This window comes from Mustela putorius, unplaced genomic scaffold (genome assembly GCF_011764305.1).
Source record: "Mustela putorius furo isolate JIRA1106 unplaced genomic scaffold, ASM1176430v1.1 tig00003875_pilon_pilon_pilon, whole genome shotgun sequence".
Lineage (NCBI taxonomy): Eukaryota > Metazoa > Chordata > Mammalia > Carnivora > Mustelidae > Mustela > Mustela putorius.
In genome coordinates, this window is record NW_025422026.1 from 4,772,892 (window position 1) to 4,913,843 (window position 140,952).

General features: G+C 46.5%; 5 protein-coding genes and 1 long non-coding RNA gene across 10 annotated transcripts in view; 5 read left to right on the top strand and 1 right to left on the bottom strand.

Annotated features, from left to right (window-relative positions):
• The first annotated feature begins 10,466 nt into the window (after nt 1–10,466).
• Nucleotides 10,467–49,309, top strand: SEC11A (SEC11 homolog A, signal peptidase complex subunit). 2 transcript variants are annotated; one of them, XM_004763690.3, is made up of 6 exons: nt 10,467–10,670; nt 30,587–30,696; nt 36,342–36,491; nt 41,822–41,941; nt 48,533–48,590; nt 48,783–49,309. In XM_004763690.3, exons 1-6 carry the CDS (start codon nt 10,620–10,622, stop codon nt 48,831–48,833), a joined length of 540 nt encoding a protein of 179 aa, XP_004763747.1. In that variant the 5' UTR covers nt 10,467–10,619; the 3' UTR covers nt 48,834–49,309. The 2 variants fall into 2 exon arrangements, with proteins under 2 accessions (XP_004763747.1, XP_044923113.1); XM_045067178.1 differs by lacking the exons at nt 48,533–48,590; nt 48,783–49,309 and adding an exon at nt 42,488–43,119.
• Nucleotides 49,310–51,850: 2,541 nt separating this feature from the next.
• On the top strand, nt 51,851–58,758 carry NMB (neuromedin B). Of its 2 annotated transcripts, none has more exons than XM_004763692.3 (3): nt 51,851–56,092; nt 56,720–56,892; nt 58,488–58,758. In XM_004763692.3, exons 1-3 carry the CDS (start codon nt 55,936–55,938, stop codon nt 58,650–58,652), a joined length of 495 nt encoding a protein of 164 aa, XP_004763749.1. In that variant the 5' UTR covers nt 51,851–55,935; the 3' UTR covers nt 58,653–58,758. The 2 variants fall into 2 exon arrangements, with proteins under 2 accessions (XP_004763749.1, XP_004763750.1); XM_004763693.3 differs by having other exon boundaries at nt 58,483–58,647.
• Nucleotides 58,759–59,579: 821 nt separating this feature from the next.
• On the top strand, nt 59,580–75,642 carry WDR73 (WD repeat domain 73). Its single transcript, XM_004763694.3, has 9 exons — nt 59,580–59,721; nt 60,242–60,309; nt 60,633–60,721; nt 62,112–62,200; nt 62,855–62,919; nt 69,384–69,548; nt 69,856–70,215; nt 71,665–71,957; nt 72,281–75,642. Exons 1-8 carry the CDS (start codon nt 59,681–59,683, stop codon nt 71,898–71,900), a joined length of 1,113 nt encoding a protein of 370 aa, XP_004763751.1. The 5' UTR covers nt 59,580–59,680; the 3' UTR covers nt 71,901–71,957; nt 72,281–75,642.
• Nucleotides 75,643–95,646: 20,004 nt separating this feature from the next.
• Nucleotides 95,647–115,893, bottom strand: ZSCAN2 (zinc finger and SCAN domain containing 2). 2 transcript variants are annotated; one of them, XM_013062040.2, is made up of 3 exons: nt 115,765–115,893; nt 113,233–113,739; nt 95,647–98,414 (listed from the first exon to the last, which is right to left on the bottom strand). In XM_013062040.2, exons 2-3 carry the CDS (start codon nt 113,633–113,635, stop codon nt 96,973–96,975), a joined length of 1,845 nt encoding a protein of 614 aa, XP_012917494.2. In that variant the 5' UTR covers nt 113,636–113,739; nt 115,765–115,893; the 3' UTR covers nt 95,647–96,972. The 2 variants fall into 2 exon arrangements, with proteins under 2 accessions (XP_012917494.2, XP_004763752.2); XM_004763695.3 differs by having other exon boundaries at nt 113,233–113,743.
• Nucleotides 115,894–116,040: 147 nt separating this feature from the next.
• Nucleotides 116,041–135,114, top strand: LOC101671272. The gene is made up of 3 exons (XR_200292.3): nt 116,041–116,657; nt 133,367–133,622; nt 134,923–135,114. It is a non-coding gene; the product is annotated as an uncharacterized LOC101671272 (long non-coding RNA).
• Nucleotides 135,115–140,736: 5,622 nt separating this feature from the next.
• The window catches only part of ZNF774 (zinc finger protein 774), a 7,641-nt gene continuing 7,425 nt past the window's right edge, over nt 140,737–140,952 (top strand). The window contains exon 1 of one of the 2 annotated variants that reach the window (XM_004763697.3): nt 140,737–140,952. This exon is cut by the window's right edge and continues 1,820 nt beyond it. The gene's annotated coding sequence lies outside the window, so the exon portion shown is untranslated. The other variant, XM_004763699.3, reaches the window with a different exon arrangement.

Below are 140,952 nucleotides of genomic sequence, written 5' to 3' on the forward strand. Positions count from 1 at the left end.
CTGACAACAGCCCATCTCCTCTCTAAGAACCTATAGAACCAACAGTATGGTCCCTTTCTTTTTTGAGCCAAGGCAGAATGTCCAAACAGGAAAACTGGTGTCTCCCCACCCCCACTGCATAGACACACATACCAACTCAGAAGGCTGCCTCTGCAGCTGTCCAGGATTTCTTAAGGGAACTCCCCCAAAAACCTCCCAGGAAGACTTGAGTGGCTCTGGTAACCTCTCTGCACAGAAGAAACTTTTAATTTGGGGGAATGAGATTTCTTCTTAACACCCTATGTGACACAGAGCTGCTGCATTTTTTAAAAGCCAGGCTCTCTTAAAAAAAAAAAAAAAAAAAAAAAAAGATAAATAAAATAAAATGAAAGCCAGGCTCTCTGATGTCCATAGCTATTGGGTTGGTAGGCGGAGAGTCTCATTTCTTTAGCCCCTGACCTGACCCAGAGGGGGCTGGGATGGATGTGTCCTCCCAGCAAACCCACATAGGTCCTTCTGGGAAGTGACCCCAGGGAAGAATGAAGCTCTCAGGGTGGCCTGTGCACTGGTTTGCCTTGATATTCCTGGGCCACTTCCCTTCCTGGCAGGGTTGTACACGAACCTTCTCCTTCTACCCACCACTTCCTTCATGGGGAAGGTCAAGGAGAAAATAGTAAGATCACGGTTTTTTCAGTAGTTGTTTTTTGTTTTTTGTTTTTAAATGGAGTCAATTTTGCCTTTGCTGGTAGACATGTTTTATTTGTACCAAAGTGATTGACCAGGGTTCAGCTCTAATGACAGATTGACTTTCTGAGCATTTGGACATCAGTTTGAACCCACTTCTTGTTCTTAATAATTATTAACATCCATTGTCCACTTGCCATTCGTCATCCGACGGCTCTATTAACATCTGCTATCTTATTTAATGTTCAAATGATGAAAATGATCTTCTAGTCCCACTTTACACCCAGAAAACTGAGGATAAAAGAAGAGTTAACTTAGGAGTGCCTGGGTGGCTCAGTGGGTTAAGCATCCAACTCTTGATTTTGTCTCAAGTCATGATCTCAGGGTTGTGAGATCAAGCCGCACAAAGGGCTCCACACTCCGCACAGAGTCTGTCTGAGATTCTCTCTCCCTCTGACCTCTTCCCATACTCTCTCTCTCTCTCAGATAAATAAACAAACAAACAAATAAAAAAACAAATGTGTTTTCAAATATGACAATTTTTTTAAAAGATGAGTTATCCTGGGACAACTGCCTGGCTCAGTCAGAAAAACATACCACTCGTGACCTTGGGGTTGTGAACTTGAGCCCCACACTGGGTAAAGGGATTACTTAAGAAAATAAAAATAAACTTTAAAAAAAGAGCATTAACTCATGACCCAAAATCATGCAGCTAGTGAGCGGTTATGTGATTTAAAACCAGATAGCTGGGGCACCTGGGTGGCTCAGTGGGTTAAAGCCTCTGCCTTCAGCTCAGGTCATGATCCCAGAGTCCTGGGATCGAGCCCCACATCAGGCTCTCTGCTCAGCAGGGAGCCTGCTTCCTCCTCTCTCTCTCTCTCTGCCTGCCTCTCTGCCTAGTTGTGACCTCTGTCTGTCAAATAAATAAATAAAATCTTAAAATAAAATAAAATAAAACAGGTAGGTCTGACTTAACCTCTATAAGAAGATGCTTCCTTGGGCACCTGGGCTCAAGTGTTAAGTGGCTGCCTTCAGCTCGGGTCATGATCCCAGAACCCTGGGATTGAGCCCGGCATCAGGCTCCTGCTTGGCGGGAAGCCTGCTTCTTCCTCTCCCATCCCCACCCCCTCTTGTTTTTCCTCTTTTGCTTTGTCTCTCTCTGTCAAATAAATAAATAAATAAATAAATAAATAAAATCTTAACAAAGAAGAAGAAGCAGCAGCAGCAACAGCAGCTTTCTTCAGGCAGACCAGCAGGTTCTCTATGAAAGAAAATACCAGACATGTCATTGTGATGGATGGGGTCTAAAAGACTTATATGTTGGGAAGACTGGCAGCCCAGTGAGCAGAGAAAATAGCATGGCAGAGTCCCACATTTGGAAAATGTAATGCCTTAAGCTTTATATCTTTGTCTAGTCTGGAATCAACTGTCCTAAATATCTGAATTATTTTCCCCAGACACACTGTTTCCACTCTAACAATGGCAGGGAACCTTCGTTAAGCCTTTCCAGATCCACCCAGTTTATATTAATCTCTCTGGGTCCTAGTCCTTCCTACCAGATTCTTTTCATCCCAATTATTTCTTGCTCAATCTGTCTGTTCTTCAAGACTGTAAGCTCCTGGGAAGGAAGCACCCCACACTTCACCCCATTTCTAGTTTGTGCTGGACAGTATGCTTCCTCTTTTACACTGCTAGACTGGCCCAACTCTAGCCCAGGATCCCTTGGAAATCTCCTTTGAGATACAGATGAGAGTGTCCTTTGATGGTACCTGCAAAATTCTGCCTCCTCTCTTGACTTTCTATGGAATGTATAGGCTGAGAGTTACCCCTTAACTTGTTTGCTTTCATAAAGAGAGCTTTTATTTTCATTTGTATTTTTGAAACATTTTATTTGTTTATCTTAGAGAGAGAGGAGGGTGGAGGGAGAGGCAGAGGGAGAGAGGGAAGCAGGCTCTCCACTGAGCAGGGAGCCCGATGGCGGGGCTCGATCCCAGGACCCCGGGATCACGACCTGAGCCAAAGGCAGACGCTTAACTGACTGAGCCACCCAGCTACCCCTGTTTTTTTTTTTTAATTTTTATTTTATTTATTTATTTGACAGAGAGAAATCACAAGTAGATGGAGAGGCAGGCAGAGAGAGAGAGAGAGAGAGAAGCAGGCTCCCTGCTGAGCAGAGAGCCCGATGCGGGACTCGATCCCAGGACCCTGAGATCATGACCTGAGCCGAAGGCAGCGGCTTAACCCACTGAGCCACCCAGGTGCCCCAAGGTACCCCTGTTTTATTTTATTTTATTTTTTTCTGCTGCACATGATATTGAAAATTCTTCAAGGACTAGGGCTACTTCAAAAAATCCTCCTTCAGGGGCGCCTGGGTGGCTCAGTGGGTTAAGCCTCTGCCTTCGGCTCAGGTCATGATCTCAGGGTCCTGGGATCGAGTCCCGCATCGGGCTCTCTGCTCAGCAGGGAGCCTGCTTCCTTCTCTCTCTCTCTGCCTGCCTCTCAGTGTACTTGTAATTTCTCTCTGTCAAATAAATAAATAAAATCTTTAAAAAAAAAAAAAAATCCTCCTTCAGCCTTGAGCACACACAGCACACATACCATCTCCAGTAATCTGAATGAAGATAACCTTAACCTTAGAGTTTGGTTTGATCCACCTGTCTCTGCATGGACTGAGTCTCCCAAGCTTTAACATCTCCATTCATTCATTTGACAATTTTTTTTTAAGATTTTATTTATTTATTTGACAGAGAGAGAGCACAAGTAGACAGAGAGACAGGCAGAGAGAGAGAGAGAGAGAGGAAAGCAGGCTCTCCACTCAGCAGAGATCCCGATGCGGGACTCGATCCCAGGACCCTGAGATCATGACCTGAGCCGAAGGCAGCGGCTTAACCCACTTAGCCACCCAGGCGCCCCTCATTTGACAATTTTTGTCAAGTGTTTATTTCATGTAATATTCTGGGGGTAAAAAATAAGAAGGCCCTTGCTCTCAGGAAACTCACAGTCTGGTGAGAGCAACAAACACATAATTAGATGGTGAGTCTGCAGAAGTAGAGTGGAGGCTTCCCAGAGGACATAAGGCATGAGCTTAATTTGAAAGGCAAGGAGGAATAAAAGGTGTTGGAGTGAAATGAAGAACTTTCCAGGCAGTGGAAGCAACTTCCACTTAAGTGAGAACAGGCAGCATTTAGGGAACTATATACTCTCAAACAGGAGGAGAGTAAGACCAGCATGAGTGGTAGGCAGCAGCCAGAACACAAAATGCCTTTTGTAGCACGCCAAGGAATTTGGCCATATCCTGAAAGTCAGGAAGATCTACTGAAAGGTTTTATGTAAGGAAGTAGCATCATCACATTGATGGTTTGTATAAATCACTCTGGTTGCAATTCAGAGAAGAGATTGGAGTGAGGCAAGATGTGGGAACAAGACTACAGGCTGAAAGACTGGCTGGGAATTCATTGCAACAATCAGGATAAGTAGCATGAACCAAGGTAGTGACAGTGGGGTTGGAGAAAGCAGATGAATAAGAGAGACATTAAGAAAGTAGAATAACAAGCCTGGTGACTAATTGGATTTGACAAGTGAGTAAGAAGGAAGAATCAAGGATGACAACTACTTTTGTGATTGGGTGGTGTCTTTTTTTTTGTTGTTGTTAGAGACAGAGAGAGCATGAGCCGAGCGGGGAGGGAAGTGTGTGTGAGGGCAGAGGCAGAGGGAGAAGCAGACTCCCCACTGAGCAGGGAGCCTAATGCGGGGCTCGATCCCAGGACCCTGAGATCATGACCTGAGCCGAAGGCAGAGGCTTAACTGACTGAGCCACCTAGGTGCCCCCCGAGGTGGTGCCTTTTATAGAGATTTGAAACATAAGAGAAAGAACAGTTCTTCAGTGGGGAGTAATGAGGATGGGGATCTGTGACATTTGGGGCACAGGGAGCTTGAGGTGTCTGTTGGACATCCAAGTGGAGATGTCCAGAAGCAGTTGATATAAAAGTCGACATCCAGGAGGAGGTCAGAGCTATAGATATTGGAGACGTGAATGCATAGAGAAGGTAGCTGAATTTGGGAGGACAGAGAAAAATCACCCAGAGGCACTGCAGAGTGAGAAGTGGTGCAGGGTTCCTCCATAAGTAGTAAGCTAAAGAGTCCATGTTGGGGATTGAGAACAACAAGCCAGAGAGGCAGGAGACAATGGACCTGAAACTGAAAGGGGACCCAATGGACCTAACGGGATTTAAAGAGGCTATTTTATGGCTTTCAGCCATGTGTTGGGAGCAGAAACCAGCATTCAGTGAGCTAAAGAAGGATATAGATGATGAATGGGTAGGCCTGTCTGTTGAAATTTACCGAGCTGTATACACACACTATTTACACATTTTACTGTTTGTGTATTATGCCACCATAAAACACTCAGCATATAAATTTTGTAAGATCTATTTGAACATGATCAGATGCTAGGAAAAGAGAAAGTTAATGGGAAGAAATTGCGGGAATGAGAGAATGGTTTTGAGTAGGTGGAAGAGGGTAGCTTCACACAGGAGTAGCGATGCCTCTTTCACTGATGGAGGGAAAGAAAAGGAGAAAGCAATGTTTATGGGAGCAGATAAGTTGGGTAGGGAGTAAGTTAGAAAGTTTAGTTTCTCTGTAATATTTTCTTTTCACCATGAAACTGGACTCCATATGTGATGGTTTTAAAAATATGCCTACACATTCTTTGATAAACGCCTTCCTTCAAAATGTAGAACTCATTTCTAATGAACAAAATGTGGAAGAAATAATGATATGTCATTTCAGAGATTAGGCTCAAAAAAACACTGCAGGGGCTCCTGAGTGGCTCAGTGGGTTAAAGCTTCTGCCTTCTGCTCAGGTCAAGATCCCGGGGTCCTGGGGTCAAGCCCCGCATCAGGCTCCCTGCTCTGCTGGGAGCCTGCTTCCTCCTCCTCTCTCTCTCTCTCTCTGCCTACCTCTCTGACTACTTGCGATCTCTGTCAAATAAATAAATAAAATCTAAAAAAAAAAAAAAACCGGCAAATTTTGTCTTGGTGGAGTCACCAACCATCCTGCTTTTCCTGGGATTGAAGGGTTCTCTGAGAGGCAGAAATTTCAGTGCAAAAACGGGATGCATTGGTAATCTTATTCATTACCTGGTTCTTACTCTCTTGGATAATTTACTTTGATGGAAGCTAGCTACCATGTTGTAAGTTTCCCTAAACAGAGGCCCAGATGGCATGAAACTGAGGGAGACATGGAGTCTCCCTCAACAGCCAACAAGGAACTGAGGCTTCTATCCAGTAACCCAAGAATAATTGAGACCCACCAACAGCCCCATGAGTGGAGCTTGGAAGCACGTCCTTCAGTTAAGCCTTCAGATGAGACTGCAGCCCCTCTGGACAGCTTGACTTTAATGTCATGGACAACTTGGAGCTCAAGCCACTCAGCTATGATGGTCCCAAATTTCTGACCCATAGACATTGTGAGATAAAGTTTGTTGTGTTAATTCGCTAAGTTTGGGGGTGATTTTTTATGCAGAAATAGGCAACTAAGTCATCAGATCAATGAAAATGAGGGGAATGTGCTGAGATAGGTTTCCAGGGCCTCGCATGATTGGATGACTTTCTCCAGCATCCCCAGACAACTCGATGTGCTCATCTACTTTATATGCCATTGATATTATGCAATGTCCAACAGCATCTTTCTTCCCCCAACATCATCTTTTGATAAAGGAATTTTGCCAAAAGCTTATTTACCTTTCTTACTCTGCATGTTTATCATTAATGTTATGACTGACTTTAAAAGCTTCTTGGCAAGAATATACCTGTCACTGTTTTGGCTCTGAAAAGTGCAACTTTAAAGGATGCCTTTATAGTTTTGACCACTTTTCTTTTCTTTGGGGGTAAGTGTTATCAGTGTCTTATTGAGAAGCATTGTTTTGTGGGCTTCTCCTCCTCTAGAAAGTTGGTTTTGATTATCAGATTGGCCACTGAGCTTTTCTTAAAAATGGCACTAAGACTTCATTGGCCTTATGCCACTATTTGGTCAGTTTCATAACCTAAGGTACTGGGAACCAGAGGAAAATAGATTACCAGTTTAATAAAACATATGTCCTAGAGGCTCATCGTATTTCTTAATAGCCCTTTTCTTTTTCAGAAGCTCATCATAATTCGTCACGCTTGTGGATTGCCCGCCCCAGCATAGTCAGTCATACTATATCGTTATTTACACTGGATTCCTGGTCATTGTTTCACTTACAACTCTGCCCCCCAAGTTTAAAAGCATTCAGCATCCTGATTTAATTAACTTTCCACTAACTAATTGAATTACTGATCTATTTTTGCAAATTTAAAATAAAATGCAACACAATGAAATTTCACATTGAACACGTAAACAATGCATATTGTGAAACAATCCATTAGTTTAGATTAACTACGCCCTAATATTTGAACATTAGCTGAGACAAACTACAGAGCCAACACAACCTAAACCTGAAGAGCAAAATGACGGGGGCATCTAGGTCGCTCAGCTGGTTAAGCATCTGCCTTTGGCTGGGGTCATGATCCCGGGCTCCTGGGATCATGTCCCGCATCAGGCTTCTTGCTCAGCAGAGAGTCTGCTTCTCCTTCTCCCTCTGCCCCTGCCCCTACCCCAGCTTGGGCTCTCTCTCTTACTCCCTCTCAAATAAATAAATAAAAATCTTTGAAAAAGAAAAACTTCTTTCTTTTTAAGATTGAATAATATTCTGTTGTGTGTTTATATCACATTTTGTTTATTCCTTCCTTCCTTCCTTTCTTCCTTCATGGACACTTGCGTTTCTTCCACTTTTTGGGTATTTAAGTAATGCTGCTATGAACATGGGTGTGTAAATATCTATTCAAGACCCTTTTTTTTTTTTTTAATTATTTAAGTAACGTTTACACCCAATGCAGGGGCTCGAACTCATGACCCTGAGATCAAAACTTGCCTGCTCTTCCAACTGAGCCAGCCAAGTACCCCTAAATCCCTGCTTTCAGTTCTTTTAGGTATGTACCCAGAAGTGGAATGACTGGATTGTCTGTCTTATTTTAACTTTTATGATGAGAATGTACTCATCTATTATTTGTTTAATTTAAAACATACAGAGAAACAAAAAAGAAGTAACTCTCAGAAAGTGGGTTATGGACGTGTAAGATTTCAGATGTGCAGCAGTACCTTAATATGGCCCTAAATACGAACTGTGCAAATCCAACACAAGACGTCTTAGGCACGCTCAGGTTTCCTCAGTGACAAAAGAACACCTACAGACCCAACTAGTTACAGGCAAAGTTGGAAAATCAAACTGGATTTTCCAAACACATTTCCCAGTTTCCTGCCCCTATACCTTTATTTCTACAGTTCCTTCCAGTGCGTATATCCTTTTCACCTTCCAACTTGACCCACATAACAAATCAATTTTACCCATATATCAGAAGTTCTTTCCCTTCTGAGGTCTCTTTGAACATCCCCAACTACACTGACTCCTGGTACATCTGAAGCCCCCAGAACTTTGTGCTTCTCTTCCGGATCTTTTCTTCACAATATGAAGACTGACCAAGGCTCATACCCATTTAGATGGCTATAGAGCCTTATCTTTAGATTTGAATTCAACATTAACAAGCATAGGCCAAGCACTCTATTAGCCAGAATTTAGCTTAGACTCCATATTCAACATTTGTTAACAAATACTTATTAATGGGGCGCCTGGGTGGCTCAGTGGGTTAAGCCGCTGCCTTCGGCTCAGGTCATGATCTCAGAGTCCTGGGATCGAGTCCCGCATCGGGCTCTCTGCTCGGCAGAGAGCCTGCTTCCCTCTCTCTCTCTCTCTGGCTGCCTCTCTGTCTACTTGTGATTTCTCTCTGTCAAATTAATAAATAAAATCTTTAAAAAAAAAAAAAAAAAAACAAATACTTATTAAGTATTTGCTATGAATTTGGCACTGTTATGAGAGCCAGGGATAAAGGGGTGGACCAGGTCCCTGCCCGCATGGAATCTATTTTCTTCCACAGGCCTTCCTAATTTGGGGAAATCAGGAATTCATCTTTCAACTTACTCAGTATGGGGTGCCTACAGGCAGCAGTTGGAGATCATCACATACATACACATACGCACATTTTAAATTCAACAAATATTTATTGGGTACCTAATATGTGCCAGGTTGTATGTTTGCCACTGGGAATTTAACAGTGAACAAGATGTCAATTTTTTTTTTCTTTCTCATAACAGCTTTACTGTGACATAATTCATACACCAGGGGCGCCTGGGTGGCTCAGTCCGTTAAGCATCTGCCTTTGGCTCAGGTCATGAACCAGGGTCCTGGGATGGAGTCCCACATCAGTCTGCTTCTCCCTTTCAGTCTCCCTTTGCGGTTCCCCTCTCGAATAAATAAAATCTTGAAAAAAAAAAGAAAGAAAGCAAGCAAGCGCTGTAACCAGTAGCAGTCACTCCCCATTTCTCTAGGCAACCACTTCATTCTATCAATTTGACTATTCTAGACATTTTATGTAATTGGAATCATACAGTATGACTTTTATAACTGAATTTTTTTCACTAAGCCTAATGTTATCAAGGTTCAATCCATATTGCTGTATTTCTTTTTATTGACAATATTGCATTGTATGGCTATACCACATTCTGCTTACCCATTCATGAGTTAAAGCACATCTGGGTTATTTGTACGTTTTGGTTTATGAATAATGCTGTCATGAATATTCATGTACAAGTTTTTGCTTGGACATATGTTTTCAATTCTCTTAGATATATACTAGCAGTGGAGCTGCTAGTAAATTTGATTAAAAACTCCATATTTAACCTTTTGAGGAACTACCAGTCCATTTTCCAAAATGGCTGTCTCAGTTCACATTCCCACCTGCAGCTTAGGAGGCTTCCCTCCTCCCACAAATTTATCATCTATCATTTTCATTACAGCCATCCTCCAAAATATTTAAATTTTTTATTCCAAGATAATTTTCGAAGTAAAGAATTTGCAAAGAGCGTGCAAAAAGTCCCAGTAGATCCTTCACCCTAATGTGAGATTCGTATTTTGAAAAAGATAGAAAAATACAGGTAAGAGACCAGCTTCGGTCCTTTTAGTCCGCCGCGTATATTAGCAGCCTGAGAGTCAGGAACAGCGAGAGGAGGGTCCCATCCAGGTGCCCAAGGTAGCAAAAGCAGGAGGCAGAGTTCAAGGAGAGGGCAGGTCCTCTGAGCGAGGTCACGTTCGGGGGAGCTAGGGACTTCCTGACACCCCGCACCTCGGCGGTCGCATCACACCGTAGCCTTCTCCGGTTGTTCCCTCCTCCCCCAGCAGCCTCCTAAGTCCCGGGAGGTTCAGGCAGTGCTTCGAAAGGCGCTCCTAGCCTCCACCTTGCCCCGTAAAGCGGCTAATGAAGCCACCTCAGCGGCCACTTCCCGCAGCGCGGGAGACCAGCCCCGGCGGCGAAGGCAGGACCTGGCCACGCACGCCCAGGGCCACACCCAGACCCGCGGCCCGACTGGAGCCGCCGGCCACTCCAGGGCCGCCGCGGCCGCCGGGCCGCCGGAGACCCGCTCCCGATTGGCCGGGCGTGCGCGAGAGCCCGCCTTCCGGAGGTCGTAGGGCGGCCTCCCGGGGAGCCCGGGCCGACGCCTCCGCGAGGGGCCCGGGCTAAGCGCGGGAACAGGGGTCCGGTGGGTTCTCCGCAGGCTCGGCTCGGCGTGGGAGCGCCCTCCTGCACCGAGAGCAGGCCGGGAGTCCCGATTAGAAGAGTCGCGGGTCCCTTTGTCTGCTCTCCGCAGCGACGCGCGGGGCGGGGGCGGGAGGGAAGAAGGGAGCGCCGGTTCCCGCCCCGGAAGCGGAAGTGCGGGCGCCACGGGGTCCCGTCCAGTGCGAGCCCGGCCGGTGCGCCAGCCGTTCCGCCCGCTGGTCCCTTCGCGCCCTCTCCGCTGCTCGTGTCCCCCTCGCCGGCCGCGCCATGCTGTCTCTAGACTTTTTGGACGATGTGCGGCGAATGAACAAGCGGCAGGTGAGGTTGGCCGCCCACTGTCTCCCGGGGCTCCGGGTCTCCCTTTGACGCCGCCCGTGCGGAGCCCGGCAGAGACCTGTGCTCGCCTGTGCGAGGGCCTGAGTGGGTCTGGCGCCCGGATCATTCCTTGTCTTTGTGGGGCGTGTGGCCAGAGGTCGCTTTGAACGCCCCCTGGGTTTAGCCCCGAGCTGCGCCCGGGCCTGCCAGGGGCGGAGCGGGAAGCCGGTTCCTCACGTCCCGTTCCTGCGAAGGAGGCGGGAGAGCAAATGGAAACCGCAGGGCGCTTTCTCTGTGGGAGTTGGGGTTGCTTAACATCGGAGACTTGGGAAGGCGGCAAACTCGTGTTTCCTGCAATCGCCGCGACTCCAGATCAGTTCCGGCGACAAGGTTTAGCAGTTCAGGACTGCGCTGGCTTTGGGGATGCTCGGGAAGGCGGTGTAGGCCGCCGCCGTTGTGCTGCTTTCCGCCTGTAGCAACCCTTCTAGGACAGCTGGGCCCCAGCGGGCTGCCGTGCCTTTCCCTGGACCACCCCTGACTCAAGAGTTGGGACGGTAGTGACACTTGTCCTTGAGACCGCTTCGCACGCAGGTGGCAGCCCTCAGAACCCTCGGGTTTACTGCCCTGTATTAATGGCACCGGGATCTTGAAATTCAGATCTTCTGATTTTGTCCTTAAACCTTCCTTACTCCATCTTGAACTTCTAGACCGTGTGCCAGGCGGTCCTTAGAGAAGGTTCCTCTTCTGCTCGCAGAGCCTCGTTTTGCTCGCCTTGGACCTTTTTGTAGTATTTCCCTGTTAAGAATCTAACATGTCACCATTGAAGATGTTTCTCGTGGATTTATTTTACACTATTTATAATTGCCAGTTGGGGAAGTGGATATGCACCTTTCCCTTTCTCCGCTTCAGACTTCACCTAGCTCAGTGTCCCCTCCTAGACCTGTTTCATAATTCCTTCAGTCATAAGTGATCATTCTTTTCAAATGGCACGAAAGGTTTGTGTCTTTATGGTGACGATTCCGATTCTCACTTGTGGCAAGGTGTTTTCTTCATATCTGAATTTCTAGGTGCTGCAGACATTTCTCTGAAGAAATACATATTTTGGGCCTACTGTTCGTTGTAACGTGTGCTAGGTACACTGAGAGAGATGAAAAGTTCAATGAGACAACTCTGCCTTCAAGGAGCATGAGTGTGTAGAGAATGATTAAGGCAAATAATAACTATTTTGAGCTCTTGCTGTATGTGGAGTGTTTTGTATAACAGCAAGGTAGGTCATATTACTCCCATAATCAAGATGAAGAAAACGAGCAACCGGGAGGTCCTTAGGAGGGGATGGAAGGGATTGGATAGCATGGTCGTGGGGCGGGGCGAGGGGAAGTTTTGAACTGAGGTTTTACCTGTACATGGTATCTGGCAGTGACTGTGGATAACTGAGAGCTAATCAGATGGAAGGAGGAAAACCAATTTGGTTCCACTCTTCGAAAACTGCTGTCATTTGCATAACTTTTCCATTTATGTCTAAATAACTTCAAATGTTTGATTAAGTTGAGTTGTAATTCTTTTTCTTATCAGGTTCAAGGGGAATGCATGTGAGTGTGATGAGCTTCTTCCATTTAAAGTGGACCGTTCAAGGGGCGCCTGGGTGGCTCAGTGGGTTAAGCCGCTGCCTTCAGCTCAGGTCATGATCTCAGGGTCCTGGGATCGAGGCCCGCATCGGGCTCTCTGCTCAGCAGGGAGCCTGCTTCCTCCTCTCTCTCTGCCTACTTGTGATCTCTGTCTGTCAAATAAATAAATAAAATCTTTAAAAAAATAAAATAAAAAAAAATAAAGTGGACCGTTCGATAAGTTTCCACAGTTCTATGCACCCAGCTCACTTAAGATAACAGAACATTTCTGTCAACCACAAGAGCCCCTGTACTCCTTTGTAGTTCATCTCTCTAGCACCTGGCAACCACATATTTGCTTTTTGTCAGTGTAGATGACCTTGCATTTTATATACATAGAATCACAGAGCTTGTGTTCTTTGGAGCTTTGAGTTTTCATTGGTTCTTTAACACCTGACTCAAGACTTTTGGTTATTATATGTAATGCAGTTTTTTTTTTTGGTCGGCGTCCCAGTTTCCAAGAGTGAAGTGTTTCACTGTCTTTACTGAATCCTATATGTTGTTGCCATATTCAAGTCCTCTCTCCTACCCTCACACCTATAGTAGCTCCTCCTTGCCTTGTAGGTAACGGCCCAAACCCTTAGAATGGCATTTGCTGTAAGTCCCAGTCGATTACAGGCTGCCATCTCTTACTGTTTCAGTCTTGTCCCAGTTTACTTTTCCTACCTATTTCATGTCACTGTTTCTGTGAACATTGTTCTATTCAAACATCGCATACTCAACTGTCTTGAGAACTCCTCTTGTATTCTTTGTGAGTCTTTATGGACTGTCCTAAGATATAAGGTGAGCTCTGCAGTCCTTTTAGCACTTGTATACTATTTCATTTGTCTTCTCCCCTTTGGTGTGTGGCTCCTTTACTGAAGTATAGGGTCACTGTTTCCCTGAGGCTTTTCTTAATCCACGAAACCCTGATTGATCAAGTTTGCCTATTTGCAGATACACCCACCATGGCTGATTTCACACTACTAACATGACGCCACTGAATCTGGAAATAGGAAGAAAGGAGGTAGCATGTAACTAAAACTTCCACCTTAGAGATAACATAGAAAAAATAACCTCAAGCACGTAGATGATGAGAAAATGTAGTAAAGTAGCCAGGAACTGATGAATTTAAATTATTTATTATCTTTGTTTTTAATGTAATTTAATCGTACTTATTTTTAATAACATTGCCTAACAACACAGCTTGTAAAACTGAAAATTTGGCAGATTGACTGGTTATAGGTTAGTTTTTGTTTTTAAGATTTTATTTTTAAGTAATCTCTACACCTAGTGTGGGGGTCAGACTTAAGAATCCCAAGATCAGGGACGCCTGGTTGGCTCGGTTGGACGACTGCCTTCGGCTCAGGTCATGATCCCGGAGTCCTGGGATCAAGTCCCACATCGGGCTCCCAGCTCCGCGGGGAGTCTGCTTCTCTCTCTGACCTTCTCCTCACTCATGTTCTCTCTCACTGTCTCTCTCTCAAATAAATAAATAAAATCTTTAAAAAAAAAAAAAAAAGAATCCCAAGATCAAGAGTCATATGCTCTACCGACTGAGCCAGCCAGGCACCCCTGGTAATAAGTTAGTTTTTTGATGCCCATTGAGGTGGCCTTTGTGTCCAGAAAAGCCCGTTTATAGTTATCTTTCATTTTAAAGTATGATGTTCAGTTTGTAAAAGCTAAAATTTTTTTTAAAGACTTTATTTATTTATTTGACAGAGGGAGACACAGCGAGAGAGGAAACACAAGCAGGGGGAGTGGGAGAGGGAGAAGCAGGCCTCCTGCTGAGCAGGGAGCCCGACGCGGGGCTCCATCCTAGGACCCTGAGATCATGACCTGAGCTGAAGGCAGACACTCAAGAACTGAGCCACCCAGGCTCCCCTAAAATCTTTTTTTAGGATTTTATTTAGATGACAGAGAGCAGGAGCAGGAACACAAGCAGGGGGAGTGGGAGAGGGAGAAGCAGGCTTCCCACCAAGCAGGAAGCCCCACGAAGAAAGAAAGAAAAAGAAAGTATAGGAAATTTTAACAGTCAGTTTTAAGGGCCTTTGAATATTTGGGCTAATTTACAAACAAGCATCTTAAAAATACTATAAATTTAAAAATTTCCTTATCCATTATTCAACAAACCACTGCATACTTAATATAATATTTAAGTGTCTGGGGCTACTTAAGTTTTCTGAAATGGTTCAACTCTGTATAGATAGTAAATTTTCTGATTAAAATAATAAATCTGCAACCATTGATTGTATATTTCAAATTGAAACTGCAAATCTGACCTATTACTTTAATAGGGCAAATTCTCTTAAAATTTTATAAGTACTTAAAACACTAAATATGCACAGAGTTTTTAACATTAAAATATTAACACTATACATAATTTCCTTTAAGCATTTCTGTTCTTTTTTTTTTTTTTTTTTTAAAGATTTTATTTATTTATTTGACAGACAGAGATCACAAGTAGGCAGTGAGGCAGGCAGAGAGAGAGGAGGAAGCAGGCTCCCTGCAAGCAGCGAGCCCGATGTGGGGCTCAATCCCAGGACCCTGGGATCATGACCTGAGCCGAAGGCAGAGGCTTTAACCCGCTGAGCCACCCAGGCGCCCCAGCATTTCTGTTCTTAATTACAAATTTTCCTTGGGTTAAAAGATGTTTACCTGCTAAGAAAATGAGTATGTCATGCCAAATAATTTTTAGGTTGCTTTCACATGTAATTTTTGGGATTGTCTTCTCTGCTTGCTGAGAATTCTTTTTTTTTTTTTTTTTTAAAGATTTTATTTGACAGAGAGAGATCACAAGTAGGCAGAGAGGCAGGCAGAGAGAGGGAGAAGCAGACTCCCTGCTGAGCAAAGAGCCCAATGCCGGGCTTGATCCCAGGGTCCTGGGATCATGACCTGAGTGGAATGCAGAGGCTTTAACCCACTGAGCTCCCCAGGCACCCCTTGCTGAGAATTCTTAATGACCAGAGGATATTGGCCAGGATGTGACTAGATTCATGTTATTTTTTGTTTTGTTTTTTTAAAGAGTTTATTTATTTGACAGAGATCACAAGTAGAGAGGCGGGTGTGTGTGGGGGAGCAGGCTCCCCGCTGAGCAGAGAGCCTGATGGCTCGATGCCAGGACCCTGGGATTATGACCTGAGCCGAAGGCAGAGGCTTTAACCCACTGAGCCACCCAGGTGCCCCCCTCCTTTTTAAGAGTTTATTTATTTATTTAGATTCATGTTTGAGCCCTGATGAGATGAATCCAACTTTCATGAAATTTGCTTATTAGCTCCTCATATTACTTGATTGAATTTTGCATTTCTTTGGATTTTAATTATCTGTATGTCTTCCTGCCTAAATCTAAAGACCTTAGGACTTAGTGGAATCCTTCATTCTTTTTATATCTTCTTATCGCTTAGGATTACTCAACTCCTAGTGGCTGTTGTAATGATACCTGATTGAATTCTAGATAGCTTCGATAATTTTTTTTTTAAATAAATTGGCCCTCCAGTAAAGCACACAGAAACCTAGGAGATTTTTCTTAGTCTTCAACCAAATACGAGTAAGTGTGCAACAAATAGGCGGAATATACAGTGCAGAGGACAGATCTATCCAGATTTTTGAAAACTAATAGTTTTATTTAGGATCTGAAAAATGTTATTGACAGGGTGTCTGCATTCAGTAAATAACTGTCAAGTTTCAGTGTAGAAATACTAACTTCTGTCTCAATAGACAGGGAAATCCCAAGTAAATTATAAATTGCACTTACCGTCCATGTGCATATTCTCAAGCATCCAAAAACCACTCTTTATCCTGTGTAACTTCAAGCAGAATCTGGAATATAGCACCATAGTAAGGATTAAGGCATTTATTGGCAATGGTTTCTAGATAGTTCATATTTCTTAGTTTGGGGGGGTCTTTTTCGTAATATTCCTCTCTCAGGACGCAAAGACAAGCATGATAGTTCATTCCCATGGCCAAATGGCACAAGCCTACAAGTTACACAGAAATTGTGATTTTAACGTTTAAGAGTTGTCTTTTCTGACTTCAGGGAACAAGGTGACGTGTGGTATCAAACACAACTTGTGCACAGAGACAGAAGGTTTTATCCGAAAAACGTGGCTTATCGGGTCCGAGTTTAGTCTGGGAAGCAGAACCACTATGACTGTTATGGAATTAAGGATTTGTCGTAGGAATTAGATCTTACACAATTGTGGGAGAAACTGGGTAAGTAATAGTCTAAAACTGAGAGACGGAGAATCAGAGAAATGTCATTAACCAGCGTTTCTGAAGCACTGTTGTGGGCGGACAAAGGCAAGCCTCCCACGGCATCTGGGGATGGATTCCATGTCTTGCTGATGGAGTGGGACCGCCCGGAAGGAGAGTAGATGAGCCTGGGGGTGGCTGCTGCCTCTTCGTCAGGCCCTGTCAGCCAGCCAGAAGAGCCGGGCGTGGACAGGAGGCAGCAAGGACAAACCAGATTGAGGTAGGCTCTTGACGTCTGTTGCTCACCACCTCTAACCACAGTGGCCTTCAGCATAGTCGCAGCTGCTTCCCTTTCACCTTCCAGATCTCGGGCACATTTCCTTTTTTGGCCAACTTTACCCCAGAGCCCTACAGAGATCTTAGCCAACCAAGTTAGCGAGGAGCAAAACTGCTGCAGTCTACCCTTTGTCAAGTTGGCAACTGTATACACCTCTTCTAATTGTATTTAATTTTTCAAATAAAGGTAAAGGCCAAGTTATGCTTCTGTCTAATATGCAGCAGTCCTTTGTTTCTGTAATTGGTCATGTGGTTTTAGCTGTATTCTTTCTTACATTAAGAATTCCATAATCTGGGGCGCCTGGGTGGCTCAGTGGGTTAAAGCCTCTGCCTTCGGCTCGGGTCATGATCCCAGGGTCCGGGGATTGAGCCCCACATCGGGCTCTCTGCTCAGCAACGAGCCTGCTTCCCTTCCTCTCTCTGCCTGCCTCTCTGCCTGTTTGTGATCTCTGTCAAATAAAAAATAAAAAATCTTAAAAAAAAAAAGACTCTCTCCTTTAAAAAAAAAAAAAGAGAGAGAGAGAGAATTCCATAATCCAGGGTTCCTGGGTGGCTCAGTGGGTTAAAGCCTCTGCCTTCAGCTCAGGTTGTGATCCCAGGGTCCTGGGATCGAGCCCTGCATCGATCTGCTCCCCAGGGAGCCTGCTTCCCCCTCTCTCTCCATCTGTCTGCCTCTCTGCCTACTTGTGATCTCTGTCATATAAATAAATAAAATCTTAAAAAAATTGCCATAAACCTTCTGCTCTTAGCAAGAGCTCAAGTGGTCATAGTTTCTTGGTTGGCGGAGTGACCCAAACCTTCATTACTAAAGGGTTAATGTCAAGAGTAGTCCTGCCTGACATGGATTGTTGTAGTTTTCACTAACTTTTATCACAGGACATGAGAGGACTTAGAGGCCTCAGAGGATTCTGTAGTCCAGTTATACTCACTTCCCTCATTATTTAGAAACAGTCTTATTTTTTTCAGAAAGTCAGCATCAATCACCCTTGCCAGTAAATAACCCCCAGTCTTTGCATTTGGTTCACTGGCATGAGAAGCCCAAAGAGGCTAGGTAGTAGTCTTGACTTGCAGTTTAATGGAACCATTGTGTCCCCTGATGGAAGGATATTTCCTTTGGGAATGAAAATTTCTAAGCCAGCATCATCCAAAGTTATAAAAATAGAAAGCAGAATTTTCACTAGCGGATTATCGGGGTTATAGTGAGAAGGATCACTCCCATTCTCACCCTTTAATTCCATTTTCTTTTAAAAGATTCTATATATTTGTCAGAGAGAGCGTGAACACAAGCAGGGGGATTGGTAGGCAGAGGGAGAAGTAGGCTCCCCACTGAGCAAGGAGCCCAGTGTGGGACTCCATCCCAGGACCCTGAGATCATGATCTGAGACAAGCGGACAACTAACTGAGCCACCCAGGCATCCCAGTCACCCTTTAATTCCAGACTCCTGAATTGTACCTGTCGAAGAAATAATCCCATAGGTTTGTTTCTGATTCAGAATATACTGGAAGGCGTTAGACATCATCCCAGACCCACAAAGTGCTGCTGGTGCTGTAACTAGTCTCAAAAGACCATCTGTATCACTCCGAAGGTAGAAACCTTATCAGTAATTGAACAGAGACAAGTTTAATATTTTTAAAAAACTGTTAACTAGTAAAAGATGGTTAACTACTAAAAAATGGGTACAAGAGCACTCATAAGAGGTTCAGGAAATAGCATATCCAGAAAACAACTACTACCCTCTAGGATGAGGGAGTGGAAAGGAATAAGAAAATAACCTGTCTCCAACCCGCCTCCCAAGCCTGAGATTCAGACCTCTTCGGAGAGGGTGTGGGAACATGCGATCTGCCGTGGCAGTGACATTTGCATGGCAGTGAGCTGGAGCTGGTCTATAGCAGTGGCCTGCTGGGAGGCTGAGAAGCTTGCCTGAGATCATGTGGCCAGCAGCAGACTGTGATAGTAACTGAGCCCTGTCAGACCTGCACACAGGTGCACTCGCTACTGTGTGAGATAAAACATGGAACTGACAGGAGAAGCCCTTTCATCACCTGCAGTGGTCCCCCTCATGCCTTTTATTAATAAAACGTAACATCATTGAGCCAGTTGGGAAAGAATCTGCTTAGGTAACACAAGGATGGATTTGGAGCTCCAAGACAGTAAATGGATAACTAGCCTACTGTCCTGCTGTTCTTTCAAGGTAATGGGAGACATAGTAAGACCAGTGAGTTTCACGGCCTGTATGCCTCTAATTTTCCATAAAATGGAAATGGTGAAGTGATAGCACAGAGCTTTGGATTGGGGCAGAGCTCTAATTTTCCATAAAATAAGTTTCCTGATCACACGCAGTGTTGAATGGGATACCATGATGGGGAAATAAGGCATTTCATTAGTTCATGGATGGTGGTTTGACAAATACCAAGGACAAAGAAGACAGATCCATTTCCAGAATATATTCTAGTAAGGAGAAATTGCTGCCCCTCCCATGATGGAGTTGAACCAGCATCAGGAGTGGTGTCATTGTTGATTTTTTGCAGTTGGCAGACTAGGCACTCATCATGGCTAGAACCAAGTTGGTTTTGGTGAGTGAAAATCCATGTTGCTAACCTTCAGCTTGGTTGCTACAGATAGCCATTTTGATCATTGTGCAAGACAGGAGTAGCTGGGTAGAGTGGGGGACTGATATCCAGAGAATAGGGAATTTTATCTACCTAAGTATTAGGATACTGCTCTGCTGACGTCATTCTTTGGTGAACTTTTATATGGAACCCAGCTGTCTTCGCATGCTGAATACCTACTTGGAGAGCTCATTCAATATACCTCTTCCCCAGACTTCTTGTTTCTGGCCTTTCAGTCATGTCCCTTCTAAGTCTCTGGCCGTCCAGCCACACTGCTAGTCACTCCTGAATCAGTTAAAGCCACATCTGTGGTCATCTCTCATTCCGGGTAAAATGAACAACTGTTGTATCACTCAAAGTTCTGGCTGAAGGGTTTTCCCTTAATTACAGGCCCTGGTGGACAACTCTGAGTGGGCGTGTAATGCCACAGCTATTTTCAGGTGGTGCTAGATGGTTCATGTAGAACCCAAAGTCTAACTTAGTCAGCTGGCCATAGGGAACTCCCCAGGAGGTGACAGGTATAGGAGGAGAGAGGTGAAGCAATGTAACATGAGCGTAACTGTGAGTGTCTGAGTCTCTTGCTCATACAGTTTACTTTCAGGACCTGCTCAAGCCCAGACTTGTACAGACCGCTCCCACTTGACAGTGGAGTGCCTTGTGAATGCCCAGCTTTATGGCTTGGTGTATCTGGCAACATCCAGTTCAAGCCTCGTCGTTCAGGTCACGTGGTAACTTGGTGACCTGTGATCAAATGCGCAATCTCTACTAGAACTCAGTAACAAGCTAGAAGCTATTACTCAAGAGAATGGTTCAGAGCATAGCATAGCTCCGTCCCTAATCCAAAGACCTGTACTGTCATTTCACCTATAGAGAATGGCCAGAGGCTCCCTGTGTGTCACAGATACTTCAGTCACCATGACATCTAGGTCATATGGCCCAAGTGCTAGAACAGCTTTCATGGCAGCTCAGACCTGTCTGTTGTGGAGCTCCACTCAGAACCGGCTCAGAATGGGTTTACTGGGTAAGAGATGAGTAGTTCACCCAAATGAGGTAGATGTTGCCTCCCAAATCCAGAGAGGCCCCCGAGGCTTTAAGTTGATTAATGGTAGCAGGAACCAGATGCAGCTACTTAGCCTTTGTCTTCGGAGGGATATCTTAGCAGGGATCACCGGACCCCAAGAATTTTCACTGGGTCGGGAATTTTTGTGGAATTTATTTCCCACACTCTGGCTGTATACGTATTTTACCAAGGAATCTAGGTCACGAGGTTCAGCTACCAAGTCCAGTCAGTCTGACACCATCAATATAGTAAACAAATTTACTCTGGAATGGAGGGCCAGTCAAGGGTCCCTTTGACCAGATTATGATAGAAGGCTCTAGAGCTGATGTAGCCTTCAAGTAAGCCTTGTTACCAAAAGCATACCTAGTGGTCTTATTTCTCTTGCTGCAGGGGTTCTCAGAGATAGGGAATTGTCACAAAAACATGGAATGAGCCTCTTTTAAGTTGGCATTTCTAGAAGCTGATTGTCTTACTAAGGGCACTTAACCCCTGATTTTCATCATTAAGACCTAAGTAAGAATATGTACTGGGGCGCAGGTGGATCAGTCAGTTGAGTGTTCTGACTTTTGATTTCCGCTCAGGTCTTGATCTCAGGGTTGTGACTTGGGCCCCATGTTGGGCTCCATGCTGGGCTTGGAGCCTACTTTGGGGGGGAAAAAAAGTACCTTGTATTTTCCATTGCCACATGGAGTAGTATTGTTGAGGGGCTGTGATATCCTGCATTCTAAGCTAGATTATGATTATGGATGGTTACGAGCCTGGAATATCACTCGTAGCAAGGAGTAAGGTTGAAGAGGGCAGCAAGGACCACATCATGGAAGGCCTTTAACGCTGAGGAGTTCAGACTTTTTAAGTCGTGAGAAATGGAGCAGACGGGTGCCTGGGTGGCTCAGTCGGTTGGGTGTCTGCCTTTGGCTCATGGTCCCGGAGTCCTGGGATCGAGCCCCGCATCATGCTCCTTGCTTCACAGGGAGCCTACTTCTCCCTCTCCCTCTGCCTGTCGCTCCCCCTGCTTGTGTGCTCTTTCTCTGTCTGACAAATCTTTAAAAAAAAAAAAAATTTGGAGCAAACAGTACAATAATTTCATTTTAACCTTAAAAAAATAATACATAGGCAGATGAGTTATATGGATGCAAGTCTAGAGGTAGAACTGTTTACCTGTGGAATTATTTTCATCTTGGTGAGAGGAAACAAGACCTGATAAAGCAGCAGCGACAGGGAGCCCACAGACGGATGTGAGAGGTGTTGGGGAGGTGAAATCCAGAGGCCTCGAGCTGATGACGGCGCCAGTCGCTGTGCTGGAGAGTGTGGAAGGAGGAAGAGACTTGAGGAAAGGGACTGAGTTCAGCTTTGGATCTGCTGAATTGATGGTGTGTGTAACACTGGGGTGGTTTTCAGTAGTAACTGAATGGATTTATCTAGGGAATGTATGTGGTGTGATAAGAAGATAGAGATTTGGGTGTCATCAGCATATATATTGTCATTGAAGCCACGAAGAGACAAGATTGCATGCAGGATGGGAAGAGAAAAGGACCAAGGTTGGGTCTTAGAACACTTGTCTTTTCGGGTCTGATGTAACAAACCAGGGGGTGAGACAGTTAATCAGATGCCTCAGAGAGACAACTAAGGTAGTTGAAAGAAGTTTGTGGGCTCACCCTCCCCCTTTTGTAATGAGTAGCTTAATGAGTAATGAGTAGATATTATATTTACATTGTTCAAAAATTTAAAAAGTGAAAGTGACTTTTTCCTGTAGCCTTGCCAGCATTGCACGCTTTCCAACTTTGAGTTTCTGCTGTTCTAGTAAGTGAAGAGTGGTACCTCAAGATAGTTCTACTTTGTATTTCCCTTATTCTGAGCTTGGTTGAGTGTATTTCCATATGATTTTGAGGTCATTTTTGCTTCATTTTCCATGAACTAGCAGTTCATAAGCCTTTCCCTATTTTCCTTTTTTGGGTGATTATTTTCTTACTGATTTTTCAGAGTTGTTTATGGGGAGATTGGTCTTTTGTTTCCATATCATGGTAAATATTTTCTCAGAGTTTGTAATCTGTCTTTTGACTGATAGTATAATTTGCCATGCATAGTTGTAGGGTTTTTGATTATTGTTTGCTTTTTTATTTTGTTTTGGTAGTCACATTTACCTGTATTTTCTTTATAGCTTCTGGATTTCGGGTCAATTAAAAAGACCTCCTTTACTCTGAGGCCTTTCCCATTCTGCTTCTATTTTGTGTGTGTGTGCTTTAAAAAAAAAAAAAGCTTTGGGGTACCTGGGTGGCTCAGTCAGTAAGTGTCTATCTTGGCTTAGGTCACGATCCCAAGGTCCTGGGATTGAGTCCCACATCAGGCTGCCTGCTCAGCGGGGAGCCTGCTTCTCCCTGTGCCTGTCATTCCCCCAGCTTGTGCGTGCGCGCGCACTCTCTCTCTGACAAATAAATAAATAAATAAAATCCTTTTAAAAAAGCTTTATTAACATATAACTTATAAAATTCACCCATTTTAAGTGTATAGTTCATTTTTTCAGTACATTTATAGAATCGTGCAACAATCACTACAAATCAGTTTTAGAACATTTCCATCATTCCAGAAAGATCCTTTGTGCACTTTTACAATTGATGCCTGTTGCCATTCCCAGCCCCCAGCACCTACTAATCTGCTTTCTGTCTCTTACAGTTTGCTTTAGCTGGATAGTTTGTATAAATGGAATAATCTAAAATGTAGTCTTTTGCAGCTGGCTACTTTCATTTAGCATAATTTTTAAAAATCCTGGTGAAATACACATAAAATGTATTGTCTCAACCATATTTTTTTTTAAGATTAAAAAAAACTATATATATATTTTAAAACTAAACTGTATTTCTTTCCTGGTTGCTTTGTGTTTAGTTTGCTATGTTTTCTAGTTTCTTAAAGTGGAATCTTGGTTTATTGATTTAAAATCTTTTCTGATACATGTATTTAAAGCTATAAATTTCCCTCAAAGCAGTGCTTTAGCTTCATTCCATAAATTTTGATACGTCGTGTTTTTGTTTACACTCGGTTCTCAAAATATTTTATGATTTCCCTTGTGATCTCTTTTTTGACCCACAGGTTATTTAGAAAAATGTTGTTTAATTTCTGAATATCCGTAGATTTTCCAAATTCTTTCCAGGGCTGATTTCTTTCTTTCTTTCTTTCTTTCTTTTTTTTTTTTTTTTTTTAAGATTTTTATTTATTTATTTGATAGACAGAGAGAAATCACAAGTAGGCAGAGAGACAGGCAGAGAGAGAGGGGGAAAGAGGGGGAAGCTCTCCGCTGAGCAGAGAGCCCTATGTGGGGCTCAATCCCAGGACCCTGAGATCATGACCTGAGCTGAAGGCAGAGGCTTAAACCACTGAGCCACCCAGGCGCCCCATTCCAGTGCTGATTTCTAATTTAATTCCATTGTGGTTGGAAAGCATAGTTTTTATGACCACAATCTTTTAAAATTTGAGGCTCTTTTTTTCTACGTCAAGAGCCTGATCCCTGGAGAATGCTTCATGTGTGTTTGAAAAGAATGTGTATTCTGCTCTGTTGGGTGGAGTGTTTTCTAGATGTTTAGTTGGTTGATGGTATTCAGGTTTTCTGTATCCTTGCTGATTTTTCTATTTTTGTTTTTTAAGGTTGTATTTGTTTGAGAGAGCATGAGAGAGAGAGAGAGAGAGCGCGCGCACACACACAAAGCAAGAGGGGTGGGGCAGAGGGAGAAGCAGGCTACTTGATGAATAGGGAGCCTGACGTGGGGTTCTATCCCTGGGGCTCGATCTTGTGACTCCAGGATCATGACCTGAGCTGAAGGCAGATGCTTACCTGACTGAGCCACCGAGGCGCTCCTCTTATTTTTTGTGTTCGCTTGCAGTGAGTTACTTTGGGTTTCATATGCTTTTTCATTTGTTTTAAGGTAGAAGCTTAATTTAGGAAGTGTACAGATATTTGGAAATTAAACAGTTTCAAAACAACCCGTGGGGTCAAAGAAGAATCACAAGAGAAGTTACAAAATAATTTGAACAGAGTATAAACAAAAATACAACATGTAATTTGAGACTTATTTTTTTTTTTAAAGATTTATTTATTTATTGAGAGAGAGAGAGAGCACACACAAGCTGGGCAGGGCCAGAAGGAAAGGGAGAGAGAATCCCAGACTCTGTGCAGAATGCAGAGCCCAAGTACGGCTGGATCCACGACCTTGAGACCACGACCTGAGCCAAAACCAAGAGTTGGATGCCCAATCAACTGCACCACCCAGGTGCCCCTATTTTTGCTTTGGTCAATTATGTTTTTAAAAAAAATTTTTTTAAGGTTTTATTTATTTATTTATTTGAGAGAGAGCAAGAGTGAGCCATAAGTGGGGGGGTGGCAGAGAGAGAGGGAGAAGCAGGCTCCCCACAAAGCAAGGACCCCAATGTGGGGCTGGATCCCAGGACCCTGGGATCATGACCTGAGCCAAAGGCAGCTGCTTTAACCAACTCAGCCACCCAGGCGTCCCCCCAATTTTTGTTTTTTTTTTAAGATTTTATTAATTTGACAGACAGAGATCACAAGTAGGCAGAGAGGCAGGCAGAGAGAGAGGAGGAAGCAGGCTCGCCACTGAGTAGAGAGCCCGACTTGGGGCTCGATCCCAGGACCCTGGGATCATGACCCGAGCCAAAGGCAGAGGCTTTACCCACTGAGCCACCCAGGCGCCCCCCCCCCCAATTATTTTTAAAAGATTTTACTTATTTGAGAGAGAGTGAGCAGGAGAGCACAATCAGGGGAATGGCAGAGGGAAAGGGAGGAACCAGTTCCCCCCTGAGCAAGAAGCCCAGGAAGCCCAACGTGGGGCTCCATCCCAGGAACCTCAAATCATAACCTGAGCCGAAGATAGACGCTTAACCGGCTGAGCCACCCAGGTGTCCCAAAAGATTGAACAGATTTTTTAAATGAAATCTGTCTTCTGTTAATGATATTATGCCTGTTTAGATTATTCAGGGTTTTTTTGTTTTACTATTATTATTTAAGATCATCACTGGGACTGTCAGTGATTTTATTGGTCCATACTAATGGCAGATACTCTGAATATGCTTCAGTTTTTCCAACACCATCAGTTATACTTCTAGTTGCTGTGGAGGTATCTGCCTCTAATAACCCCAGCTTCTAATTGCTTCCTCTTTTGTGACTTAGGAAGCAGGAGAATTGTGGTTATGGATTGACGAGTCTCTTCCTTTGAGGTCTTAAGAGGAGTAGAAAACTTAGGCCAGCCGTAATTCTGTAGCTCTGAGTCACATTTTTGCTTCCATGGTCACTTCTGTCTTTGCTGGATTGCTGGAAGTGTGACTTCTATGAAAATAACCTATGCATTGCACTTCAAATATCTCTTGCAAGAATAGGAACTAAAATGGTGTATTTGATAACTATAGTAGATAAATGCACAGTACATGACTTCCAGATTATGGCTAATAAATTTGTCAGCTTTTATTTTGCTGTATTTTCTGTCCAACATTTTTTAAAACTCTTGTTACTTATTTCTTACAGTGTTTTAAATTGTCACAGAACTTGCAGGGGAAGGTTCTGCTTTCTAAAACTACAAAAGTAAAATAGCACACACAAATCCCCATAACCATGCTTACCAAGAGCTATGATTTTTTTTTTTTTTTAAGATTTTATTTATTTGAGAGAGAGAGAATCAGCAGGGGGGGGGCAGAGGCGGAGGGAGAAGCAGGCTTCCCACTGAGCAGGGAGCCCAATGTGGGGCTCAGTCCCAGGACCCCAAGATCAACGATTAACCAACTGAGCTACCCAACGCTCCTGCTTTGATTGATTTTAATAACATTCTTTTCTAGTTTCACCTTGAGCACTGAAGAGCAAATTGTTCCAGTCACTTCTTAGAGACAGTGACAGGGCTATTCACTTCTGTTTTTCTACATATGTCACAATGTCTTATTAATAGTTAGCATGATGTTGCCAAATGGTAAGAGGTTAGGTAGCCGCCACCTTATTTCTTCTAATACCAGAAAGAGCCCTTTTTGTAATCATGTATATTCATGAGCCTTCAGGTGTAGTGGTAAAGAAAGGAGGAGCTGGGGAGGCCATGTGTTTGTCTTCTGAGTAAAGACTGTTGGTAGGAAAAAAAGGGGGAAAAGAAAGGAAGAATATGACATTTTTCAGACTTTTGCAGTATTGGTTTCAGCAAATAGTGTGCTTCTGTCTAGGCTTTGGCTCACAGACTGACTTAGCAGTGTGCAGGCAGGCCCATTTTAAGGAACATACCGGGTATACACAGCAAGGGACTTTTAACCTCTTTCTCACTAAGAAGAATGATGGTGGTGATTTTGGTGATTAGATACATTTCACAACAATGACTCTGTAGTGAAAGGTAGTATTAGAGAAGGCTAATTATGGGGAGAATAGTGACCTCCTGGCAGGGACCTGGGAAGTTGTAATTTTTGTCTTTCGTTTTTCTTTTAAAGAATAGTTATTAGGTATCCCATACCTGTTCTGAGAATGTTACCTCGGTTCCCTTCTGAAAATGGAAATATTTTCATCAATGAAACAGACCTGAATGATAAACATGTGGCTATTTTTAGATTTTATTTATTTCAGTGTGAATTTTTAACATTTTGCTGCAGAAATATTATCATGGTTGATGATGGGATATTGCCGTAGACCCTGTCAGGGATGTTATGTAAATAGGTGGTACATGTAAGGGTTACCTTTTCAGAATCTGGCCGGTTTTGAAATAAGAAACCTGTCTGACCCCCAGGTAAGGAATCATGGAGCTATATTTTATATTTGGTAGTTATGTGGAATCTCACAGCCCTTCCCCCCAGAGACTCGGGTGGGGTGCAGATTTTGCTGTTCTAACCAATACTGTAGGTGATTTTTCAGGATCAAAAGCTTGGAAAGTAGGACCTTTAGCTGGATTCCTGTCTGTGAATCCACTGGTTAGCCAGAATTACTTCTTAGAAATTAGCTTTCTTTCTTTTTTTTTTTTTTTTTTAAAGATTTTTTCTTTATTTATCTGACAGAGATCACAAGTAGGCAGAGAGGCAGGCAGAGAGAGAGGAGGAAGCAGGCTCCCTGCAGCGCAGAGAGCCCGATGTGGGGCTCGATCCCAGGACCCTGGGATCATGACCTGAGCCGAAGGCAGAGGCCCAACCCACTGAGCCACCCAGGTGCCCCAGAAATTAGCTTTCTTGCTTCTAACCTCTCCCTCCACTTCCTCAATTCTGTTTTCTGAGTGAGAGGACCATTTTTTTTTTTTTTTTTAATCTTTTAAAAAAAGCTACCATCTTGAAGAGGTAGAATTTAGGAGACGTGCATTCTGATAGTTGCTGCTTTGCCTGCCAATAGCTGTGCAGCTATGAGCATACCACTTAGCCTCTCTGTGCCTCAGTTTCCTTCCCTGTGAATGGGAAGAAATGTCCCCAGTTGGGAATGTCAAACTAGGTATCAGATTATACCTGTATGCTCCTATTACTCCATTACTCAAAAGAATAGGAAATATTTGTATCTGTTAGAAAGTGTTCATATTTTCATCTAGGGCAACCAAAATAGGAGTAAAATTAGTTTTTAGGAGCATGAGGGTAAATAGCACAAGAAATAGTTAAAAGAAACAAAAATGTTGTTGGGGTAGCCTCCCATGACCAGGATAATGGCTTTTTTTTTTTTTTTTTTAAGATTTTATGTATTTATTTGACAGACAGAGATCACAAGTAGACAGAGAGGCAGGCAGAGAGAGAGGAGGAAGCAGGCTCCCCGCTGAGCAGAGAGCCCGATGCGGGGCTCGATCCCAGGACCCCGGGACCATGACCCGAGCCAAAGGCAGAGGCTTTAACCCACTGAGCCACCCAGGTGCCCCAAATGGCTGGTTTTTAAATTATATTTTGATAGAAATAAAAATTGTAAATATAGATAACAATACAGATAAACAAAATAACACCAAATGGGCTAGTATTGAGCCCCACTCAAAGATTTATGTTCTTCCAGTTTTTTATACCTTTGTTTCTTTCTTTCTTTTTTTTTTTTAAAGATTTCATTTATTTATTTGACAGAGAGAGGAGAGAGAGCGCGGACAAGCAGGGGGTGGGGGCAGAGGGAGAGGGAGAAGCCGGCTCCATGCTGAGCAAGCAGCCCAATTCAGGGCTGGATCCCAGTACCCCAGGATCATGACCTGGGCCGAAGGCAGCCGTTTAACGACTGAGCTACCCAGGCACCCCTATACCTTTGTTTCAAGAAAAATCTAAAGACCTAACCTCCCTCCCCTGCCAGAAGGGGCTGTTATGTGAGGCAGTGGATGTGTTCCCCCTCCATGGGGGAACCCTTTAACAGGGTATACATATATCGGATCATTATGTCTATCCTTTTTTTTTTTTTTTTTTAAAAGATCCACTTATGCAGGGTGGGGAGGGAGGGGCAAAGGGAGAGGAAGAGAGAGAATCCCAAGCAGGCCCCATGCCCAGTACAGAGCCTAGTGTAGGGCTCAAAACCAGGACCCTGAGATCATGACCTTAGCTGAAATCAGAAGTCAAACATTTTATCAGCTGAGCCACCCAGACGCCCCCTCATGTTATACACTTGAAATATCCTACACTTTGGAGGCACCTGGCTGGCTTAGTTGGTAGAGCATGCAACTCTTGATCTCAGGGTTTTGAGTTCAAGCCCCACATGCGGCATGTATCCTACTTCAAAAAAAAAAAAAAAAAACAACAAAAACCTTGCATTTGTATTTGTCAATTATATTTCAATAAGGCTGAAAAAACTTGAAAGAATAGTACACAAACACCTGTAAGTTGTGCCACATAGATTCAGCAGTTGTTAGCATTTTGCCGTATTTGCTCCATGTGTACTTATGTGTGCATACAATTTTTTTCCTGAATTGTTTCAAATGGGTTGCAGATACGACAGTTTACCCCCAACTACTCCTGTTGGGTAATTACTGCTAGCATGCAGTATCCTACATAACCATAATACTGGTGGTATCATACCTAAGAAAATTAACACTAATTTCCTACTGTCATTTCATGTTTGAGTTTCCCCAACTGACCCCAAAACATCTCCTTTTTTTTTTTTTTTTTTTTTTAAGTAATCCCTGCTATGGCCAGTATGGGGCTTGAGCTGGCGACCCCGAGATCAGTAGTCACTTGCTCTACCAACTAAGCCAGCCAGGCAAAATGTCTTCAATAGTTGGGATTTTTTTTCTTATATGCATTTTGTTCTTTTGAACCAAGATCCAAAGTTTATGCCTTACATTTGGTTATGTCTCTGTAGTCCTTTTTGATCTAAAACAGTCTCCTACCTTTATTTTCATGACATTGAATTTTTGAAAACTAGAATAGTTGTCTTATAGAATGTCCACATGCACATATATTTTTTAAAATAACAAAAAATGAGTCAATCATCCTCTTACTCGGCCTTAGTCCAACATGGTAAGCTCCCATTATTTCTCTCACCTGAAATGCCTTTCTGGTGTCATACCTGCTTTTTGAGGTAGAATCTTAAAATTTGTCGAGTAGTAGAAATTTAGTAAGACAGAAAAGCCTGGCTTTCGAGTCTTAATTATGTAACTGACCCGCTGTATGACTTTGGTGAAGCCATTTTGTCTGTCTGACCCTAAGCTTCCTCAACTGTAAGATGAGGAGGGGAGTTAAATGCCATGGAATAGCCCATTGTTGTCAAGGGATAAACACTGTAGAAAAGTAAGTCCTACAGGAGTTGAGAAACAGTGGTAGGTATCACAGATGTGATTGAACTTAAGGTGAATTGTGGTGAAACCTAAATGAAAACATCTGTGAAGACTTTTGAACACAAGTTATTATGTAATGGTAGCACATTGAGCGACCAAATAGGAGAAAGGTTATTGGGTGATAAGGGTTATTGGCTGTGCTGGATGCTGACGGTGTAGTTTAAAGAATTTAATTTTTAATTTAAATTATTAATGTAATTTTAAAGAATGTCATAGAACTTCAGCTGCCGTAATAGTACTACCTGAAACATTTTCTTTGTTAAACTTTTAAATCGATACTACTCTCAGTTGCTTTCTTGAGTGGGGATAATTATGGATCTCCTTTCTTCTCTTTTGTTCTTACAGCTGTATTATCAAGTCCTAAATTTTGGAATGATTGTCTCGTCGGCACTAATGATCTGGAAGGGGCTAATGGTCATAACTGGAAGTGAAAGTCCAATTGTAGTGGTGCTCAGGTAACAATTAATTTTTCTTTTCAAGGCATAGAATTGCATGGCATTACTTGAGGAAAAAAATGAGAAATTGGATAACTATTGTATTTTGGGGGAAACCATGCTTTCGGGCCTGAGAGAAAATCAGTTACCATTTTTCAACTGTGGGAAATGCACAGCCTTGTTAGTCACTTAGGATTCAGAGCCCCAACAGGCTCATGACTTTTCTCCAAAACGTTTACTATGTGTGTTTTATTTTTGGCACATCTTATAAGAAAGTGTTCCAATGTGCTGTATTTTCCTGAGATAATTCTGTCTTCTTATATTCCTCATTTTGATACATTGGGCTGGCTATTAGTTGTTAGTTTGCTAGATTAGGTATCATCTCGACAAATTAATTAAGAGTTTCTCTGCAGCATGTTCTCAGTGTCAGTACAGAAGCATCACTAATTATTTCCAGGCTTCCTGCTGACCTTTAAATATCACTTCTAAACAGACTTCTGGAATTTTGAAGACATTAGTGCTGCCTCTTAAAGTGACAGTACTGAATCTTTGCCCACCGTATTTCCTTCTCTACCCTTGAACTTACACTCTAGTGGTTTAAAAACCAGATTTAGTAACTAACTCCTTTTTGGAGAATTACCACTTGGTTGTATAATTGAATCATTATAGTTTCGTCTAATTTGGGGCTTACTTATACAAGCTATTTCAGATCTTTTCTGGAGATAGCTGTGTATAAATATAAAATAATCATTAACGTCATCTACAGCATAGATAACAGTACATTGCCCTTAACAAGATCAGTTTGGTTCCTTCATTGTCATCTTGGGATTTGCATACATCGGCATCAAGTGCTTCCCCAGCAAGGCACTGGCTCTCCAGCGTCTTACTCTTACCTTACGCCTACTCTTACTCATACCTTTGTTCTGTGTTTATTAGTGAACACATCCAGCTGTGACTTGACAGATCCAAAGGCATGTATGTATTTTACAAGCTGGGAAAGCATTTAATGTACTTCTCTGGGAGTACAGAGACGTGGCCCCAAGTTGCCAGACAGTTTTAAATTCAGTGGAGAGCTTCGGCTTCAAACACTGACAGAAGGAGAAGCCACACTAATTGGCACTGTGGGGAAAAGGTGGAGAGACCGAGGGCCCAGGGGAGGCTTCTTTTAGGGATTCTTCTGGGATTATTTCAGATTGAGTTCCCTTCAGTGGAGATGCTTAAGGACAGTCTAATAACCTGTAAGCTGGGGATATTGGAGTGAGCAAGGGATTCGGCTGAGGACCTGTTCAACACAGTGGTCCTGAAAACGGTTCACTTCTGCTGCGGCTGGAAATGGGGGCTTAAAAGTGGTGTTTGGACAAGTTATTTCGCAAGTAGGTTTATTTGTATACTAAGCTTTTCTGATTACCAATATGGAATAAAGAAAGGAAAATTAAAAGAGACCAGGTCCTAGTGGGAGGGAATCTGGTCAAGACTAGAAGGAGCAGTCATTAGAGAAAGGTAATGAGCATGACTGGGTGACCGAGTAAAACCAGGCGGCCTGGGTTTCATGTAACTTCGAGGAATATAATAATTACCTGGAACTGAATATGCCTCAGAGGGTTCAGGTTAACTGAGAATCCACTTTTAGGACTTTTGTGAAGTCACTGGGGATAAAAACAACTTTTTTAAAAAAATATATATATATATATTTTAAATTCCAATATTTAACACATAGTGTTATATTAGTTCCAGGTGAAGGCAAATACTTTCTTATTTATTTTTCTTTTTCTTTTTTTTTTTTTTAAAGATTTTATTTATTTATTTGACAGGCAGAGATCACAAGGAGGCAGAGAGGCAGGCAGAGAGAGAGAGAGAGAGAGAGAGAGAGGGAAGCAGGCTCCCTGCTGAGCAGAGAACCCGATGTAGGACTTGATCCCAGGACCCTGAGATCATGACCTGAGCCGAAGGCAGAGGCTTAACCCACTGAGCCACCGAGGAGCCCCTTCTTTATTTTTCTAACTGGAGTTTCAGTGAATGTTCAAAACTTTTTTTTCCCCTTTGTAGAGCTGAAGTCAGTTTAAAAATATTTAAGTGGTCTATGTATAGCTTCTTATAAAATATACAATTGATGTGTTCATTTTAAAATTTTAGTCAGGCAGTGGTAAAAAGTTTACTAATAACTTTTAAAGTTTAAAAAGTGTCCCCCGGTGTATTTCTTTAATGGTCCTCTCACCGCACACTGTTTTGTTTTTGTTTTTAAGATTTATTTTTTTCTTACATTTTTAAAAGATTTTATTTATTTATTTGACAGAGAAGGAGATCACAAGTAGGCAGAGAGGCAGAGAGGGGGGAAGCAGGCTCCTTGCTGAGCAGAGAGCCCGATGTGGGGCTCGATCCAGGACCCTGGGATCATGACCTGAGCTGAAGGCAGCGGCTTTAACCCACTGAGCCACCCATTAACCCCTTTTTCTTATTTTTTAAAAGATTTTATTTATTTGACAGAGAGAGAGAGATCACAAGTAGGCAGAGAAGCAGGCAGAGAGAGAGGGGGAAGCAGGCTCCCTGCTGAGCAGAGAGGCCAATGTGGGGCTCAATCCCAGGACCCTGAGATCTTGACCTAAGCTGAAGGCAGATGCTTAACCCACTGAGCCACCCAGGCGCCCCGTTTTTAAGATTGATTTATTGGGGTGCCTGGGTGGCACAGTTGGTTAAATTGAGTGATTGCCTTTAGCTGAGAACCCGATGAGGGGCTCCATCCCAGGACCCTGAAATCATGACCTGAGCTGAAGGCAGATGCTTAACCCACTGATACAGATATAGGCACTCCCGTATCTGAATTTTTTAATCTTTTCATGTCTCATCCAGCTTTCTTCCCTGAAATCTAGACTCTTGTTTTCTCCCTACACTGGACATCATCTGAATATTGACGGGGCACTTGAAACTCCATGTTATGGGACTGCCTGGGTGGCTCAGTCATTAAACATCTGCTTCAGTTAGGTCATGATCTCAGGGTCCTGGGATTGAGCCCCGCATCAGGCTCCTTGCTCGGCACGAAACCTGCTTCTCCCTCCCTCACTCCCCCTGCTTGTGTTCCCTTTCTCACTGTGACTCTCTCTGTCAAATAAAATAAAATAAAATAAAACAAAACTCCATAAAATAAAAATAAACTTCATCTCCTTTTCCCACACACCTGTTCTCCTTCCTCCTGATTCTGTGACTGTCACCGCCATCTGCTCCATCACCATTGTTAAAAATCCAGGAGTCATCTTTGATCACCCCTTCCTGTCCTATCCGATTGGCCATCAGATTTGTTATTTTCGTTGTCTCTTCTACTTTATAGTTGTCTTCTCTACTGTTGTTCTATTTCAGGCCCTCATTTCCTGCCTGGGTTATTGTAGTGACCTTTAAAAATATGCTTTTATAATCTGAAAAAGTTAATACATTTTCATTATATGAAATGTTGAAAACATAGAAAAAAATCTTAAGGAAATGAAGTTTCCCCTAGTTCTGGGATATAATCACTACTAACATTTTAGTCTCTTTTCTCATGTCTATTACTTATTACATGATTGGAGTAATTCTGTATGTGCGTCCTTTTCTTTATGTGTCTCCTTACGATTCTCCTGTGTCCATATTTTTATTTTTTATATTTTTTTAAAGATTTTATTTATTTATTTGACAGAGAGAGATCACAAGTAGACAGAGAGGCAGGCAGAGAGAGAGAGAGGGAAGCAGGCTCCCTGCTGAGCAGAGAGCCCGACGCGGGACTCGATCCCAGGACCCTGAGATCATGACCTGAGCCAAAGGCAGTGGCTTAACCCACTGAGCCACCCAGGCGCCCTGTGTCCATATTTTTAATAACACAATTAATGATTGCCAAGAATTCAATTATAAGTAGTAGCCTGGACAGCTGATCTCCCAGTCTACCTTCTGATCTTTTCTGGTTTACTCATTAATTTGATAGTTAATTTGATGTCCTCTACAAACTCTATCCCTTCTGAAGTGATGAATCTTAAATGTAAGTGTGATTATGAAATTCCCTGCTGAAAACTCTAGAGGGGCTTAAGAGTCAGGTTAGCACAGTGAGAGTGAATTCTGTTCAGATCTTACCTTTAACTTTTTTTTTTAATTTAAAACCTTACAGCTTTCTAAGTCTCAATCTCCTTGTCCATAAAGTTGGAATAATGAGAGTATCTACATCATAGAGTTCTGAAGATGGTTTAAAAAAAAAACAACTTAGGATGGCACTTTGTACACAGTAAGTGCTCAGTAAAAATGAGCCATTAAACCATAGCAGCTCAGCTTGTATCTGTTTTATTGGTATAATTTTCAAGCAAGGTTTTATTTAAACAAAGGATGTCACTGATTTTAAAAATCAATCAAAGGAAAAAATTGAAAACCACAGGTCTAAAATACTATCTCTAATATTTTCACCAAACACATGTCCTGTTTTCAGAACAATTTCTGAAAAAGGGAACTCATTTTACCCTGAAGAATCTTAACAAAAGTTTTAAGAATAAACATACTGAAAATCCACGTCCCCAGTGGTTCCCTATATACTGCTATATATCGGAGTCACCTGGGGTCTACAAAATACTGATGTTTGCCTTCCATCTCCAGGCATTCTGATTTAAATGGCTGGAGCTATGACCTAGACGTCGGGATTTTTATTTTTATTTATTTATTTTTTTAAGTACCCTAGGTGATTCTAGTAAGTTTGGGAATGACTGCCATATTCTCTTATGTTGAGGTACCAGAGTCTTACACATGGAAATGTTTGGACTTCTTCGTTATTCCTATATTGGATTTAAACCCTTATCTATTTTTCTCTTAGTAAATCTGTTACTGAAAACTAGAGTTTGAGTTTCAGAAAATAATACTGTTGGGCTACTTCTTCTTAGCAAGAAAAGGTTCATTAATTAGTGCAAATATCTTGGGCTCTTTGAAGAACTTGGTATAGGGTAGAACAGGGGAGAGGTGAGAAAACACTCTAGAAGTTTGTCCTCGTTACCATGGAATTGAAGCCTTTCCTCCTTTCTGAAATTCTAAAACAAAAATCTCCACATTTTTTCTGATTTTCTTTCTTGTGTTTCTTTTTAAAATAAGTAAATTATTAACAGAAGTTTTATCTCTGTAGCTGATTATTCTTTGACTTGATGAACTGTTTTTCCTTCTTCAAATCAAAACTGTAAGGTCATCTTGGTCTGTATCTTTATAAATGGCAGAAGGCGATCCAGCTCTCATTTGAATATTTGAATGTGTTCAGTGTTTTCAGATGAGGTGAGAATAAGGGCAGTGATTATAAAGTTCATTCTTTTATATTCTACTTGTCACTTGAAATTCTAAAAGGTTAAGGAATTAGTAACACTGCCCTTTTCAAGATTTAAGCTCCTTTGAATAGTAATGCTTGAAACGGATCTAGTCAGTAAAGGCTAATAACTAAAGAAACTTTTGTATAACTCATTAGTCTGTGGAAACCATGCTTTGGGAACAACACACATCAATGCTGATATATTTGTTAAAGTATTGAGTATACTCCAAGGGTGATACTTATAATTGTTTTGTTGAGTATCTGATTTTGGCAGGCGAGAATTCTACCACTGAACCACCAATGCCCCGAGTATCTGATTTTGAAGTAAATTTAATCTCACACTTTTTCTTGTCTATTCTTCTCTCCCTCGTAGTGGCAGCATGGAGCCAGCATTTCATAGAGGAGATCTTCTCTTTTTAACAAATCGAGTTGAAGATCCCATCCGAGTGGGAGAAATTGTGGTTTTTAGGATAGAAGGACGAGAGATTCCTATAGTTCACCGAGTCTTGAAGATTCATGAAAAGTATGTGCAAACTGTATCTTCTCTGTTTTAAGATCTTTATATGTTTTAGTGTTTGCAGTGTTTAATTTTCATAACCTGAAGATTAAGAAGAGTGGGGAAAGCATAGATCCTTCTTCAAATCCATTTTTATGAATAACTGAAGGTTTGGTGAACATTTGGAAAACTAAATAGTTATTCATTAATTCATTTATTTCTCTGAAGCTTTTTCTGGAAGTTTTTTTGGTTTCCTTTTACTTCCCAACAAGATCTATAGCCCTGTGTATCACCCCCCAAAAAACTACATGAAGGTTGATTCTAAACAGAATCTTCTAATGTAATTGATGAGGTAACCCTACGTAATCCTTAAAAAAAAAAAAACCAAAAAGCTATATGGCAATCTGACAGACATATCCAGTAAGAATAAATTTACCAACTTTTTCAAATTCAAAAGAAAAGTTCTTTTTCTTTTAAAGAATTTTTAAAAATTTTAAAAGAAAAAGAACTTTTCTTTTTCTTTGGAATTTGAAAAAGCTGGTAAATTTATTCTTACTGGATATGTCTGTCAGATTGCCATATAGCTTTTTGGTTTTTTTTTTTTTAAGGATTACGTAGGGTTACCTCATCAATTACATTAGAAGATTCTGTTTAGAATCAACCTTCATGTAGTTTTTTGGGGGTTGATACACAGGGCTTTTTTTTTTTTAAGATTTTATTTATTTATTTGACAGAGAGAGATCACAGTAGACAGAGAGCGAGAGAGGAGGAAGCAGGCTCCCTGCTGAGCAGAGAGCCCGATGCAGGGCTCGATCCCAGGATCCTGGGATCATGACCTGAGCCGAAAGCGGAGGCTTGAACTCACTGAGCCACCCAAGCGCCCCTTTTTCTTTTAAAATTTTATGTAATCTCTACACCGAACATGGGACTCAAACTCACAACCTCAAGATTTAGAGTTGTGCACTCCACTGACTGAGTGTGGGGAATTTCTAAATTCCAAAGAAAATTTCTAAAATCTGGGGCGCCTGGGTGGCTCAGTTAAGCATCTGCCTGGTCATGATCCCAGGGTACTGAGATCGAGCCCCGAATCAAGCTCTGTGCTCAGCGGGCAGCCTGCTTCTTTCTCTTCCCCTCTGCTGTTCCCCTGCATGTATTCTCTCTCTCTGACAAATAAATGAATAAAATCTTAAAAAAAGAAAGTAACAAAATGTTTAAAATCTAAGTTACTCTTTTGAACATAAATCCTTGCATTTTAGAGTTGGAAGGGATGTATGTGGAACCTTTAGAATCACCTGGAGGTGGAGGTGGGGCATAACAATGAGCACAAAATCTCCCCTCTCTGGGTCTTTTTCCTTATCTGCAATATTAAGAGTTTTAGGAAGATGAATTATAACATTTGTGAGTTTGGAGGCTATGCTTTCCTGTCCAGCTCCATATTCCTCACCCCCTCCCTTAACAATTCTGTAGTGTTTCTAGTTAAAGAAAACGTTCAGGAGGGAAGGAAAGAGAAATGAAGGAAAAGGTAAGTATCCTGGAGGACACCTGGAGGGGAAGGGAAACAGTGAGGCAGTGATTTCCCTTCTGGAGAATGAATAAACAGTATCTTATTCTTACCCACCCTCTAAAGTCATTTATTTTCTCCACTTAGAAAAGAGGGAACTGTCAACTGTTGCTTTTTTTTTTTTTTTTTTAAGATTTTATTTATTTATTTGAGAGAGAGCAAGCACAAGCAGAGAGAGTGGCCGTCAGAGGGAGAAGCAGGCTTCCCGAAGAGCAGGGAGTTCTACTGATCTAGGGTTTTTGGTGATTTCATTTCAGACTCTTGAGATGCCTTCAACTTGAAGGTCTGCTTAGATAACAGATGCAGTTAATATTCTGAAGCTTCCAATTTCCGTTTTTCTTTTGGGGGCACTAAATTTCCTGATTGTGAATATCATTTGATTTAGTAGTCTTAACAGTGTTCTTAAATATGAGACTAAGTAATGACCAGAATGGAGGAAGTGCTTTAGTAAATGTGCCCTGAACATTTTCAGGCTGATTTTTGCACCGTTACACATTTCTTTCATCTGAACATTGTCTTAAGAAATAAAATCCTGGGGGCGCCTGGGTGGCTTAGTGGGTTAAAGCCGCTGCCTTCGGCTCAGGTCATGATCCCAGGGTCCTGGGATCAAGCCTGCTTCCCCTCTCTCTCTGCCTGTCTCTCTGCCTTCTTGTGATCTCTCTCACTTTGTAAAATAAATAAAATCTTAAAAAAATAAAATAAAATGGGTAAATATAGCAACCAGAAATCACATACAACCATAACACCCAGAAAAAATGTTAAATTTGCGGTAATTCACTCTTTGTTTTATAAATATACATTTCCCCCCTGTATAACACCAGCAGGCAAGGTTACACATGCTCCGGCAGATAGCGGAACATCTCTTCTTTGAGTCCTTCTTCCCCTACCTGCTTTCTTGTTTTCCATTTTCTCCCAACAGAAACGAGTCAGGAAAGAGCTAGGTAGCGAGGTTTGTGTTTTCATTTAAGAGACGGCATCACTTTGAAATATTCTCAGTTGACTTAATTCTCTGGGGTAGTTCTCACATTAGCCTGCTAGTCAAGTCCCTCTTAATGATGATGCTTTTCCCACATATAAATTCCTGCTTGATTTTATAGTCCTCTCTGAGGGGCACTTACTAAATTCCTATTATGGTTTAATGATGGTGAACACTGGCATGTGGTCAAATATTTGGCAGGAGAAAGTTTGCAATTGGGATGACTTAGTCCTCAGCTTTGCTCTTTCTGAGCAGGGAGAAAGAGTGTTTTGCCCCATTTAGCTTTCTGGGTCTTACTTTTTCTTACCTAGAAAGTGATTCATTCTTCCCTGCTAACATCACGGTATTATGATGGTTGAATTAAACTGCAAGCATGAAGAGCTCCTTGGAGATGGATGGTATTGAATATTTGGTCCCCGTGGTAGCCGGGGGAATGCCCCGCATGCGTGGGTCATCAGTCCATGTTGGGGCCGTGAGCGGTGAAGTGCTGGGGTAGATTTGACAGCGGCTCTAACAGGAGCCAGTGCCGCCACTCCCTTTCGTAGACGGAGACCCTGTCTTTTCACCAGCTCTAGTGGTGTCTCCCGACACCGTCCCGGAGCGGGGAGCTTGAGTGTGTGTGTGTGCACACGTGTGTGTCTCTGCCTTGTTGGCAGATCAAGTCTTTGAGGAGAGCCCCAGCCTCCTGGAGCGTCCCTGTCCTTTCCTGGGGAGCTTCTCCACGCCCCCATTTCCTTTCGTGAAATCTGACATTCCTGTTCTGCTTCCGTGGGCTCGCTATTGTTTTCCTGGCTCAGTGCACTCTTCCTTCCTGGGCTCCTGCCTTTTGCTCCTGCTGCTGCCCCACTTGGCACCTGCCCTCTTCCACTCTCCTGAAGTCTTCAGCCTCTCTTTCCCTCACTGAGTTGTCAGCTATGGATTATTTTTCTCTGTATATATTTGCATTTTTTTCTAACTAGAATCTCATTTTTAATGTGACTCTTTGCACTTAACTGTTTTTGGTGTTTGCAACACCTTCCAATTTAGTTTCATCTGCACATTTCATGTCTCGTGAGCCAGTTTCTGGCTTAGAATCTAAGTGGATGTTAGTCAGTAGGAGTCTGAGGCCAGTTTTCTTCTTTGTATAATACTTAACCCAAACGCACTTGAATTATGTTTAAGATAGTCTTTATCAAACAGTAAAATGTACTCTGCTTTCAATTAAATTTTAAAATTACTAGAAAACTCCTGTTCTTTTTTTTTTTTTTTTAAGATTTTATTTATTTATTTGACAGAGATCACAAGTAGGCAGAGAGGCAGGCAGGCGGCGGGGGTTGCGGGGCAAGCAGGCTCTCTGAAATTGGGAGCTCGATCCCGGGACCATGAGATCATGACCTGAGCCGAAGGCAGAGGCTTAACCCACTGAGCCACCCAGGCGCCCCAACCTCCTGTTCTTTAGCAGAATTAAACTAATAATTTCCTGATCAAGTAAACTGCTTTTCTTAAAAACCCTGGCATGTAAAAGCAATGTATGGTTTTTGAAGAAAAAAATTAGAAGTAAAGAGAAAAGTTAGAAGCTAAAGAAAGCCATAGATGGCCACTGTTTATGCTTTGGTCTATCACTTTAGATCTTTTTCACTATCTTATTTTTTCTTTTATTTTTTAAAGATTTTATTATTTGTCAGAGAGAGCTCACGCATAAGCAGGGGGAGCGGCAGGCAGAGGTAGAAGCAGGCCCCCACTGCGCAAGGATCCTGTTGTGGAACTTGATCCCAGGACCCCAGGATCATGACCTGAGCTGAAGGCAGACACTTAACTGACTGAGCCACCCAGGTGTCCCTCATTTTATTTTTTAAATATGTCGAATTTCTGGGGTGCCTGGCTGGCTTAGTCAGTGGAGTCTGCAACTTACATGTTAAGTGCCATGTTGGCCTACTTAAAAATAAAATAAAATATAAATAAATAAATAGAATTTCTAATGTTCATAGAAGTACACAGAACTGTATAATGAACTCTCATGTACTCTCACCCAGTCCCAATAATTATGAATTTATGGCCAGTTCTGCCCCACTTCGACTACCACCTCTTCCCACTCTCCCTCCTGTATTATTTGGATCAGATCCTAGATACCATGTCATATGTAAATATTAGTAAATATCTATATAGCATAAGCAATGAGCTTTTAAAAAACATATAATTACAGTTAGCATGCTTACACCCCAAAAAAGAACAGCCATACCTTTGTATCATTACGTTTCCAATCTTTGTTCAAATTCCTGATTGTGTCATACATAGCTTTTTTTTTTTTAACAGTTTGTTTGAATCTAGATTCACTTAAAGTCCTTGGTTGCAGTTGGTTGATAAGGCTTTATAATCTTTTTATTTAAGCTGTAAATTCTTCCAACTTTCTTTGTTCCTCACAACTTGTTGAAGAAACTAAGTTATTCTGTCGTTTCCTTAGTATTAGTTGTGGATTATATCATGTGGAATAGTTTAATGTGTTCCTTTGCTCTTTTGTATTTACAGAAAATCGGTGGTTTGTATTTGTCTAAGTTTTTCTTCACTTAATAAATGTGTATTATCTTCTAGTGTAACTTAACTATTCTTCCGTGACATTGTGCTCAATGTTTACGTATTTCAACTCCTGAATGTTAGACTTTCAGCTTGTTTCTGGTTTTTCCCTCGTATAAACAAAGGAACATCTTTTAGCTAAGTAGATAATCATTTTGACATTCCGAATGATGATAAAATACACAGTGCCATAGCATTTTTGGTGCTGTGGAAATTTTGTGCTTGATGACTTGGCTTTCCCTTACTTTTATTTCCCCTTGCTCTTTTAAGGCAAAATGGACATATCAAGTTTTTGACCAAAGGAGATAATAATGCTGTTGATGATAGAGGCCTCTATAAACAAGGACAACACTGGTTAGAGAAGAAAGATGTCGTGGGGAGAGCAAGGGGGTAAGTATAGAGGGGAGCATTTACTGAGCTCTTCCATGGCACGGGAGATGTGGCCCCCAGTCATATTGTTGATCACACATAGTTAAATAAGATGTTTTGGTCCTGGTTCTACCAAATCACCTTGTGTCTTTTAAAAAAGGATGCTTCTTAAAATACATCTAAAACCGGGGGGATACTGCTCCAGAGGGGAGGAGATGGGGTACAGCAAAAGAGTAGAATATTAGTGATGAGATAATGGATCAGAGTGACAATTTTAAAAATTCGTTTATTTAATTCATTCAAGAAATGTTAGTGGGGGAAGAAAAAAGGAAATGTTATTGGGCACCCTCTTGTACTCTGAGTCCAAACCGTGCTGGTTTGAGGGTCTAGACCAGTTATTGATCCTGCTCCCTGAAATGTATTTCTTAAGTAGTTATTGAATCAGCAACTGAAAGTATTCATCTAAATCAATTTTACCATGTTTATTTCATACTGTTTTTATTTCTAGCCTTCAAACTATTGGGGTCAAATGAAATTTAAAAGTTATATTAAGCCTGTTTATTTCAGATTTTATCAGGAGAACAGATCAGTGGAGGACAGGAATTGTAAGTTACTGACATGAGGACGTAATAGAATTGTTACTACCTTCATGTTATTAATAGTATTAACAATAACTCACATTTACTAGGGCTTCCTATGTGCCAGAGACTCATTCTAAATTCTTCACAAGTATTACCTCATTTTAACCACAAAACAGCCCTAATATTTCCATTCTGCAGATGAGGAAACGCGAGGTAGGTTGCTTATCTAAGGCCACACTGAAGATGGGTTCGGCCGACCCCGGAGCCCACTCTTACCTAACCATCTCGCCAGAGTTACTGGTACCGTACTTCTGAAAGTGGGGAGCTGCTGGGTCTCACTGTTCAGATGCCTCACGGGCTCTTACCCCTGTCAGAACATCTGCTCCTTCTGTAGACATGGAATTCAGAGTGATTCTGCTAGAGATCAGGCCACTGCACTGAGCAGTTCTGCTCCCACAGAGAAGTCAGTGTGCAAGTACTGAGTGGAAGCTGCTTTAGTTATGGCATGAGAGATGCTGGTTTGGGGCCAGAGAGGTAGGATCAGAACAAGCACCGGTGTGTTTTGTCTTTTCTTTTGTGTGCATACCTCCCGTGTTGGAGCTAAACGTACTTTTTAAATTTATTTTTAAGTAATGTCTACACCCAACACGGGGCTCAAGCTTACAACCCTGAGATCAAGAGTCACGTACTCCATCGACTGAGCCAGCCAGGTGCCCCAGGCACACTTTTATAATACAAACCAGATCATCAGTGCTTCTGAGAAATGATGTTCCCATCTCCCACAGTTCCCAACATGCTGCTAATGTGATTATTCAGACTTGTCAGTCTCGTTGAGTCTTTTTGTTTTTCTTTTAATTGTAATGTACAGATTCATGTAGAAACATAAATAACAGTCATCTAAAAGTAAAGTCAGAGGGCATCTGGTTTGGTTTCAGCTCGGGTCATGGGATTGAGCCCTGTGTCAGTCTCTGAGCTCAGCAGGGAGTAGGCTTGAGTTTCTCTCTCTCTCTCTAAAATAAATCTTTTTTTTTTTTTTTTTTAAGATTTTATTTATTGGGTGCCTGGGTGGCTCAGTGAGTTAAGCCTCTGCCTTAGACTCGGGTCATGATCTCAGGGTCCTGGGGTCGAGTCCCACATTGGGCTCTCTGCTCGGCAGGGAGCCTGCTTCCTCCTCTCTCTCTCTCTGCCTACTTATGATCTCTCTCTGTCAAATAAGTAAATACAATAAAATATTGAAAAAAAAAAAGATTTATTTGACGGACTATAAGTAGGCAGAGAGGCAGGTAGATAGAGAGGAGAAAGCAGTGAGCCCGTTTCAGGGCTTGAGCCCAGGACCCTGGGATCATGACCTGAGCTGAAGGCAGAGGCTATAACCCACTGAGCCACCCAGGCGCCCCAAAATCTCTTTTTTTCTTTTTTTTTAAGGCAAAGTCACAGCTCTCCTTCCCCTCCCCCTCTGTAAGTATTTAACTTTTTGGTTTAGTTTCTTTTGGTCTTTATGTAAAGGATGCAGATAACGTATGTATGTATCTATACATTAAAGACATTTTATGTGTGAGGAGAGATAGTCATGCTGTTTATAACACTTTTTTATCCCCAAAGTTTTCAGTATTTTTACAAATCAAAAGACATATCTCCATATCATCATTTTCATAGCTGTATGCTAGTCCATGGAATGGATAGACCATATTTTTATTTAGCTGGTCTCTTATTGGTAGATGCTTTGACTGTTTCTGTGTGTGTATGTGTGTATGTGAATAATGTTATAATGAACATCTTAACATCTCACTGTCTCTGCCCAGTAATCATTTCTTTAGTAAATTCACAGAAATGAATTACTGGGTGAAACCTATGCATACTTTAAGGCTTTTGTTAAATTTTAAAGTATGTTTTATTTATACCATAACCAGTATAACAGAGTATCCCTTTATGTGGATCTTGATTCTTAGGTATTTAATCCAGTTCTGTCCACTCACTCTGGCCCCCTGTTTGGGTAGAAGATGCATCATGGGTAGAGGAGCCAGACTTTCACTCAAGTAACTTGTCTTTCTGAAGAATTTTTTTTTTATCTCAAAATACATACAATATTATTTCTAATATTCCAGCATTGAGGGGCACCTGGCTGGCTCAGTCTCAGGGGGGTGAGTTGGAGCTCCACATTAGGTGTAGAGATTACTTAAAAATAAAATCTTTACAAAAATAAAATCCCAACATTGAAAATATAGGTCTTTTTGTGGCTTTTAGTTATTAAAAAAAAAAAAAAAGGCAGTGGCCTGGTACTGTCTGAGTTAAGTAACTTCCCATGAAGTAGAAACGTCTGGGGCACCCATAGCCATCTAGCAGGAGCGCTGGTTCTTACCTGGGCAGCTCTGTGTCGATCATACTGCCACTTACCTGGACACATAGTGGGGCACAGCACTGCCTTTGGCGGAGATGTGTTTATAAAGCACAAACTGGTAATTCCAAGTCAGCCTGTACCCAAGCCTTGAGGACAGCTTTTCTGCAGACTGGTCTGTGACTGTGGTACCAGTGTCTTCACACAGTAAAAACAGATTTTTTTCAAACAGTTGCAAACTAAAAATTTTTACACTGAGGCCTAAGGCCCTAAGTAAAAACAAGCTAAAACAAGTTTATTGAGATAAAATGCACATATATTAGGAGATAAAATTCACCATTTAAAAGTGTACAGTTGAGTGGGTTTTATTATATCCACAAGGTTACCCAGCTGTCAGCACTAATTTCAGAGCACGTCCACACCCCAAAAGGAAAACTCCATACTCATTTGCAGTCGCTCCCCATCCCCTTTCCCTGCAGTCCCTGGCAGCCACTCATCATCTCCTTTCTGTCTCTAGACATGTTATCTAAATGGAATCTCACAACATGTGGTCTTAATTTACATCTGGCTTCTTTCACCTGGCATCTTGTCCTCGACTTTTGTTCATGTCGCAGTGTGTAATAAAAACAGTGTTAGAAAATGAAACTAATACTGAACCAGCTACGTATTGAAGAGGTGATTCTTTCTCTGTTGAGAATGTTGAAAACACAGGAGGAGCTGTTAGTGACAGAAAAGAGCAGGAGGAGAGAGAGAGAGAGAGAGACAGGCCAGAGGCTGGGAACAGAGTCTATTGACCAGGAGGAGAGGCGCGCAGGAGAAGGCAGAAGTAGAGTCATTGAGCTCTCTGGGGGCTAAGACCAGTTTTACGGATGAGGCTTTTAAAATGTACCTTTTACTTACCTTGAAACCGATTATTCTGGGGTAGAAACAATGATCCTTTTCCAGTCAGCTCCCCGGGGTCCAGGCTTCCCAGATAGAGGCCCCTTCGACATCTGACCAAATTATTTTCTCCAAACATCAGCAGGTCGTTCTTCCCGCAGAGGCCCCTTCCTCACCAGCACTGCCCAGGGGCATGTGTTCCTCCACACTCGGCCTTCTAGATGTTGACTGGGCCCGGGCTGCTGTTGGAGCTGCCTTTGTGGGTGGCGTGTTTGACTTCTTTTAAACCTTCTTCTGCTTATTGTCAACTTGCCTTTAGCAGACTTTCTCCAAGCAGAGTAGGAAAAAAGTGCAGCTGATTTGAATTGAAGGTGATAATGATGGCAGTGGCATGTACTTGATAAGCAGCCTTTTGCTGTCTCTGTCCGAGGAGGGAAACAGTGAGACAAATCATTAAATTTCTTTGACTTTGGACTGCCTGTCCTATTATTCGCTTATATTCCTCCTAAAGACCCAGCTGCTTCCATTTCTCTTATAGTGGGGCGAGGGAAAACCAAGCTTAGAAGGGAAAAGGTCTCCATGGGTAACTCATGACCAGGCTGTGTGGTCACAGGGAGCTCAAGGTTCCCGGGGCACAGGTACTGCGTGGAGGGAACAGCAAAAATTCTCTCTCTGTGAGAGTGGCTGCTGGTTGATCATCAGACCAGAATCAGCAGCCTGATAGTATTTTAGTTGAAATCACAGATACTTTTATAGCTTTTAGTTTGCATCTTACCGTGAGGCATCTGCCTTCACCTTCTTAAATTAGATGACTTAACGATCATTGAAAGCTACTGCTTTTATGAAGATCTCATAAGTGAGACAACTAAGTTTTTGTATTACAAAGAAAAAATGTGTTTAAAAACACAGAAAGCCCCCTTCTACCCTCCTAGAGCTTAGCTCTGCCATCATGTAGGGACTGTCATTTTGCAGCTCTTGGAGGTTCCAGGGGTTGAAACCAAAGCATGGGTCCTAGGAGGGCATATTATTTGCCACCACGTGCCTGCTGCAGGCATCCCCCAGCTAGAACTGAGCTGCTGGTGCTGTCGTGTGCAGAAGCATTATTTGGGCCCCACTTCCACAGATGCGCTGACTCGGTAAATGTGAGGAAGATACAGCAATCTGCATTTGTAACAGGCTCTCCGAGTGATTCTGACAAAGGAGGCCTGGTTTTAGGAAACATCAGCTTACGGAATGGAAGTCTGGGGATGCAGAGAGGTGGTTGGTGGCGGGGAGAGGATGGTCTGGTAATGCTGCCAGAAGGGAGAGGGGCAAGACGGGGTGAGGACAGGAGACAGGAAGGAAGAGGAGTTCTTCAAAGGAAGGAAGTGCACCAAAGACAAAATTTCTGTTTTTCAAGCTTGCCTAAGGCTTTGATGATGGAGGTGTTATGTGGGAGGTGATTTCTGTTTGTGCACCTTTGGGACGATGGTGCACAGGTTGCGGATGCCCTGAATAGAAATATCTGGGCTATTTTAAAATACGCGAAGTTCCGTCTTCACCTCAGCCTGACCTCCCTCCTCTAGGACAGGCTCTAGGTCAGCATCATTGGGCCTGTTCTAGAATCCAGCAGGAAAAGAGGAGGAGAAAGGAGGAAGTTGTGCATTTGCTAACTGTCACTTCCTCCCACAGTGCCGGTGCCCTGCTAAGCTTTCCTTTCCCCCCTGAATTCTTGCAAGGTCGAGGAGTGTTTTCTGTTGGGCGGGAGAAGTGAAATGCAGGAGTAAATGAGATCTCCAAGGGAAAGGAAGAGAAGAGGCCTGGACATCCAGACATTCTGTCAGGCAGTGTTTACCAGAGGTCTGCCGTGTGCAGGGTTACACCAAGCCTTGAGGATACAGTGGGAGCAAGACTGGCGTCGTCTTTGCCCTTATGGAGCTTAGATTCGAGTCAGAAGGACAGACACTGTGCAGCATGTTTTGCAACCAATTACGCAATTTTTAAAAATGTGATTTAAAAAATGTGATAAAGACTCCAAAGGAAATATATCTGGTGTATGGGATTATTTAACGCATGGTTTTATCTTTTTCGAGTTTAAGGGGATAAACTTTAGGGGCAAGGAGAAAGAAAGAGCTAGTGAAAAACACAAAGAGATAGCAGCCAAGAGGTAGGTGGAAAAATAGATTCGTGGGGTGTTCGAGAAACCAAGGAGGGAAGGGATATCAGGGGAAGTTCATGGTCCTCAAAGTCAAATTCTGCAGAGATGAACAGGAAGACAGGAGGCGAGACTGGTCTACTGCCTGCGGCGATTAAAGTGTTCCGGAAGTTTGGGATCAGGAGAGTCCGAGCCAGATTACAGGCGGCTAAGAAATGAGAGGGTAGCGAAATCTTAAGTACTATATGGAGCTCTTATGCTCACTTCTTAGACGCTTAACATGAAGTACCTTGTAATGATCGGGCTCTGTTTGCCTTGTCGCCCCAGCTACATTGCCCACTCCTGGAAGGTTATGACAACAAACCCAGCCACGAGCACTGAATCCGCGTGTAGCCTGAGAGTCCCCATCTGGAGGCCCGAGACCTTAGGTCTGGTACTGGTCCTCCTGCACCGAAACCACGTACCTCGGGCACGAGCATCTGTTTCCTCATCTGTACAATGGTGATATTCCTAACTTCCCTGTCACATGAGTGGTTGAAAGGACCTAATAGGAGAGTCTGCACAAGTGGACTCGGTAGACTGCAAATCAGTTTCCGCTGGAAGACACTGAGACTGTTCGGTAAATGAGACTGGCTACAGGGGAGTTCTGTGATGACCCATTTTCTGTTTGCTTGTCTGTTTAGATTTGTTCCTTATATTGGGATTGTGACGATCCTCATGAATGACTATCCGAAATTTAAGGTAAGAGCCTACACTATACGGTTCATTAAACATGCGCTCCTTTGCTTCCTTTTGGAAACTGTCACATGGGTTACAGACGGATCGGTTAGTTTAGTAATTGGTCACGGTCACAAGACCAGCTCATGCCTGAACTCTGAGGACTTGGACACTTGGAAAAGCTTCCCTGACCTGCGTTCTGTGTTTGTTTTCTAGTATGCAGTACTCTTCTTGCTGGGTTTATTTGTGCTGGTCCACCGTGAGTAAGACGCCTGCATCGCTGTTCCTGGAAGATGCTGTACTTTTCGTTCCTGAATGTTTGGCGTAGATACTGGGCTGTGATCGGTGGAGTGCAGCTCACACCTGTCGGCGCTTCTGGGTAGCAACGTTTGCATTAGTTTCTGTTTCCACGCCAGGGCCCATGTGGGCAGGTGCACGGGCACCACGGCGTGCACTCGAGGGGACTCTCAATCACAGGATTTCATATGTTGTCATTGTCACCCTTTCACATTTTTGTACATCAGTGAATTTTTTATATTAAAAGGTTGAGCCAAAGCCCCCAGTGTTTGTATTTTGAAGCCAAGCTTCACCTCTAAAGTGCCTACAGAGTTCTGGAAATGGAAAACGCAGCTCTGCGCGAGTTTGGAACCGTCATTCCTCCATATAAGATGGGAATGGCATAAAAGGAGGTGGTCGTAAGTCTTAACTTTTCAAATTTTAAATAAAAGACTTTGCATATCGAACCCCTTATCCCTGACTTGTGTTTGTCGGGAAAGCTTTGCCTTCTGCTGGTTCTTAGCACCCTTGGGGGGAGATAAAGGCTTTGATGTGTGCAGTCCTTCAGCTAAGAACATTGTCCTCATACTAACAACTGTTTTTTGTTGGTCTGTTTTTGTTTTTGTGGAGCAGAAATGGCTGTTGGCATTCATAGGAAATCTCTTAGCCATAAAATGGATTCTTTGCCAGGGTGCACCTGAGATGTGTAGAAACGCAGTTAGTGTTGCTGAAAGGTTCAGAAAACCTCACTGTGCTGTAAAGGCTTTTCTCCTTTTCTGCACTTGAGACACTCTCAGTCCTTTCTATACAATGGCAGTGGTTTTCAGCATATGGAGGAAGCAGGAGGAAGGTGCTAGAAGGCGAGCGAGCTACTTGCTCTTTTAAAAACTCATTTGCCAAAGCCTGTTCTCTTAAGTGCCTGGCTTCACTTTTCTCTCGTGCAGACTTGGAGGAGGAAAAGTTTAAAGTAGTAAATGCAAAACCCAGCTGCGTCTTTCTTCCTCTCATATTGAGGCAGTTAGGGAAAGGGCCAGTGTAGGGTAAGCCAGTGTGTTTTAAGTACAAAATACTCAGGATTCTTTTTGTTCTCTTCTTGTATTTAGTGTGAAACATGAAAGTAAGCAGATTTTCTGTGTTGGGCCAAATGAGCAGCTTCTGTTATTTGTTCAGCTGAGTGAAATCAGCTGAAGTGGAAATCGGTCCACACTTGAACGCTAATGGAATCAGCATTAAAAAATGGAGGCAGTTTACAGCTAAGAACAGTTAATCTTACGAAGCTCTCCCACGCAGAGAATAGTGCCATCCGACATCCCTTAACTAGGCTTTAGGCTTTAAATTCTGGATGTGGGCTCTGAATGACCTCAGCTGAGTAAGGAACTTGGCCCATTAGGCTAACAAGTGCTTCTTTGAGCCTGCCTGTGAGGCTAGTACTATACTAAGATTTTCTCAGAGCCATGGAGTGTGGAAGCAAACCCCGTGCATAGAATGGCAGAAAATTGCTACTCTCTCCATGTTTTCCCTCCTAATCACCTGCAGAGGGTAGGGCTAACCGCTTGGCCTAACCATCCTCGCTCTGCTTTTGCAGCAAGCTTTCTGGGGCTTGTCCGGAGAAGTCGTGTGCTTCGCTGCCCGGTGTTGGGATCCTGGGGGTCTTTGTGATTCTAGCTTGCCTGACCAATACTTGTATCCTCAGCTGTCCACATTTCTCCTCCGTATACACTTGAAACATTGTATGAAATATTTTCCTCATTTGCATATTTTTACACCCAGTTTTGGTTTTCCTCCTTTGCTGGATGCTGTCATTGGAAGCAACAGCTAAATTTTTCTGAGAAGTAATCAAATTACTCAGAAATATTTTAATTTCTCTCTTAGCCAAAAATAAAGATTATTTTGGGAGAGAGGTTTTATGCTGTCAGTTTTTATATTGTCCGGTTTAATGCTAAAACCTAAGACTTAACAGCTGGGCAACTTTTTATTAGTAAATGTAATGTGTTTTAAAAGCTCTTAGGGAATGTAAGACATGCCAGAGATGTTCGATTTGGTGTGGAATGGAATCCTACACTGAGATTTGGCTGGGCCAGTGGGAAGTTGGGAGTGTCACTGTGAGTGCCGGAGATGGAGGAGAATGAGGACCGATAAAACTGCACGTGGGAATTTGATCATCGCGTCGTCTCTGGGCTCTGACTCTTCCACTGTCCTCACTCCCAGCGAGTAAGTCTCTGCGAGTTGTTCGCAAATACCGGTCCTCACTCCGTCTCTGTCTCTCTGTTCTCTCCGGACACTTCTACTTGATTGTCCCCTCTTTCAACTGACGCTCGTGGCAGTACCTGTCAATGGACCCTGCCTATTGCACCTCTTCTTTGAAGGAGTAGTCCCTTCGATTTTCTCATTTTCCCACCATGTTTAGTCACTTACGAGCCCTACATTCACCCCTGTCAAATATTCCATGGCTCATAGCCATCCCCGGAATGCAGAAAAAAGGTCTGTGGTTCCCTTTGCTGGGGTGACCAGACGCTTTTTCTCTGCAGCTGGCCAGTCTGAGCCTGCTGGAGATCAGTTCCACGTGTTCATTAATTTTAGTGCCCTGTTTACTTTCAGAAGTGTCTCTTTTTGAACAGTAAATGTTGTGTTGGCCTGGTTAGGAATCATTTCTCTACCAGCACCTGGGTGGCTCAGTTAAGTGTCCGCCTTCAGCTCAGGTCATGATCCCTGGCCCTGGGTACTGGGATGGAGCCCCATGTTGGGCTCTCTACTCAGCAGGAGCCTGCTTCTCCCTCTCCCTCTGCTGCTTCCCCTGCTCATGCGCTCTCTCTCTCTCTGTCAAATAAATTAATTAATTTTTTTAAAGAGTTTATTTATTTGACAGAGAGAGGGATCACCAGTAGGCAGAGAGGCAGGCGGCTGGGGTGGGGGGAGCAGGCTCCCCACTGAGCAGAGAACCCCATGCAAGGCTTGATCCCAGGATCCTGAGATCATGACCCAAGCTGAAGGCAGAGGCTTAACCCACTTAGCCATCCAGGCACCCCAATAAATTAAATATTTTTTAAAAAATCATTTCTCTAGCACCCTTACTTTAATTGGCCAGTTTCTTTAGATTGGAAATCTGGATTCCCCCTTTACATCAAGGAGGCTAGTTAAAAGAATTTGTACTCGGGCTTTATGTCAGACAAGGAAGTAAATCACTAGCATGAGCCTTGATCAAAGCAGTCAGCCTGACAACTTACTTAAGTGGAAGAAGACCAGAATTTGTTTCTTGAATTGGTCAAAAGTTGAGGCAGATCTGCTGGCCCTTTAGTCTGTCCAGCAACTCCCAGTGTGATAGGCATTTTGTTGAGTGTTGTATCAACACCACAGCTTTAGCGGCTGTCCAGGGAGCCTTTTCTTCCCCCGGTAATGGGCTTTCGATTGAAAGTAGGCTTTGCATTTCCTGGGACCCAGCTCATAACATCGAATACTTAGTATTTGCCACATGCTTCGCTAAGTGCTTTTGAATTCATGACAGATTTTTATTTTCTCTTACTGAGTCTTCAAAATAAACTCCATTTTACAAAAAAGAAACCACAAGTTAAGAGATTTGCCCAAGATCTCTTGGCCCGTGAAAGGCACAGCCACAACTCCCAAGTCTGTTGCTTTTCTCATGTCACAATGTTGGGCGTCATAACCCAATCCTTGTACCTTCATAATATCTAATGAGACTCTTTCATTTGGCATAAATGCCATGACCCTTGGGAACTCTTTAGAGACTTAAGGTGGTTCTTTTGTGGACTCACTCAGATTAGCAAATCTGTTAGAAATAGATTCTCAGGCAGATTTGAAACCTCTTTGGAGTTTAGAGAGTATTAATTTGAGTTATTGAATGTCCCCTGAAATACATGACTATCCCACCCAAATAATTATGAATGCTGGGCCTGGGGCTCATCCCTTTCTTGGGTTTTTTAAGTTCCTTGAGCACCTGGGCCATTGAGCGGAGAAGTGGCTGCTTAGCTCCCTTAGCCACTGGTGCAATTGTCCTTACTTTCCTGTTATATGTAGGTGTTTTCTCTCTCTTTTTTAACATTGCCTTAAAAAAATATTTTGTGTTTTGGCAGTTTCCGTTTCTGGTACATTTCCTGACTAATGGTGAATGTTCTGATTTTCTAACTAATTCTTTTGTGTTCCTTCTGACTCTGGGAAGTTGTATCCTATATCTCTGACTCTCTTCTTAAAGATTCTGCTGTTGTCCTGATTGTCCAGTCCTTTCCCATTCTGAAACTCAAGAGCAAGACCTGTTTCTCTTCATCCTCCCAAACCATACGGGTGGAGATCTGTGCTCAAAGGTTTGCCGGGGGAGTGATTTTATACCATCCTTTCCTGAGAAGCTCTGCATTTGTTATCATTCCTTTTTACCAGACTCATGTATGTCTAATTTAAATTTCTGCTTTCGCTTCCTCTCTTCTCCTCTGCACCTTTCATGTCCATCAAGTTCATTCTGGTTTCCTCCATTTGTATAGTTTCTCTGCAACTAACTTGCTTTGTACTTGAATTAACTTATCTGTGAAATAGGCATAATGCTAGTTGTTACTACATCAAAATAGTGTTGGTGATCAAAGGAGCATGCATGAAAGTACTTGTGAAAAGATGTTACTTAAAACTGATTCCAGTTTGATGAAAATGTAGCAAACAGTAACACACATGTCCTTTATTTCAAGCAATCTTTGATTAAAAACCATGGTGCAGTTCAGGTGTTTTGTTGGTGTTGGTTGTAAGAGGAGTTGCCATGTATCTTTTCCCCCTTCATCATCTCTAGGATTGTCTTGTGAAGCCTGTGTAGGTTTCCCGTGATTATCCTTGAAGGCTGTAGAAACCTGAGAAGGGCCCAGTGTGAACGCTGGAGAGCTTCCCTGGGGGACCCCACCGGACTCACTGTCAGTCTTCCCAGTGGGATGGAGGCCCTTAGACTTCCCTTGCCATCACAGTACACTTGGAGAACAGGCAGTGGACAGCTGAGGTCTCACTGTAAACTCAGGGCCTGGCACACTCCTGGAGACATTGAGTCTGGAAGTGCTGTCTTGAGCCAGCCACCCTCTCTGCTGGGCCTAATGCTTCTCATTCCAGGCACACGTTTCCTGGCGGCCGTGGAGCTGCTACCCTGCTTCTTTAGGGTCCCTAGAGGCCCTTGCTTGCTGTGCTTGCCTGACAGATAAAATGATCCCGCTGGGGGAACCTGAGGTCAGTCTTGGAGCTGTGAACGCAGGCCTGACTGGTCAGAACAGAACCCCCAGTCCCAGGATCCCCTGCAGAAGTGAGGGCAAACTCTAAATTCAGTGCCTGCTCCCTTTCTCCCCTAAGAAATCTAAACCAGCTCGATGTTTACACTTGTGATGATAAAACGGGAGTGGGTGTGGTTTAGGGAAATAGCATCCACCCTGCATGACTTTGGGAACTCGATAGAGTATTCCAAGCTGACCTGAAGGCTGAAGGCTGATTCGAGTGTGACATCTGGGCAAGCGACTCAACCTCTGAGCCTGTTTCAGTTATAAAATGAGAGAGAAACCTACCAAATAAGGTTCCTTCGAGCATTGAAGTGAAGAAGCACTCAATACCAGCTCCTGTGTGTTCCCATGAATTTCTACGTCTGTGAGCCAGAGGAGAGGAAGGGGGTCACAGAGGGAATGGTTATTATGGGGAGGTGATAAGAGCTATATCTGTACGCCAGGGCTGAGCAGTGACAAGAATGCAAAGAGGCGTAAACGCCAGGGAGGGGGATGAGAAGCAAGGAGACGGGGGCCAGGAAAAGCCGGGGCCAGAAATGGAGTGTCTCTGTCCTTAAGTCATGCTCCTGGGAACTCAGCATGACATCCAGCCTCTGCTCCACACTTCCCCTTTTAGAGCGGTGACCTGCCGAGCTAGCTGGCCTTGCCGGGCTAGATACACGCGGGGCAATCCCAAGTACCATTACTGAGCCAGACTGGGGAGTGGGGTCTGTCCCAGCCACACGGTGCAGATCCCCGAATCCCGGGGTGGGTCTGCACCCCACTCCTCCATCTTTCACTCCTTTGGAACTCTGTTTCTCCAGTGAGATGATAAACTCCTTTGGCCGCAGGGAATGATCTTTTGTCTCCCTCCTCTCGTGCCTCGCATGGTGCTCCTGAACATTGGTGTTTAGTAATCATTTGAGCAAAAATAAATATATTATTCTGGAGCAGTGTTTTTACTCATTAAGTGATGGTGCTGACCCAGAAGTGCTTTCCAAGACAAGGATGGACTTGGGAGAAAGAGAGTACTGGGTGTGAGAGGCCAGTACTGTAGGACTGTTCCTTCCTGCTACAAAAAAAATGTAAAAATATCACAAGTAGGGCAACACGGTTATTACTATTTGATAGTTGAAGAAAGTGAGGTTCAACGAGGTCACAGTTTATGTATGAATTCTTGGTCCGGTGCTCTTTGCACTTCCTGACCCAGAGATCTGCCTCCTACCCAAGGGATAGGCCAGGCTCCCCCAAGTACAGCGTCCATTCTTGGGGTGGGGGGTTGCTCCCTCTCCCCATCCATCACTCTGCGCTGCCAGCCCTAGCACCTGCTGTGGTTTCTGCAGCACCTGGGGAGCGCTGGCGGGGAGAGGGCAGGGAGCAGGGCGAACACGGTCTCATTCCCTAAGAGCGAGGGGCTGGTAGGCATTTTATGGCTCGGCTGGTGCCTGGCACTTTGCTGGACACTGTAGCGCCACCCCCGTTTTTACCCTTGTAAAGAGAGGTTCCGAGGCAAAGTAACCACTCGTGGGCCGAAAGCGTGTGGGAGCCGCGAGGCGGCCGCCAGGGAAGCGGGCTTTGCCCGGGATCAGGGTCCTCTGCTGATGGGTGGCGCGCACGGACGCCAACGCCCTGCGGCAGCGATGCCCATGTGGGTGCGGGAGCGCTAGCGCCCAGCCGCGGGGGTCCTGCCCAGCCAAGCGTCCTGTGGGGGCGGGGCCCGGGCGGTGGCGAGCGCGCCAGGGGCGGGCTCCTCGGGACAGGCTCCGCCCCCAGGGGCGAGGGTTTAAAAGGAGGGAAGGCGGCAGCACGGGTTTCAGCCGCTGCGAAGCGCGCCAGGGCAGAGGCACGGCGAGGGTACAGCCATGACCCTGCGGGCGGGGGGTTCTCGGCTGCTCGGCGGACTCCTGCTCTTCGCTCTGCTCGCTGCCGGCGCCGCGCCGCTCAGCTGGGATCCCCCAGAGCCCCGCAGCCGGGCCAGCAAGATCCGAGTGCACCCTCGAGGCAACCTCTGGGCCACCGGTAAGTCTTCGGGACCCGGGCAAGCGCCCCTCACCCTGCTCTGATCCCATTTTTCTTGTCAGGCTGTTCCTCAGCCAGGAACACTAGTGTCCACGCTGGTGAGGACCCTGGAACTCGTCTAATTTAATAGATGGGAAACTTGAGACCCAGACAGTTCAGTGACTTGGCTAAGATCACTCCGCCAGTTAAAGCAGAGCTGGGTCTGGATCCCAGATCTGCCTGCCAGCCGGAGCTCCTTGCCTTAGGCAGGAGTCTGCTGAACCTTATTCTGACTTCTGGTGTGTCTTCTCTCTGCACTTCCACCCTCCAGACACCTCTTCATTCCCCACTTTCCTCCTTGCCCTCTCGTGTCCCTCCTGCAAGCAGGCAGCACAACTGGCAGACTTTGTCGCCGGCCATGTGCCATCCTCTCCACCATCTCAACCATCTCCACCTGTTCAGGAGCAGCTGAAGTACAGGCTTTGCCACCCCACGGGGGCATTTGTGTCTCCTGGTGAGGAGAAGGAGGAAGACTGACCTCGGATCTTGCTGTCACGAGAACTGAAAGTTGAGAGAGATGGGGAGCTTTCCCACTGGGATAGGATCCTCGCTCCCCAACTTCCTTATGCCTTGGCGCCTCCTTTCTAGGTCACTTCATGGGTAAGAAGAGCCTGGAAACCCCCAGCCCATTCCTCTTGGGGACAGCTCCCCACATCTCCCTGAGGGACCAGAGACTCCAGCTGAGTCACGATCTTCCCAGGATCCTCCTGCTAAAGAAAGTTCTGGGCATGAGCCTTAGCAGCCCAGCACCTCACCCCCAGGTGAGCCAAGCTTCTACCTCAGGCCCAGGAGAGACCTAGCCAGGGCTGCTGCTGGTTCCAGCATTGGGCATCAGGTGTGACAGACCCCCAAGGTGTGATGGGCCCTAGAAAGCCAGGGATTCCAGGCTTTCCTTGTGATTCAGAGCCAAAGGGAGAAAAGACTTCAAAGAAACTGACCTTTCCAGCAAACCTCACAGAGCAAGAAGTAGGAAAGAAATTTCCCTTCACCTAGTCCACAGTCTGAAGGCACAGCCTAGGAGTAATTAGTGAGCCTCTTGCAGCAGGACATCCCCCGCCCCAGACTCGCCCTACCCCAGCTCTCCACCTTTGCTGTGCCTCATTTGTACTTGTGGCTACAGTTGGGACCCTGAGACCCAGAAAGGAGAAGAGTCAGCACCCAGGACAGAGTCAGACCTTGTTCAACTTGACCAGTGCTCTTCCCAGTCCCTCATCCGCCTCAGTGACCCTCAGTGCAGGGTTTCTCAACCTCAGCACTCCTGACATTCTGGACTGGATAATTCTTTGTTGTGGGGGCTGCCCTGTGCTTTGGAGGAAGTTTAGTAGTATCCCTTGTCTCTACCCACTGGAGCATCCCCACCCCCACCCCATTTGTGACAACCACAAAAAAATGCCTCCAGACATTGCCAGAGCTCTCTTGAGGGGAAAGAGGTAGGAAACCAAATTACCCCTGGTTGTAGATCACTGAGTTAGGACATTCAAGACCCCTAAGCTAGAGCCAAGACAGCTTCAGTCTCTAGTCTGGTAGAAGGGCAGCTCCTCAATTCCCTGCTCCTGGTGCCGTCCGCAGCCCACACCACCTTCCCTCGTACTTTGTTACTGTGCCCAGAAGGCCGTGTAGTGTGGTAGAATGTGGCTTCTGTCAAAGGCCTCATCTTCCTCATTTATAAAATGGGGATGATGAGGATAGCACCCATCTTGTATTAAATGAGACCATTTGTGTCATGTGCTCAGCGTGGTGCCTGGCACGTAGAAAGCACTTAGTAAGCACCTGTCACAGACTCACCTTCATATCCCCCACTGTGCCTAGCATACAGCGCATACCTTTTGAAAGAAGGGAGGGGCATTTCCTAGAGAAGGCGCAACTCCAGCCCCAGTCAATCTCCTGGGCTCTCCTCCTGCACAGAAGCATGAGCCCGTGGGGACCTCAGAATTGAGGGCCGGAAGCTTGGGCTGGCTGAGTCTGAAGGGAGATGATGTCACCTCGGAGGCTAGCAATGTCACCAACTAGCGAACCTCCGAGGAAGCAGTATCTGGGACTAGGGGATGGGGCTTCAGAAGTGGGGTCTGGGGCACAGCTGGGGCCAGGGGGAGAGAACACCGTTGCTGGCCCAGGACCAGGCACATAACAGGGACTTCACTTCCGCGATCTCCTTGCCTGTCACGACCACTTTGAGAAAACCAGTGCCCGACCCTTCCCAGGTCCTTCTTCAGGGAGAAAGGTGCCGGGGGGCCTGCCTGAGCTAAGAGCCTGCCCCTGCCTACCTCTGTGGATGCCCAGCACTTAGGAATGTCAGGACGCCCCTCTCATATACCCCTCTTCCCAGATCAATTCTGTGTGTTCCCGTTCAGTACAGGAGGCTGCTGGCCCAGATGCTGCAGAAGGGGTGCCCCTAATGAGGAAGAGACGCCGACGTGACTTAGACTGCGCACACCCAGGGAAGGTGCTGAGCGGGACCCTGGTGGCAGCCCCATCTGGATGTAAAACCTGGGCTCAAATGTCTGTTACTCCGTTACTGTGATTTCTGGTTGTGTCGCCGGGATACTGCCCATGAGACACAAATTATGTCCCTGCTGTATTTCTTGCTTCAGCGTTGAAGTCGTGAATAAAACCCTGCTCTTTACATAGACTGTCTGGGCCTCTCCTTCCAGCTGCGTTTGAGGGCGCGGGAGGGAAAGGGGGCTGCTGGAGGGCATGTTCAATAAGATAGAGCTGGCTTCAAAAAGTCTAGAGAACTTCAGGACACCGGCCTACTGGGGACTCCTATTCCGTCTCTCATTCAGCAAGCAGGTACTCAGCGCCTGCTGGATACGCCTGGGTTCTTACTCTCACCTCTGCCACCTTCTGGCACAGGAAGTCTCTCCTGTTTCCTCGCCTGGACGAGAGAGCTGCCCTCCACTACAAGATGAGGTTTTGCTTACCCTATTCCATTTCATCCCTATGCCAAGCTTTGAGGGGAGTGCCCAGGGCATACAAGGGAGTGAGCCGGGCTAGGATCCAGACCTCGCTGTCTGCTTACTCTCTTCTCTGGCCTTGGGTAGGGTTGCCAGATTTAGCAAGTAAAAATACAGGACACTCAGTTAAATTCTCATTCACATAAACAATGAATAGGTTTTTCGTATGAGATGTCCTAAGTATTGCACGGACATACCCGAAAAAATTATTCGTTAGTTTACCTAAAATTTGAATTTAACCAAGCATCCTGTATTTTATCTGGGCTTGACCCTCTGATCTGCAAATATTCGCTGATGAAACGGGCGGGTATTTGGCCCCCGATGCCCCGCCCAGAACTGACATCCTGGGAACCCCTGATTTTACGTCATTTTCCCCGGAGTTTTTGCCAGGAGTATCCCGGACCCAGCCCGGCGAGCGCACTGCGCGCTGGTGAAGGCGCTCAGTCTCCTCACGGCCCCGCCCCCTGGCCTGGGACCACGCCTCCCAGCCAGAGCCGGCCGCGCCCACTCCTCGCGAGAGGGCCGCGCCTGCCGAGGAAGGTTCCCAGAGGCGGAAGTGAGGCGGCGGAAGTGGGGTACCGGAAGCGGCGTTGCCATGGAGTCCGCGGAGGACTGGCTGGTGGAATCCTTGCGCTTGTAAATCTTGTGGGCCTGGGACGTGGGCTCTGGGTCTGGAGCCGGCGCGGCGGGCGGACGGGCGCCGGGTGGAGCGCGCAGGGAACCCCGGTGTGGGCTGGGCGGGCCTGGTCCTGAGGCGGGGTCCAGCATCCGGGAAGAGGCACCTCCCAGTGTGCGTGGCCTGTGTGTGGTGCCAGGAAGAGCGGTGGTCGTGGAAGATGATAATCTCCTAGGTGACCCGTTACTTTGCGCCAGCCTGAATGAGACTTTGAGCGAAAGGTCTCAATGATCCCTCACATCAGCCTTGGGAAGCCCGGGATCTCTGGGAGTTGCGTTTTACAGATGAGGACCGAGGCTCGGGGATAGCTGTGACCGGCCTGGTCCCAGTCACACGGGGGCTATGATGTGCAACTAGACCTGCTCCCAGGTCTGCTTTGCGCCAGAGTCTGGGCCCCCACCGACCGAACCATGCTGCTGTCTCAGAGTTTTAACAGCTGTAGTGCTATGCACTGTGTGACATTGTGTCTTTATCATGCAGGTACCAAGATTTCCATGCATTCGACCTTTCAGGAGCCACTCGAGTCCTCGAATGGATTGGTGACAAAGGTGATCTGCCCTGCCTGGCTCTGAAGGAGATGGACTCTTACTCCTCAGGCTGGACCCCTTAATGCTAGCTCAGCCGGCAGGGACCCAAGCCACACTTCTGGGAGTCTGAGGCCTCCTCTTGGTCTTGTAGCAATTTCCGCCCCGTGGGCACTTCACATTCCCTTAGTACGATCTAGATCCCTTCCATTCGCCAATACAAGGCTGCATACCAGTAGTGGAGGAATTTATCTTTGCTTTGGAGGTTTGGGTGAAATTTCTGGACACAGCTGCAGTCCAAGATCTTTCTAGAAGTTTGGCACAGCTACTTCTGCTTCTTTTTCCAGGAGTCTTCGTTGCTGGCTATGAAAGCCTGAAAAAAAATGAGATTCTTCATCTCATACTACCTCTGAGACTTTCTGTAAAAGAAAACCAGGTAACTTGAAATATGAACACTGAATATATGCGTCTACTTTTTACTCATTTATTAAACCTTTAGAGAGTTTCTCTGCCTACTAGGTGCCATCCTGGATACTAGACAGAGAGAGGGACAAGCCCTGGTCCTGCCTGCTTGTGTCACAGGGAGGCAGGGATGCACAGAGATAAGTGCTACAGGATGTCTGAGGTTTACAGAGGGCTCCTAGAAGAAGGGGTCAGTTTTACTTTATCAAAAATAGATTTAAAAAAAATAGATTTAGGGAGTCATTGGCGTGTAGAGGGTGGCTGAAACCCTTAGAATGGTTAACGTCACCTAGGATGACAGTGTCGTGTATAAGGAGTAAAAGAAGATGATGCGTTAGGAGCAAACCTCAGGAATGGTTAGAGGAAGAGGAATCCACAAGTACTAAGAAGAAAGAGTCTTTGAAGTAGGAGTCTCAGAAAAGGGCAGTGTTTCAGAAGCCAAGAGAAGAGAATGTGTGAAGAAAAAAAGAGTGAGTAGCTGTGTGAGGTTGCTGTAAAATCACTCACACTCATTTGAGGACAGTTTGGCCTCTGTGGCCCTGGGGGGAATTTCCTGCCTAGTGCTCTTGACCTTTCCCAGTCCCCACCACTGAGGCTTGAGCCAGGAGCTCACTCACCCAGACTGAGCCTTGAAGAGACACCTTATTTACCTCCTACCTCTCACCGCTGGCTTTTCCTCTTTTTTCTTGTGGCTACCTCCTTTCCTTCTGCTTCCATTCCCTCCCATGGAGAGAGTGGAGTCTAGTGGCTAAGAGCATGAACTTTGGTTAGACAGACTTGGGTCTGTCAGATCCACAACATAATCCCTGTGTGACTTTAGAAAAGTTGCTGAAATTTCCTGTGCTTTTGTCATTTTAGAATAGGGGTCATTACAGTACGTACAGGACAGGACCGTTAAAAGAATTCAATGTGATAAAGTAGATCAAGCCCTGAACACAGAGCCCGATGCAGTGAACACTGGATAACTGGTGGCTGCTACATTTTTATTGCTAGAAGAACCCACCTGACTTTCAGTGGGAGCTGGGAGGAATGGGGATAGGGTAGTTGACTGATACATTCCAGCTGTCTTGGATGAAGCTATGAAGCTTCAGTGACTCCTTTAAGAAGGCCTGGAGTATGACACTTGTGCTGTAGTGAAAGGGCCCAGGGAAAGGTTGGGAGAAGGGTTTTAGATGTGCAGGAAGCCAGGAAAGCTGTGTCAAGGCAGCTGAGACCAACATTTACTGGTAGCAGCACACCGAGGCCCAGCGGGGAGAAACATCTGTTGCCAGCGGGGGGCTTCGTGCCAGCGTCTGACCCGGAGCTCATCGGAGGCATGTCTTTGGAAAGCAGGCTCTCTGATGCTCCACCCCTTTGTATTTTAGGGCTTATGCCCAGAAAGAGATTTCAAGGTGTGCCACGGAGGGTTTTCAGACGCGTCTGTCTTTGAGCTGAAGCACGTGCCAGACACCAGGTATGGTCAACTCTGTGACCCTGACCTTCCATTGAGGGTGGAGTGGCTGGAGCTGTCAGGGGTGTCCTGCCTCTTTAGATCCGCCTTGACCCCTACCCACTTAGCATGCAGGCGCGCGCGGGCACACACACACACACACACACACACGGCTTTGGAATATTAAAAAAAACACAACAAAACATTGGTAGCTTGATGGTCCCTTCCAGACCACAGAACTTTGAACTAACGTAACCCGCAGGTCGCTGGAGTTGTCCCAAGGAATACAGAGTAGGAGGATGCCCTTAGTTTCTCAAAGAACTGGTGGTGGGGAGTTGGGACTAATCGTCCCAGCTGGTGGAGATGGAGAGTTTCTGGGTTAGGGTTGTGTGTTCAGGCTCCATGCTCGTGTCCTCTCGGATACGTCATGCCCTGGGGATGCCTTGGCTCAGTCCCACGGCCCTCCATGAGCTCAGGGTCTGTCCCTCAAGTGCAGGAAGCTGCTCCTCGTGTGTGAAATGAGGGTGACTGGTCTTGATGATCTCTCCGTGCAGTAAGCTTTCCTGGGATGGGGAGTGTAGGGACCCCAAGCTGAGCAGGCTGGGAAGGGAAAAGGCTGGCGGGTATGTGGGTGAGCTCCCCACTCGCTGGACTAATCCTTCTGTCTGTTATGAATAGGTTGCTGGTAACCACTGGTCTTCCAGGTTCTTACCTGCATGTGTGGCAGGTCGCAGAGGACAGTGGTGAGTGAATCTGACTTGGCGGGGCTGGGTTGTGGGAAAGCCTGATACCTGTACACCGCGGCTCCTAAGCTAGGCCAGTTAAGAAGGAGTCGCAGAGCCAGGTGGGAATTAAAATGCAGTATCTAATTCAACGTGGGCAAAGATGAGTGGGCAAAGCTCCCCAATGGAGCTTCCTGTAACTTGCTTCAGGGGTTCAGTTCCCCTCCCCAGTCCTAGGCTGAGCACCTGGCGTACTCCGTGCCTCTCCCCAGGCCAGGGCAGAGTCAAGGGCAGAGCTGGGGCCACTCAGGTGAGCTCACCTCTGGGAGAAGGAGGAGGTGGTGGTGGCAAGGAGGTCACAGGGATGGAAAATAATGAGGGAGCAAGAGGCACAGCCTACCAGTCTCCCTCCTCATGAAGTCACTCTACTCCCTAATGGGAACAGGAAGAGGAGCCGGAAGTGTTAATCCTGTTCCCTTTGGGAGGGGAGCAGAATGGCCCTCCCTCCAGCAGTGGGTGTGCAGGTTCCCCTGCCAGGCAGGCATCAAGAGCAGGCAGCCCTGATCCAGCCCCTTCCATCCCTCCTCTAGTTAGAGCATTCTTGGCCAGAATAGAATTGTGCCTTGGAGGCACAGGCCACTGTTCTTGGGACTGCCTTTTTGCCTGTGTGATGCTCCGCCCCTGGTCCCTGCGTGGCCTCCCTTGGCTACTTCCCAGAGCCTGGCTGGTAGCTGCTGGCTTCTCCCCAGGATGTGCTGATCCAGAAAGGTGGTTCTTGTGCTTTTGCAAGATCACAGACTCAGGGCTTTCCTTTGTTGTGTCCTCTTTGTCACTTGTCTAATGCTATAGCGTCCACTTTGTATCATTGACTTGCAGTTATGATTGTTTATTTTCTTAAAATTGTATTGAAGTTCACACATTTTAAGCATACAATTCAGTTATTCTGGTACATTTAATTAATTGTGCAACCATCACTACAAGTCAGTTTTAGAACATTTTCATGACCCGAGTGAGATCTGTTTTGCCACTTCCTGTTACTCCCCATTCCCACACCCTGCCCCACTAATCTACTTTCTGCCTCTGTAATAGATTTGCCTCTTCTGAACATTTCCTATCATACGATGTGTGGTCTCTTGTATGTGGCTTCTTCCACTCAGTGTCACACTTTGAGGTCTGCCCTGTTGTACCACGGGCGGATATCTGGTTCCCCAGGCACAGTTAGGACGAAAGGCAGGGACCCAGCATGCAGCTCTAGTTCCTTTTTTTTTTTTTTTTGGCTGAGTAATATTCCACTGCGTGTGTGTGCTGCACTTGCCTATCTGTCCACCAGCTGTTGGCTGTTACCGTGTACAAGTCTCAGTGAGGACATGTTTTCATTTCCCTTGGACAGACACTTAGGAGTGAAATCACTGGATAATGTGGTAAATTTATGTTTGATTTTTTTAAAGACATTTCCAAACTTTTTTCCAGAATGGCTTCATTATTTACGTTCCCACCAACCGTGTATGAGGTATTCTGTTTTCCCATATCCTCATCAACATTTGTTAAAGCATCCTAGTGACAGTGAAATTTTTTTCTCTTTGTGCCTTTCATGTCCATCTTTTTTTTTTTTTTTTTAAAGATTTTATTTATTTATTTCACAGAGAGAGATCACAAGTAGACAGGCAGAGAGGCAGGCAGAGAGAGAGAGAGGGAAGCAGGCTCCCTGCTGAGCAGAGAACCCGATGTGGGACTCGATCCCAGGACCCTGAGATCATGACCTGAGCCGAAGGCAGCGGCTCAACCCACTGAGCCACCCAGGCACCCTCATGTCCATCTTTTTAATGACTAATAATATTAGAGCATCTTTCCCTGTGCTCATTAGCCATTCATAGGTCTTCTTCAGGGAAATGCCTATGCATATCTTCGTGAGAGAGTTTTGTTATTTTTTCCCACGCCCTCACAGGCTGAAGACAGTATGCCATCCTGGGCCCTTTGATACTCTGGATTCACTGTACATTTACTAGATACTTGTTCAGATTAATCAATAATCTGCACAAGGTAACAGTAACATTAATAAGCATACTCCTCCAGGCACTGTACCAAGGACTTTCCGTGACTGATCTCATTAAATTCTGAGGAGTCTGAGAACAGACCATCCCAGAGAGGCTGAGTTGTTGAAAGACATGAAGACAGTAGCCTGACCTGGCCTTGGGTCTGGTCTGACGTTAGGGTTTGCTCGGAACCACATCTGGTGGTAACTATACTTAAATAATAATCATTGATCTCAGTGCAGGTGTAGGGGCTCTGAAGAAAAGGTGGTAGGGTATTTACTGAGCAGCAGCGGGGTCTGTGCCTCCATTTCGCTTGGAGCTGGTCCCTGGAGGCAGATCTGTCAATAATAGGGAACACATTTATGGGCTGGCTGCTGGGTAGAGCATGGGACACTTGATCTGGGGGACGTGAGTTTGAGCCCCACATTGGGTGTGGAGCCTACATTAAAAAAAGAAAAAATTGTTCTTACTATGATTTGTAGCAGTAGTTAACATCTCATTCATTCAAAGATACTCGCTGTGAGCTTCTCATGTGTCAGGCAATGGGGAAGGCTCTGGGGATTACAACAGCAGGCAGAAACCTAGATGCTCCTTTTTTCTTGGTGCTCATATTTGAGCACATATTTTGCCCATTTTTTGATTGACTTTTTCATCTTTAAGAGTCCTCCATACATTCTAGATTTGTCCTATATGTGTTTTTTAAATTTTATTTTATTTTTAAATTCAGTTAACAAACACATAATGTATTACTAGTTTCAGAGGTCGAGTTTGGTGATTCATCATTTGCATGTAACACCAGTGCGCGTTACATCACGTGCCCTCCTCAATGCCCCCAGTTACCCCTTCCCCCCACCCAGCTCCCCACCAGCAACCCTCAGTTTGTTTCCTAAAGTCAAGAGTCAAGTTTATCTCTCTCTTTGATTTCATCTTGTTTTATTTTTCCCTCCCTCCCTTCCCCTATGATCCTCTATTTTGTTTCTTAAATTCCACATATGAGTGAAATCATCTGATAATTGTCTTTCTCTGGTTGACTTATTTCACTTAGCACAATACCCTCTAGTTCTATCCATGTCATGGGAAATGTTAAGATTTCATTTTTCTGATGGCTGTGTAATAGTCCATTGTATATATATATACACACAACATCTTTATCCATTCATCTGTCCATGGACATCTGGGCTCTTTCCATAGTTTGGCTATTGTGGACATTGCTGCTACAAACATTGGGGTGCAGGTGCCCCTTCGGATCACTACATTAGTATCTTTGGGATAAATACCCAGTAGTGCGATTGCTGGGTCATAGGGTAGCTCTGTGTTTAATCCTGTATATGTTTTGCTAATATTTTCACCCAGTCTGTTACTTGTCTTTTCGTTTTCTTAATAGTGTCTTCTGAAGCATAAAAGTTCTACATTTTGGGGAGGTCTGATTTGTCAGAGTTTTCTCTTAAGAACTGTACTCTTGGTGTCATATTTAAGAAATCTTTACCTAACCCACAGATTTTTTTCCTCTATGCATTGTTTTATTTCCCCCCCAGTTTTATTGTTTTCATGTCAGCATTTAAGCCTGTGTTAGAGTTCCCCTTTGTGTACAGTGTGAAGTCACCTTTTTGCCTGTAAATATCCAATTGTCTCAGCGCCATTTGTCAAATAGCCTTATCTTTCTCCATTGATTTGCCTTGCTGCTTTTGTTGAAAGATGGTTGCTTAACCATAAATGTAAGGATTTATTTCTGGACTCTCAGTTCTCTTCCATTGATCTTCATGTCTGTCCTTAGGCCAGTAACTTGTAGTTTTTTATCTTTGCCTGAAAATAGGCTGTATGCGACAGTAGTTATTTAAAGATGAGAGGGAGGGGAGTCTCACTAGCCCTGTGGAGGCACCCGGAGCTGCCTTCTGTGCTGCCTTTTGTCCTGACGGTGCCTGGGGTACCAGGTGCCGCACAGAATCTCTAGCCCTAGGCCCAGGGGAGCTAATGGCCCAGTGGGGCTTGCTTTGGCACTCCTATGGGAGTAGCAAATCCGATCAAGAGTTCTCTTTCCGGGGCGCCTGGGTGGCTCAGTGGGTTAAGCCTCTGCCTTCGGCTCAGGTAAGGATCTCAGGGTCCTGGGATCGAGCCCTGCATTGGGCTCTCTGCTCAGCAGGGAGCCTGCTTCCCCCTGCCTCTCTGCCTACTTGTGTTCTCTCTCTCTCTGTGTCAAATAAATAAATAATCTTTCACCAAAAAAAAAACAAAAAACAAAAAAGGAGTTCTCTTTCCCTAGATAATAGTGCAGAGCCTAGGGAAGGTCGGCCAGCTGGTTTTCCAGAAGCCAGAATTTTCCAAAATCCAGGTGCTGACCCACAGCTTTGATGTCTTGAAAGCCTGATTTTGTCAGCACATTCTAAACGAATGTGTTTATAGAGGCAGACACACTCACCAGACTCATAAGACTACTGTATAGACCGGAATACAGTTTTATTCGTTCATAAATGAAAAAATAAGTATCCCTGAAATTAGACTATTCTAGATCTTTAATTCTTTGCCTATAGAAGACCTGACCTCACCGAAGACTGCGTGATAAACAAAACCATAACAAGAGGAATCAGCTCAGAGGTTTCCAAATTGTGTTTTCACACGCAGTCTTCAGCACAAAGTATAAAGCTTGTGAAGTCAGTACTGCCCAGGCCTTGTGCCATCCAGGCCCCTGGAGTAGCATCTGAGGCCTTTTCTCTCCTCACTGGGGCTGTGGAAGCCTTTGAGTTAGACAAATACATATCTGAAGGTCTCAGCTGAATGTCACCTGCTGTAGCCACTTTGAAGTTCAATGCTCAGTCTGGTTTGGCTCCCTCTGCCCTGGACAGGCCCCAGTGTTTTCTTTGCCTCCATGGCCGGACAGCCCCCTCTCTCAAGGACACCACCGTCCCTTAGTTGTGTTAAGGCATTTGCTCACTCCTGCAGGTGTGGGCACTGTTCCGGTTCCATAGGGAGTGTGCCTATGACCTGTTCTGTATTGGTGAATCCTCAGACACAACCTTCTTTTATGGCCAGGTTCTTAGAGGTGCCTCGCTGTGTCTTTTGCTTTGATTTCCTAGTCGTTTCCATTTTCCATTTGAGGCTGGTTTGCTAAATGTGGTATGGATTCCCTGGAGGAGGGCGTTTTGCCACAGGCTAGAGGGAGGAGGACGAGGAGACCTTCAGGAGGCTCTGAAATTTTCCACTGCATCTTTGAAATAGGTCTTTGAAGGCTTTTCCTTGGCCTCCTCCTTTCCCCTGTCAGAGGACGGATCGTATCTGAGACCCGTGCCCTGGCTCAGAGCAGTAGGTCTCGTGGAGTCTGTCCAAGCTCCTTAGAGTGCGTGGAAAGGGAAGAGGGAGCTGCTCATGTGCTGCCCAGGAGGGGCGGGTTTGACTCACAGCCTTGCCGGCACTCCCCAGACTCGGATCCCAAGCTCAGCTGTCATGTCTGCTCCAAAACTCCACAGCCCACGTTGAAGGAGCAGTTGAGTTCAGCAAGTCCGGATCAAGGGCACTGAGAGTCTGTGGGTCTTCGGAGGAGCACCCAAGGGCATTCTGCATTCTAGCCCCGCCCAGACATGTGCCCTGTGCCCTCCTTGGATGGGAACCATTTCAAGGGACTCCTTGCCTTGTGCCTGCTTGCCAAGCTGTGCTAGTATTCCTTCTCGTCTCTTCCTTCCTCATCCTGACTTTCACCTGTGCTTTAGAACCAGAAAAATAGCTAGGTGTCCCTTTTCTTCAGAGAAGTGGTGACCAAATAATGAGCCTTTCTTGGAGCCAGAAAATACAAAATGGAAATATGCATCTCCTGTAAAGTAGTTTGTGCAGCAAATGACTTGTTCTGTTCTGAGCTCTGCTCTAAACGGCTGCCACCAAGAGAAGCCTCCAGAACACAGGGGCGAGAACCAAGCAGGCTGAGCAGACACATGCGTCCTTGCTCCTGCCTGATGCAACAGTGCCATGGAACCCCCCCGCCCAGTCTCCATTTGGAGACATCGGCCTCGTGACCTTCTCTTGCTTGTCGTCTGCAGGTCGCTTGAGGCCATGGAACATGTGTTTGAAGAAATACTATTAGTTCGTGAACTCTGTACCTGTTATTTTCACTTAAGGTGTCAGTGACATCCTCAGTGCATTCTTTGCTTTTTTCTATCTTTATGTGTTCTTTGTAAAACTATAAAAAGCCAGACTGCTCTTGGCCGCTGTGATTCATTAGCTCCTGTTTGCAAAACTGTTTATAAGACAAATTATGAAGGAATTAAAGTGCTACTGACAGTTTCAGTTTTAGAAATGTGAACGTAATCCAGGGCATTTATGTCTCACATCCTCTCTTGCCAGCTGTCAGCCCCCTTTCTTCCTTGACCTAAATGTACAAGGAAAGGCTGCTGGCTGGCCTTCACCTTGTAATATTTCAGGCCTTCATCGGCACCCCGGATTTTAGCCTCTTGTGCTTTCCCCCAGATGTCATTCAAGCAGTCAGCACCATCGCTGTGCCGGAGAAGGAGGGCGGTCTCTGGCCCAGGGTGGCCATCTTCTCTTCGATGGCACCCGGAGTCCTCCACGGGGTGAGGCTCCGCAGTCTGAAGGTCGTGGACCTGGAATCCCAGAAGACCACGTACACCTCAGGTACCGCTTCTCTTCACCCCTTGCCGGCATCTCCTGCTCACTCCCATCCTCCTCAGCCACATGAAGAACTGAGTTCAGCCACCTTGCCAGCTGCTGGGGGAACCAGCTGGACTCGAGGCAGACCCTGGTCTCAAGGGGCTATGGTTCTGGGGCTGGAGGAGCCAGTCCCAGGGACCAGTGCCATCCCAGCTGGGTGGAGCGTGGTGAGGTGCCGGGGGTTGGTGGGAAGCTTCCAGAGGAAGGGGCGTGTGACCGGTCAGATTCCTGTGATTCTAGCAGCTTTTCTCTGTGACCCTCTGTCTTCCAGGAGTCAGTGACAGTGAGGAGCTAAGCAGCCTACAGGTCCTGGCTGCAGACACTTTTGCCTTCAGCTGTGCCTCAGGCCGCCTGGGGCTTGTTGACATCCGCCAGAAGTGGGCGCCGTCAGAGACCATCAGCCCCGGGGCTGGGGCTGCTGGAGGGAGGTGGTGTGCCGAAGTTGGGGGCCGGGGCCCTGGGCCGAGCATTGCCAGCCTTGGCTCAAACGGGCAGCTCTGTCTCTTTGATCCCCGGGATCTCAGCCATCCTGTGAGCTCCGCCCAGTGCTCGGTGTCTGCACCCAGCCCTGACCCAGAGCTGCTGCGAGTGACTTGGGCTCCAGGCCTGGACAACTGCTTGGCCATTTCAGGTACCGCTGAGCAGTATTTGCTGTCTGTCACTTACCTCCCAGGGGACCATACAGTGCTCGGGAAGGAGACTGCAGCCCTATAATAAACTTGGCTCCAGAAGTGACAGTTGCTTCCAGAGAAGCTCCAGACCAATAGTCCAGGTTCTTCCAGGGCAGGCCCTTCCCCGTTCTAGCTACTCAACTTTCACATGGGTATCAGACCTTTCCTACCTGAGCAGGAATTCGGTGCTGAGGTTGGTCAAGAGGCGTGCAGACAGTGAGGCACTAGGACAGTCGTGGGGCTGGACCAGCTAGAGGTGAGAGGATCACAGAAGTGCTTCTTGGGCTGCTTGCTTCTCGAATTCCAGCAAGCTGCTAGGTCAGCAGGCTCCTGCGTCTGGCCTGGCAGTTTCTAGCTGAATGAGGGTGTCTAATAATGAGGGTATCTAAGAGTCCATGGGAAGGAAGGGGAGAGGTTGAAAGAATAATTGAGAGACCAAGAAAAGATCGTTGATAATGGCAGGATCCAAAAAGGGCAGAAGGAAAGAACCAGGCTTGGTGGAGGAACTGTCTCTTTGGTAGCAAGAAGACAGCAGGATGGAGTGCGTGTGGGTATAGCTAGGTCATGGGACATGTGGGCTCTCCTCTGTAAAGGCTTCTGTTTCTGCCATCAAGCCGGAGGCAAGGCCATCTGCCCAGAGGGATCTGGATGCAGAGGGATTAGGCTTTGAAGCAAGTGGAGAAGGTTTGAAAGGGTCTCTTAAGCCTCAGTTTCCTAGGGAGAATAATAGTACCTGTTTCATGCAGTGGTGAGGATTAAAAGAACGCTTGTCCAGGGTCAGCCTCGGGCCTGACACTTCACAGATGAACAAAAGAAGTATACCGTCACCGCCTGACATTAGGGGCATAGCTTACGCCCCCTTCAGCTGGCCTTATGTATCTTTTTCTTTTTTAAGTAGTTGCCACCCAATGTGGGGCTCAAATTCATGACCTCAAGATCAAGAATCAGATGCTCTACTGACTTAGCTAGCTGGGCATCCTGGCCATAAGCATCTTGTTACTATTTGATTTCTCATCCTATAACCTATTTTGGTGCCAGAGAGCAAACTCTTAAAAATTAGGGATACCTGGCTGGCTCAGAGTGTGAAGTCTTGATCTCAGGGTTGTGAGTTCAAGCCCCATATTGGGCAGAGAGGTAACTTAAATAATAAACAATAAAAATTACTTTTCAGGGCTGCCTGGGTGGCTCAGTCATTAAGCGTCTGCCTTTAGCTCAGGTCATGATCCCAAGGTCCTGGTATCTAGCCCTGCTTTAGGCTCCCTGCTCAGCAGAAAGCCTGCTTCTCCCTCTCCCATCCCCTTGCTTGTGCTCCCTCTCTCATTGTGTCTCTCTCTGTCAGATAAATAAACAAAATCTTTTTTAAAAAAATTACTTTTCAGTGTCAATCCTCTCTTCTCGTTCTTCCTTAGGTTTTGATGGGACAGTCCAGGTCTATGATGCCACATCTTGGGATGGAGCGGGGAGACAAGTAGAACCTCTCTTCACTCACAGAGGTCACATCTTCCTGGAGGACAATCAGACAGACACTGCTCCACTGGTCACTACCCACACGTGGCACCCCCACAAGTCACGGACTCTGTTATCAGCAGCGAGCGATGCCTCCCTGCACGTGTGGGACTGGGTGGACACCCGCGCGGCCCACTGACTCTGGCATCTTCCTACCCAGGCCTGGAAGAAGAGGAGGAGCTGCTGTAGAGCCAAGGTACTGACTTAGGTCCCTGTTACCAGTCAAGTGGCCTTGGGCAAGTCAGCCAGCTTCTCCTACCCTCAGGTTCTTTATTGGTAAAATAGGAATAGTAAGAGCTACCTCTTCTCTGGCTTGTTGGGAAAATTAGAAGTGATAGATTAAAACACAGGATGCCTAGCAACAATAAATATTTGGTAGCTCCTGTTAGATCCGGGAGCCCCATTTCCCACCAAGTGTAGAATGACAGTGTTTATCCCTGTCTGTATTCACAATATCAGAGTGAAGATTGAAAAAAACCAACAAATGTTATAAATGTGTTTTGTGAATTTTTTTTACAGAACTCAAAATGTACAAGGGCCAATAAAAATGAAAAAAGAAGTCAACTCCAGTAGGAATGAAGGAAATAACAATTAAAACAAGATGATGTGCTTTTTTATCTACCAAGTTGCCAGATTGTCGAACAGTGCTTTGGACAGCTGATGGAGGGGCCCTGATGACCCAGCTCAGGGGGCAGGAAGCAGCAGTGTGGTTCCTGCTCCCAGCAGTACATGGCAGCCATGTCCAGTCGAGCCTGAATTTGTATGTCCAGTCTCCTGTTAAATGGCTGTTAAAATTTTCTAATCTTTCACTTATAAATAGTGTGAACAGCGTTTGTACCCATGGACAAAAGCCTGTAGGATAAATTTCTAAAGTGAAAATTGCTGAGGCAGAGGATGTGCGCATTTTTAGGTTCTGTAAATCCTGTTGGTGTGCCCTGCCTGGGGGCCGTGCGGTTTGTGAAGGCAGCAGTGATGGGTGTCTTTCTCTGCCCTCCCCAGCCAAGTGACTCTAGTGGCTGCCTTTGCTGGTCTGATCAATGAAAAATCATTACTTGTAGTTTTCGTCTGTACGTCTTGGATGTGTGAAATTAGGACTCCTTGTGTAGTTAAACATTCAGAGGCAAAGATTTCTAAAGATGAGAACAGCCGGGATGAGGAGATGGGCATTCTCACCAATACGCCTTGTGGCAGAGACCGGACCTCCCCCCACTCTTCAGGTGGTTTGCACTGGGACACACCTGGCCCGGGTGGTGCTTTCCCATGCCTGCCCCCAGCCTCCCAGAGGAATTGACCCAAGGGACATTTCTTTTTGGTAGCAAATATTAAAGTGTATTCCTGTTAATAGAATTTCTCACTGGCACATCTTTTAAGGAATTTTCAGCAAGTTAGCTTTTGAAATTACTTGATTACTCATTTTGGGCTCTGAGTTCTTAAAAAAGAATTTTGTTGAGATATAATTCACTTACCCTACATATAATACATGCAGTATACAATTCACCCATTGAAGGTTTCTATTTGGTTATATATTACTAATTTTTAAAAAGAGTATGGTAAAATATATGTCACAATTTGCCAGTCTTCTTCATTTTTAAGTATTCATTCTGTAGAATTAACTACATTCACCATGTTGCACAACCATCACTATTTCTAATTCCAAAACTTTTTTGTCACCCCAGACAAGCTCTGTGACCTTCATGGGCTCTGGTTTGCTGGCCAAACCAGTGGGCACACTTGTATTCATCAGCTCGGGCCGCCCTAATGGAACATCACAGATTGTGGGCTCACGCAACAGGCACTCTCTGCTCACAGTCCTGGAGGCTGGAAGTCTAAGATCCAAGGGCCAACACGTTTCTTTCTGAGGCCTCGTCTCCTGGCTTCTAAGAGCCACCATCGCTGTGTGCACACGGGGCCCGTTTGTGTCCTTGAAGAGAGTGGTCTGGTCTCTGTTCCTCTTACAAGGACACCAGCCCTTTCAGATTAGGGCCTCACCCTCATGACCTCATTTAACCTTACTTACCTCTTAAAAGGCTGTGTCTCCAAATACTGTCACTTTGGGGGTTAGGGTTTCCATGTAAGAATTTGGGGCAGGGGCTCAAGTTAATACAAAGCACTTAGGAATTATTTTGAAGTGAGAAAAACCTAAGAAATTTTCAAATGAAATGATTTTTTAATTTAACAATGAAGCTGAGGGAGTGTTATGTACTGGAGAAGCTTAATTTAAAATATTCAGTTTCAAGATGTCATTTTTACCATCTTCTGAAGTCTTCCTTCTGTACTTTCTCCCCACCACCGCCCCCCCTCCATTCCCCCATGAGAGCTGATCCTGTAGATCTCTTCTGAGCTATTAGTGACGTCACACTGACGGTTGAAATTGGCCATGATGGAAATACTTACTCGACAGAAATTGGCAAATAATACAGCATACTGCTGGCTAAGCTATATTATCCACCAAGTAAAAGCAGAAATGAGTCATTTAGAAAATAGTAGAGCTGATGGACGAATTCAAAAGCTGCTTTGCTGAAAAATAGTGATAAAATCCCTATCAGTCAAGGTCTAGCCAGAAAGACTGGACCCACGCCGAGTAATTCAGTTGCAGGAATTCAGTTTTGGGGCATCTGGAAGAGGATGCAGGGGGAGGTGGGGCCCAGGAGAGAAAAGAGCAGCAGGAAGTTACCCAGAGGGACAAAGGGGTGGGGTGTGACAAGAGCTGAGCAGTGGGGCCTCCCAGCGGGAAAGGGAGCACAGCAATCCTGATGGCGGGGGCTGGGACCCTGGAGCAGGGGCTGGGACTGCAGAGGACACATTTGGAGACTGCAGAAGTCCAGAGACAGAAGAAGTCCCCTGGCTTGCCAGCAGGGGAGCCCAGGAGGCACAGTGAGCCAGAGTCTGCACCTGCAGTACCAAGCAGAGGGGACAGATCTGAGAACAGACTGATAGGCACCACGTCTAAACCTCTACGAATTAAGCGAGAAAAAGGGGGAAAAAATGAAGATTATAAGAGAACAATGCGTAAAGTTATATGTTAATTTGAAAGGCTAAAGACAGTTAATTTTCTTAAAAACTGTAAACTACTTTTTAGTAGAAAATCTGAGTTCTCCAATACTTAAGAAAGAAAAATCTGAAGGAGCAGCTCCAAAAAGGATGTTGGGGGTGGGGCAATTTTGTGGGTACACTTTTTTTCAAACTTCTTTAAAGAACAGCAATTCCCATTGCTAGAGACATTTTCTTTCTGCTTTTGTTGTTGTTTTTAAGGTTTTACTTATTTGAGAAAGAAAGAGCATGAGTAGGAGAGGGGCAGATGGAGAGGGAAACTCAGACTCCCCAATGAGCGCAGAGCTTGATGCAGGGCTCTATCCCAGGACCCTGAACCAAAGTCAGAGGCTTAACTAAGTCACCCAGGTGTCCCAACTAGAGACATTTTCATTTTAAAAAATCTGGGAAACTAGTCAATTCCTAATATAATACCAAAATGTGGCCCAGAAACTGTGTGCTCATAGACACACACACACGCACACACACACTCGCTCAAGCTCAGTTACTAATCCAAGACAGTGGACCTCAATACCGTCAGCCTTATGTGAACACCCCTTTACTATCCTGAAACAAAATTGTACAGGGAAAAAAGATTTCTTACAAATAATTTCAAAACCAGTATAAATACAAAAGAGTATGTATTTCCATACACGAAAGTTCACACATCCATAGGGATGTAATCAGACCCTTGTGCTGTGTGCTATATTTGTGACACACCAGAGAGTTGATGACATGGTTTTTCTGAACGGGTGAGGGGTGCCTGCCTGGTGCGGTTGGTAGAGCATGTGACTGGATCTTGGGGTCATGAGTTTGAGCCCCATGTCAGGGTAGCATTTATTTAAATGCGCTTAAAAAAAAAACACTTTGGAACATTCTGAACAAAAGAATGTACACTTTCCCCTAGTATTATATAGTAGCCAAGTTTCTGGGAAATTTGTGTATATTAAAACTGTCCTCACATAGGGGCGCCTGGGTGGCTCCATGGGTTAAAGCCTCTGCCTTCGGCTCAGGTCATGATCTCAGGGTCCTGGGATCGAGCCCGCATCAGGCTCTCTGCTCAACGGGGAGCCTGCTTTCCCCTCTCCCTCTGTCTGCCTCTCTGCCTACTTGTGATCTCTGTCCAATAAATAAATAAAATCTTAAAAAAAAACCAAAACTGTCTTCCTATAGATATAAAAAGGTAGATTGTAGGCCCATAAAACTGTAAAAGTTTTCCTCAATCAGCGGTTCTCAAACTCCCACGCACGTCAGGATCAGCCAGAGGACTGGTGAGAACAGACTGCTGAGCAGGCAGCTGGAAAGGGAAGGTGGATGGAAGAGGGGGAGCCAGGACCGGCTGGGACGGGTCAGTTCTTCCTGTCTGCAGTCCTGGTGATGCGGGTCTCCTGCAGGAGCTGCCAGCAGCCTTCGCCACGGCTGAACACAGCTGTGGCCGAGGGGAGGCAGCAGCTGAAGAGCTCACGGGAAGACAGACCCGCTGCATGCAGACAGGCGCCAGCAGGAGCTACAAATGCACCTGCGCCGGGATCCAAGCGTCAAAAAAAAAGAAAAAAGAAAAATGGCTGCCCCTTTACTTCCTCCAGATCTCACCCCGGAACAAGTCTTGTGGCTCACTCTATCTGGAAACGCACAGGGGAATGACTTCTGGGGGAATGTGGCCAAGTCACCACATTAGAAAACCACTTCACATTTGAGGTGCAGGCTCGAGGGTTTGCCTCTGGAGAAAGCTCCCGGGTGCTGCTGGGGCTGCGAGCACGTGACCCGGCCCGAGCGGCCCCGCCCTCCGCGCAGGCGCAGTAGCGCTGGTCGTGCAGCGCGGGCTCCACAATCGCGTTCCGGCCTTGTGGCCCCTGTCACCACACGCCATCCGTGCTTCCAGTGTAGGCGACAGCTACAAATCCTCACCTCCAGTTTCCAGAACGCTCCTTTGGGAACCTACACAGTGCCCGGGGAGGAACGCCCGGGGTTCCCTCAGCTCCTCCAGAAAGAAGCCCCAGAGAACCCCGAGAGGAACCTGAAGACCGTCCGCGACGCACGTCGCCATGAGCACAGGGTCCGCTCCAGTCCAGCTCTGGGCAAAGACGGTGGAGGCTCAGCATGGAAGGGGGAGAGCGTTCAGGAACTGTTCTGGCCTCACGGAGACTCACAATACAAGAGCGAGATTTGGAGAGATTACAAAGGAGGAAGCAAGAAATACAGCGAAGAGCCAAGGAGCGGAGGTGAGTAACGCGGCTGCGGGCAGCCGTCGCGCGTGTGAGCGCTCGGAAGCGTGTGTTCCGGAACACAGTGTGCCGTGGTCCAGAAGGAGGTGACCGGGCCGCAGGAGGAGGCCCGTCCCTGGCAGTAAGGGGTGTTCTCAAAGGCCGCGGGGGGGGGGGGGGGGGCACTCAGTCGCAGCCGGTTCTCGGGCGCCGCCTCCCACTCCCTCCTCCTCCGGCCTAGGGGGTCCCCCAGGACGTGTGACCCAGGGGCCAGATCCGTCCTGCACTTCTCTCCTGAGCGTCCGACAGGGAGAGCAGAGTCAGTGCCGAGGTCAGCCCCACGGGTGTGAGGCTGGGCTTCTGGGGTCAAGCGGGGCCAAGGGTCTGGAAGGAGCCCTGGCACGGAGCGCAGGTGCGGAGAGAACCTGCAGCCCGAGACACGTGGGCAGCGAGGCGGAGTGAAGTTTGCGGGAATGACGGAAACTCGAACGGTCTCGCCACGTGGTGGCTGTGACTGGTTGTTGTCAGCGGGCGCAGGCACTGGCGTGAGGGAGGGAAGCGGGTGTGGCACGGCGGTGGCGGAAGGAGGGGCGGCTGGAGGTTCTGGTTCTCTGGGCCAGCTCTTCTCCAGCATCGCCCAGGTGGCTGCGGGGCTATGAGGTCAGAGGGGTACAACCCGGCCCCACGGTGGGGGAGCTGAGGGAACCACTGCTTGGGGGAAGGGGGCCGTGTGATCTGGGAGCACAGAGGGCTGAGACCCTGCGTGAGCAGGAGAGGGGCTATTTGAGCTGTGTCCTTCCCTCGGGCGGAAGGAGAGGGTGGGGTGTTCCAGGCAGAGGGGAGCACCTGGGAAAAGACAGAAGTGAGAAAGGGCACGCCCCAGTCTGGGGAGAAAGCAAGTTGGAAGTAAGACTGAGAAAGGGGGCTGTGGCCTGGCCCTGACCGCAGTGTGACCTCGGAATGACGGGCTGCGGGCCTCCTCCAGGCAGGAAGAGCGCACGGATCTGACCAGTGCCCACAACGGTGGCCATCTGTCCGTCTGTGCTTGCTTGTGGTTGGCGCTATATTTCCTCCGGGAAGCATGACCAGTCAGCGAGATGGTTCAGTCTCTCTGCCCAGCACCGCCCCCTTGGACTTGGGCAGAACAGGTGCGGGGAAGTAAGCCAGACACAAAGATGCTGCTTCCACCAGGGACCCAAAACAGGCCAGTTGGCTGCAACAGGAAGTGGAATAGTGGTGGCTGGAGACTGGGGCAGGGGCATTCCGAGTTCCTGTGGGATGGATACACTTCCAGTTTGAGACGATGAAAAAGTCTTGGTGTTGGAGGGTGGCGGTAACTGAACAGAAATGCAGATGTACTTTATGCCCCCAAATTGTGCACTTAAACATGGGGAGAGGGCACATTTTATGCCCAGCCCCATCCAGCCTTCCTCTAGCTGGGCCCTTCCCCCAGGTTGAGAAGGCCACGGGCCATGGCTGTGTGCCCACAGAGCCTGCATCCCTCCACTAGGCCATCTTCTAGGGACCCAGGCCCAGAAGGTCTTGTCCAAATGGCCAGAGTCTACTTCCAGAGCCTGCACGCCCTCTTCCATTCCATCCTCTCAAGGGCAGGCTATGCAGTGGGCGTGTGCACGCGAGCTTGAGAGGAGGCTGGACTGGCCCTTGGCAGGGAGTGTGGCCAGAGGCTGCGGGCACACACCGGGGTCTTACCTGGCCCAGAGCAGGTGCGGCAGGGCTGCTGCTCCTCCCGCACAGCCCTCTGCCATCCTGCCACCTGCAGGAGTCCCCAGTGCATTCTGAACCTGGTTCCATCACTTCATACCCTCCAGAAGCACTAGAACCAAAAGCCAGACTAAGGGTGCCTGGCATGCAGCTCTTGATCTTGATCTTCCAACCCCATGCTGGGTGTAGAGATTACTTTAAAAAAAAAAAAAAAAAGACTTTACCCAGTTTTGGGGGAGGATGTGGAAAAATCTGAACCCTCATACACTGCTGGTGGGAATGTAAAGTGGTGCTGCCTATCTGGAAAATGAGGTTGGCGCTTCCTTAGAAGGTTAAACCTCGAGTTACTCGACGGCCCAGCAATTCCACTCCTCGGCCGTTTATCGACCAGAACTGAAAATGTGTCCACACAAAACTTGTCAAAACGTGTGCACGAATGATTCTCAGTAAGCACTGGTGGAACAAGCCGGCTGGGCTCCGGCTGATGAGGGGGCTAACTCAGTGCAGCGTGTCTGTGTAGCTCGATGTCACTGGGCCAGAAGGAGGACGGCAGCACGGACACCTGGCACAACGCAGAGGGGCCTGCAGACAGGATGCTGGGGGGAGGGCCCAGTCACGAAAGGCCACTTGCTGTAGAACTCCATTTCCGGGGAATGGTCAGAACAGGCCAGTCCTGAGAGACGGAAAGGAGAGGAGTGGTGGCTGTGGGCCGTGGGGACTGGGAGTGCCTGCTGATGAGTTTGGAACTTCCTGGGGTGAAGAACATGGTCTAAAATTAGATAGTGGTGACAGTTGCACAATCTTCTGAATATCCTAAAAACAACGATTTTAAGCTAAAAAAAAAAAAAAAAACAACAACCCACACAAATCTGGCATTCCACATCATACTGAAGGATGCTGTGAAGGGGAGAGGCTAAGAATCTCAGGTGCCTAGCCTGACTTAGAGCCCTGACTATTTAGACAAGGGCTACTGTGTGCCCTGGTGGGAGGCTCACGGGCTGTGAATGATGGTGAGCTGTTTGGGGATGCAGACTTCAGAACCAGGAGTGATGGGTCCTCCTCCTCCCTGTTTTGCAGATAAGAACAGGGGGTGCAGAGAGGGGACGAGACCCAGACAGGGAGGTGGCACCTCGGCCCATGGGCAAAAGGGCCCAGCTATCCAGGGCAGTGGTGGGCAACAGGCTCCTGCTGCTCCCCGCAGGGTTTGCTCCTGTGGACCTTCAGTCCAGGAGCATCTCACAGACCTGAGAGAGATGCTGTCCTTGCCTCCAGGCTCTGAAAGGGACTCTCAGGAGTCATTCTGAGCACACACAATCATTCCCTTGGGTATGGACTTCACAGGACAACCCCCACAGCCTCTGTGGCTCCAAGCAGTGCACAGCCGGGGTCCAATGCTGGACGATCAGGAACCCACCCCCCAACACACATCCATGGTGCAGTCAGACAGATCAGTACCCAAGGCCCAGCTCTGCGCTGTGGCCCACACTGCAGTGGCTGTGATAGTTACCGACCCCCTGCAGCAGCAAAGGGCTCAGGCCAGGGCCTGCCTCCCTGAATATGCAGCAGGAGGAGCTGCCTTGGCCCCCCCTTACCCCCCCCCGACTCCCCTCACCCTCCCACCCCGCCTTCCTGACCCAAGGACTCCCAGAGCTGGGAGGACACCAGGAGGCTAGAGTCCCGGAGGGAAGTAAAGGGAGAGGGTGGGTTCTCTGCAGGTGGAGCAGAGCAAGAGCTATCAAAGCCAGTGAGGGGGACCCCCATGCTGGGCTGGGTGGGAGAGGGGAGGCCTAGGTCACCTGCACAGTGCCCCATGTGGCCGGGTCAGCCCTGGGGGGACCTCAGCCTCACAAAGCTTCTGCCCTGGGGCTGCGTCTATGACAACTTGCCCTGGGGCTGCCCTGGGACTGCGTCTATGAAGAGGGCTCACCCTTTGATCATTCCACTCTCAGGATCTGCTTGGCATCCATTTGTTTAATGGGTGAACATACTTGCATTGGCTTCCGCTAGCAGGATTAGCTTCTGACACCACCTCCCGTTTCTAGCTATCTGTAAATGAGAATAAGGGCCACTATTTTTGCTATGAGCTTCAGTTAAAATTCATTTAAAGTTCTGCAATGCATAATTAGATCTATTGTGTGTCATCTATTGCAGCTGTTATAATAGAAGTGAATTTTGGGGACACCTGGGGGGCTCAGTCGGTTAATCATCTACCTTCATCTCACAGGTCATGATCCTGGCGTGCCAGGATCGAGCCCAGCATCAAGCTCCCCATCAGCCTTCTCCCTCTGCCTGCCCTCCCCCTGCTTGTGCACTAGCTGACTCGCTTGCTCTGACAAATAAATACATCTTTAAAAAAAAAAAAAGTGAATTTTATGCATTCCCACTTAGAACTTTCACTATTATTTTCATCTTGAGGGATTTCCAAGGAGACAGCTTCCAGAAGTCACCTTGCTTGCCTGGTTCAAAAACTTTGAAGCCATGATTATGAGTCTGAGTTGAGCTAAAAGTGAAAGGCCCCAGAGCTTTGCTTGTGCTGAGTATGGTTGTAGACAAAAAAGTAAATCAAAACACTCTTGAGCAAGGTAACCGGTGACTAGTTTCAAATCAAACTTCAGACCTTGTAAGGAGTACATCCTGCATTTGGTTCCCCGGGAAGCCTCTCTGTGTGACAGTCAGCTCGTGCTAACTCCCTGCTCTCGTCTTCCCTTGAGAACTAATGGCAGACAGCACCCGAGGGTTGTGGTCTCACAGGCCCTACTGCTTCAGGGATCGTAAAATCTAGAAGAAAGATCTACAGTCTCCAACTCAGTCTTCTTGTTACTTTGCTAAGGGGAAAATACACAGGAGATGAAAGTGGATGGCTATCCTATTTGAATCTCCTTGCTCCGTTCCAGGGAAGGATGGTGGCAAAAATTTCCAAAAGGGAATCCGATTATTTCCAGTCTTTTTATAATGCATAACCACACTGGTTTAAGTGTGACGAATTTCCACTCAAGTAGAGTCTTTCTCGTTCAGAAGAGTGAAATGGTTAAAAATAATACATATCAGATTTATTTCCTGGCCTTACAAAATAATCTGGAACTCAAATTTCTGGGATAGTGTTTGGAAGACCATCCCCCAAAATAGACTCTTTGAAATCTCCTCAGTGACAGTAAATTGGCATCTTTGAAGAGAATCTACTTTCAGAGAGCAGATATTGGGCAGAGCCAAGTCTCATGGATAAGAGAGGTGATCGATTGGGCTAGAGAACAAACAAACTCGTTTTGTCAGTGTTTATTAAGCCTTGGTTATGTGCAGGACACTACTCTGTGCTGGAAATACACTGATAGGAGGCCTTCTAAGGTGGTTTGAAGAACATTCTTACAGGAAAACTCAATGTCTTCAATAATACTAACAACATGAAAAGCCCACAGCCCATCAGAATGACTGCTTTTGACAGATAACACTTATTTGAAAAAGTTCTTTGATGTTCATTAAAAAAACTCATTACTTGGGGCGCCTGGGTGGCTCAGTGGGTTAAAGCCTCTATCTTCAGCTTGGGTCATGATCCCAGGGTCCTGGGATAGAGCCCCGCATCGGGTTCTCTGCTCAGCAGGGAGCCTGCTTCCTCCTCTCTCTCTCTGCCTGCCTCTCTGCCTACTTATGATCTCTGTCTGTCAAATAAAGAAATAAAATCTTTAAAAAAAAAAACCCAACTCATCACTTAATGCTATTTTATAAATCTAATTATATGAAACTGTCATGTGTCAACAGTGCTTTGTTTTTGTTTTTGCTTTTGTCTTAAGATTTATTTATTTATCTGACAGAGATCACAAGCAGGCAGAGAAGCAGGTGGGGGGGGTGGGGAAGCAGGCTCCCCGCCAAGCAGAGAAGCCGATGCAGGGCTCGATCCCAGGACACCGGGATCATGACCAGAACTGAAGGCAGAGGCCCTAACCCACTGAGCCACCCGGGTGCCCCAACAGTGCTTTATTTTATAATTGGTGGGTTTCTGGAAAGTTGTGGGGAAATATTTTCAAGTCATATGCACAAAGGAAACTTTTTTTTAAAGCCCATTGTGGGACTTGAACTCACAAGCATGAAGTTGAGACATGAGCTGACATCAAGAGTTGGATGCTTAACCACCTAGGAGCCAACTTAGCCACCTAGGAGCCCCAAAGGAAACTATTTTAAGAGGGGAAAACTATATTCCACTTAATTCCAAGCACCATTTGCTGTGTATGTGTCAGAGTCTCCCCAGGAATTTTGCTCTGCTTTTGCAGAGATACCCTGTTATCTCCAGGAACTTGTGAACCTGCACATGGCCTCCCCTGTAGGAACGAGGAGGCTTGTGAGAGGCAGATCCTCCATCTGGGAGTCATCTTGATCGATGTGTGGTTTGTAGTTACTGCTCAGGACATTGTTACCGAGAGAAAAGGCTTTCCCACTACTTTACCCTGTTTGTGATCTCCTAGACCTGGTGTTCTATTTGATGACACAGTGGGAGCTCTCAGGCTCTCCAGTGGCTCTGCTTGCACTCTGGAGTAATTCTATTCTGCAAAAAGTCTGTTGAGGTTGTATCATGAAATTGCTGGGTTTGGAGATCAAAATGGTGATCTCCTATGGTTCAACCTCATACACTGAGAGGAAGAGTAGGTTGTGGTTTAGAAAGCCAACCTCCAGCATTGATCTTTTCTCCTTTTCCCTCCTCCAATGACATGACTGAGTGCTTTTCTCTCCAGCAACTCCATGTACATCTTAAGAAAAGGAACGTGGAAGAATGTAGGCCGTTCCCGGGCCCCAGTCCTCCCATAGGGAAGGCCATGGAAGTCCTTTAACACTGTATGTCATCATAAATCCTGTCTAGCTGCCCAGTGCTGAGAGAGACAGCTCAACAGTGGCTGGCCCAGGGACTGAGCCAGCTGTCCCTGGTGCCAGCAGCCCAGGGCAGCAGAAGCTTCTGTCCCTGGGAGAGGGTCTCAGAGACAGGACTCTCCCCCTCAGCGTCCTGAGCTTGGAAATGAAGGCACAGGATCATCGTAGAGACATACTGTGACGGTGACGCAGCCAAATTTGGAACCAGTCTCTGAATCCTCTCCACAGGAGCTTCCATTTCAATGGCGTGGAGAAGAAAGCCCTGAGTAGTATTTTGTAAGCCAAGTGAGCTTTTAGAGAGGGAAACAAAAATAACATCTGTTGGACTGGGGTCTAAACTCTTTCCCTCTATCTCATGTGGGTGCCATGGTACAGAATTAAGGACAGTACGAACCGTTTTGGAACATATTCTGTGGTGTTCTGAGACCTGGTACTTTAAAGACATTCCTACCACATCTGGAGTCCCCATCATGTGGGTCCTGCGATGTGCACTAAAATGGGAGCCATTGGGGTGCCTGGGTGACTCAGTGGGTTAGGGCCTCTACCTTTGGCTCAGGTCATGATCCCGGAGTCCTGGGATCGAGCTCTGCTCAGCAGGGAGCCTGCTTCCTTCTCTCTCTGCTTGCCTCTCTGCCTACTTGTGATCTCTCTCTGTCAAATAAATAAATAAAATCTTAAAAAAAAAAACAAAATAAAATAAAATGGGAGCCATTGTTGAATCGCCTGCCACACTCAGCACACTCATAGGGTTTCTCTCCAGTATGGATTCTCTGGCAGATTGATGAGGCTAGAGCTCTGGCTGAAGCTTTTCCCACACTCTTCACATTCCTAGGGTTTCTCTCTAGCGTGAATTCACTGGTGGGTAATGAGGTTTGAGCGGTCGCTGAAACTTCTCCTGCACTTGAGACAGGCATGGGGTTTCTCTCCTTTGTGGACCTGCTGATGGCTGCTGAGCATGGAGCTCTTGCTGAACCTCTTCCCAGACCCAGGGCACTGGTAGGGCTTTTCACCCGTGTGTGTTTGCCAGTGTGTTCTGAAGTGGGAGCTATCAGTGAAACTTTCCCCACTTGCTGCACTTAGGGGGTTTCTCCCCTGTGTGGACTCTCCGGTGCATGGTAAGCTGGAGCTCTGGTTAAAGCTTTTCCAGCACTCCCCACATGTATAGGGCTTGTCGCCAGTATGGACTTTCTGGTGCGCTGTGAGGTTCGAACGATCACTGAAGCCCTTCCCACAGTCTGAGCATTTGTAGGGCTTCTTCTCCCCAGTGTGGATTCTCTGCTGGCAAACCAGATGTGAGCTTCGGCCACAATGGCCACACTTAAAAGGTGTCTTTTCCCCAGTGTGAGCTACTCTATGGACAGTGAAGCATGAACCCTGGCTGATGTGTTTTCCACATGCACAGCAGAGATGGGACTTTCCTCCTACATGGCTTCCCTGAGGACCTATGAATTTACCTACATTTCCTTCTGGAGGGGAGAGTGCCTCTTGCCCATTTTCTAAAGGTACTTCCCATGGCCTCTCTGCCCCATGTTCACCTTCCCAGTCTGTCCTCCAGTCAAGGGCCTGGGAAGCATCTGCTTTGGGTCTCTTTAAGAGCATCCCCCATAGCTCTGCTTCCTTGGAGATGTCCTGGCTTGACTTCTCCTTGTCCTCTGTCCTTGTTTCAAGATCTGAAAGAATGAGGTGAAACCACAAATGTGACCTCTTTCTGAGCTCAGAAGAATGGAAACAATGTGAAAGAGGCCCCTCCTGGACACTGAGAAACCATTTCTCAATGGTAACAGATAGAACACAGTCCGCTTTCCCTTAACCAGAAACGAAGAAGCTGGACTATGGCTGAACCACGGTTAAGACAGCAGAACTGCAGAACTCCCTCCATCCCCCCCTATCTTCTGTGGAGATAGGCTAAAGAAAGGGAGCTGGACAGGATCCAGACACTTTACTTCCTCTCCCCATTCCTCAGAGGTCCTGCCCCTAAGCTTGGCTCCTCTTTTCCCATCCACCCGTAGGTTGACAGTCAGTTATAAAAAGCTGCCTTTCTCTTCTTGATACTGCCTTCTGGGTAGAGGCACAAGCCTGAGAATACTCCTGGCCTCTCTCTGTCCCCTCGCTCCTCAAACAGGAGGAAGGACTTCTTTGATTAACAAGGAGCTGGGCACTCATGGCTCAAAGAGACCAGCAGTGACAGCTCTATGCCTGCCAGGCTGTGGTCATCTAGGGCTGCCTGTGGGTCAATGCAAGGTTCATGTGAGGAACCCCACTGTGGCCACACATCAAACCACATTGCCCAACGGCTCTACCAGTTAGAAAGCTGCCATTTTGATCTCAACATCTGACTATGGTTCTTGGTTGGTCTGGAATTTGAGTGAGGGAAGAACAGTACTATTTATTGGATCCCCTAAAATTCCAGCAGAATTACCGAGCCCCACCAAGGAGGGAAGCTCCTCTTAACCATGAGAAGTTCACCCCTTCAATCATCTAAGGTTGACTATTGTTTAATTTGGGGTTGCCAAGGCTCACTTTTTCTATTAACCTCATTAAGGGACAGGTTTTTGTTTTTTGTTTTTTTAAGATTTTATTTATTTATTTGACAGAGATACAGCAAGAGAGGGAACACAAGCAGGGGGAGTGGGAGAGGGAGAATCAGACTTCTTGTTGAGCAGGGGGCCCAACTCGGGGCTCAGTCCCAGGGCCCAGGGATCATAACCTGAGCTGAAGGCAGATTCTTAACAACTGAGCGACCCAGGCACCCCAAGCGACAGTAAATTATAGTTAAAAGTCAGGTAAAATTTTAAGTGGGAGGGGTGCTAGGCTGGCTTGGTCAGTAGAGTATGTGATTCTTGATTAGGAAGTCATGGGTTTGAGCCCCACCTTGCAGGTAGAGTTTACTTGAAAAAAATAAATAAAGGGGACATTTGAAATAAAGAATTTTAAGAGGGAAATCATGAACACTAATAATCTGTTTAAATTTATGAGCAAAGGTAATGAAGGGGAGCAGGCTTTCCTGTTGCCACCTGCTTTTCTCTTCTTCTCCCTTCGCCCTGTGGTTTTAGCACCTCAGAGTAGTAAACCGGGAAAGCCAAGGGAGTGGGTGCTCTCCCAGCCCAGTGCTGCCTTGTCTGTGTTCAGAATTCCAGGTCTGACTTCCCAATGGTGCCGTACTAGCTTTCAGTCATTTCCCACTGGCACAGGAAGTTTCCTGAAAGTCCTGGAGATTGTCATTCCAAAGCTCTTCACTTCTCTCCAGCCTCGAGACCCCATCTAGCCAGGGAACTGGAAGTCCTGCTCAAGGAAAAGCAAGAAGGGACATGGAGTTCCTATGTAGTCTGCTTTCTGTTCTACCTGGAAGTGGGAGCTGAGACAAACATCCCAGAAAGTCTAGTTTTCAGAAGAAAACGTGTAATGACTCAGGAAATGTGCCCCCTTAAGTGGGGAGCATAGGGCAAGGTGTTCATCTATGTTAACCATAATTGCAATGCTCACAATAAGGAAAACGAGCATTTTCTGAGTGCTAACCACATGCCAGGATCCTCAAAATCTCCCATTGAGGTAGATACTGTCACCATGTCGGTCTAATAGATGACGGTTCCTTCTCCTCTGTGTGTACCTCCTGCCCCTGTTCAAGCACTAGAAGTGGTCAGAATTCTTTAGGTACTAAAACTTAACCATCCCAAGATGCAAAGAAGCAAAGGAGGAAATCAGCCCTATGCAAATCACTGCAAGGCAGTAAGGAGCATGGATGCATGGAAATCATTCTCTTACTTAATGGCAGGGACAAGACTCAGAACAACCAATGCTACACATTCCCTGAAGAGTCAGTGTGAGCTTGGAAGGGAATCTGTGGCTACCACGCCTGGGGAATAAGCAAATGCCACTTGACACAAAGAGCAAAGACCTACACATCACCCATCTGGCTGGCAAACCAAGGGGGATCTGCTCTCCCACTCCCCTATTGTAACTACTCAGAACAAGGTTCCTGGTTCTCACCTGGAGCCCCCATCTTCCAGGTTCTTTCTACAAGTCTTCCACCAGAGTCACAGCCTACTCCCTACTCTCTGGATGCCTCTGTCTAACCCAGAGCTGGATCTCCTGAGGAAGGACAGTCAGGAACTCTTCCCGCATGAGCAACTCCAAGATCTGCTCTTTTGTACACTTCTGATCTCAGCCACTGATGACAGAGCTTCTGGAGTTGGATGAGGGCCTCCCAGGGTCCGGATGTTTCTTGATAGCAGAAATGCCAAAAGCACTGGCAGCAGATCTCTGGTCCAAGATCACTCCCTTGAAGGGAAATTTCCTGCTCCCAGTGGGAATCCTCTTCCAGCTTCACTATTTGAAGCTCTTCTTACACATGAGGAGTCTGAATTTGTTGGTCCACCGCTACAGCCATTGTTCAGAGAAGAACCTTGCAACTGGGCTCTGAAGCTCAGACCTCTTCTTTAGCACACTGGGAAGCTACCTTGGGATAGGTGTCACTAAGTAGAACTTGAAATTCTAGAGCCGGAGATACATTACAGAGTAAACACTAGTGACATTCGCAAGTGTTAGCCCAGCAGGACTGAGGTGAAGAAAAGAGCCCTCCTGTTTTCCCCTTCCCAAGTCCTGGTGTCCATGGAGTCTGTCCCCCTGTCACTGGGGAGGAAGCTCCAGAAGTTTAAGAGGAGTGTCAAGGGCTAGTGATTTGGTGGAAAGTAGGGAAGCTTGAAGCTGTGATTGTATAGCAATTTGCCAGACACTGCGAAAAATGTCAACTATGTGTACTGACCAATGAGAGTAGGCTGGAGAAGATAATGGGGACCACGAACTGCCCACCTTCCCAAACCGGTGGTCTTCAAAAGCTAGAGTGCAGGACAAGTAGGAGACAACGCACAAGGTAGCAGCACCTTGGAGAGCAGCGCCCCTGTGGAGCCGGCTCTAGGCTTCAGCAATTCACAAGGTCCAACCTCTTAACCACCCACATCTCTGGCTGGGCTCTTGGCGTTGGGCACCCCAAGTCTCAGTCCTGGAGTAACTCTCTCCCAGACAGGGAGACTTATCCCGGCTAAGGTTACAAGCTTTAAGAGCATGGACAATAAAAACACAGACTCATAGGATGTTAGAGCTGGCAGGAAAGTTAAGAGATACTTCAGCTGCGCGATCATGGCTCGGGGACTTGCCCAAGGTCACATAGTTGGTGAAGGGCAGGAAATAAACAGGGGCTCCACCCCTTGACCTTGGACTTGGGGGACTGGCCCTCAGAGCATGACTTACACTGGAAGACTACTCTACTCCGTGGGCGACCCTCTCTGGAAGCTTTATTGGGTAAATGCGGGCCCTGGGGACGGGGTCGCCCTGGCGCCTACAGGGCCAGGGTTGTCCCCTCTGGGTAGGGTGGGCAGCGCAAAGGAGGGCCGCGCCAGCAGGGGGCGGGGGGCGCATCCTACCCAGGGGCCACTCGCGGTGCCTGGGCTGGAGGCAGCATAATTCCGGATTTTGGTCCGGCCACGCCCCCCAACCTTTTGGGCCAGGTAGGCCAGCACCCTAGCTGAGAGTTGAGGGGGCCCGCCGAGGCCCTGCAAGTCCGGGTAGCTGGGCCCCCGACACCTTCTCCGCGGCCACTGCACATCCCCGCACGAACACCGAGCCCAGGCCCGTAGTCTGGGCATCTGGACAGCCACTAAACACCGGGAATGGAAACGAGAGCCCCAGGAGGACTTGGTTTTTGCCGGACTCCATTTCCCCTTAGACCTCTTTCTGTGCCCTCAGGTTGACAGCAGCGTTAGCCAATAACTTATGGAGGTGGCCCAGGGCGTCTCTGTTTTTCGATGAATCATTAATGATGGGTGGGACCTCACTGCAGGCTGGATTTGAGAGTTCAGAGTGAAAATAAAAGTGAAAATTACTGATCCAACTCCACAACCTTAACTTAGGGAGCTCCTGAGCAAATGGAAGTTTCACTGGAAGCAAAATCAAGCATGGAGAGGATAGCCCCAAATACAGGTCCTATCCCCTTCACCATCAACACCACACCCAGTATTCAAGGGAGAAGACATGCATACACTGCTCAAGCTGTGAGCCACACTCCTCAGAGAATGGGATTAAAGGACACCCAAGAGTCTACTTAGATGAGATACTTTCCCAGTTGTGGCCTCCTGGTCCCTCGGAGGACCATTATCCCAGGAAACAGAGACAGGTCCATTTTTTTGGTGAAAGCAGGTTAGAGTTACATGAAGAATAGGATTTCAATGTTCATTGTCACATGGAGTGACTAGCCTCTTCTTGGCAGCATTCTGGAATGGGACATATTGCCATCAGTTTTGCAGATGTGGAAAATGAGGCCTCCAGAAGTGAATTGCCCTCCTCAGCCTGCTAATCAGTGGCACAAGTGTGTCTAGAACTGGGTTGGCCAGGTCTCTCTGGCTCCCACCACTCCATCTACTACACCACAGGTGTCAGGGCACGAGCTGGAGGGAGACACATGGGAGCTAATAGCTCTGAGGGGCAGCACTGTTTGGAACAGCTGGAAGAGGCATGTAAAGGTCAGTAGGTCAGTGTCAGCAAGTTTGGTGTCTAGATTATTGGGATGTATTTAGAATAACATTGCACAAGAGGTGTCTATAAGCAGTGCCTGAGGAGCTGAGGATTTCCAGATGAAGGAGATAAGGAATTCTTATCTAGGGATCTAGGAATTCAGGGGATTACAGCCACATATGATGAGTGGAGACTAATGTTCCCTAGGCCCACTGGATCATCCATTTGACTCCAAGTTAACCAGTGATACCAGCTCATCTGCACAAGGGAATGTTTCCAGGGAAATCTGGAAGAAGGCATTACCATGGGAATCTTGGGCACTGAGCAGATGGCCCTGGGGGGCACAGAAGATAAGCAGGATTTGAAGCACAGCATCTGTTTCCTGAGGGGATTCGTGGCTGGTGTCTCCCTGCCCCTCACGTGACCCCCTCCTTTCGTTTCCTGCTGCTCAAGCACTAGCTGGTCACTCAAGACTCTGAAGCTGGCTTGCGATGGACGATATGCTCCTATGAATTGATAACTGGGGTTCTAGATTCTCCTGGTCTCTTGGAAATTTAGTTAACAGAAGCCTCCCACCCGGGATTCAGTCATCTCTGGATGTACTGAGGAAATCCAGGCTCTGCACCAGAAAGGCTGGGGACCAGAACTCTGTGGTAAATCAACCTCCGCTGAGGGCTCTCAGCAGGCACCCCTCAAACACCAGCCGTGTAAACAGTGGAGAGGCTGCGCCTGCCAGGGCCTGGGAGGTGTGAGGGGCCTGGGCAGTGTTTCCTTGGAGCCAGACTCCTTGCCCCACACCCATTCTTTTTTTCTTTTCTTTTCTTTTTTTTTTTTTTTTTTTAAAGATTTTATTTATTTATTTGATAGAGATCACAAGCAGGCAGAGATGCAGACAGAGAGAGAGAGAGGGAAGCAGACTCCCTGCTGAGCCAAGAGCCCGATGAGGGACTCGATTCTAGGACCCTGAGATCATGACCCAAGCTGAAGGCAGCGGCCCAACCCACTGAGCCACACAGGCGCCCCAGGGCCTGGGAAGGGATGGAAGTTTCTCTGAATGGGACACTGGGAAGAGCCAGCAGGGGCAGGGAGCCAGAGGCCAGTAGGCTCTAGAAACACAGCCACTGCCGGTGCCGAGGCAGGAGCTCAGTTGCACAAATGACTGGGTGGAAAGGCAAAGGGAATTCTCCACCTGCCCTTACTCTCCACCAGGCTCGGAAATCCTCGGTCTCAAAATCTGCCTGTTGCCCAGGCACTTCCCCTTCCTCTGTGGCCTGGGGCTACTTTGCATGTCAAGAGGGTGGAAAAAGGAAGGACCCGACTGTTCTGTCCGGAAATTTGGAATAGCCTAACAGGGCCCAGCCACAGGAAGGGTTTGAACACCTCTGGGATGATCTATGAGGGACTGTAGGGGCAAGCCCAGCTTTGAGCCTGTGATGAGACAGGACCCGACATTAGGGATAAAAGGCTGGGAAGAGCCGGTCACATGGTCACGTGCAAGGAAGGGCCAATGACAGTTGTGGGTCTTCTTGAAGCCAGCTCCAGAAAAGACTTGTAGCCAATCTGTCATTTGTATTTCAGTGTTTTGTTGTTTTCTGTGTTCTTCCCGTGGCTTTGGCAGTGCGACGGGCCCTGGCCAGTGTCCTTACTGAACCTCTCCTCCCAGCCTCCACATCCTCAGCCCTAAAGTGGGGATACAGACCTACCTCACTTACCTCCCTGCCTCATCATCAGGATTGAGTGGGGCTGTGGGTCAAGCTTAGCACAGAGCCTCTGCGTGGTCACCATGGCATAAGCTGTCACTGTGAGCTACTGTGTCTTATCATAAACTATAAACACAACCCAAAGAGAAGTAAAACTCCATGAAAAAAGTGAAGTCTTCATTATGACCTGCCACAAGTTGTAAAATCTCTTATTGAAAGTGAGGGTGTGTGGTTAGTGGTACAAGTGTCTAGAACCAGGTCTGACCGGCTCCCAACACTCCCTCCACTACGTCCAACGTGAGAACGGGGGCAAGTGGACAAAGTGCTGCTTGGAGAGGACCCGAGGAGGGCTTCTGGGATGTGGCTAAGTTGTTTCTTGATGTGGGTGCTGGTTACACAGGTGTGTTCAGTTTGTAAAACCACAGTCAGGGTGCCTGGGAGGCTCAGCCATTGAGCGTCTGCCTTCAGCTCAGGTCTTGATCCCGGGGTCCTGGGATCGAGCCCCACATTGGGTTCCCTGCTCTGCGGGGAACCTGCTTCTCCTTCTCCCGTTCCCCCTCTTTTGCTGTGTCTCCATTCCCCCTGACGGCTTTTGCTGTGTCTCTGTCAGATGAATAAATAAATCTTAAATAAATAAAATCTTTTTAAAAAGTGCAGTGAGCTTACACTTCCATATACTTATCTGTGTGTTGTATTAAAAAAAAAATTAAGGAGTACCGCCTCAGGATATAGTCCTATGAATGCACTGGGACCAAAAGGTGAGAATTAGAGACAGTCTCCAAGTTCCATCGCTTGCCCAGAGGGAAGAGAAACAGATTGTGCAAAGAAGATGCCTAGTTTTCCACTACCTTTTTGATATCTGTGGTATTTCAAAAATATAAGTTGTTTCATTAGGATATTGGTTAATTGATTGTTTTTAGAGATTTTTCTTATTTTTTAAAGATTTTATTTATTTTTCAGAGAGAGGGAGCACAAGCAGGGGGAGTGGCAGGCAGAGGGAGAAACAGGCTCCTGGGTGAGCAGGGAGCCTAATGCGGGACCTGATCCCAGGACCCTGAGATCACAATCTGAGCCAAAGGTAGACACTTAACCGACTGAGCCACTCAGACCCCACAGATGTTTTATTTTTTTAGGTAATCCTTAACACCCAACATGGGGCTTGAACTTAACCACCTCGAGATCAAGAATTGCATGCTCTAGCGACTGGGCCAGCCAGGAGCTCTGGTTAGTTGGTTTTTATAAATGTCTTCAGCTGTAACTTCATCCACCAATACCAATAAACCATATCTTAGGTGAGAGGCACTGAGGTTAAAACTAACTTACATTTAACATCTTAACCAAAGGGACGTGTGGGAGACAGAGTCCATTTTCCAGCTCAGAATTTGGGACTACCTGCCTCTTGCATTTCCGTCTATCCCCATGAAGAGAACTCAACTCGTAAAAGTTAAGGGAGTTCCTGTCACGCACCAGGCCCTGAGCTGGGGGCTGGAGACAGAGTTCGGTGTGAACATGACAAAGAGAAGGTGGAGGGGCAGAATCCTGTCCGAGGCTCTGAAGCTGGACAGTGCACAGGCGTGGAAACAGGGTCAGGTCTGCCAGAGAAGTGCAGGAAAGGCTTCTTAGAGGAGGGGGTACCCATGCTGAGTTTCCAGAGCTGTGCAGGTATGCCCTAGGCGGACGAGGCATTCCAGGAAAGGGGAATATCATGAGGACAAGGCGAGGGCACGTTCAAGGGGAGCAGTCAAGGGGCAAAGATGGTCAGGGTATTGGGATGCCATGAAGAGGTTCCACAGAGGCCCTGTTGGGAAGGCTTCATGTGCGTTCCAAGGAACATGGCCTTTCTGTAGAGATGGGAGCCCCAGGGGGTTACACTGTGCAGTGACAGGCTGTGCTCTGAGTCGGAGGTCACTCACGCTGCCAATAACTTGGAGGATGAAGTAGAGGCAGGGCTGGCGGGACCTTGGGGGTTACTGCGGTTGCAAGGGGCTGAACTGTACCCGGGGCCAGAGGGTGACGGTCATGTGGGAGCTGGGAGGTGTTAATAGGGAGACGGGATCTGTAGGGCCAGATTCCTGAGGGCTCTGAGGGAGGCAAGCGAGGAAAGAGTGTTAGAGGACTCCCAGGTTTGGGGTTGGGCGAGGCCGGGTAAGGCGGTGCTGCTCAGAGATGCAAGGGAGGCCCACAGGGAGGTGGCTTCTGGACATACTGGGTCTGTGGCTCTAGAACAAATGATTGTGGCACGTAAGCTACGGGATGAACCTGGTAGAAACTGGAAACCAGGGAAGGAGAAAAGTGGAGGCTAACACAGGCGGAGATGGGTCTCAGCCACCCTGAATGCCCATCTCCAGGCTGAGCCAGGAGGACGGAAGTGAGGCGCGCACTGTGGAGTTGCTGCTGCTCTGGGCCTGGGATGCTGAGGGAGGTTCCTGACATGTTCTCCAGGAAGGGGCGCTGAGCCTAGGAGTTGACTGGGTCTGAGGAAGAGGCCTGAAGGGTACAAAGCAGCCCCTGTAGGGCCCAGGAGAGGGAAGTGGGCAAGTCACAGAGACCTGCCAGAATGGGCATGGGGAACTTGCTGATGGTAAAGCATCGCTCTTTGTTTTCTTTTTACCATTTATTATGTATTAGAGAAAGTGCTGTGGGGGTGTGGCGGGGGGGGGGAGATGGGGGAAGTAGACTCACCACTGAGCAGGCTCCTCGATGAGACTCATCATGACCTGAGCCAGAACCAAAAGTCAAGACACTTAACTGACTGAGCCATCCAGGACGCCCTTATTATGTTTAACTGTCCCAAGGCTGTTCCCATGAACTGGGGACAAAACCTCAGTCCGTAAAGGCATGTACATTTAGGGGAGATGTTCTTGGTACAGAAACACAGGCGTAACTGAATTGAGAGCCACGACATGGTGGAAATAGATCTGCCGAGGAGACCAGGGCTTCCTGACGGCTTTTAGGGAAGAAGACTCTGCCCTCCCATCCCACATTGAGTGGCATGAAGGCCTGTATGTGTCACGCCCTCCCTGCTTCAGCAGACCAGCTTCATGGGCAAGCAGGACAGGAAGCTAAAGACTCTTGACTTTTCTAGGACCACAGTGTGTCATTTCCCATTGTGGGTCCAGCCTGATCTTGTGTCCCTTTTTTTTAAGATATTTTGTGTGCCTACCAGGTAGAGAGGAGTAAAACAGAAAGTTTTGCAAAGCTTAATGTCAGTTCAGTTCTTTTCTTACCTTGAGACTTGGGGGAAGAAGAGAGACAGTATCTTCTACAACCCAAATCCCAGAACTTATTTTCAGCTAGGAAAGCACCCTATCCATTCTCCCTTGAATGGTTCTTGTAGCTTCCCAGACAGATGGGATTATTCCTCCTGTAAGAACTTGATGGAGACAGGTAATGGGATTTCTTGTTCATCACCTTTCCCTAGTACCTAGCACAGTGATGGTACTTAAGTCCTCAGTGTTTGCCAAATGGAATTAATGATGGGGATCTCACAGCCTTCATGGTTTGGTTTAACAATCATCACTGCTGAGCTTAGAAATGTCCTTCTTGTATCTAATCTAGTTGATTCTGGATAGAGATGATTCCCAATGACATTCTTAGGTGGCCACCTGGCTCCTTAGCCAAAGCTGCCACAGCTGCCACTCCAAGTCTTGGTTGACAGACTGAATGAATGCACAGTTGGCAAAGGACAGTGGACAGATGTGTGCACAGGTCAAGCACATAGGTCTTGGTTCACCAAAGGTGTGTTCTTTAAAGCCACTGATTTTTACTCCTTGAAGGTCTTGGACCACTTTCAGCCTATGGCAAGAGGTGAGTGGGTAGGAAGTGAGGTGTGGGTTGGTTAACAGTCAAGTTCACATTGAAAGGCAGATGCAGGAAAAGAATGGGACTCTATTTTATTAGGAAATATTGAGCATCCATTCTATAAGAACCAAGGCCCATTGTGAGCACAGGCTCTATGCACTAGAGGAGGTGGTTTCATATTTCCGAGAAACACCTTCTCCATTCTCTTCTTCCTTCCAAACACCTTGACCTGCTATCATCCCCTGGTCTTTATGGGTTTCAAGGCTCAAGGACCCAAGAACAAAGCCCTGGTAGCATCCCACGATCAAGGATGACACCTGTAGGACAACTTCTATTTCAAGCTCAGATCTGTCCAGAGGACAGATTCTGTCCCCAGAATCAAGACTTCCTTAAAAATATGAAAGTATACAAAAGCTACCAGACAGAATTCTAGACTTGCTCATATAAAATAAAAACGAGAACAGGGGAATGACAAGTGCATAGAGAGATGATTTGGGGGCTAGTATCTGTGGGGGTGAGGACACAAGCCAACCCTGAAGGGTGCAGGACTGTTTCACCCTCAGAGAACCCACCAGCAGGTGGCTGGTGGTCCCTGATTTCCCATTCAAAAAACAAAACCCCACAAAAACTAGTGCATTCCCCTGGCATCCAACTTACCATAGGACAGTAAGCAGAGACATAAGCAAAGGTGTGTGTCTCCTCAGTTTCTACCCTCCCTGGTGGGTGCTGTTCAACTCTTATCAGTGGAAAGGCTACGGGGACACTGGTTCCAGGCCATACTCCCTCCAGTCTCTGGGTCCCTGACACTTTCTACAAATAGAGAAGGGCTTTACCTTCCTCTGGATGACTGAGTTGGAAAAATCCATCTACCTTGACCTTTGATTTGAGAATCAAAGCCCAGGACACAAGGCCAGGGAAAGCTGCTTCTGACCTAACAGCCTGGCATGGCAGGAGCTGCTGGTGAAGGCACCTTAGCCTGACCAAGGGGCGGTAGAACTACCAGACCGCACCTGTCATTTTCCAGTATTCCTGAGGCCTCAGCCTGGGCTGTGGGCCATGCTGTCTTCTGTCCCCCAAGAGAAACACTCCCCCTGTGCTACCAAAGGGGAAACTGAGGCCCGGAGGACCAGGAGAGAGGAAGCCAATCGCGTGTCATGCAACAAAACGGAAAGAGACCCAACTCTGTGGCCTTCAGTTCCCCTCCTCTGCTCTGGGGGTGTGACTCCACGCTCTAAGATGGCAGCAAATACTAGAATCGGGGATGAGTGAGGGTGAGATTCTGGCCCATGTCCCTAGAGACCTCTTGGGAAGAATGGCTTTCCTGGAGGGATGTCACCATTTGGGGGCATCATGGCTGGGCCCTGATCGCCCTCTCCATTGGCCCTCAGCCAGCTCAGTAGGCTTTGTCTTTGGCGTGCGTTCTCTGGTGAGTGATGAAGTTAGAGCTGTTGCTAAAGCCCTTGCCACACTCAGGGCACTTGTAGGGCCTCTCCCCCGTGTGGATGCGCTGGTGGATGATGAGGACGGAGTTCCAGCTGAAGCCCTTACCACACTCGGGGCAGCGGTAAGGCTTGTCCCCCAAGTGGGCGCGCTGGTGCATGACCAGGATGGAGCCCCGGCTGAAGCTCTTGCCGCACATTAGGCACTGGTAGGGCTTCTCGCCAGTGTGCGTCCGCTGATGCACCCCGAGCTGCGAGCGCTGGCTGAAGCCCTTGCCACACTCAGTGCACTTGTATGGCTTCTCGCCGGTGTGAACTCGCTGGTGCTTGAGGAGGTTGGAGCTCCAGCTGAAGCTCTCCCCACACGTCAGGCACTCATAGGGCTTCTCGCCAGTGTGCGTGCCCTGGTGCGCGATGAGGCTGGAACTCTGGCTGAAGCTCTTGCCACACTCGCCGCACTTGTAGGGCTTCTCCAGCAGATGTGTGCGGCGGTGTGTGGCCAGGTTGGAGCTGCGGCTGAAGCTCTTGCCGCACTCACCGCACTGGTAGGGCTTCTCGCCAGTGTGTGTCCTCCGGTGTGTGATGAGCGCTGAGCTCTGGCTGAACCTCTGCCCGCACTCAGCGCACTTGTAGGGCTTCTCGCCTGTGTGGATCCGCTGGTGCCGGATCAGGTTGGAGTTATAGCTGAAGCTCTCCCCACACTCCTTGCACTCGTACGGCTTTTCGCCTGTGTGGATGCCCTGGTGTGTGTTAAGGCTGGACCGGTTGCCGAAGCTCTTCCCACACTCGGGGCACGAGTAGGGCTTCTCACCCGTGTGGGTTCGCTGGTGGGCAATAAGATTGGGGCTCCTGCTGAAACTCTTGCCACACTCGGCACACTGGAAGGGCTTTTCTCCTGTGTGGATCCTCTGGTGGGTGATGAGGTTTGCACTCCGGCTAAAGCTTTTCCCACAGTCTCTGCATTTGTAAGGTTTCTCCCCCGTGTGGGTGGTTTGGTGTCTGCTGAAGTTGGAACCATCACTAAAGCTTTTCCCGCATTCATTGCATTTGTAATATTTCTCTCCCGTGTGGGTCCGCTCATGGGTGATCAGGTGGGATTTCCGGCTGAAGGTTTTCCCACACTGGGGACACTCGTAGGGCTTCTCACCCAGATAGGTGCCCTGAAGGCCGATGAGCTGCCCGACTTCCCTGCCCTGTGTGGGCACCTCCCTGTGGTCCCCACTCGGGGCATTCCTCGGTGGCCCCCTGGAGCCACAGTCTCTCTCAGAGTCACTTTCCCAGTCGGATTGCGGAATGCCTTCCCCTTCTGGCATTTCTGAGAACATCTCATGTGGCTCGGCGTCCTCAAATAGATCCTGACTGGAGTTCTCCCCATTGTCACTCTGGATCTCAAAATCTGAAACAGTGAAGAAACACATGATTTATACTCAATTTCCTGTAATGATGAGAGAAGGAAAGGAAACCTGAGTGAAATATTTAAAAAATTAAACTAATGAAAATTAAGAAGCTAAAGGATCCTCAAAACTTTTTAAAAAACAGGTTCATTTCCTTCTTCGTGCTTATCTAGTTGTCAGAACTTATTCCCTCTCAGTGATCACCCAGAATTTCTAAGTCTTAAAGATTTGGATTGTAGGTCTGTACCTGTTTCTCCATTGGGAAGTGAAGTCAGGTGGGAATCTAAAAATCCTACTCAATGGAAAGCAACAGGGTACACAGTGACCCCCAATACTCACCATGGCAGGTGCTCAATTAAATTTGGAGAATGAATGAAAGTGTTTTTCATTGGTACCAGAGAAATTTCCCTAAAGCTCAGTCTCCTTTCAAAAAGAGCAAATTTAATAATTTCACCCATTATGGTATATCCTGTGTTTATAATCTTATTAGATTATAATAAGTAAGACACAAACAAATGATGACAGGGCCCCTGCAACAAGGACTCAAGGTGTCTATACGATGACAAGTGGGCAGTTAGAAGAGCCTTAAAATGTATCTGTAGTAGGATCTTACGGTTGGACCTCCCATCAGTAATATAAAATACCTACCAGCCAGAAACTTGTCAAATTCTGCTGCCCCACACTTTTCAAATATTTTGGTGGAAGAAATCAGGAGGGGGCACCCAAGTGGCTCAGTTAAGTATCTGCCTTTAGCTTGGATTGTGATCTCAGGGTCCTGAGATTGAGTCCCTCATTGGGCTCCCTGTTCAGCGGGGAGTCGGCTTCTCCCTCGCCCTCTGATCCTCCCTTTGCTTGTGCTTTCTTGCACGCTGTCTCTCTCAAATAAATAAATGGAATCTTTAAAAAAAAAAAAAAAAGAAGTAGGAAGAAAGAAAGAAATCAGGAGGGCATATTGCTGACAACATTTGTGTCTCCTTCCTTCACTGAGAGACCCTGAATTTTATTCCAGGATCCAGCCGTGGAGAGCGGTGAGCCTGGACCTCACTGTTCTGAGGCCCATAGAAACTGAGCCACATGTTGATTTCATGGCTCTGGCCAACAGTCACGAACAGTCTGAGAAGTGTCATCAGAAATTAATGGCTGTCAGGAATGTTAACACTGCCAGGGAGTTGTTGGCAACACTGTTTATGCCACACAATGTCCTCTTGATGAACAAGAAGGAAATTTCCCTCTCACCAACATTCCCAACAGCATTGCTGTTCTGAGCCAGATGTGTTTGCCTCACGGCTCCAGTTGTGGTGCCCTCTCTGCCTTGCCTCCTTGGAAGCTTGGAGCCACACGCTCAGAGAGAATACTGGATGTCTGTACAGCCCAGGTTCTTTCATTTTTCCCCTCCCAGTATTTCATTTTCTGCTATAATTTCCTTGTGCTTGCTCCCTCCCTCCCTCCCCCTCCCTTTCTTCTTCCCTCTCTCCCTCCCGCCTCCCTCCTTCTTTGGCTAATCTTTCCTTTATTATTTCAGTTTTAGTGTATGTGTTGCAAGCGAGCACCTTTATGCTCTCTTTCTGTAAGTTGTCTTCACTTCTTTTTTTGGAATTCTGTAGGGTGTACAGAAATAAATCAATGATTTCTTGATCAGGATGACAGCCTGATTATTCCTAGCACCTAACATCAGACCTCCAGAGAAAGCACATCCATCCAGAACAGGGAGACAATTAGTAAAATAATTACACGAGGTCCTAGTGACATTCCCATCACTGAAGCTAATAGTTTATTTAAAGTTGGATGGTCGATTCAGTGATTACTAGTTTCTGTAGGTGAAGGTAAATTTCTGTAGGTGCATAAGATAAACACTGACACACCCTCAGGCAAGCCCTGGGTTCTAGTTATCTATCGGTCCACAGCAGATTGTATTTAACCATACAAGTAGGCCTGTGATTCCACTTCATGCCCAGTAACACACACGCTGCTGGTGATCTGTGGCTCCAGGTGTCCATCCAGGGGACAGATACAGGCACAAGGGGCACAGTGCATGCCCCCACATGGCCAGGACCCAGAGTCCTGCACTTCTACAACCTCCTGCAAGTTTTGCAGGTTTTGCAAGTTTCTAGCACAGAGGTCGGCTCGCACCCCTCTTCTACAGGGTCCTTCAGGCAGAGGCCCTGATTTATTTTCTGCAAGCGAATACTACCAAAAACATTTCTTAAAGTGACCAGTAGGGGCACCTGGGTGGATCAGTCCATTGAGCCTCTGACAGTTGGTTTCAGCTCAGGTCTGATCTCAGAGTTGTAAAATCGAACTCCAGGTCTTGGGCTCTGAGCTCGGCAGGAAGTCTGCTTAAGTTCCTCTCTTTCTTTCTTTCTGTCCCTCCCCCTGCTTACTCTGCACTCTCTCTCAGATAAATAAATCTTTTTTTTTTTTTTTAAGAAAGCAGCCTTTTAAAAATTTTTATTTTTTATTTATAGATTTTATTTATTTATTTGACAGAGACAGAGAGAGAGGGAGCACAAGCAAGGAGCGTGGGAGAGGGAGAAGCAGACTTCCTGCTGAGCACAGAGCCCGATGTGGGCTCAATCCCAGGATCCTGGGATCATGACCTGAGCCAAAGGCAGATGCTCAATGACTGAGCCACCCAGATGCCTCAATAAATCATTTTTTATCATTAAAAAAAAATGACTTAGAAATTGTTCTCTTCAGAACAGGGACATTATCTGATAAGGTTTTCCACTGCCTTGAAATCAGAAGAACTGGTTGGTAAGTTCTGGAATGAACTCAGAAGCAACAGGGAAAACAAACAAAAACTCAAACTGCATAAGCAGTGAGATTAGGAGGAAGATTAATTTGCAGACACCAAAATACATACAAGGGCTTCCAGAAACCGCTGAGATAGGGCAGAGGCCAATGAGGCAGGAAGTGAAGAGAACGAGTGTGGAAAGTGGTGTGGGGGGAGGGGCACGGGGCTAGAACTGAGGGGCAGCTGACCTCAAAAAGTTCAGGTGGAGGGGCGCCTGGGTGGCTCAGTTTGTTGAGCATCTGACTCTTTATCTTAGCTCAGGTCTTGATCTCATAAGTTCAAGCCCCGCCTTGGGCTCTACACTGGGCGTGGAGCTTATTTAATTAAAAAAAAAAGGATATTTAAAAAGCCGCGGCAGAAAATCACTTCCTGAAGGTAAGGGAGTCTCCCTCAAGAGCACCAGGGCATTCAGGAACTGGGGCCAAAAGGGCTGGCTTCTCCGGTTCAGAGAAGCACAGGAGGTGCTTCTACAGCCAGAATCCCCCAGACGACCACCCTCTACAGGAAGCTTTGTTTCTGTAAAGCAGAGAGGAGAGAGCCTTTGACCCTCACACATTAGTCATGGCAATTATGACTGAGAAGGTGACATTTTTCATGCATTAAAATCAAAATAAACAAGGGGCTCCTGTGTGGCTCAGTCAGAGTAGCCTCTGACTCTTGGTGGCAGCTCAGGTCACAAGATCAACCCCCACCTCAGGCTCCCCCCTTAGCTGGGAGTCTCCTTAAGAATTCTCTCTCTCCCTCTGCCCCCCTCCTCCCTGTGTACACTCTCTTTCTCTGGAAAAAAAAAATAGGAACAACAACAACAACAACAACAAAGGGAGAAATAAACATTAAGAGAAACAACTGCTTCCAGGAAGGAAGATGGAAGAGACAGGGAGACAGCAGGAAAAGACGGAGTGGGATATGGCAGGATGAGGAAAAGCAGAGGAAATCCGGAGACCAGAGCGCGGGAGGATCGGTGCGCTGGCGAGCAGAAAGGGAAAAGGAGGGCCGAGAAGAGCACGGAAAGAAAGCAGAATGAGGAGGACAAAGGGATTAACGAGAAGGATGGAAAGAGAAGTTGGACTAAAGCAGAGTCCATCTACACATAACTGGAGTTCTCAAACAGGGGAGCTAGACCAAAGGAGCAGAACAAACATGAACGTAGGAAGCTACAAGGACCCTGGGAAGGTGCATTGTGTTAGGGAGACTACTCCAGAGGTTGGTGATGAGATGGGACACGAGGCAAAAGGCTCGAATCACTTATGTGGGAAAAGAGAACCACCTGGGCTCAGGCTTCTCTATAGTGACTTTCACATCTGCAGACACAAGGCAGACAAGAAAAGAAAGGGGATGCCCAGGATTTTGTGTTCAACAAAAACATCCTTAAAGTATCACGTTGGCAGGTAAACAACTTTGAATATGCACAAATTCTCAGAATATGGTTCCTACGAGCCCTTCGAGAGGGAACTACTAGGAAGTGAGCTTCGGTCCACCACGAGATGAAGGGAACTTGAGCAGACAAGCTGGGGATGAGCACATTAGCTCACCAAATACACCAGATACACCAGTCTGGATACACCAGACTTCAGAACGAAGTCTCAAATGCCTGTGGCCATTACAATGAGAAGAGAATGTGGAGGCTACCCAGCAATATAGAAATGGTACTCTAGCTAAATCTGGGGTTGAGAGAAGGTCGGACAGAGGATATGTTCATTGATTGATATATGTTCATGGATTGCCTCCCTAACCCTAACCTCAAAGTGTACCATTTAAAATTGGCAACTCACGCACCCAAAGTGCATGCAAGTGTCTCCCAGAGCAAAAATCAACCTTAAGGAGCACCTGGCTGGCTCTGGTGGTAGAGCATGAAACTCTTGACCTCAGGGTCATGAGTTTGAGTCCCACATTGGGTATAGAGACCCAAAAAACCAAAACAAACAAACAAAAAACTTTAAAATGTTAAGAAAGGATTACTGACTGAGACCAGGGGGTGGGGAGGAGATGGGCTATCTTTGTCAGATGTTCAAACATACTTCACATCTCAGGAACGAAAACACTGATAGACAGTAAGACCAGAGAAACAACACAAACACTCTAGAAACAGACTCAGTAGTCATGTGAATTCAGAACTGAACACAGGTGGCACATGGATAGACAGATGAGCAGAAGAAACAAGAATTTAATGACGCTGGGGCACCTGGGTGGCTCAGTGGGTTAAACCTCTGCCTTTGGCTCAGGTCATGATCTCAGGGTCCTGGGATCAAGCCCCTCATCGGGCTCTCTGCTCAGCAGGGAGCCTGCTTCCCTCTCTTTCTCTCTGCCTGCCGCTCTGCCTATTTGCGATCTCTCTCTCTGTCAAATAAATAAAATCTTAAAAAAAAAAAAAAGAATTTTTTTTTAAAGAATTTTTTTTTCACTAGAACTTGAACGTCTGACAAGGGCAGCCTCTCAAATCCACAGAAAAAAGGCACAACATTCAATCAATGTTCAATAAATGATGCTGGACCGACTGGTGAGGTCAAATGGAAAAAAATCTGAAGTTGGAGCCCATACTGGGAAAAATCCAAATTGGTCAAAGATTTAAATGTAAACAAAAACAGCATCCCAACTATTAGATCGAAATATGAGACTTCTAATTGTAAAGCCTTTCGATGTGATACTTAATTTTTGTGATTATTTTCTACCACCTCACTGCAGAGAATCCAGACCCAATAACCCCCCTGCCCTGTCAGTAGCTTAAGGACCAGCCGAACCTTCGTTTACTAGACAAAGAAACAAGACTGCATCGGGCTCCACACAGAGTCTGCTTGAGATTCTCTCTCCCTCTATCCCTCCTGCTCATGCTCTCTCAAATAAGTAAATCTTAAGAAATGCATCCTTGAAATAGACTTAAAAGAATATATGATTCTTGGGCTGCCTATGTGGCTCAGTTCGTTGGGCATAGGACTCTTGGCTTTCACTTGCATCATGATCTCAGGGTCTTGGGATCAAGCCCTACTTGGCCTCTGTACTCAGTGTGGACTCTGCTTGAGATTCTGTCTCTCCCTCTCTCCCTCTCCCCCACCCCACTCTTGATGTGGTGTCTCTCTCTCTCTCTCTCAAAATAAATGAGTAAATCTTAAATATATATATATAGGTATGTACACACACATATATACATATGTGTGTGTGTGTGTATGTGTGTGTGTGTGTGTGTGTGTGTGTATATATATATATATATATATATATATATATATATATATATGACTCTCCCCTTGTTCATTGCTGGTGGGAATGCAAAATGGTGCAGCCACTATGGAAAACAGTATGGTGGCTCCTCCAAAAATTAAACACAGAATTATCATATGATCTAATAATTCCACAGCTGGGTCCACATCCAAAAGAACTGAAAGCAGGGACTCAAACAGGTTTTCTTACATCCATGTTCCTGCATTATTCATAATAACCAAATGCTGAAAAACCAAAGGTCTATCAACAAATGAATGAATGGAATATTATTCAGCCTTAAAATGGAATGAAATTCTGACCTATGGTTCAACATGGATGAACCTTGAGGACATTATGCTAAGTGAAAGAATAAGCCAGCCATAAAAGGATAAATATTGTATGATTCCTCCATATGAGGTACCTAGAGCGGTCATATTTATCATAGTGAGAGAAATTAGAATGGTGGGTGCCAGGGGCTACAAGGGAAGGAGGGAGGAATGGGGAGTTCTATACTGGGCACAGAGTTTCAGTTTGAGAAAAGGAAACAGTGCTGAAGATGGACGGTGGTGGTGGTCATACAACAATATGAATATATTTAATGCCTGTGAACTGTACACATAAAAATGATTAAAATTGGGATGCCTGGGTCGCTCAGGCGTTACATGTCTGCCTTCAGCTCAGGTCATGATCCCGGGGTCCTGGGATCAGGCCCCACTTTGGGCTCCCTGCTCCGTGGGGAGCCTGCTTCTCCCTCTCCTACTCCCCTGCCTATGTTCCCTCTCTTGCTGTCTTTCTCTGTCAAATAACGAATAAAATATTTTTTTTTTAAATGGCAAATTTTATGTCATGTAAATTTTATCACGGTCAGAAGAGAATAATACATGGCTCTATCAAATTTAAAATAGATGACATTACCTACTAACTCTGAAATAAGTTTTAGAAGATTAAATAAATGCTCAGAAAGGCAGAGACTTCCCAGAAACACTCTATTAAATTTCCGATGGTTCAGTAGGCAAAAGAATTAATGAGTACTTCCCTGATCAGTCGTAAGGTGGAACATGTGGTTTCATAAAGTTATAATTCACTTTTCTACATTTCTAAATTGCCCATTCATATCTTTTATCTTTCATTCCATTGCACTGACTTTTCTTAGGGACTACAGAAGCTCTTACAGATCAAGGGCTTTTTATTGCTGTTTTTAAAGATTTGTTTATTTATTTACTTACTTGGTTAAAGATTTTATTTATTTGTCAGAGAGAAAGAGAGCGCACATAAGCAGGGGTAGAGGCAGAGGGAGAGGGAGAAGCAGACTCCCCACTGAACAGGGAGCGTGATGCAGGACTCAGTCCCAGGACCCCAAGATCAGGACCTGAGCAGGAGGCAGATGCTTAACAAACTGAGCCACCCAGACGTCCCAAGATTTACTTATTTTAGAGAGAGAACGTGTGTAACCTTGGGGGGTTGGATGGGGGTGGAGGGGAGGAAAGGGACCGGAGGGGAAGGGGAAGCAGACTCCCTGCTGAGCAGGGAGCCTGACACCGGGGCCTCCATCCCAGGACCCTGAGATCATGACCTAGGCCACCCAGGCGCCCCCAGATCAACGGTGTTTGACTGTTATCTGCTGTTTGCAGATTTTGTTGTAAATATTCCCTTCCATTTGGTGTATTGTCTTTTAACTTTGTTCACGGTACCTTTTTTATAGAAAGGACTTTTCTGTTTTCCTGAGTCCAATCCAGCTTTGAAGATCGCTGTCTTGCTTAAGAAGTCCTTCACTGCAAGATTATAAACACATTCTCCTACATGTTAATGTTATTCCAGGTCTTTTAGAGTCGAGCTCTATAATCTACTGGAAATTTGTCACTTGTAAGGCAGAGATCTAGTTCTGTGTAAGTTAAGAAGTAAGGGTCCAGGGGCGCCTGGGTGGCTCAGTGGGTTAAGCCACTGCCTTCGGCTCAGGTCATGATCTCAGGGTTCTGGGATCGAGTCCCGCATCGGGCTCTCTGCTCAGCAGGGAGCCTGCTTCCTCCTCTCTCTCTGCCTGCCTCTCTGCCTACTTGTGATCTCTCTCTGTCAAATAAATAAATAAATAAAGAAGTAAGGGTCCAATGTTCGTATTTTAGAAATGGTGAGACCACTGTCCAAAGGCCATTCACTGAACCTGTTGCTGAATTGCATTAGGCCCTCTTCCTTCCTTCCCTTCTGGGTTAGTAAACAAAAGCCACAGTCAGGCTGAGGCTAAAGCAGTGGTGGTTGGACCTTCCGCCCCCGCCCTCCACCTCCACAGGGAACTCACTCGTACATCCATAGGGCTGCTCTCAGGGCTGTGTGTGCCCCCCTGCCCGGCCAGACCCCTCCTCTTCCTCACTCACTGGAAAGCATATCATGATGAGTGTGAGGAAAACGGATATCAGTGGGGAGATAAACCTGAATTTACTGTGATTGATTTAGAAAAATGAACTAAATAGTCGCAGACTGGCACGTTGGTGTGGGTTAGACTCCAAATTCTGGTGAAGCCCACCTGATTCGGACACACCACAGTGTCTCAATGCCATAGTCAGAGCCATGGGTCTGAAGTACAGGTGTGATTCTCACCCAGCTTCCTCCCGGGCAGGGTTCTCCCCATCAGGGCGCTCTGGTGCCTGAGTGGCTGGGAGCACTGTTCCCCATGCACTTGGGCTGCCTGAGAGATTGGCCTCTGATAACAACGGCAATGGGCTTTGTTATCGGTTTAAATGAATAATTGCCAAACATTCTACAGTTAGAACATTACATCCCTCTCAGAGCTCTGTAAGGTCTACACTGCAAATATTCCAGTGACTTAAAGTTGATTTTTGTTTTGAAACTGAGAATCATAGCTTTAAAAAGACAAACACCTCTCCAAACCCCCCAACACTCTCTGTTCCCTGTCTTGTTATGAAAAATGCATGCACTTGCTCATTGTTAGCAAGAAGGGAGCATTTCTGGGGCAGCAAAGGCAGGCTAGGTAACCTGTTGCCTGTGCTTGCCCAAAGCCAGGTGGGGCTACGGATGCCTGGGGAGGTCAGCTGTGACTCTGGGGCTCAGCTGTTGGATAAGAGGAGGTTTGACGTTAACAATGTCCACTCCCCTCTAGGCTAGAGCAGTGCTTCTCACACTTCAAAGTGCAGGTGAATCACCCAGAGATTTTGCTGAATGCAGATTCTGCTTCCTGTGGGTTGGGGTGAGACTAAGCGTGCTTTCCAAACAAGCGTGCTTTCCATCGCCACCACTGGTCCACGGACCACACTTTGAGTAACAAGGCTCTAAGCGGTGGTTTTGACACTTGGCTGCGGCTTAGGGCCATCTGGGAATTTTCAAAAATTTCCTTGCCTGGGCCACACCCCATGCCAGTGGAACCAGAAAATCAGAATCCCTAGGAGTGGGACCCTGAGTGATTCTGATGTGTGGCCAAATTTGAGAACCAAAGGTCTAGCGCAGCAGCTCGCTAACTGGAGACTAAATCAGGACCACCTGGAGGGCTTGGTAAACCACAGGGTAGGGGGCCCCAAGACCAAAGTTTCTGGTGTAGTAGGTGTGGGGTGGGGCCCAGGAAGTTCATTTCTGACACAAGTGCAGAGGATGCTGATGCTGTGGGCTCAGGGACCACACACTGCGGCGAGGGTCACGGATTTACACAGCAGAGTTCATCCACTTTGAGCCCAAGAATTTCCCCTTTGTTCCCCTCTGACATCAGCAGTTTCTTTCTTGGGTGGTGGAGCTTCTGTGAGATCAAATCTGTATGTCAGGAGAGGAGCATTTCACCTTTCCCCTGATGTTGCCCCCACACTGGTGTGGGGGTGGGGGGTCCGGGGAAGGCCACTGGGGCCTCTGACTCCTCCCATCTGCAGGCTCTAGCACTACCTTTCTGCTCGCCGCTTACAGAAAGGTGCACAAACCCTGGGCAGAGCAATCAGACAACAGTCCAGACGCAAGCTGTCTTAGCTCTACAGTGACCATAGTTTCTGAACCCCAAACTGAGCCATACAATTTGAGAAACGATTTCCGGCCTGAGGCCGCTGACGGATAGAGGAGTCTGAGGTAAGGCCTGGCCACCTACAATTGAACTGAGACACTCTGATGATCCGCAAGGGCAAGTATTTCATATTCAGGATTACCCTGGACAATCTGGGTTGTCATTCACCAAACTGCCAGGAAAATAGAAGAAAAGGAAGTGTTCTGAGTTTAGGTTGGGACTTTCTAACAAGTAGTAGAGATAACCGGTGCTTTTCATAAATGGTCTTTCAGTGGGTCTGTGAACCGCAGACTGAAAACACAGCCTCCAGGCAAAAACTGCAGGGGTCAATCTCACATCAACAGAAAACCCTCTTCCCTGGAGAGACAGGCATCAGGACCAGTGATGCCCTCCTGAGGCCTGCAATCGCTGCCCTTCCCTGGTTCACTTGCTCCATTCTGTATTAATGTGCAGGTGCATGGCCAGCTTCCCCGCACAAAAGGCACATGTCCTCCCTGGGGGTGTGGCTTCTCCATACCCAGGGTTTCCACTCACAACTTGTCCCACGCAAGGAAATGCCCTTGGTCTCCTCCATGATTCCTGCACTTTAGATGGACAACATCCGGTCAGAGAGGCCACCTTCTAGTTTGTACTCAGGCCAGACAGGGAGGGATGTCCTTGAGCCTTTGGAATTTGAGGAATGGGAGTAGCACAAGCCTCCGTCCTCGAAACATGTTTTATGAATAAATATCTTTGCGGCGCCTGGCCGGCTCAGTCGGAAGGGGACGGGACTGACTCTCAATCTTGGGATTATGAGTTCAAACCTCGTATTGTGGGTAGAGATTACAAAAAAAAAAATAAAAAATTTTAAAATATCTCTATTAATAGCATAAACATGATAGTATTCACTGGGTTGGCTGAACAAAGCATTCAGGTGGCACTTCCAAGAATGAAGACGCCAGGGGTGCCTGGGTGGCTCAGTGGGTTAAGCCACTGCCTTCGGCTCGGGTCATGATCTCGGGGTCCTGGGATCGAGTCCCATGTCGGGCTCTCTGCTCAGCAGGGAGCCTGCTTCTCTCTCTCTCTGCCTGCCTCTCTGTCTACTTGTGATCTCTCTGTCAAATAAATAAATAAATAAATCTTAAAAAAAAAAAAAAAAAAAGAATGAAGACACCAGAGACTGAGAACAAGGGCTCTGTTGCCGGACTGAGCTGTCCAGGCTGCCCTCTGGTCTGAGCCTCCCCCCAGGTCTGCAGCCTCATCTCTCCTGCTTTCCAGACTTGGCCATGGCCAGGCTGTGTTCTGCCAAATGTGGCCTTGACCCCATTTTGTTTTAAAACAAAAGCTTAGCATGGCTTTCTCAAGGAAAAGGCCTGGAACAAAGAAGCGATCCTTCTGCCTCCTCCATGGACTGTGCTAGCAAGGAGCCTCTCTATCCCTGCCAGTGGGCAGGAAGGGTTCGTGGGTTTGCGCCAGGTACTGAGCTCCCACAGTGTGGGGGGCTCTGTGCGCGGTGCTGGGAGAGAAGAAAGGAAAGAAAGAAGAAAACGGGTTCCATGCCTTCTTGGATTTTAGAAGTTGCTAGAACAAATGAGACAGCTATTCATATAAATAGAAAACAAGATGGAACATAATCAAAAGCTAAAGGACAAGGAGAATCCAAAAGCTCTGGGGCAGATGGCTTTGGGGAGAGGGGCTTAGAGGTGCTCCCAGGAGGCTGGGGCTGACAACAGGGAAGGGAGACCAGAAGCCAGAAGTAAGGACGGCTTTCTGGAGTGGGTCTCTAAGGGCATACACTCAGGACATCCAGGATTTTATCAGATGGGGATGGGATAGAGCCATGCCCACTCAACACTTCAGAGCACAGATGCACGCTAGAAAGCATAGGCTTTGCTCAAGGCACAGCAAGATCTGATCTGAATGGAGCCAGGGCAACAGCGGGAGGACCATGGGCAGCTGCAGGGCAGTTCGGGGCGGTCACACAAGGCCCCAGTTCCAAGCAGAATAAGGAGCTCATGCTTGATTTGGAGACACCAGGAAACTCAGGAAGATTTCTAAGCCGCTCAGGTAGAAGGGGGCAGGGGCCCTGGAGGGGGAAGAGACTGGACCGCTGGCAGAGCTCTGGGCAGAAACACCATGTGTGGGGACGAACACGTTCTTGGAATACACTCAAAAGGACATATGAGCTTTACCATTTAAACCAGCAGCACAGGTCCCATCTTCATGGCAATTTTAAGAACCTTGAAAGGTGAGTACCCAGAGGTGCCTGTTAATCAAATATTAAATAACCACTGTCCAAACAGGCATTGAAATGTCCAGTGCTGGCTAAGTGCGTCCAAAGGTCCCGAGCTAGAGGAACAGAACAAAGGTTAAGTGGTTTACATGGAACAAATGTTTGAGGGGATGAAGACAGTGCACAGGTTCCTCCGAGTAATCACGGGGAAGATCAGGAGACTCGTTTGTTAGGCGAGTGGAAACCGACAAAGCCAAGCTCAAGCCAGAGGACTAACAAACCCACAGCCAGCCGGGAGGAGAGGGCCTGCTCAGACCTGAAGCTCTGCTTCACGACTTCCCCAACAAAACAACAACCCCAGGGGGTGCCTGGGTGGCTCAGTCAGTTAAGTGTCCAACTCGGGTTTTGGCTCGGGTCATGATCTCACGGGTCCTGGGATCAAGCCCTGAATTGGGCTCTGTGCTCAGCAAGGAGCCTGCTTGAGATTCTCTCTCTCCGCCCCTCCCTGACGCATGTTCGCTTGCTCTCTCTCAAATAAATAAATCTTTGAAAAAAAAATAAAAATAAACAACAACCCGAAAGGTCACTCCTCTGCCCTCAACCCCTTTGGCCTCTCCACAGTATCTGGCTAAAGACTTTGAAGTTCCTTACAAACTTGTCACATTCATCACCAGGCAAGTAATTTAAGTTTTTAGGACAGGATAAGAGATTTCTGTTTTCTTTTGAATAGGAAGAGTAAAGTGAAGGGGCCAAAGAAAACCAGGAACTTTGCTTCAAATAAAACCTACCAAACACATGTGGAAGCAAACAGACCAGATTTTGAATCCCGGCTCCACCACCTCCCATCAAGGGTGTGACCTTGAGTAAGGGCTTGACCTTGCTGAGTTTTCATTTCCTCATCTGTAAAATGACAGCCCCCCCCTCCGCCCCCAGGACTGATAGTGAGCCGGACATGTGAGGAGCCAGGGCAGGGCTGGGCTCACAGGAGGCCATCAACGTCAGTCCCTTCCTCCAAAAGCCAGCTTGACTCCTCTACCTCCCATGTCCCCAGGCTTGGTCACAGCCTCTGCTCCCAAACCTCCTCCTTTCCTGCCTCCTCTTCCCAGTCTTCCGAATCCTCCAGACAGAAGCCTCTGAGTTAGACAGCTTTGTCTTAGTCCTCGCTTGCAATGCCCCATGGGAACTATCACTTTGTACCACAGACGGGATAAAATGCTTAAGAAGGTGCGCCATGTCCTCAGACCCATGGGCTCAAATCCTGGTCCAGCCTCATACTAGCTCAGCGATCTTCAGGGAGTCACTTAACTCCCAAGATGGTGAAATGTCCGTCAGTTTTGCATAGTGGTTGCTAGGAACAAGGCCCGGACCAGAAAGGGACCTGCAAATGTCAGCTAGTGTCACTGCTGGTTCTTCTTACCTGTGTCCAGTGTCCTCCTCTTCTCCTGCTGTCCCCGCCTCTGCCCAACCCCTCTCCCAGCTGCCTGATGTCTAGGCAGCTTCCTGACTGCTCTCCTGCCACTGGCCTCTCCCTACTTGAATCAAACCTACATCCTGTTGCCAAATTCCACTTCCTCCCATGCCCCTTGGGCTCTAGTTCAAGAACCTGCTGAGGCCAACGACATTCAGTTCAAGCCCCCACCCACCCTTCCCCCAAACTCCACATCCCACCACTTCCTAAAAACACACTTTCTACTCCAACCAGCCAGCCTCCCTTCCTGTCACCTGAATCAGTGAGCTTCGTGCGGCCCCTCCCCACCCCCACCTTTCTTCTCAGCTGCCAAACCCTCCCTGCTGCCCTGCACCTCTGCAAACCCCACTCTGGCCTATAACCTCGTGCTCAAGCTCCACGTGCTCTCTGACCTCTCCCGGCCTCTCCCCTCCTATCTCTGCACTTCTGCGGCTCTCATCAGTGCCCAGGCAGCCATCATCCGTGGGTCCTGAAGCAGCCCCAGGGACACGGGCAGATGTGAAGGAAACATCTGGTAGTCAAGGGAGTCCGGTCTACAACTGAAGACCAGAATAGAGACAGAGGAGTTAAGTGGCGTGCCAGGATCCCAGAATATATCAGTAACGCAGGAGACACGGACGGTAACCGTGGCAAAGAGCTCACGTTTTAAACGACTCAAAAGCTTAGGATGATTTTATACCATAGCAAGTTCCTAGTCACTAGCTGGTGTACTCGTCGCTGATCTCGGTTTCATAAGAATAAACACTTAAAAAGTAGGATTATCTGGTTTTTCAAATTGCTGGAACTTCAAATATTTGGATGTTTATTGCACAATCAAGGGAGGGTGCCAGGGGACGGTTTATATGGTCTTCAGTCCCCCTCCCCATAACCTCTATCAGCTTCCCAACCACTCTGAATAAACAAAGAAGTAAACACTGTGCTTATTACGCAAATATAGCTCCAAGAATAGTCCTATAAGGCTCTCCTATACTGAGACTCTGGAACCACCATTGCATACGAGGGCATTAGAAAGGGTGAGCATGTCCGGGTTGCCTGCAGCAGCAGCAGCAGGACAGGCTGTCCCCACCTCCATCCTGGATACCACCCTCTCCTTGTCCACAAACACCACACTCCTCCATGGTGGGGGATGCTCCCGCCCTCCTCCATGGGGCCCAGCATCTTACCGCCCTCCTGAAGGGTCTGGGTCAAGTCTTCCACCAGGGCCACGGCCTCCTCACTGGTTTCGGGACGATGCTCTTGCAGCCAGGCCTGAATTTCCCTTGGTAGCACGGTCAGCATCTGTTCCTTGGTGTGCACTTCCGGCCTCAGCCAGCGCCGACAGAGCTCTCGGAGGCAGCCAAGTGCACCCTGCGGCCCTCCGGCAGCCTCCCCGTGGGGGCTACCCTTGCCAGCACTCTGGGGAAAGGTCTCTGACTCAGGGCCATCTTCCTGCAATACAGCTTCCTGCACCCAAGAGTCGTCCTCCAGGATCATGGTGGTGACCTCCTCCTGTTCGTCTTCCTCTTGAGGCACCTGGACCAAGGGGCTCAGGGAGCTGGTTACTCTCGGCCCCTCTGCAGCCATCATTCACCTTCCCAGGGCGATCGCCCAGGCCTCTAACCTTGAACCTCAATCTTCTAGAGCGAGGCTCACGGAGGAGACACCTCCTGCCTCAAATTTCAACAAGTAGTCTGGCTGGAAAATGAGTAAGAGAACCACAATCAATAAGTAGACTGTCTTACAATGATCTCACTCACAGGAGCCCAGGTCAGGCCACCAAGTGAGTCTTACATCCGCCAATCAACACAAGTTTCCTGTCCCTCTTAAAGGAAAAATGGCTTACTCCTAAAAACCTCTCTGTGGCAAAGGAAGTCAAGAAGAATCACAAGCACAAAAAAATTCACAAATTTTCTTTCCAAAAGAATGAGTATTAGAAATTCAGAGTCCTCCTAAGGACGAAGGACTGAGTTATTCTGCCCTAAATCAGTTCAGAGTGAGTGACCTTGACCTAACATACAACTCAGTCCCTTAACTTCATTGATCATTTAATAGGTAGAGATAATAATACCCATCCTTATCTTCTGGGGACATCTTTAGGATTAGCAATGGATCAGGTGTCAAGATACTTTGAGCCTCACTTCAAGGAAGGCAGTATCTTTTTTTTTAAAAGATTTTATTTATTTATTTGATAGACAGAAATCACAAGTAGGCAGAGAGGCAGGCAGAGACAGAGGGGGAAGCAGGCTCCCTGCTGAGCAGAGAGCCTGATGCGGGGCTCCATCCCAGGAGCCTGGGATCATGACCTGAGCTGAAGGCAGAGGCTTTAACCCACTGAGCCACCCAGGAAGGCAGTATCTTAACTGCATTCTTACCATAGGAGTATGAAGTTTTAAAATATTCATGCTCGTCAATGCAGCCTTGGCCCCCTCGGGAATTTATCTTTAAAAATAACCATCTTTGGGGGCGCCTGGGTGGCTCAGTGGTTTAAAGTCTCTGCCTTCAGCTCAGGTCATGATCCCAGGGTTCTGGGATCAAGCCCTGCATCGGCTCTCTGCACAGCAGGGAGCCTGCTTCCCCCACCCCCCTTCCCTCTCTGCCTGCTTGTGATCTCTGTCAAATAAATAAATAAAATCTTTTAAAAAAAACCCATCTTTGAAGAAAAATTTACTTGCAAGTCAACAATCATAGCCTTGTTTCTAAATGCAAAAAAAATTTTTTTTTAATTGACATTTTAAAAACCAGCAGCAGAGGAATGGTTAATGAATTATGCCACATTCATACAGTAAACTGTACTTAAAACTATGCTGATTTAATCATGGCTACCTTTGGGGGGGTACTGACTGAGAAGGGGCTCAGAGAAGCGTTTGGGGTGCTGGAAATGTTCTGTATCTTGATTTAATGAGGGTTGCACAAAGCATACGTTTGAAATTTAAGATCTGTGCATTCTGCTGCATGTAGTTTTAAGTATTTTTTTAATTCTGCTGATAAATATTATTAACCATTAATAATCTGAGATAATCTTCATAAACATGAAAAATAGCGATAAAAACAAACCTAGCTAAACACAAACACCACAGTATGATCCCAAATCCGTTTAAAAATGAACACAGCAGTGAAATTACTATTTAAAATAAAGACTATAAAAGCAATGAAAACTCATGTTTTAAAAATCACTACCACATCACAAAAACTCAGATACCCCCCCCCTTTTTTTTAAATGGGGCGGGGGAGGGCAGAGAAGGAGGGAAAAACAGAAGAAAGCAAATCTAATGGGAACCCCGAAGCTCTCAATGTATATTTACCGAAGGGCTGTGAGAGGCACAGGTATAACAGAAGTCCGGATTGGGAGCCCGGGAAAACTGCTCTGGGTCAGCTCATTCGCTGTCTGCCCCTGGGCAAGACACGCCCCCTCGGAAGCTCAGTTTCCCCATCTGTAAGCGACCAGCTGGGCGGGACGCCGTCCAGCGTGGCTTCCAGTCCCAACCCCGCGCCCCTGGCTGGATGTGCAGGAAGCTCACCAGCCCAGAGCAAGGTCCGGGTGCGTTCGCCGAGCCGACCCGGCGCGTCAACCCGGGGGCCCCGGCCCGCGGGCGCAGACAGAGCCCCCGACACCCCTCCCCCAGCAGGGCTGCCCGCACTAGCTCCAGGCCCGTTATTCCCTCGCCGCGGGCTACCCCCCGGCCCGCGCCGCTCCAGGCCCGTCTCTCCGGGCTCACCTCTCGGGAGACCGGGTCGGGCTTCCGCAGCCACTCCGCGCGCCAAAGCGCCCCCGGGCACGGCCCGGCCCCTCCGGACTCTCCGCGGCTCAAGCCCGAGGGGCACCGAGAACAATGGACGGGAGAGGCCCGCCCCCCGCCGCGCTCATTGGCCGCCGAGAACGCCCCCTGGAAACCCTGCTCTCCTACTGGCGAACCCGGCCCCCAGCCCGACGGCGGGGTGGGGAGGCCGGGCCAAGGGCATTGTGGGAGTTGTAGTCCACCGCGGCGGCCGGGCGGCCGGGCAGGGAGCAGAGCTGGGGGTTGAGAGCCCGGGCGGTGCTGCCGCGCCCGCCGCAGGCAAATCCGCGGACGGGCCTTCAAGACCCCAGGGCTGGCCGGAGTAGGGACCTGGGACGGGTCATTTCACCTCCCTGAGGCCTCCGTGTATTTGGCTATGAAAAATAAAAGTTGTGTGGAGGGGCTCGAAGGTCCATTTCAGCGGGAATTGTGTGCTGAGGCAGGTTGTCAGGCCCCCGAAGGCTGTCCCCGAGCTGGGAGGAGTCCGCTGCCCGAGCCCGGCGCCCTCTCCCCCAACCTGCTGGTCCACGCTCGCACCTGGCCTTGGCACACCCCTTTGTTTTCGCACGTGGTTTTCCTGCCGCTGGAGGCAAGCCAGGTCCCGCCTCTTCTTTCGTGCACCTGGTCTCCTTGGAGCCTGCCCCAGCGCCGCCTCCCTGCGCGCGGACGCCGCTCCCGGCACACCCGTTCCACGTGTCCACATCAGTCCCTCATCCCAGTGCTGCTCACCGTGGGTCTCGGCCCTGGGAGGTGAGAGCGGGAGATCGGCCTCTGTCCTTCCCACAGTCGATGCCCTTGAAGAAGTAGCTGCCGCAGCGCTGCAAGGACAACAGGTGAGGAACCGTCTGGAAACCCAGGGGGAAACAGGAGGATGGAGGCAAACACGCTCTCAGCGGTCTCTGATAGAAAGACTGAATGCTGACACAGAGCAGTGATCCGAGGCGCACAAGCAAATGACCGACTGCCTTCGCTGTTCTGATTTTTTATTTATATTACATTTCATATTGATGAAAATTTTGTATTTGAGAAATGTTTTATGTTTATTGGGGTGATTTTATTTTATTTTATTTTTTAAAGATTTTATTTATTTACTTGAGAGAGAGACAGTGAGAGGGAGCATGAGCGAGGAGAAGGTCAGAGAGAGAAGCAGACTCCCCATGGAGCTGGGAGCCCGATGCGGGACTCGATCCCGGGACTCCAGGATCATGACCTGAGCCGAAGGCAGTCGTCCAACCAACTGAGCCACCCAGGCGTCCCTATTGGGGTGATTTTAATCTCCTATTCTGTGAACGGATTGTTCGTATGTTCCCATGTTTGTTCGCTTGTTTTCCTTTGATCCAGTATACAGTGTTTCCAGGTGTGCAATAATGAAGCAATTCCATACGACACTCAATGCTCATCCGGACAAGTGCATTCCTCGGTCCCCAAGTCCTCCTTCACCCAGCCCCAACCCCCTCCCCTCCGGCAACCAGTAGCTTGTCCTCTCTAGTTAAGAGTCTGTTTTCTGGTTTGTCTCTCTCTGTTTGTTTGTTTGTTTGTTTGTTTTCCTTTGTCCATTTTCTTTCTTTCTTCTTTATTTTATTTTATTGTAATTTATTTAAGACAGAGAAAAATAGTGACAGAGATAGCGACAGACAGCACACACAGGGAGGAGAGGGAGAAGCAGCTTCTTTTTTTTTTTTTTTTTTTAAGATTTTATTTATTTATTTGAGAGAGAGAGACAGTGAGAGAGAGCATGAGCGAGGAGAAGGTCAGAGGGAGAAGCAGACTCCCCATGCAGCTGGGAGCCCGATGCGGGACTCGATCCCGGGACTCCGGGATCATGACCTGAGTCGAAGGCAGTCGTCCAACCAACTGAGCCACCCAGGCCTCCGGAGAAGCAGCTTCTTAATGAGCAGGAAGTGGGACTCAGGATTAATCCCCAGACCCTGGAATCCTGACCTGAGTAGAAGGCAGAGCTTAACTGACTGAGCCACCCAGGGGCCCCTGTTTGTTTTGTTTCTTAAATTCCACCTCTGAGTGAGATCATACAGTATTTGTCTTTTCCTGGTTGACTTATTTCACTTAGCTCAGTACTCTGTCGCTCCATCCACGTCATTGCAAATGGCAAGATTTTTTTCTTCCCATGCTTTAATCAAATTTATTTGCAGGAGTTGTTGGTATATTAGGAAAGTGAGTTCTTTGTCATGGAAGTTGCCATTTCTCAGTTTGCTGGTTTTTTTGTTTTTTAGCATAGAAATATTTATGCTGTCTACATTGTCCTTTTGTAGCTTCTGAGTTTGAGGTCATTCTTAGAGAGTTCTCTGCACCACTCCGAAGATTATTTCAGTTTCCCCTGCCTTTCATTCATGAATGCCCTTAATCAGTCCAAGTGTAACGATGCAAGGTGAAGTTCAGCTGTGGACCACCACCTCCCCGGCAGCATCCTGCTGTGTTAGGGTTAGTGGACCATGTGCAAATAGCACCACCTGGAGGCCAGCTTAAGACGTTTGCACTCTGTGCACTGGAGGCAGAGCTCCAGTGGCCACTCTCCTGGCCAGCAGTCTTAGAGAAGATATGCAAAATAGTTGAGGATGATAATTCTTGGGGATGTTCTCATATTACAAAGATTTGCTTTTCCCCACTTCCATCCTCCCTAGGAATGAGAATGTACATGAAGGGGAAAAGATGTGTTTGGGTGTGGGGGCCTGGGGCATTGGTAGCGGAAACTTTTAGCAGCTTAAGAGTGTGTTTACCTCTGATCCTATCCCAAACCAACCCTTGGCCACAAGAAACTGGCCCTGTCTTGTCATAGGACATTCCTGGAGCCAGCCATCTCTTTCCTGTGCCTGATTCTCTAGGAGATTGGTCCTGGCCAGTGTCAAGTGTCCCAGGTTTAGCTAGAAAGCAACTCACATTCAGGTTACCTGGCTGGTGTAGTCGGATGGCTTTGGCTCAGGTGGTGATCTCAGAGTCACCCTGATCTTAGGGTAAGGAGACTGAGCCCCACAGAGAGTCTGGTTAGCATTCTCTCTCCTCCCTTTGCCTCCCTACCCCCCGCATGTGCACTCTCTCACACAAGTAAATCTTTGCTTTTTAAAAAGATTCATATATTTATTTGAGAGAGAAAGAGAGCATGCCAGCAAGGGGGAGGAGCAGAGGCAGAAGCTGGCACCTCACTGAGCAGGGAGGCCCGATGCAGGACTCAGTCCCAGGATCCCGAGATCATGTCCTGAGCTGAAGGCAGAGCTTAACTGACTGAGCCACCTAGGTGTCCAGTAAATAAATCTTTAAGAGAAAAGAAAAGAAAGCAATTCACATTTAAGACCAGTTTATGGCATAATGGACCTGGTGCTCAAGCCAGCCTGGGGCAGCGAGCAAGCCTAGAAACTCAGCCCGGTTTACCGAGTAGGATTGCTCCCCCAAGAAAATCTTTTCTCCATCTGCCAAACTCCAGGGGTGACAGAGCTCTGCACTACCCGTGGGCATTCCTGGTTAAAAGCTTCAGACAACTACTCTGGCTAAGTAAAAAGGACTTATTGAAAGAATATTAGGGAACTTGCAGAGTAAATGGGAAAGAATCAGGCTTAATTAAGAATAGTTGGGAGCTGGGATGCCTGGGTGGCTCAGTGGGTTAAGCCTCTGCCTTCCGCTCAGGTCATGATCCCAGGGTCCTGGGATCGAGCCCTGCATCAGGCTCTCTGCTCAGCAGGGAGCCTGCTTCCTCCTGCCTCTCTGCCTACTTGTGATCTCTCTCTCTCTCAAATAAATAAATAAAGTCTTTAAAAAAAAAAAAAAACTGGTTGGGAGCCAAGAAACTAGGGCTAGATAAAGCCCCAAGAACCACAACAATGGTCTTCCCAGGCTCGTGTGCCCTCCCCATGAACCCATGAGCCCCTGTGACCCTACAGTCATTTCTGTTGGCCTGCCCTCCTCTCAGGGTTCCAAAACCAGGGAAAGCGCATTTGGTTGGCTGAGTCTGTCACATGCCCAAACCCCTGAATCCTCCAGGGTGAGAGGGGATTAGATCTGGCTCCTAGTTTCCTCACCGGTAGCCCACACCAGGGCAGGTTCTCTCCACTCCAGAGACTCTAGGCCTACTAGGAGAACCTGATCAGGCAGAAAATACACGCATCACTACTTATTTTTAAATGCTGAGCAAGAAGATACCTTGCCCCAGGGAGTGCTCAGCCTGAGCCTTTCAGGGAGCACCCAGGTCAGCTAGAATTCACGAGATGATAAGAATGGGGATGGGCGGTGCTTTCTAGAGCACTGGGTCAGGAGCAGGGCCAGTGACCTGAATTGAGGTAGTGGCGCCTTCAGGCCCTGAGGACGCAGGAAGTATCCCCCCCCCCGCCCAAGACACCCCCAACCTCCCTACCATTGCTCAAACTACCCTATGTCCTCGCTGTCTAGAAGGGGATTTCTTAGTTTGAAGGAAGCCTGTGTGTCTCATTTTTGCTAGTTACGCCACAGGAGCGGGACCACTAAACCAGCCTGGGAAAAGATTCTATCGTGACCAGTGCTGTAGGAGGCTCTAAGGCTGGCCCAAAGGGAAGAAAAAAAAAAAATCTAAAGGGGGGCTCCTGGTGGGAATGCCACGGGAGCAAGAGAAACGAGGGAATGAGATCAGGGAAGCACTTATTTGAAAGAGGAAGGAGTGAAATTCAGTCCAAGAATTATCACTGAACAATGTGAAGTTAAGGGCCCCATGACGCATGCCCCTGTGAAAAGAAGAGCTAGAACAGGATTTTTTGTTTTCATTTTCATTTTTGAAGGAAATTTTCACCCCTCCTAACAAGGCCTGAAGTATTCCCCATATTTTGGGTTTTTTGTTTTGTGTTGTTTTGTCTTTGTTTTTCGGTTTTTATTTTTATTTATTTATTTTTTAATTAACAGCTTGTCGTTAGTGTAATGGGGGTGGAGGGGGTATCTTTGGTCCTTGTCTTTCTCCTCCTGGGACGCTGGGTTTTCTCTCTCTCAGTTGTCCTGTGCTGACCTGGGCTTCTCTAGCCCCTTGGTGCCAAGAAGGAAGAGAATGGCTTTACAATCTCCGGCCAGTTCCCATGCCCTACTCTGAATGCTGTAGTCAGGGATATTTCTCGGAAGACACAAGGCTGCTCTGGGCTGGGCAGAATGACTCAGGAGGCAGCTTTGTCTGAACTGGCAGTTGCCAAACACAGAGGCACCGGTGGAACCAGGAAGGACTTAAGGCAGAGTGTGTTTTAAAGGGGATTTAGCTCTAGAATCATCCATGTACCCCCAAGTTATTACAAGTGAAGACTAATTACAAAGATAGAAAGGAAGAAATGTAAATACATGTGCACACACACACACACACACACTATACACACATACTGTATGTATACAGTTGACGTTTGAACAACTAGGGGCTAGAAGCACTGACATCACCCCCACCTCTACCCCAGCAATTGAAATCTACTCAGAACTCCAGATGCCCCAAAACTTAGAGCCTGTTGACCAGAAGTCTTACTGATAACAGAAACAATCAATTAACATTAATACAGTATACGTGTTATATACTGTATTCTTACAATAAAATAAGGTAGAGAACATATTGTTAAGAAAATTATAAGAGAAAAAAAAAAAAGAAAACCATAGGAGAACAAACCTTTACAATGCTGTATGTTATTTATTAAAAAAAGAAAATCCGCATATAGGACCTTGCACACGGCTGGGTCAGTTGGGAGAGCATTCGACTCCATCTCTGGGTCATGAGTTCAAGCCCCACACTGAGAGAGAGCTTACTTAAAAAAAAAAAATTCCTCATCCAAATGGACCTGCATTGTTCAAGAGTCAGCTGTGTATATAATCCCTAGGCTGCTTATTTCATAAGAAGAAAAATTATCACTGGAATAGTTAGTTGACCATTAAAAAGAGAAAGAAAAAAATCTTGAGATCTGCAGTACAAGTGTGCGAGGCCCATGGCATGTACAAGAGGCTGCGGGACAAAATCCCTGACCGGCTTGTCAAACCAGACTGCTTCTCCGAAACTCCTCCCTCACAAAGATTGAAGCCGCTGACTGAGATCAATGCGGCCACGTGGCCTGGGAGCTAGAAACATCCCCAGGGAAAGGTCTGGGCATAGGCTTTCCACTAATGGCCATTTACCGCTGTGTGTTTCAGTTGCTTCTCTGTCTCTTTGTGTCTCTCTCACACACACACAAACTGAATTTTTTTTTTAAATTATAAAACAAATGCACTCAGACCCAGGAATAAAAAGAAATAAATTGGAACACACAGAGTTAAAAATGTCTATATAGCATAAAAGACTGAAACCAAAGCCACATGACAAAGTAGGGGAAATATTTGTAACACATGTGACAAAGGACTAATTTCTCATTTACTGTGAGTTTATACAGCAGAGCGTGAGAAAGACCTACAACTCAGTAGAAGAATGGGCAAAGGATAAGAATAAGCAGGTCACAGAGCAAAAAACTTGGCCTCATTAGTAATTTTTTTAATGCAGATCAAAACAAATATACTGCTTTTCTTCTGTGGTATTAGCAAAAGTATTAGAGCATGATAATACACAGTAGTGTTGACAGGGAGCAAAATAATTCACTCTCCCGTTGGCAGTAATAGGAATTGGGGTAGTCCTTTTGGAAGGAAAACAAACAATTCTATTCCTAGAAATACTATAGATAGAATCATACTGCCAAGATATGTACAAGAATATTTATTATAGCAATATTTATAGCCAAAATATATACAAATAATTTAAACATTTATAAACCGAGGTCTAGATAAATAATGTTTGGAATATCTATACCTTAGAATTCTATTTGGCCTTTTAAAAAATGAACATCGCTGGGGCGCCTGGCTGGCCCAGTTGGTAGAGCAAGCAACTCTTGATCTTGGGGTTGTGAGTGCAAGTCCTATGTTGGGGGTAGAGTTTTAAAAAATGAATATCTCTATTTGTTAATACAGGAAGATATTCCGGTGGCTGAAAAAAAGCAACATACAAAACGATGCACCTGTAATATGAGGCATTTTGTGAAAAATCAGTGGTTGTCAGAGGTTTTGTGGGGGAAGGGCCAGCAGGAAGGATGAATAGGTACAGCACAAAGGATTTTATTTATTTACTTTTATATATTTTTTTTTTTTGAGAGAGGGAGAGTAAGATGGGGGATGGGGAAGGACAGAGGGAGAGGGAAAGAACCTCAAGCAGGCTCTATACCCAGCACACCCCAATGCGGGGATTGATATCAAGACCCAGAGGTCATGACCTGAGCCAAAATCAAGTGTTGGACACTTGGGGCACCTGAGTGACTCAATCATTAAGCATCTGTCTTCAGCTCGGGTGGTGATCCCAGGGTCCTGGGATTGAGCCCTGGGTCGGGCTCTCTGCTCAGCGAGAAGCCTGCTTCTCCCTCTCCCACTCCCCCTGCTTGTGTTCCCTTCCTTGATGTGTCTCTCTCTGTCAAATATGTAAATAAAAAATCCTTGGGAAAAAAAAAAAAGAGTGGGACTTAACGGACTGAGCCACCCAGACATCCTAGCAGAGAGGATTTTTAAGGCAGTGAAACTACTCTGTGACATTATAATAACGGATACATGTCATACATTGACTAAACCCACAGAATATACAACATTACAAGTGAACCCCAAGGTAAACTACGGACTTTGGGTGATTGCCATGTGTGAGCGTAGGTTCATCAGTTGTAACAAAGGTATCACTTTGGTGAGGGATGTGGATAATGGGAGGGAGGCTTTGCATGGGTGGCGGCAAGGAGAGGGCTATAGGAAATCTGTGTACCTCCCTTTTAACCTTCCTGTGAACCTAAAACTGCTCGAAAAAGACAATCTTAAAAAAAGTGAAAAGAATTACAGGAGTGTCTGGGCGGCTGTGTTGGTTAAGCATCTTACTCTTGATTTCAGCTAACATCATGATCTCAGGATTGTGAGATGGAGCCCCATGTTGGGCTTTGTGCTCAGTGGGGAATCGACAGGAGATATTCTCTTTTCCTCTGCCCTCCCCCCAGCTAGCACATGCTTTCTCTCTGTCTCTCTCTCAAATATATAAATAAATCTTTAAAAGAAAATAAATAGAATGACAGTAACATACCACCGTATACCCTTTATAAGAAAAACAAGTATTCCTGCCAGAACAGCGAATGATATATCCTGATTGTTGAAATTTTAAAAAATACATAAACCTTTAAAAAGATAATAAAAATAATTATAATCTCAACACCCAAATATAACCTCTGTTACCGTTATGGTGGGTTTTCTTTTGTTCTCTTTTCCATGCATATGAACATGGTCAATATGAACTGTACCATAGTAGTGAGGACGCCCGAAAAAGTTTTCTGAAATCACTGAAACTAAAACCTAGCTCCAGACTCTGACTGCTGAATTAGCCAATTACCCCCTTCTCAGAGGTCCCCTTTCTCCTGGACTGCCCAGGACCCTAGAGTTCACGTAACATACAAAGCCCTATGGACATTGACACCTATTGAAGAAAAGCCCATGTGTCCTCAACTCCGGACTGTGGCTCTTTCTGCAATTGCCCTTTGCCACCACAAGGTGTCACTCTCCGGTACCCCTGCTGGTTCCCACCAGGCTCTCAGACTGGGAGGTCTGGGGAGGAGGAGTTCTACTCACTTAGCATCAGCTAGTCTAGAGTCCTTTACCAGTTCCCAAGGCCTCATTCTTGGCCGCCAGCCCTTTCAGGCCTCCAGCCCCAGCACTGTCTCAGGACTAGCTCCGATGAACACCTGTTGATTTTGCCACCCCCCTTTTCTGTCTTGCGTTGGTGTTTCCAACCCTTAGAACAGACTGGGCTTGTTCCTCCTCCCTCCTGGACCATAGAGCTGCAAATTATACCTTGCCCCCAAGACTGACTTTTCAATAGGTTTTCACACAAAATGTTGGTCACTGGTTCCCAAGCTTCCCTAACAGTAGGGCCTGATGGCCTCTGGGGGCCCAGCCCTTCAAAATAGTTAAATTCTAGCTTCCTCCCTTGGAGGAAGGGGACTCCATGGGATGGGGAGCCTCTCTTTCCCCAAAGAACACATTCTAGCACTCTTTTCACAGAGCAATGAATAAACAACCCATGAATTACATCTCCAGTGTAATATCTACTACATATGAGTATTGGTGCTTATATTTTTATATGCTTATAAACATGACATATATAGGTCCATAGCCTGATTTTTCATGTAATGTATCTTAAGCATCACCCCATCTCTTAATAAATTCTTCATAAATATTATTTTTTTAAAAAGATTATTTATTTGAGAGAGAGAGAGCAGGGTAGGGGAGGGGTAGAGGGAGAGAAAGAGACCCAAGCAGACCACACGTTGAGCATGGAGCCCAACGCAGGGCTCGACCTCACCACCCCAAAAACGATGACCTGAGTGGTAATAAAAAGTCAGGTGCTTAACCAACTGTGCCGCCCAGAGGCCTCAACATTATTATTTTTTTGAAAGATTTTAGTTTTGAATAACCTCCATACCCACGTGGAGCTTGAACCCACAACCCCAAGATCAAGAGTCACACACTGTACTGACTGAGCCAGCCAGGCATCCCCATAAACATTTTTTTAAAAGATTTTATTTATTTATTTGTCATAGAGAGAGAAGCGAGAGAAAGCACAGGCAGACAGAGTGGCAGGCAGAGGCAGAGGGAGAAGCAGGCTCCCCGCCAAGCAAGGAGCCCGATGTGGGACTCGATCCCAGGACGCTGGGATCATGACCTGAGCCGAAGGCAGCCGCTTAACCAACTGAGCCACCCAGGCGTCCCCCCATAAACATTTTTAAAGATTGAATGAGGTTTTTATCGTAGGGCCGCATTGCAATTTTTGCAGTGATTAACCTGTTACCAGACACTGGTTGTCTCCAATTTTTCGCTATATTGACTGTTTTTGTCCGTGCATCTTGGGATGTGGTTCCCAATTTTTTTCCTTGTAAGAGACCTCGTGTTGGAATTTCTGAGTCAAAAATATTTGTAAGTCTTTTTATTCATGCCATAAGAAGACTCCCTGGAAAACACACATCAGTGTGTGCCACCAGCAGCAAGCAAGATGTAGAAAGCTTGGCTTACTGCATGCTTGTCAAAAGTAAAATAATTTTCACAAATCTCTAACCAGGGATAAGTGAAAAAGAATTTATTCAAATTTGCAATTAATTACAAAAGTGAACGGTCTTCAACGTATGTCTCTGCTTCCACAAGTTGTGTGCTAGTTAGCTTTTGGCCACTTATTTATTGGCGTTTTTATTTAATTGATTCACGTGACCCCATTATTTATGGAAGATAGCAATCTGTTGTCTGTTACATGTGTTACAAATGTTTTCTCAGCGTAATGCTTAATTGAAAATTTTATTAATAACATTTGTAGCATCCACAAGGTTTTTCTGTTATTTACGAAATTTTATTTATTTATTTATTTATTTATGTAATCTCTACACCCAGCATGGGGCTAAAACTCATGACCTAGAGATCAAGAGTCCCATTTTCTTCAAACTGAGCCAGCCAGATGCCCCTTAAACAATTATTTTAATTGACTAAGCCACCTGGGTGGTTCAGTCGGTTAAGCAGTTACCTTCAGCTCAGGTCATGATCCCAGGGTTCTGGGATCGAGCCCTGCATTGGGCTCTCTGCTCAGCTGGGAACCTGCTTCTCCCTCTCCCTCTGCCTGCTACTCCCCCTGCTCTTGCTCTCTCCTCTCTCTGTTGAATAAATAAATAAAATCTTCAAAAAAAAAATTTATATACAACGAAGTGCACAGATCTTAGGTGTATATACCAAAGAGTTTTAGCAACTATCTATACTCTGTGATGTACATGTTTTTAATTTTTATATATTCATGTTTCTTGGTCTTCTCCTCCAGTGGTCAGTATTAGGAAAAAGCAAAAGACCAAAATGGACCCAAAAAGAAGTTATTGGGTGTCTTATGTAGACAACCCTTCATGTTCAACCTTTCTTGTCTTTGATCTGTTTTACACCTCTGGAAGTTGTAGAAAACCAGTATCAATACAAATTGTTCTTGTCCATATAAATGCAAATTAATCATGTCTGGTGGAATGGAATTGATTATTGCCCTGGGAATAGATACATTTGCATTGATTTATAAATTCCTTTTAGCATTTCTTATTTGCCTACGTGAGGGCAGGGGGTAGGGGAGTTCTTTGAATTCTTTTGTGAATATCTCACTGGGTCCTTGATTAGTATGAGTTCAGTAAAATCTTTGACATGTTCATTTTATATCTCTGCATGAGAATCATGATCATGTTCTCTTTAAAATATTACCTTTAAACATCGCTATGATTTAAGGCAGGAGTTTAATAGATCATGGCCTGGATTCATTCTGGAAACAGTTAATTTTCAAGATCAAACTGAGTTTATTTAAAAGGGTTTAACTGGGGGTGCCTGGGTGGATCCTTCGGTTAAGTATCTGCCTTCAGCTTAGGTCATGATCTCAGTCAGAGTCCTTGGATAGAGTCCTGCATGGGACTCCTTGCTCAGCGGGGAGCCTGCTTCTCCTTCTGCCTGGCTTATGCGAGCCCTCTTTCTCTTTCTCTCTCTGTGTCAAATAAATAAAAATCTTTTAAGAAAATTAATTTTAAAAATTTAATTATAAATCATCAAGAAAAGCTAGAATTATTTCTTGTGCTTAGAAAACATAAAGAAATATATTCATGCATGTTTCCAAATTCCCTGTAAAAGAGGGTGGAGTCCATATACGGGTTCTTTCTGGGTGTTTGTTTTTGTTTTTGTTTTCATTTACTACCTCAGCTTCTTCTCAAAGCCTTAAAACTCAAGGAGCCAATGAGCTGTTAGGGATTCCTGGAGCGCCAGCACTGTTTTCATTCATTTCTAGTTCTCAGTTCCCAGCTGACTCAAAGCATTCGTGAAATGAAGTAGTTTCACAAAGTAGTTTCACAAAGCATCTGTGAATTGGGCTAGCCTCCACGAGGGGCAGGAGAGAATGTCGTCCGTCTCCCTGCCCTACCCTCGGCTGGGCAGCCCAGTGCACCGAGGCCCTCTCAGTCCCTCCTTTGTCTCTCCCCGCTCCTTCCCACTCCCCAGGCCAGTCCAAAGGCAGAACCCGAAGACAGCCCCAGGAGAGAGAGAGGGGGTGGGACTGGGTAGGGGTCGTGCTGCCGGGACAGGCCCCTCTGGCCAGGCAAGGTGGGAGCCATTTCCACCAGCCCAAAGGTTGCAGAAGTAGACAGCAGGGGAACTCGCAGCGGGTAGACTGGGAAGCTGAAGAACAGGAACTCTAGGGCCCTGGCCAGAGCACCGTTGAAGAGCCGACTGTGTGTGCAGACAGGGTGGACGGTCAGAGGAACCATAAGCAAGGAAGCCAAAGAGGCAGCAATGGGGGTGAAGGGCAGGCCCGTTACTGTAGGGGAAAAGAGGAGAGGGAATGAGGACAATAGAGTTGAGGTCCTGAAGCAGAAGCAGGTTCCTGATAAGGCCATGCCTTGGAGGCTGCATATGTGAAGGTCTACATCACTGGAGTAGAGGAGGTGAAGGGACCGTGAGAAGTCATGGAGGATGGGGGCAGGACGCTGGTCCCAAAGCCATATCACGACTGCAGAGTGGCCTGAAGGAGAGGTTCGCAGCTAAGGAGTGACAGCAAGGGGTGGCTGTGGCCACGTGTGAGGGACGTTGGGGCAGGATAGCCAGCGCCTGGAACAGTTCCTCGGCTCAGTGTGCCTCCGGTCATCAGCAGCAGGAACCCCACATCCCAATGGGAATGCTGTCCGGGGAGCAACGACTGGTGGGTGAAGACGGGGGCATGGGGGTGCGTGGGGGAAGGCAACGAAAGAGTAAACAATTCTTTTCTTCACCTGAGTTTAGAATTTATTGAAAGATGGATTCGGATGGAATTCATTCAAATGGATTTTTCACTCAGTCAACAGATAATTATTGAGTATTATTTATGTGGCCAGAATGGGCTAACGATGTAGCAATGAACAGAACAGTGATATTGCTACACTCATTGAGTTCACATTCTGGCTGAAAGAGGTGGGGCTATACAGCTTTAAAAATGAATAAACCATATCTTATGGTACAATAAACTGAGCCTGGCTGACTCAGTCAGTAGAGCGCATGACTCTCAATCTCAGGGCGGTGAGTTCAAGCTCCATGGTGGGTGTGGAGTCTACTTAAAAAAAAATAAAATTTTAAACTAAAGCAGAGAAAGAAACGGAGAATGCTGGAGGTGTAATTGTGAACAAGATGGTCCAGAAAGCCCTGGATGCTGAGGTGGGAAGTGAGAAAAGACCAGAAAAAGATGGAGCGAGCATGGCCTCCTTGTTGAGGGAGGACCTTCCGGCCTCTGCGGGGACTTGCAGCCAATCACAGTGGTTCTATTTTCCTTGCGCGGGATTTTGGTTCAAGGGGTGACCACTGACACGATTCTGACCCATGAGACGAGAAAGGTAAGGTGCCCCGTGCCTCCTAGGCATAGTCTCCAGATTCTGAAGAAATGGCCTCAATCTCTCTGTGGATTTTTCTGTAGCCCATGTGACACCTGAGAAGGTTGCAGGCACCTGATGGCAAGTGGGGCGCCCACCCGCGATGGCATGTTTTCTTCTAGGATCTTTATGGTTTTAGGTCTTACATTCAGATCTTTCATCTATTTTGAGTTACTTTATGTGTACGGTATAAGAAAGGATCCCGTTTCATTCTTTTGCATGCAGCTGTCCAGTTTCCCCAACATCACTTATCGATGAAACTATCCTTTCTCCACTGCATATTCTTGCCTCCTTTGTAACAAATTTATTGACGATATATGTGTAGGCTTTTTTTCTGGGTTCTCTCTTCTGTTTCATTGATCTATGTGTCTGTTTTTGTGCCAATACTACACTGTTTTCATTACTGTTGCTTCATAATAGAGTTTGAAATCAGGGAGTGTGATAGCTCCAGATTTGTTCTTTGTTCTCAAGATTGTTTTGGCTATTCAGGGCCTTTTGTGGTTCCATTGAAATTTTAGGATTGTTTGTTCTATTTCTGTGAAAAATACCATTGGAATTTTGATGGGGATTGCACTGAATCTATAGATTGCTTTGGGTGGACATTTCAACAATTTTAATCCTTTCAGCACATGAGGATGGATTATCTTTCAATTTGTTTTTGTTTCCTTCAGTTTCTCTCATCTATGTCTTATAGTTTTCAGAGTATATGTCTTTCATCCCCTTGGTCACATTTATTCCTAGGTATTTTATCCTTTTTAATGCAATAGTAAATAGAATTATCTTCTTAATTTCTCTGTTAGTTTATTATTAGAGTGAAGAAACACAACAGGGGCACCTGGGTGGCTCAGTTAGTTAAGCATCTGCCTTTGGCTCAGGTCATGATCTCAGGGTCCTGGGATGGAGCCCCGCACTGGGCTCTCTGTTCAGCGGGGAGTCTGCTTCTCCCTCTGCCTGCCACAGCCCCCTGCTTGTGTGCTCTCTCTCTGACAAATAAATAAATCTTAAAAAAATAAACAAAAAATAAATAAAATAAAAGATTTTATTTTTAAGTAATTTCTATACCCATTGTGGGTCTTGAACCTATAACCCCAAGATCAAGAGTTGGATGCTCTACCACCAGCCACGTGCCCCAATAAAGATTGTATTTTTTTTTTTAAAGATGTGTTTGAGAGAGAGAGAGAGCAGGAGGCACAGAGGGAGAGAGAGAGAGAGCATCTCAAGCAGACTCCTCGCTGAGTTTGGAGCCCACTGCGGGTTTTGATCTCTGGACCCAAGCAGAAACCAAGAGCTTAACCCACTGCACCACCCGGGTCCCCCCAGTAAAGACTGTATTTTTAATTGGCATGGTTTTAGTCGTTTAGGGAATGTTTGTTTTCAGGGAATGGAAACCGCCTTAGAATGGCTCCAGACTGAAAGGGAGATTTGGTGGGAAGGTATAGGGCCACCTGGGAGCCTGGGAGCATGAGACGGGGCAGGAACGAAACCAAGCCCACAGGAGACTACAACCAAAATCAAGGAGCCATGTGGCCTGGCCCAAGATTCAGCCCCTGTGTCCTCCCGGATCTTCTGCTGACACTGGATTCATCCTTCTGCTTGGCAAGTCCACTTCCTTAACTCCCTCCGTGGGGCCCCCATGGCACCGTCAGGCCAGTGTTACCGTGACCTCTCTGGTCTCAGCGTCAAGTAGGGAGTCCCCAGAGTGCCAGGTCTGTATCACTAGGAAAGAGAATCTGACTGTGACCACTGAGTTTGAAACCTAGATTGAAAGTCCTCTCCCAGTCCAACCATCTGTGCAGGGACAAGTGGACTCCTGCGGGGCACATTGGCCCCAGGGACCCACTCCAGCAGGGAGGGCATTTCTCACAGATGAAGGATGTGGCCTGGGGAGGGACCTCAAAAGGTCCACAGGTGTAGCCCCAAGTGCTTGTTCATAGGCACTTGGAAACGCTGGATCCGATAGAACATGTTAGTTCGTCAGGAAGGTAACAGAACAAAGTGGCCAAGATTTGGGATCTTGTGAGGATGACCAACCATCCTGATTTGTCCAGGCCTGAAGGACTTTCCAGGATGCAGGCTTTCCATGAAACCAGGACAGTTTTTAAGCATTTCCCAGGATAAGAGACATTTACTGCTAAAATTAGGGAAAGTCCTAGATAAAACAGAATGTGTTTGTCCCCCTGGATTTTGGAGTTGGATCTGGTTTTGAATCCTGGCTTGACTGCTGTAGCTTTGTGTCACCCTGGGCAAGTCACTTTATCTTTCATACCTTAGTTTCTTCCTTGTGCGGTGACAATAATAGTCCTCACCTTACAGAAGGAGATAAATAGCTGGAGAGGGCTCAAAAAAAAAAAAAAATTAGGCAACTGAATAATACACACAGTTAAAAAATGGAAGTAAGGGCACCTGGGTGGCTCAGTGGTTAAAGCTCAGGTCATGATCCCAGGGTCCTGGGATCGAGCCTCACATCGGGCTCCCTGCTCAGTGGGGAGCCTGCCTCCTCCTCCTCCTCTCTCTCTCTGCCTGCCTCTCTGCCTACTTGTAATCTGTCAAATAAATAAAAATCTTTAAAAAAAAATTTAAAAAATAAAAAATAGAAGTAAAATGAACAGGTCTCACTTCCACCTCTCTCCCTCAGGCCACAGGCTCCCGGTTGCCCTCCTAGAAGTAAGCAGTTTGGGGGGCCTGCTAGTGGCTCAGCCAGTTAAGCATCTGCCTTTGGCTCAGGTCATGAACTTGGGATCCTGAGATCGAGCCCCACATCAGGCTCCCTGCTCAGTGGGGAGCCTGCTTCCCCCTCTTTCTCTGCCCCTCCTCCCGTTTGTGCCTCTCTCTCAAATAAATATAATCTTTTATTTTTTTTTAAGATTTATTTATTTATTTATTTATTTATTTATTTATTTATTTGATGGACAGAGATCACAAGTAGGCAGAGGCAGGCAGAGAGAGAGGGAAGCAGGCTCCCTGCTGAGCAGAGAGCCCGATGCAGGGCTTGATCCCAGGACCCTGGGATCATGACCGGAGCCGAAGGCAGAGGCTCAACCCACTGAGCCACCCAGACGCCCCAATAAATATAATCTTCTTTTAAAAAAAGAAGTAACCAGCCTTAGCAGTTTCTCATGTATCATTACAGAGGTCTGTGAATTATAGAAATATGTATATACAGGTCTTTTTAATTCAGATGTTGGTAGGCTACAGATCCTACTCTGCTGTTCAGTTTTTTTCCTCCTGTAATCCTAAATCTTGGAAGGCATTCCACATCAGAATATTGAGCTTTTCCTCATTATTTTTAATGGCTGTGTAGTATTTCATAGGAATATCTTAATTTATGTAGCCTGTTGACTGACATTTGGGACGCCTCCTATTCCTTGTTACTGTAGGCATTATGACAAACGATGTGATATTACCTTGTATATACATCTTTGTGTACTTTGGGCATCATGGGCACACACAGAAGTGGGTCTGCGGGACAAATTCCTAGAAGTAGAAGTGCTGGTCTCTTGGCTAATGTTATTAATATTATCGGTGTCTAAGAAGGCTGATGTTGGATCCACTCTTCCCTTCCACAGGCAGGTAGCAGCTATCCATCTGACCGTAGAGATCCATAGCTAGACCTTTTGTGAGTAAGAAGTCATTTAAGCCCTGGTACTGACATCTTGGAAGGTTCTAGAACACCTCAGCTACCTCACCTCTCCTCTCCCTGTCTGCATCAGCATGTGACTTCTTTCCCGCAAAATGGGTCCGTTGAGATGGTGTCTTAGCCTGGGTTCCTTAGAAAACAGATCCTGAGGCACAGTTCATGTACTAGCACTAGGTGGGAGCGGATATTCCCAGGGGAGCAGGAGTGCTGGGAAAAGGGGTGTGAACCCAGGAAAGAGGAAGCATAGATGTGAGAGCAGGCATCACAGTGCTGGCCACAGCTTTTGCAAGCACAGTGGCTTCCTCTGCCTCATGGGATATTTTTGGGAAGGTGGATAAAGCTTCTGCATCTCTGAGCTTCTGGGGGGGGGGTGGTATGGGAGGAGGGCAGCGAGGGGGGAGAGTTGTTTGCAGGCTGCTGAAGTCTCTCATTAGTCAACGTTTGCCCCTGAGGATATCAAGTCCTTCTCTCTTAGGAGCTGAGCAGCCAGACTCCTCCAGCCATTACCGCCAACAGCCTCTGCGACCCACAGGAGCCTGCAGAGGCCCCATCGTGTGCAGCCGAGGACTTGGGAGGGGCTCCACAGCCACAGAGAAGCCACATAGCAGAGTGCAGAAGCATGGATGCTGGCATGAGGCCGGGTCCTGTTTCATGCCCTCCCATGACCTGGAGGACCGGGAGCAGCCCGAGAGCAAGTCACTGCAAGCATTCTGGCCGGAAAACAAGGCAAGGTCAGGATTCTAATGGCACATAAAGTGAGTTTGGTACAGATGGGGACATTGCTGTAGGGCGCCGATCCCGGGATGTCCATTTTACTCCCCTTTAGTGGCATCAGTGAAGTCGGGATGCATCTTACAACCGACAACTTGCTAGAGCTTAACCGGCAGGTTTGTTTCCTCGCTTAGTTTCCTGTGGTGGCATTTTAGATGAAATACGGTAATTTTTTTAGGCTGATGTGTGTCGGCTTGTCTCTTGGTATCCTGGGCCCAGAAATATACTCACAGAAGAGGGATGCCCATCTCCTATGGGAAAGACCCGTAAAAGGAAGAGCAATTAACAAATTCATAAATCAGGGACCTCATATGTCCGTTGTTGATAATGAACATTCACTACAGTTAATATGGCCATTTGTTGCTTGCAGCTATCAGTGCTTGAAAATGTTTGTCAAGGTCAAGTCCAGACTGTGAAACAAGAGTTCTTTTGTGTGTTCCTAGTGCGTAATGGCTTAATGAAGCTAGAACTCCATGCTGAAGATTCATGCCGCCTTTGCTTTGACAAAAGTACAATGGCAGGATCACGCTTTTTTTTTTTTTTTAAGATTTTTATTTTTTTGACAGAGAGTAAGAGCAAAAGAGAGATCATAGAGGGAGAGAGAGAAGCAGACTCACCACTGAACAGGGAGCCTGATATGGGGCTCCATTCCAGAATCCCAGAATCATAACCTGAGCCAAAGGCAGAAACTTAGCCAACTGAGCCACCCAGGTGGCCCAGGATTCCGCTCTTTTTAAAAATTCTTCAATTTTTCAATTATTTAATTTTTTTTAATTTATTTGAGAGAGAGCACAGGCAGGAGGAGCAGCAGAGGGAGAGGGAGAAGCAGGCTCCCTGCTAAGTAGAGAGCCCAACACAGGGCTCCATCCCAGAACCCCGGGATCATGACCTGAGCTGAAGGCAGGCGCTTGAATGACTGAGGCACCCAGGCAACCCCCATTCATATGAAGTGTCCAAGATAGGCCGACCTATAGAGACAAAAAGTAGATGAGTGTTTGCCTAGGGAATGGGAGAAAGAAGGCATCCAGGCTCACCGAAAATGAGTGATGGGTTTCTTTTGGAGGGGGTCTGATGGAAATGTTCCAGAATTAGATAGTCGTGATGGTTGCCCAACATTGTGAATATGCTAAACACCACTGAGTTGAACACTTAAAATTTTTGTATTTTATACTATATGAATTTTATCACCAAAACATTTTTTAAAGAAGCCAGCATAGCACATTGCCTGCAACCTAACAAATACTTCTTTTGTTCCCACAGGATAGGAAAAGGAAATGCCGCTTAAATCATTGTAGTAGAAAGAAATATTATCATCTGATCTTCATTGTTCCCCAAGTAGTACAAAGTGAAAATCTTGTGGCCTTACTTTAGATCATCTATGGAAGTATAATGTCAAGTATAAGGTCCCCAGTAAATACAGTGCTGTGTTAATGACATTAAAAGTTTAAAATGGGGACGCCTGGGTGGCTCAGTTGGTTAAGCAGCTGCCTTTGGCTCAGGTCGTGATCCCAGCGTCCTGGGATCGAGTCCCACATCAGGCTCCTTGCTCCGCAGGGAGCCTGCTTCTCCCTCTGACTCTGCCTGCCACTCTGTCTGCCTGTGCTCGCTCTCGCTCACTCTCTCTCTGACAAATAAATAAACTCTTTAAAAAAAAGTTTAAAATGACCAAAATTTTTAAAAAAATTTTTATTTTTTATAACCATATATTATTAGCCCCAGGGGTACAGGTCTGTGAATCTCCAGGTTTACACACTTCACAGCACTCACCATAGCACATACCCTCCCCAATGTCCATAACCCCATAACCCCACCACCCTTTCCCTACCCCCCTTCCCCAGCCCCCCTCAATTTGTTTTGTGACTAAAATGACCAAAATTTTAAAGGGCCTTTAAAAGTTAAAAAAAAAAAAAAAAAGACCCAGCCCCCCCACCCCTACCCAGGGTGATTCATGTGTCTATTAATGTTTGAGAAGCACTGTTCTAAAGTTCATCTCCTTGACTACAAGACCTCCATGTCCTTCCTCACCCTCACTCAGAAACTTCTTCCCTTTTCTTAGAGGCATTTCCAGATGTGGCACTCCCTCCCTTGTAAAGCTTGGCACTACCACGTCCTCCAGGCAATGCCACCCCACGGGTTAGGAGGGGGCCTCTCTCCAGTTCTGGATTGCAAGGCATCCCTGAGCCCAAGAGCAGAGCCAGTGCCCAAAGTCCCAGCCAACGTCTGTTGGGCACAGCTCTCTGCATTTCTTCGTCTGCTTTCGTAAGTAGCTGGAAAAACACTCCAGACACCACACTGTTCCCCAGCTTGCCTTCACCTTTTCTTTGAAGGCACCTCTGTCCCCCAAATCTCCTCTCTCCTTTAAACAAAAAAGTAAGACACCAGATGCCAGTACACATAAGAACATCAAATGGAGTAGGGGAAGAAAGAATTCTCCATTCTCCCTGGAAATATCTGAACTGTAGTTTCCGGTCAGCCAAAATTTTTTAGTACACACACACACACACACACACACACACGAAAGATATGTAGCAAAATATTAAATGTTTTTTAAGTGGGTTGTAGGATTTCTCTATTTCTTTGTATTTCTACTTTTTCAAAAATGAATGCCCATTACTTACATAATCATAAAAATAAATAAAAGCTTTTTGTTAGAGGGAATAAGAAACTCCCCACGATGATGGAATATGTGATTTCAACATGCATTTTTAAATAGAGACTGTCTGTCTTGCAAAAATCAGCCTGTGAGGGTCACAAAACTTCCTCAGACGATTCACTGTACACAGAAACGTCTTTTATGAGCAATGTTGGCTTACCAGAGACAGGAAACAACTTGGTTCCCAGATCTTAGAAGGAGGTTGTAGGGAAGCCTTCTGGAAATCTCGGGCACTCCTCCAAATGAGAACACATCTTTACAGAAGATAAACTGTATCTTCTCTAAGGAGGGAGTTCTTAAGGGAACTACCTCATTATCATATCGGTTGGTGATAATCCCTGCCTGATGCTTTTTATCACATTAGGCATTAGATGCTTTGTTTCGAATCTCTACCAAGAAGGAGTTGAATTGGTTAATTTTCCTGGAAGTGGTTCAGCTTCAAAGGGTTTCAAATAATTTTGCTGTTTGTTATTATGAGCAAGGATGAAAGCTGCTCATTTCTAATTTTATTCTCTTTTACATGAATTTTCTGAACCCTTCACAAAGAGTACATTTAAATGGGTAATTCTAAAACATGGCATTAAAAGATTAATGGGTTTGTTGAAAAAGATGTAAAATATAGACAAGCAAAAGCTATTCCCGTATTTATGTATATATACGTGTGTGTATATTCACATGCATGGATTTTTTTTTTTTCAACAGAAATAGTGCAACAGTGGGGAATTTTTCAATTTCAAGTGCCTGAACTTTACCACTCAGACTAGCTTAGGCAAGACAGGAATATTTATTGACTCATAAAACAAACTTAAGAAAAAGTCAGGGCTATTTCTGGCCTCAGTGACCAAAGGCTTAAAGTCTCTGGGGACTGCTTTCCTGCCTCGGACTTTCTGTGAGCCCCTCACTCTCAGGCTGCAGTTTGTGGGTCAGGAAACCGTCTGCCCATCCCCACAGCCTGGCCTCTTCCCATCATCCCCTACAGGCAGGAAAAGGTCTTATTTTCTTTGGTTCCAGATTCAGAAGTGCGGGGGCACGTCCCTGACAGGCTCAGCTTGAGTTCCCTGCACACCCTGTGGGGGATCATCATGGCAAGGAGGCACAAAGCTGCGACCCGTTCAGTCTGGGTCCGGTACCCACTTCCAAACCACACCCTGTGACAGAGGGAGGGTCGGAGAAGAAGACACCTGCTCTCATCGGAACCGTGGGTGGTGCTATTTTCTCCAGAAAGTCAGGTGCTGTTTTTTTGGAGAAGGTTAGTGGGCGGGTGTATAAATGACCAATATTCACCACATACAAATGGGTATTTCATCTGCTTTGCCACATGGTTTCTTACTTGTTTTTACATTTTTCATTTTTTCCACGTTCTGTGTTATTTCAGCGGTCATAGCATTTCATGGCAGAATGATATTCTACCAAGAAACCCAAACATGATGGCTAGAAGTGACCAAGACAAGAGGCACCCACTAAAGTTGGCAGAGCAGGGAGACAGAGGATGCCCGGGTCCCTGGTGGTGGCCCAGAGCTGCTGTCCCAGCCCTATTTTTACACTTCCTGAGACACAAGAAAAACAGCTCCTCCTCTGGCAATGCCACAGGGGTCAGGTTTCTCTTACGTGTAGCCCAGTGTGGTTCCTTATGGAGGTCTTTCCAGACAGCCTTCTGCCATTAAAAGCAGGCCAGGGAATTGATCCTCAATGGGGAAGAGAAGCGGGAAAGTGATGCTAAGAACCCCCAGAGAGGTCGAAAGGGAAACTGACATAAAAGAAATCACTGCCTGCTTCTTTCTTTGAACTGTTAAAGGAAACTGGCACGGAGAGCATCCCCAAGTAAACATGTGGTAGTTCTAGATGAATTGAGCAGGAAAAGGGTCAAAGGTAACACCCCAAGACTAATGCTGTAGAACATGGAGGGTTCCAGAAGTCTCCAAGTGCTTCCAGTAAAAGTAAGCAGAGTAGCTGAAGTTGAGAGCCAGGAGATCTCACAAAGGATCACCATATGGCTGAAGACCTGTGGCCAAGGTTTCTGGGCAGCAGCCCAAGTAGGTACCAGAGAGAACAGGCCTCCAGGTGTGAACAGGTCGGTGGAGATGAAATGAGTCCAGAGGTTGACATGGAAGATTTGGTGAGGTGAGGTGAGCACAAGTAGGTAACAGAAGCCAGTGGAGGTCTGCTGAGAACTGGGGCCTGTTTCCCCAGTGCCCGATAATATCTTGGAAAAGGTTGTAAATGGAGGAGAGACCGTTGGGGGAGAGAGACAGCGCTCAAAGGGAGTTTAAATTCTAAATTGACTAAGGTTGGGGCGCCTGGGTGGCTCAGTGGGTTAAGCCTCTGCCTTCGGCTCAGGTCATGATCTTAGGGTCCTGGGATTGAGCCCCGCACCGGCTCTCTGCTCAGCATGGAACCTGCTCCCCACCCCACCCCACTCCCTGATCTCTCTCTGCCTACTTGTGATCTCTGTCAAATAAACAAAATCTTTAAAAAATTTTTTGACTTAAGTTTACCCAAATTTGACTATTTTAAACCCAAAATGTTTTTTTTTTAAGATTTAATTTGTTTATTTGACAGAAACACACAGTGAGAGAGGGAACACAAGCAAGGGGAGTAGGAGAGGGAGAAGCAGGCTTCCCACTGAGCAGGGAGCCCTATGCGGGACTCGATCCCAGAACCCTGGGATCATAACCAGAGCGGAAGGCAGATGCTAACCAACTGAGCCACTCAGGCGCCCAAAAATTAAAAAAAAAAAAATTTTAATTAAAAAAAAAGCCAGTTGCAGCGCCTACTAAAAATCTTTTTTTTCATCCTCTGCACCTGCATTGCCTTCTCTCTGGCACACCTGTAAGCACCCAACTCCTAATAGGTCATGGGCCTTGTCTAAGTGGCCACCAGCAGTACCTGGCCTCTTGTCCTCTACTGGCTGTTTTTATTACGAGACCAAGCTTCTCCTCCCCTTTTTCTTCCCACACATCTGCTAGTGGTAAGCCCGGAGAGAGCAAGGCTGGGGCAGAAGGAACAGAGACCACAGAGAGAGGCAACGGACAGCCGCAGCCAGGTTCAGTGACTCTCATTCCTCTCCCCTCCACATTCCTTCCTGATTGATTGAAGAGCCGTGGAATCTTCCTGATGGCAGAATGCCAGAAAGAGCCCTGAGGGGCCCGAGATGTCATTGATTCTCCAGATCCTGGACTATGTTCTAGTTGCGTGAGGTCTGGTACTCCCTAGGTTTGCAGGGTGTTCCTTGCTGCTTCTGGGCTCCCATGAGATTTGTTTTCCCTATTTCTGTCTAACTAAAGTACATCCACTAAGCAAAACCAGACATTTGTTTGTAGTGGACAGAATTCTCCCAAATACTACTGTGGTCATCTTGCAGATGACTGCCGCTAGACAGCAAAAACAAATGAGACGCCCCAGCTATTTGGGGCGAGGGGCAATATTATTTGGTATTTTAGTATCTTCTATGGTTTCTCTCCCCTGTTGACCTGTGAGCTTCATGGAAGCAATGGTCCTACATTATTCCTGGGGATAACCACAGTGCCCAGAACAGTCTGGAATGTAGAACGTTCCCAGCAACTGTTTGTTGGAAGATGTTGGAAGATGCACCATATATGTTTGTTGACGGAATGGTTGAATTAGCACTGAAGGAGTCTTTACATTAGTCATGAGCTGGTAATTTAAAATGGTCTCGTTTTTTAATTGCCTCGAATCAACAAACAGGATAGATAGATGCGTTGTCTTCATTGTAAAGAAAGGCTTCTATTGTTTTTTTTTTTAGGTAGGGCCCCCCGCCCCCCAACGTGAACACTAGTTCTCCCATAAGACCCAGTGGCCTCCACAGTTCGGAACCCAATACACATTTCCTAGACGATCGTCATGACACCCTCGCCAGCCTCTTCTGGCTTTTAACAGGCGTGTTAACCAGTGGAACTGTGAGGCTAACGGAAGGGAGCAGAACGTCTGTTTTCTGCTAACGGCTTCTGAGTGGGGTTTCTTAATGCATAGTCTGAGTTGCCCTGGAGCCGGCCGCGGGCAGACACCATGCAGGCTCTGGCGTTCGGCGACGGGGGACCTGGAAGAGGAGGATCCACAAGCCCGCGGCGGTGAGCTGCCCCGCGCTTGGCAGAGGGCGAGGTGCCAGAGCGCGGGAGACGCCGCCGTGGGTACATGGCTGTTCCGCGGCAGTCGGGCGAGGCCAGGAGGCTCCGGTGTGCAGATCCCTCTCTCCCCTCTAGAGGAGCAGCTCCCGCGGTAGGGAGAATTGGGCTTAGTACTTGCCACCGCTCGGACCCCTGGTATCCCGGGACTCCGGGTCCTTTGCGGTCTAGTTCGAGACTACATTTCCCAGCAGGCCGCGCGGTGATTGAAAGCTCTGTCAGCCTATGGACGGACGAAGCTTCTGGTCGCGGAAAATGAGGAGCCAATGGTAAGGGAACAGGGGCGGTGTTTTCCGGCTGCGGGCTGTCGAGCCTTGAGTCCCACCTGTGTCCCCACAGCCCCGTCACGAATCCCGGTCGGGTTCAGGGAGGGACCGCCTCGGCGTTGTGGGCCGGGTGTGGCTCGGCGGTGGAGGACTCTCAATTCCTGCTCCATCCCCGGCCGGGCCCCGGGGCGGTGAGTGATGCGGGGAAGGAGACCGCGGCGGTAGCCTG

What these genes read in the sequence shown, in the direction of transcription:
- SEC11A (XM_004763690.3), top strand. Translation starts at nt 10,620, where the DNA reads ATGCTGTCTCTAGACTTTTTGGACGATGTGCGGCGAATGAACAAGCGG. An exon ending in GTCTTGAAGATTCATGAAAA is followed by an intron (nt 36,492 to 41,821) that starts GTATGTGCAAAC and finishes TGCTCTTTTAAG; the next exon opens with GCAAAATGGACATATCAAGT. An exon ending in GTCGTGGGGAGAGCAAGGGG is followed by an intron (nt 41,942 to 48,532) that starts GTAAGTATAGAG and finishes TTGTCTGTTTAG; the next exon opens with ATTTGTTCCTTATATTGGGA.
- NMB (XM_004763692.3), top strand. Translation starts at nt 55,936, where the DNA reads ATGACCCTGCGGGCGGGGGGTTCTCGGCTGCTCGGCGGACTCCTGCTC. An exon ending in AGGCAACCTCTGGGCCACCG is followed by an intron (nt 56,093 to 56,719) that starts GTAAGTCTTCGG and finishes CCTCCTTTCTAG; the next exon opens with GTCACTTCATGGGTAAGAAG. An exon ending in GCCCAGCACCTCACCCCCAG is followed by an intron (nt 56,893 to 58,487) that starts GTGAGCCAAGCT and finishes CGTTCAGTACAG; the next exon opens with GAGGCTGCTGGCCCAGATGC.
- WDR73 (XM_004763694.3), top strand. Translation starts at nt 59,681, where the DNA reads ATGGAGTCCGCGGAGGACTGGCTGGTGGAATCCTTGCGCTT. An exon ending in CTGGTGGAATCCTTGCGCTT is followed by an intron (nt 59,722 to 60,241) that starts GTAAATCTTGTG and finishes TTTATCATGCAG; the next exon opens with GTACCAAGATTTCCATGCAT. An exon ending in CAACTGCTTGGCCATTTCAG is followed by an intron (nt 70,216 to 71,664) that starts GTACCGCTGAGC and finishes GTTCTTCCTTAG; the next exon opens with GTTTTGATGGGACAGTCCAG.
- ZSCAN2 (XM_013062040.2), bottom strand. Translation starts at nt 113,635, where the DNA reads ATGATGGCTGCAGAGGGGCCGAGAGTAACCAGCTCCCTGAGCCCCTTG. An exon ending in CCAGACCCTTCAGGAGGGCG is followed by an intron (nt 98,415 to 113,232) that starts GTAAGATGCTGG and finishes TCACTGTTTCAG; the next exon opens with ATTTTGAGATCCAGAGTGAC.